Genomic DNA, 139,516 nt, shown 5'->3' with positions numbered 1-139,516 from the left:
TTCTATACAGCCATGCCATCTTCCTAATAGAGCGTAACAGCTGTAGAGAATAGCACATCCGTTCAGCAGATGGCTTAACACACGAACGGGATTCGAACCTGCAACCTCTTGATCTGCTATCAAACGTTCTACCACTGAGCCATGACATCACATAGAGATGCTGTCACCACAGCTGACATAAGGCCCGCTGCAGAGACAGATGTCTGGAATGCATGATGCTGATTAGCGTGATCATTTAACTACCGGTTTAGCAGTGTAGGATGGTCTGTATTCTCGTAGGGGATAACTGGGGTCAAGTCTAATGATACGTGGCCTGCGCGAAAGGTTTTGTTGTTGAGGTCTGAGAGGTTGGGGTGGGGAGGCCAGTAATTATGAAGGTATCACGTATGATATGCTCCTACTGGAGGTATTCTATGCTGTATTAAACCATACTATACAGTACTGTGCTATACTGTACTGTACAGTACATGCAGATAGCTGTTAAACTGTTGGTTCAGAGGTCAATCATGTAAAGCCTACAAAAGAAGATAGCTGTGACAAATCCAGGCTGTTGAAAGTTCTGCATTAGCAAGAAGCACCCCTCCCCCCTGCCAAAATCTTCAGATTACTGCTCAGGAGAGAGCAGAAATAGTTAAGCGGAGAAAGTGCTTATGAAAAGATAATAAGGTTTTCTTCTCCTATCTCCCAGAGAACGTGTGGGAGGATTTATGGTCCAGAAATAGAGCTGTGATGTCTCAGTCCTTTTGTGTCGAGTTGTTATCTCAGTCGTCAGGTGGCAGCCCCGTCTCTGTGGTCAGAAACAGGAGTTTTTTCTGCAAAGAGCTTTTTCAGGCTTCGCTGTGGTCACTGTGCCCTTATCTGTGTGGTGTAGGGGCACCAGTGGTCTGATGAACACACACAATAATACTGTACGTGAACACACTGCCTGCCTGCCTGCCTGCCTGCCTGCCTGCCTGTCTGTCTGTCTGTCTGTCTTGCCTGCCTGCCTGCCTGCCTGCCTGCCTGCCTGCCTGTCTGTCTGTTTACCTGTCTGTCTGTTTGCCTGTCTGTCTGTTTGCCTGGCTGTCTGTTTGCCTGTCTGTCTGTTTGCCTGTCTGTCTGTTTGCCTGCCTGTCTGTTTGCCTGTCTGTTTGCCTGTCTGTTTGCCTGCCTGTCTGTTTGCCTGTCTGCCTGCCTGCCTGTCTGTCTGTCTGCCTGTCTGTCTGTTTTCCTGCCTGCCTGTCTGTCTGCCTACCTGTCTGTCTGCCTGTCTGTTTGCCTGCCTGCCTGTCTGTCTGTCTGTTTGCCTGCCTGTCTGCCTGTGCGGTGGCGTGCTCTCGTACCGTCACATCTGCCAGAGTGCATGAGAACATGTTGAAGACACGCTGCTATATTTGTCTCCAGTGAGGCTGGCCTAGTTAGTGACCGTGAGGCAGAGACAGGTGACACCAGGCTCGACTGGAGATGCTGGCGACCAGAGACAGACCAGGGAGACTGAACCTCTTACTGACGAGAGCACATACCTCAGAGACAGTGTGTGTGTGTGTGTGTGTGTGTCGATGACAGCCCAAGCTTCTATAAGGCCACACGTGTTAAGACAAAAGCCTTCAAGGACAGACCCCCAGGGTATAGCGGACTGGGAAATGTACCAGGGACAGTGCTTCTTCCCCGAATGTTTACACAGCTGAGGTGGTGCCCAGTCACAGTTTATTCAATGACTTGAGCACTGGCCTCAGAATGCATGTCGGACACTGCTTACTGTTAGCTTGAATGGTTGTTGTCCTTCAATCAACCAGCCAGAATCCCTGCAGGGGAAATGCTCTCTGAAGTCTGCTTGGTACTGACTCACTATCTTCTCATGACTCACCATGGAGTAAAATCACGTTCCATTCTCTCGTCTCACCATCCCTGTTTGTAAAAGGCCTTAAGCTTGAACGCTAAATTATGTAGCGTGTGGTTAACTCTTCATGGGAAGTGTTGCAGAACTGGGAAAGAGAGGTCTGGTAATGATTGAAATGTAACACGAGGAGATGTTGTCTTGCGCGAACCAACCAAACGATATGATAAGCATGTAATACTAAATATCATTGTAATGGGAGCCGTTTTGGGGTAAATGTTCATGTCTTGGGGAGTTTTGAGTTGCTGGAATGAATGTGTGTTCATGGGTCCAAAATAGTGTTTGTTTCAAAAGCAGTACTGTGTGAACCTGTTTGAAGGCCCCACTGACCAAATAGTATAGCATTGCATTTACATTTAGCAGACACTCTTATCCAGAGCGACTTACAGGGACATTCCCCCCGATGCAAGTAGGGTGAAATGGTGCCAGGAATCAAACCGGCAACCTTCTGATTAATAGTCCGATTCCCTGAGCGCTCAGCCATCTGACCCCAGTATAGCATGATTCAAGTTGCCACTGAACATATTTTGAGTGTTGACCTTTAGACTAAATGCCGTTCCACTGAACTTGTGTTTTCATTTCCTGTTGTCAAAGCTTAAGGCGTTTGCTTGTCTATCTTAAAAAGCAATCCATCCGATTCAAGCTGACTTTTACGCGCATTGTTCTATATGAACAATTGAGGTCTTAAAAAGTTATTATTATTACCTTTTATCCACGAGTCATCTAAAGGAAACACCTGACACTTCCTGTTTAGCAGCGGAGCTCGAGGAGAGAAAATCGGCCTGGCTTCAGCCATAGGCCGGGAGGGGTGCGGGCTTGCTGTCCTGTCCTCAACACAATACCGCTGAATGCTGCCCATTGTTCGTTAGAGAAAAGCCACGGAGTTACCAGACCGTGCAGTGGTACGTTCCACACACAGCGATGCCCTATATTCCAGGCTAAAATTCTGCACAAGTTTACTCCTCTTTTAAAGTTATTTCCAACGGTCATGGCGGAAATTGTGTTGTTGTTGCTGATACTCTGTTTGACTTTTTAGCGCTTTGTGGTTGAGATTCTGTTGCTAACCGGCTAACTGGCAAGAATAAATAGTCGTCTTAGAGATTGAAACTAAACATTTCAGTTCGGGGGTCTGTTTTGTTCAGGATCCTCGCTGTTCCGTTTCTTGAGCTGCTGCGTCGCTGAGAGCTGTTTCCTGTGTGGTAGAGAGGCCATTTGCTTTCATGGCCAGTCTAGTTGGAATGCACTCGGTGTTCTCTTCAAAGACCCTTTGTTCATCAATGGAGATTCTGCTGACCTTGCTGGACCATAAGAGAGGGGGAGAGAGAGATGGAGAAAATGAGTGAGAGAGAGATGGAGGGAGATAGATGGACGGCAGAGAGGAAAAAATATATAGAGAAAGAGAGAGGTGGAGAGAGAGACTGGGTGAATTGGAGTTTGAAAATAAAGGGATGGAGAGAGACAAGTTGCACAATAGTTCTTTGTCATTTCGCAGCCATTTTGATTTAACCCTGATCCACATGCCTCGGTCTTATCAGTGCCCAGTACTCCGTTCAAGATAGCTTCAGCATTGACCATGATAATAATAGTCTTGAGTATCGAATTACCTCTCTATCTGTCGCACACATCGCCACAACACCCAGGGTAGATATCCCACACAGTCCCTTCTTTCAGGCTTCTGTGTCATACAGCTGCCAATACAATACAATCATGATCCATTATCTAGACATAAACACCCCCACACACACTCACAGACTGACCAGGCAACCACACACTGGGGAAGTGAGATGACCCCTTCTAGTGTGGAATGAATACCCACAGCCTGTGACAAACTCCAGCTGTGTCTCTCCTGTAAACAGAAAATCATCGGCTTTGATCCATTAGCCTAACACCATGCAGGAGTGTTGTCATGACGCCCTGGCAAGACTAACATACACAGGGACAGGCGTAGTACACACACACACACGTACAGACAGGAAAACACACACACCCACACATTAAAACACACACACATTAAAACACACAGACACATACAAACCACACACATACACACAAACAAATGAAAACACACACACATGTTTGCAAAGCTTGTTAGATGAATGCCCCAAAAGAGAAAGTGAAATTGTTTTTAATGCTAATTTGAACACTGTTTCTAAAGGGGATTTGAGGCAACCCTCGAATGGGTTGAAACGCTGCTCTTTTTCTTCTGGATTCATTCCAACATCCACTGTGTTCTCTCACAGAAAGTATATTGAAATAATAGAGTGACTAATTCATATTGTTTTTTCTGTGAATGAGTCATTCTGTTTCCTTAGTTACCCATTCGTTATTCATATTTTGCATAATAATTGTTTTTGCTTCTTGTCGGGCACTTCTCACAGGTTATGCTTTAACCCAAAACATGGTAGTTGGACCTCAACCTACTTTGAGCATCCAGTCATAATTCTGGGAGTTGGAAGATCCTTCTCTCTTGCACACACACACTTCAGCCTTGACTTAGTAGAGGAGGAAGTAGTATTCACCTGGGACAGGATGAGTCATCGAAAAAAGCCTAATACACAAGCCGGGTTTTACCTTGATGTTGCGTACCTCTAATCAGGCTCTCAACATGCCACCTTCAACTGTTTGAAGTGGAAGTTCATTTTGTCTAGTAAGTTATTCAGGGACGTGTTTTGCTTGTATTTCTCACATATTTTTCGCTCCTCCAGAGTCAAAATTCATCACCAAATTCAACCCTAGTAACGTTCCTCATGCTGTGTCTATTGAGTGAAATCACTGTCAGAAAGACATCTGATTCAGACTGGCCGCCACACCAATGAAAATATGAAAAATTAATAAATTTGAAAAATATTGATGTATACTGTTGAATTACTTTTAAAAGTCTTACTAATTTTATTTTGCCTTTTATTCATCATGACCGAAACGGTCACGGTAGCCCAACTGACATTTCCGCGGGAACCATACGCCCACTGCAATCCACTATGCACGCATCACTTCCGCATATTGCACAAGCCAAGTCAACAACTTCTGGCAGTGGTAGCTAGCAGTCACGTTAGTCCTTGCACACAAATGCGTTTTTTAGGAGTTCGGGTTATTTTCCCAAAAGGACAATTAACGATGTACACTGGGTTCTATGTTGCTGCCCTTCAAGCATAAGGGAAAAATAGTTCAAATTGTACTTTTCGATAATTACAAATGTAAGGTTTTCTAACTCACACAGTAAAAGTAGCTAGCTCTCTCTAGCTAGCTATCTAGTTAGCTAACGAATTTGAGCAGTAACGTTAGCTAGGCTAGCTAGCTAACAATTTTTAGCTACATTATAATGTACTCATTTATATGATTGTCAGCTTGCTTGCTAGTCGTTCATTTTAACATATGGATAGACTAATTGGTCTGTCATATTTGTTCCCTATGGATAATGTAATGTAACATGTCTTTCTCAGTTTCTAACAAAAATCTGGAAACGGGAGACATAGGGTTAATAAGGGAGCAATAACGTTAACATAACATTTAGTCATTTAGCAGACGCTCTTATCCAGAGCGACTTACAGTAAGTACAGGGACATTCTCCCGAGGCAAGTAGGGTGAAGTGCCTTGCCCAAGGACACAACGTCATTGGCAGAGCCGGGGATCGAACCAGCAACCTTCTGATTACTAGCCTGATTCTTTAACCGCTCAGCCACCTGACTCCCCAGAACAGGGGAGTCAGGTGGCTGAGCGGTTAAAGAACTATCGACTTTTAATAACCTGTTCTGGTTATTAAAAGTCACGTTTCTAATTTAATGGAAAGTTCTACACCTTGCCTATTTTTCCCACGGACATACGTGTAACTGTGCGCGCATATAGCCAATAGGGGCCTACAGCAGTTTTCTATTTAACGTTAGGTTATATGGAACTATAGGAATGGTTGTAGTTAGGCAGGTTACCTCTCGCTTACTGTGGGGCTGATAGACAATTTGTCTTTGTTGATCGCTCAAATACATTTAGCCATGAAAGCAAACTGTACGGCTCTTGTGGTGTTATAAAACGTGTGATATAGGGAGGGGGCAAAAACATTTGAGCTTTGGAAGTGGGCCGCAAAGTGGAAAAGGTTAGGAATGGCTGCGTAAATTATTCCTCAGTGAGATGCCAGAGTGGATTCTGCTGTGAGATGCTGTGGGTTCCTGCTCTCTACAGTTTAACAGGTGTCTGTTGCAGCATCAGGGTAGAGACTGTCATCTGCTGGTTGGGATTAGCAATTACAGGACTCGATTATAAATAAATATACCTCAGAGTATTAATGAGATGTGGATGGCTTTTCTTCCCTGAGTATTCAAGCTGGGGCCTGTTCCTTAAAGAGAGTTTAACAAATGACCCAGGCTTATTTTCCCTGACAGAAGGCTGTCTTATTCGGCACAATGGCTTTCTGGACCAGGCCCCTGATGTGTCTGGCTGCTGTCTGTCCGCAGGGCCGGGGTGCTGTGTGCGTACGCAGCCAATCAGAACCTGAGCTCCCAGCTGAAACACATGAGGAAGCTGGTCAACAGCAACCTGAGAGACCTGCAGACGTTTGCTAACGACACACCAACGGTAGTTGCATTCTCCTTGGGTGTGTGTGTGTTTGTGTGTGACTAGATACAGGTGTGTGTGTTTGTGTGTGACTGGATACAGGTGTGTGTTTGTGTGTGACTGGATACAGGTGTAGCTCATGTTATTTCCCTATTTCCCACGAACATACACCCTGGATCATTATCTGTAACACTGTTTCCTGTTGTTTTGCAGCAAGTTGACTACCTAATATCACAATACACCACCGCCAAGAACAAAGTAATCTACGACCTAGACAGTAAGTCAATCCTCTGTGACCTAAATGTCATACAGTATCTCAACACTGTAACTCAGTACCTGTGTTGTCTGTGTGTGAACTACACCGTAATACGTTACCACTTTCGCAATGGTCACGATACACTGACTTATTAAAAAATGGATTGAAATGTTTTTGTTTACCCCAGACCATCTCTAAACCTGCTTGTCTTTCTCAGATGTAGGCCCGCTCCTGGGCGGAAGGATACATGACCAGTTGGGGAAGGAGGTCCGCCCTGCTTTGGACAGAGCGCTCCACATGGCTGGAGGTAGGACTAAATGAGGTCACTTCCTGAATTGGGCTCTCCAGCTGTGTTTTTAATATGTGGCTTTAACTGACTAACAATGAACTGGGTGATGTGACTGTATCATTTATAGGGCTTCCATATTTACGACTTAGTATTTATTGACCTTTTCATTTATGTAACTACAATATTTAACTACATGTATTAGGAAAAAACACTGAAACCTTCTCTTCCTCATTCTTTTTCACTATACTTTTTGCCACAAAGTTAAAATCGAGAGGGCAATTAAAGGTAACAGCTGAAGGGTAGTGATTGGTGACCCGTAAACCCCTGACCTCTTGACCCCGGTTGTCACTCTTGTGATTGGTCGTGTGTGCTTTCCCTCTCCCGTTGAGCCAATGGCTAGCAATCCTTGTTTCTCCATGGACCAATCAAAGCCCTGAATGCCACCTTCATTAATCCTCCTGATCCAGAGAGAGTGTGACCTCACCAAATCCTACCTCTCCTTCGTGTTGATTAACCTGCAACTTCCTCTTCCTGTGCACTTCCAGGTGTCCCATGTGTGTAACTGTAGCCGTGGTTGTGTTGTACCGTATCCCAATGTGTGTAACTGTAGGTGTGTGTGCGTGTTGTACCGTATGTGCACAGTGAACATATGTGTGTTTCTGTGTGGTGTGTGTGTGCTCACACACTCAGCTTGCCCATGTGCCCTTCCCTCTCCCCCTCCCTCTCCCCCTCCCTCCCCCCTCAGCCATGCGGGACACTAAGGAGGCTCTGGAGAGTGCGAGCGTGTCTCTGGAGGTGCTCCAGGAGGGGGGCGCGAGGCTGCAGGCCAACCTCAGCCAGGTGCGCTCTGCCCTGGCCCGCACCCTGGCCGACCCGGGCTGCCAGGACGAGGCCGGAGACGCCACCAGCGCCATGCTCTGCCGCAGCATCAACGCCTCGCTGGCACAGCTCCACCTCAGCGCCAACTTCACACGGGTACAGCTGCCACCAGCCCAGTTCTCTCTCTATCTCGTTCTACCTCTCTCTTTTTCTCATTCTCTCTAACTCTTGTTCTACCTCCTTTTTCTTTCTCTCTTTCGGTTTCTCTATCTTTCTCTAACTCTGTTATTCTACCTCTCTTTCTTGACTTCTTTCATACTCTTTCAACAGTACCTCAGCCTAGTGAACACTGTGCTGCTTCCCACAGGTGTGTGAGCTTGTGATGTGTGTTTCAGTTATCGGACGTGAACCTGGAACTTGCTGGCATAAATGACCTGTTGAAAACGGACCTCGGCAACATAGTGCAGAAGGTAAGGCTCTACCTGACTCTCTCTCTCTCTTTTTCTCTCTCTGACACTGTGTCTCTCTCTCTTTCTCTCTCTCTCTCTGACACTGTGTCTCTCTCTCTCTCTCTCTCTCTCTGACACTGTGTCTCTCTTTCTTTCTCTCTCTCTGACACTGTCTCTCTCTCTCTGACACTGTCTCTCTCTCTCTCTCTCTCTGACTCTCTCTCTCTCTCTCTCTCTCTCTCTCTCTCTCTGATACTCTCTCTGATACTCTCTCTCTCTGACACTGTCTCACTCTGTCTCTCTCACGCTGCTGTCTGTCTGTGTGCAGGGCTACTCCTCCTTCAACGACACCCCGGGCCTGGTGACCGAGCAGACCAGGAACATTATAGACGGTGAGTGAGTCGCAATTAGCCAATCAATGAATCAACCAATCAATGAATCAACCAATCAATGAATCAACCAATCAGTCAACCAGTCAATGATTCATTCTCTGGAATTATATTTGATTTATCTCTTCTTTTTTTCTCTCCCCCTTTTTTTATTTCTCTCCCTTTCTATTCCTCCCTCCTCTTCCCTCCCTCTCTCAGGAGTGCGGGGCATGCTGGATGGGATAGGCAGTAACATCACCAGCTTCTCCAAGCTGTTCCCAGTGCAGAGTTCCCTGGCCAACTTCACCATGTTCATCAGCCACACACACTCCAGGATAGAGGACTACTTCCCTGAGGTCGACCAGATGGACTTCTACAGGTGACCCACTCCTTTTATATTGTTTTACGCAAGTGTGTTTTATACCAGATAAATACTGTTTGCATCCTATAGGTTAGGCTATTGTTTTATTTCAACCCTTATATATGCTCCCCTACCTCACTCACCCCTCCCACCTCCACCTCACCTCTCAGGGGTCTGTTAAAGGTGGGTGTTGAGTTATCTGACCACAGGGCTCCCCCTGCAGGTGGATCTGCTGTATTGCGCTGTGCTGCATGGTGGTCCTCATCCTGACCTTCAACTACCTGGGGCTGCTGTGCGGCACCCTGGGATACGACAAGCACGCCTCGCCCACCACGCGAGGCTGCATCTCCAACACAGGAGGAACGCTGCTCATGGCGTGAGGAGGCTGTGTGTGTGTCTGTGTGTGTGTGTCTTTCTGTCTGTGTGTGTGTGTGTGTCAGTCTGTCAGCCTGTCTGTATGTGAGTCCTTTCTGTCTGTCTTTGTGTACGTGTATAGCAGACATGTTGACTGAGGTGTGTGTGTGTGTGTGTGTGTGTGTGTGTCCAGGGGTGTTGGCTTCAGTTTCCTGTTCTCCTGGGTGCTCATGGGAGTGGTGACGGCCTCCTTCCTGGTGGGGGGGAACTCAGAGAAGCTTCTGTGTGAGCCCTTCCACACCAAGCAGCTGTTCAAGGTCAGCCCCGCTCCTCTAACCACCTCTGCTGCCAGCTGAGGCCAGCTGGGCTAAACCACATGTATACATTCAGCAGCAGCAGATGGAATAATCAGCATGTTGTTGCGCTAACGGCCCATGTGGGTATGAGGGCATCAGATGGAGTGAGTGTGTTGTGGTGCAGGTGCTGGACACCCCGTACCTGGTGAACCAGGACTGGAGGAACTTCATCCCAGGGTACATGTACAACGACTCGGATCTGGACCTGACGGTGGAGAGTCTCTACAGGTACACCCACCCCGCCCCAGGAGAGAAACCACTTAATACTGTTGGGACAGAGATTGGGGAAGAGAGATAAGACACGTATGGGTGAAAGAGAGAGGGGGAATATGTGGGAAATCGCCTGGGATGGATTTGAACCCAGGATCTAGTTTTGAAGTTTTAGTGCCGTTATAGTCCCAACATGTCTACTTCATTATCCAACAGGATGATTGGCGTGCAGCATTAACTGAATATTACAGTTTTGTCTCCTGCCTCGCCACCCTATTTAAGTTGATAAGGACTGATGGAACATCAGCAGGACTGGGGAGGGATGCTAGCCGACCTGTAATGTGACTCATGTCTGCTTCTAATGAAGATCCAGTATCTGGGAAGGAGAGAGATTTAGCACATTAGTAGCTATCCCTTCCTTTCCGCTCACCCCTCTCTCTCTCGCTCGCTCGCTCTGTTTCTCTCTGATTTCAGAAGCTTTCATCATCCACAGAGTTAAACAGCCATATCTGCTTTCAGAGCAATGTGAGGTTATCCTCTTATTTCCTAATAGAGTCAAATTGCCAAAGCAATCCTCAGTTCATCTATCAGCAAGCACTGAGATATTACAGAGGAAACACTCTGGAACAATTCCGTCAGCCTTACTGCATAGCCACTGGCTGTCTGTGTGCTTGTAATGTCATTACGTCTGGCACACAGAGCTTATAGGCCTGTGTGATTGATAAAGTGTGACTCAAAGGAAAGTTATCAGTGTGAGACTGTTAAGTGGCCGTGAGCAGAGAGAGATGCAGGTTCTGTCTGGACGGTCCTGCTTTGCTCACTATGTGGCAGCAGAGAAAAATGACAAAAATCCACAGAATGAGAGAACAAATCCTTATGTTTGTCCTCCTTGTATTTTTCTGTGTTCTTATGCTTCTTTAAACTCTCTCCCTCTTTTTCTATCATTCTTCCTTTCCCTCCTCCCTCTCTCTGTCTCCCTCAGTAATTGTAAGGAGAGCAAAGGTATTTACTCTGCAATGCGCTTGGATAAAGTCTTCAACATCACCACCTTCCTAAACTCTACTATGGTCAGTATTCACTCAGATTAGCACACCCACACCATTCAACCCTGATGGTCTATAAAGTCACATTCACTCTCTCTCACAAATGTATGTCTTAATTACTAATTAATTATTATCTTGCCGGTAGGAATTAATTAGCATGAAATAGTTCCAGCTGCGATAAAGATAAAGAGGGGGCTAGTTAGCGTTAGCACTAGCTTTCCTTCACTCTTACCTCAGCTTGTGTCACTGGACTTTGTTACTCCATGCCAGCCCTATCCTTAAAGCATGAAGGCTGTGTAGAGCTAACCTGCCAGCTGGCAAGATTAGCTCTCCTATGTTATATATAAGTAAGTAAAGATGGCAGTGTTCGAAGATTGCTTTTTTTCCACAAACCAATTTACTTGATGCGGTTTACTTAATCACTCTACATGGCATCGCAAACGCATGCGGATGAGATGAGTGTTTTAGCATGGAAATGATCATTCATTGGATGTTCACTTGGTTTTCAATGAGGTGTTTTGGTTGTGGTGTGCGCTTTTCAAGTTGGAGAGACACGAGGGCCTGAAACAAGAGGACTAATCTGTACTTTGTGAGTCTGAATAGTGTTGCCTAGACGATCTCGGGGCAAACTAAGAATCCACTGAGGATTGAACATACAGTTTATGCTGCCAGGGTCAGCCCGTCGGTTAGATCTGGTCTGTGGCGTCTTACTAGGGCATCTATAGACAGAATGTTGTGGTTACATAACTTTCTTAGCCAATATGTAAACAAGTTTGTTTTGAGCATTGGTCTGTTTTGTTCCTGCTGTAGTTTTATTGTCTCATAACCGATTCGAAATATCGTTTTCTTCTGGGAAATGCTTTTGGCATATACAAAAAGACCTCAAATCAAGTTAAAAGGGTCTTTCACGTGGTCTTACGAAGAAGGTCTTACATGTTCAACGATCAGCCCTGTTCTGGGTTTCCTTCGGTTGGAAAACTAATCGTGGTCCCTGTCTTGCCCCCAGTACACCAAGGATGTGTCGCGCATGTTTGACAGCGTGAAGGTGGACCTGCGGGACATCATCCTGCTGGAGCCCGAGGGGAGGCAGAACCTGCTGGGGTTCGTTGAGACGGGCGTGGGAGACATCAACTACGCTGCATACCTGGAGGAGGTAGCTGCACACACTCACACAGACAGACAGACACTCACAAACACACACTATATGTTTGCTATAGGCTGATCCTCTCATTTCCTTTCCAGAAGTTACATAAGTGGTCCAGGAACAAGCCTTTCCAGTGACATACCCCAGGCACCATGCTAACACCTTATCTCCCTACAGAGCACCACAGTGCTGCACCACAGTGCTGCACCACAGTGCTGCACATACGTATTCCACTAGAACACGATAGCAAACGCTTCCTCTGCCAAAGCAAAGAAGCAGGACTGACACAGACTGCGTGTTCCTTATATATTATTAGCTTTGCTTGCTTACGCTGTACATGTCTCGTCCTGCGGTTTAAGTACAATCTAAAGTAGCTTGAGTCAGTCTGAACATTGAGTCTCCCAAAGAAAATATCATGGCTGCATAGCAGCTTACTGAGCAGTCGATGACAGAGGTTGTTTCTGTTTGGGATGTGTGTCTTGATGGTTTGCGATGATGTATGGTTGGTGTGTGTGTGTATTTTGGTGGTGTGTGTGTGTATCTTGGTGGTTTGTGCTGTGATATGTCTGTGTGTGTATCTTGGTGGTGTGTGTGTGGTGATATGTCTGTGTGTGTCTTCTCATCTCCAGGTGAATAAGGGTGTGACCCTGGTGGATCTACTTTCCTACGCCAATGAGCTGGAGGCCCAGACAGACCTGATGGTAAGAAGAGCCTCATCACCAGCTCGTATCAACGCTTCTACCCAAACATAAACCCCCTGCTCCTGCCTCACACAACGCCTCCTCAGTGCCCCAGCCCCGCTTGCTTGATTTGATTTAGCGTTTACTCACCGCTTAATCCAGGACTGAGCAGGTACAGCACTCAGGCTCAAACTGTGGAGACCACTCCGCGTGTCCCGTGTCTAACGGCCTGGCCTGAACACTGGGCCAGTCTCTGGGAGCAGTCTGAACACTCTCGCCCCCCGGCCCTTAGGGGGCTGGGAGCTGATACAAGCCCCCTATTCATGCCCCAGATCGGGGCTGGGTCCGGTGCGGGGGTCCTCGGGCCCAGGCTCCAGGCTGCTCAGAGTGGGGCTCTGTTGTGCAGTTTGTCCATCACTCCTTAGGCACCCCTGCTCCCCTCCACCCCTCACCCCTCTCTCCCCTGGTGTCCCCCCTCACCCCTCTCTCCCCTGGTGTCCCCCCTCAACCCCCCTCTCCCCTGGTGTCCCCCCTCACCCCTCTCTCCCCTGGTGTCCCCCCTCAACCCCCCTCTCCCCTGGTGTCCCCCCTCAACCCCCCTCTCTCCCCTGGTGTCCCCCCTCAACCCCCCTCTCTCCCCTGGTGTCCCCCCTCAACCCCCCTCTCTCCCCTGGTGTCCCCCCTCAACCCCCCTCTCTCCCCTGGTGTCCCCCCTCAACCCCCCTCTCCCCTGGTGTCCCCCCTCAACCCCCCCCTCTCCCCTGGTGTCCCCCCTCAACCCCCCCCTCTTCCCTGGTGTCCCCCCTCAACCCCCCCCTCTCCCCTGGTGTCCCCCCTCAACCCCCCTCTCCCCTGGTGTCCCCGCTCAACCCCCCTCTCTCCCCTGGTGTCCCCCCTCAACCCCCCTCTCTCCCCTGGTGTCCCCCCTCAACCCCCCTCTCTCCCCTGGTGTCCCCCCTCAACCCCCCTCTCTCCCCTGGTGTCCCCCCTCAACCCCCCTCTCTTCCCTGGTGTCCCCCCTCAACCCCCCTCTCCCCTGGTGTCCCCCCTCAACCCCCCCTCTCCCCTGGTGTCCCCCCTCAACCCCCCTCTCTCCCCTGGTGTCCCCCCTCAACCCCCCTCTCCCCTGGTGTCCCCCCTCAACCCCCCTCTCCCCTGGTGTCCCCCCTCAACCCCCCTCTCTCCCCTGGTGTCCCCCCTCAACCCCCCTCTCTCCCCTGGTGTCCCCCCTCAACCCCCCTCTCTCCCCTGGTGTCCCCCCTCAACCCCCCTCTCTTCCCTGGTGTCCCCCCTCAACCCCCCTCTCTTCCCTGGTGTCCCCCCTCAACCCCCCTCTCTTCCCTGTTCCTCCCCCTCCCAGTCTTCCCCCACCTGATGAATGAGGTGGCATGTTAATCAACTATATGCTGTGATATGTTCATTTACAGCCAGTTTTTCCAAGACATATAGAGTAAGCCTAGTCCTAAATTAAAAGAGAATTTCTTTGAAAATCTAAATTGTAAAAAAAAAAAAAAAAAGATTTTTGTCTAGGATTAATCCATGTCTGTGAAACTGAGCCTCAGTGCGTTGAAACATATTCTGTTCTCAAATGTGTGTGTATGTGTGTGTCTCCAGCCCAGGGGTCTTCTGCAGACTTCTATAAAGCGCCACGCCAACACTCTCCGCCAGCTTCACAGTCAGCACGTGCTTCCTATGGAGCAGGCCATGGTAAACAATGCCCTATTCTCTTCATTTCAAAGCATGTTTTCAATACAGCAAATTCATCAGTGGACCCATCTGTTCTCGACTAGTCAGTACTGATGTTATGACTGTAGCCTACTGGTTAAGTGGTGAGGGAAGCTGGGAAATGGTATATCGGTGACATGCTAGACTAGGATCAGAGGATGTAAAAAATCTAATCAAACTTTATTTTCACAGCCCTTTTTACAAACAACAGTACAGCAGATCTTTCAGTCAGCTGACGTCTCAGTGCCTTTACCATAGTGTAGGATGATGATGAGTGAGACGAGATGTAAGACAACACTACTGGAAGATATCCAGGACCTGTTCAGTTGCACACACATTAACAGTTTGTCATCCCAGAGTCCCGAATTTTCCTGTCAATTCCACTATCGCGGCGCTGCTCTGTCCTGAAACAGCGCCCCCGTTTAGCACTGTGGCTTCTTCGTGTACTGCAGTCAAGCTCTGTCATCTCTCTCGCCACAATTTCTCACCTGTTTTTCTCTATTTCTCTTTACGCTTTCTACCTCAATTAACGGCTGTCCAGAAATATGTTAGGGCGAGGGTAAGCAAGTGTGTCTGGAGTGACTGTGTCCAGGAAACACCTTTCCTCTGCCCTTTAATCCGTGCTTGTTTACTTATCACGTTGAATGACAGAGATGATAGATCTGGATCGTTACACGCGTGTTGCTTGTGATTGCAGTTCCTGCACGACTATCCTAACCTTTTATAGCCACTGATGGAAGCCTGACTAAGGAGATGTGCTGATTTGGTCCTAAAGAGGAGGTTTACATGTGCTGTGAGGTGTCTGTATTGTGTTGATGGGGTGTATTTCGGGCCATGTATAATCACTCTTTGGGACCTGTGGGTTATTGGGATAACTGGCTAATCAGGATGTAATACCACAGATGTCTGGGAGATGCATTTGCATGTTCAACTGCATGTGATGAAATTAACCTACACCACTAATAAATATATATCGAGTAATGTTAAAATTATGTAATATTGGGTCTCTAATTGTATTTTAATGTTCGGAATATATTTGGTATTCTTCTATATTATGGATTTATTAAGGATATTACAAAAACACTTTTCCAAAATTCCAAGCGCAAAATATTTTTAGAGCTGATCAGCTGTGTTTGTTTAGTTAAGTTAAATGTTTTGCCACTGTGTTTCAGTCAGTTGTAATCCACAACTTCAGTTTAGACACAAACATTCTTTTTCCACCCCCATACTAGCAGAACATGTTCTGTCAACCCTCCGTGGCCCCTGGTTCCCCCTGGTGTTTCACAGAAGTGTGTTTTGAGTGTCAGCATGACCCTGTGTCTGACCCTTCACCTTTCTGTTGTTAATGTATGCTGTTCATGTCCCTTAAAGAGTTCGTTGAACCAGAGTATCCGACTGCTAGAGAGGACTGCCTCTGACCTGCCGGTAAGCTCTCCACAGCTCCACATGCTCACGTAAAGACTATTAGTGGTGGTAGTAGTTAATAGCAGTAGTAGTTAGTATACAGTATATGGCTGCATATCCTTATATTCCAACTAATACTCATGATGCCTGTTCTCTTGTCCAGAACAAAATCAATGTTGTGCTGTCAGCCATTGAAGCAGCCCAGTATCTCATCTCCCAGAATGCAACACATATTGTCAATGAGGTGATTAAACAGTCTTGTCACCGTTGGCTTTGCATTTTTAACTTTTCTTCTTTAAGTTCTCGAATTAACTCAGTTATATGCTTCTTTCTCAGGAAACAGAGAAATACAAGGACATCATTGTTGGCTACTTTAGTCAGTACATAGAGTGGGTCAAGGCTTCGGTAAGTAGTAATGTTTCAATTCCTCTAATTGCTAAAGGCTTTTGTTGTGGACTTATGATGCTTTAGAGGCTAAATGTTATGTTGTGACATACCTGGCCTGGGTTAGCTGGAGCTTTCAGTGTTGTGAAATTGTGTTTTTTTTTATCTGAAAATAGTACAACAGAAGGGGAAAAAAACAAGAAATCTTAGAAATTCTCTCTGTGGATTCTCTGCCTCCAGCAACACAACATATAAACAGAACCTCTTCCAGAGCTCTGAAAGTTAAAAGGAGAGGGATGAAAGCATTCTTGGCTTGTGCCAAGGTTGACAGGTGCAATATAAACAGCTATAAAACAAATAGCGAAATATGAATAATGAAATAGCTGAGGAAACAATGAAAGAGACTCAAGTATCATACACCACACGTCTTTCTGAGAGCTAAGACTTCTACAACATAGCTAGTCTTGCTGTAATGTCCTTTGACATTTTAAATTGAAGGATTTACTATTGGTGTGTGTTCATTGTACTTTGTAGATCAAGTCTGTATAATATGCCATATATAGTACCGACAGCTTTCATCCTGGTCTAAGCACAAGAGACATTCCTACAATATAATAATAGAAATCAATACAGTCATATGAAGACACAATGGGTGTTATTCTGTAGGAGATGTAATGAAGGTACTGCATAAGGGCTGATCTGGTGGATTAACACACAGGACTAGTAAACTGTTCTCCTCTGTCCCCTCCTCTGTCCCCTCCACTGTCCCATCCTCTGTCCCCTCCACTGTCCCCTCCACTGTCCCCTACACTGTCCCCTCCTCTGTCCCCTCCTCTGCCCCCCCCTCCACTGTGCCCTCCTCTGCCCCCCCCTCCACTGTGCCCTCCTCTGCCCCCCCCTACACTGTCCCCTCTTCTGTCCCCTCCACTGTCCCCTCCTCTGTCCCTTCCACTGTCCCCTCCTCTGCCCCCCCCTCCACTGTCCCCTCCTCTGCCCCCCCCCTCCACTGTCCCCTCCTCTGCCTCCCCTCCTCTGCCTCCCCTCCTCTGTCCCCTCCACTGTCCCCTCCTATGTCCCCTCCTCTGTCCCTTCCACTGTCCCCTCCTCTGCCCCCCCCCCTCCACTGTCCCCTCCTCTGCCCCCCCCTCCACTGTCCCCTCCTCTGTCCCCTCCACTGTCCCCTCCTATGTCCCCTCCACTGTCCCCTCCTCTGTCCCTTCCACTGTCCCCTCCTCTGCCCCCCCCTCCACTGTCCCCTCCTCTGTCCCCCCCCTCCACTCTCCCCTCCTCTGTCCCCTCCTCTGTCCCTTCCACTGTCCCCTCCTCTGCCCCCCCCTCCACTGTCCCCTCCTCTGCCCCCCCCTCCACTGTCCCCTCCTCTGCCCCCCCCTCCACTGTCCCCTCCTCTGCCCCCCCCTTCCACTGTCCCCTCCTCTGCCCCCCCTCCCCTGTCCCCTCCACTGCCCCCCCCTCCACTGTCCCCTCCTCTGCCCCCCCCCTCCACTGTCCCCCTGTCTGTCCCCTCCAGCTGGCCATGGAGGTGGCGGGCTGCAAGCCCTTCAGCAACGTTGTGGACACAGTGGAGATCATCGCCTGCGGCGTCCTGCTGGACTCCATGGTAACAACACACAGGGCTGTCGCTGGCTCTCACCACCCAGACCCTGGGACCCACGCTGGCCAGGGGGAGAGGGGGTGATGTGGGGGGAGAGGGGGTGATGTGGGGGGAGAGGAGGTGATGTGGAGTGTTGGGGGGAGAGGGGGTGATGTGGAGTGTTGGGGGAGAGGGGGTGATGTGGAGTGTTGGGGGAGAGGGGGTGATGTGGAGTGTTGGGGGAGAGGGGGTGATGTGGAGTGTTGGGGGAGAGGAGGTGATGTGGAGTGTTGGGGGGAGAGGAGGTGATGTGGAGTGTTGGGGGGAGAGGAGGTGATGTGGAGTGTTGGGGGGAGAGGAGGTGATGTGGAGTGTTGGGGGAGAGGAGGTGATGTGGAGTGTTGGGGGAGAGGAGGTGATGTGGAGTGTTGGGGGAGAGGAGGTGATGTGGAGTGTTGGGGGAGAGGGGGTGATGTGGAGTGTTGGGGGGAGAGGGGGTGATGTGGAGTGTTGGGGGGAGAGGAGGTGATGTGGAGTGTTGGGGGAGAGGAGGTGATGTGGAGTGTTGGGGGAGAGGAGGTGATGTGGAGGGTTGGGGGAGAAGAGGTGATGTGGAGTGTTGGGGGGAGAGGGGGTGATGTGGAGTGTTGGTGGGGAGTTGGGCTGGGAATTGGGGAATTCAGGAGGTGGGTGGAGGTTTTCAAATCAAATCCAACTTTATTTGTATAGCCCTTTTTATAAGCAATGTCATTGGGTGGTTGTGTGTGTGTGGGGGGGTCTGTCTCCAGGGGAGGTTCACATGTACTGTATGTACCGTACAGGACTGGTACAGGACATTCACAGTCATGTGCTCTGCTGTGCAAGAACCTGAACTGGATCACACACACACACACAGTACATTCTCCTGACATGGACCCACACAGCTCCCAGTGTTTCCTCCAAACCCACCACACACATCTGCATAAAGAGCTGCCTGTGGACCTGCTGCCACTGATGGCTTGATATGTTCAACCTGAAGAGCCTAGCTCTGGTGTGTGTGTGCGATTGTGTGTGTGTGTGTGTGTTTACATGCGCTTGTGCGTCTGTGCATGCACTTGTGTAGTGTATGTGTGCACTTGTGTGTGTGTCGTCACTATGTGGTTCAGTTGATGGGGGGGAGAGGGGGGGGGAAATGACCCTCCACGTTGCCCCACGGACAAATGGGGCCCTGTCTACCCCTCATGCCCCCGCACACACACACTTCACCCCCAACCGAGTGAGTCGGGCTCAGGAATCCAGCACATGATTAGAGCTCACAGGGCCCCAGCTACGAATCGCCGGGAGCCCAGAAACAGCCGAGGAACAGGTAGGAAACAGGAAATCAAAACCAGGCTTACATAATCCACCATCTGCCCGTCTGTCCTGCCGGCATGAGGCCTGTTACCAGCCCTCGGCTGCCACAGGAAGCCTCCAAACCTGCTAATGATACGGAGAAAACGACCCAGGGCACCCTGGAGCCCCGATAGCTTACCCCAGAGGCTAATGGACTTAGACAGAGAACAGGAAGTTTCTGGGTGGATGGGTAGTTTTACTGCTGTTCCTGGGCTAAAGGTGCTACCTCCCCACCCCACCGTTAAGCCCTCTACTCCTTTATTTTGTGTTTTTTGTTACGGGAACCATCAGCAGGGGAGAGTCCTGTGTGGGGAAGGTGAGGAGGCCGACAAGTGAGGCGTAATGAAGACAACAACGTTCCACAAACTGATAGAAGTGAAGGGGAATGAGACACTTAGCCATGTTGAACCAACAGAACTTGTGTGTGTGTGTGTGTGTGTGTGTGTGCGTGTGTGCGTGTGTGTGTGTGTGTGTGTGTGTGCGTGCGTGTGTGTGTACACATGCATGTATGTATTACTGGGATTACTGTGACCTTTAAGACTCAGCAACTCTGGAGTATTCTGTCCTTAACAAACAAACTGACAATTCAAATAGAGTATATAGTTTAGATCCATAGTATCCATAGAGTTGACATGCTTGTAAAAATGGCCATATTATACAGAGAACCTAAAGACTTGCCGTTTGTACCAGTGCCAATATGTTGGGTTGGAACACCTTTTCCATAAAAATAGTAATGACGTGTTTATTTAGCAGACGGTTTTCTGCAAAGCAAAATACAGGGGAGGGCTTGAACCTTCAACCTCCTGATCTTCAGTTCAACACACTAACCACTAAGCTACGCCAACACCTGTGCAAATGCGTTAACAACCCCTCAATAGGTCGTCACGACAGAACCGACACAAGTATCCTGAGATGTTGATCAACATGTTGTGTGTTTGTGTCGTAGAACGCGTTCTGGTTTGGCCTGGGCTGTAGCTGCCTGTTCTTGCTGCCCAGCATGATCCTCTCAGTCAAGCTGTCCAAGTTCTACCGCAGGATGGATACCGAGGACGTTTACGACGAGTGAGTATCTCTCTTCCAGTGGCGACAGCGGCCGTTTATGTGGCGATGCCCCGGTGTTTACCACATCCTACTTTTGTACTTTCGTGGCTCCACCGCGACATACAGGAGTACAAAGTACAAAAATGTGAAGTTTGAAATGCCACACCGACCAAATAATGTTCTGGAGTATGGTTATTCTAGTACTGGAACATGTAAACATGGATTTGTCTGTTTAGTTTCAGTTGATTTCCTTGGTTATTTGTATGTGTAGTACTTTTCTGGTTAACCATTTGCCTCCCAAAAATGATATCTTACTATAGTAGTAACTACTAGGGCTATAGTAATTATTAGGAAAAGTAACTTCTGCCTTTTCTCTCTTCCTCTCTCTCTCTTCATCTCTCTTTCTCTCTTCCTCTCTCTCTCTTCCTCTCTCTTTCTCTCTTCCTTTCTTGCAGTTCCTCTGTTTCTGGGACTTGGCATTTTACTTTGTGATAACCATTCCCCTATTTCCATCTTTTCATCCTTCCTTTTTTTTTTTTTTTCATGGATCTGTCAAGCACTTTGCACTTTATTAAAAAAGAAAGATTTCTGAATATTAGGATAATATTCACATTCATATGTTTTAATGCATCTTGCCATCACCCTCGCCTTGCCTGAGCACTTACAGATGTAGACAAATGCGATACACAAGTCACCAAGTGTCTTGGTCGTTGACGCCAGTTGTCATGTGACCAGAACTGTTTTACATGTATCTTCTGGTGCGTCACCATTAACGTCTGTACGTTTTGCTTTTTTGGTATCTTTGTAGCATTGAGACAATTCCTATGAAAACGTAAGATTAATTTTACCGGTTTTACCTTTCCTATCCTCTTTCTGTGTACCAGTGCTCACACATTCACCTTTTCTGTGGGTCTTTGTACGTAGATTTTATTGACAAATTCTTGGTGCTGGTCTTTAGCTTTTTTTTTTGCTTGACGTGCTCCGGTATTGGGCGTATGGGCTTCCCTGTGCGTGTGATTTCTTTAAGTGCCCCTCATTGCTAATTAAGGGCTCTTTCAATCGTTACCTTACAAAAGCTGAAGTCCACCTCTGTTTTTGTAAGTTACGGTGTAAAAACGTAAAACGCTACGGTTCCTTCTTCTACATTATATACACTTTTTGTCCGTATAAGGCTTAGCTATGATGTTTGTATGTATAACGATTTTCCGTAAAAAAATCACCCCCTCTAAAAGTTTTTTTTAATTACAGGGGGTTGATAACATGATAGCCATGTCTTACATACCATTATACTTTTCATATTTTTTTTTTATTGTGTATGCAATGTTTTGTTTCAGTATGGAAATAGGTAATAATGGTTATCATAATGACCGTTTGCAAGGTGTCCATAACCCAGTAATGACAAGGTAAAAATAAATAAAAAGAAGATAAAAAGAAAAAAACCTTTGCATGCATGGTTGGATGAGGGGGTTGGCTAAGCGTCTGGGGGGGTGATAGTCAGGAGGGGGGTGAAGGTGTCTGAGACACAGTGCATGCCCTGGAGCTCCACTGGAGTCCTTCCTGTTCCCACTCTTCCAAGTGTTGGATTGTCACATGCTAGCTTCCAGGCCTTTCCACTGTCGTGCTGGTGTTTGTGGGTGGAGGAGGGTCGTGCTGGTGTTTGTGGATGGAGGAGGAGGTGGTGTTTGTGGATGGAGGAGGAGGTGGTGTTTGTGGATGGAGGAGGAGGTGGTGTTTGTGGATGGAGGAGGAGGTGGTGTTTGTGGATGGAGGAGGAGGTGGTGTTTGTGGGTGGAGGAGGGTTGTGTGAAATGCATGATGTCTGAGAGGATTCTACTAACCCACCGGCATGCTCTGAATGACGTGTTCTCTGCATGTTTCCTCTGCTGTAGAGTACCTCAAACCCCGGTGAATATACACCTGATCATTTTGTTCAAAGACAGGCAAGCATGGCTGCTTTTGGTGTGTCACTAAAAAGGTCGCCCCCGAGGGTGGTGCCTAACACTCCTAACTGCATGGGTTTCAGATACCGTTTATTTATTTTTAAACAGGCATGTCTTTGGACAGCTGAAGATGCTTACTGCAACAGTGCCCAAAACACAGAGAGCATCACCAAAGGATGGAAAACTCAGACTAAACTGGGACTTCTAATCTCGTCCGTATCATAGCAGACTCAAATTCCCCATGACTTCGCTTCATCAATGACAAAACAAATTCTGGATCTGAAGGTAGTCAGTCGTAGCGTACAGACCCCTGCTTGTCTGTGGGCCAGGTTCAGGCTGACACCCTTCACCATGTAATCGTGCCATCTCCATATGGCCCAAGACACACCAAGTGTGTAAGACACTCTTTAAGTGTCAAAGAAGTGATTTGCTCTCTGTGGTTTGGGAAAGACACGGCCTGCCAAACTCTCTTCAAGAGACACACTTGAGGTAGAGGGAAGGCAAGGCCCTTACAACAAAAACCTGCATCCTGTCAGTCTCGTTTTGCCTGGCGTTGATGTTTCCCCCTCTGTGTCCTGTGCCACTAGCCTCCCTGCCTATGACACTATGACTAGGTTTCCACGGGCATCCGCCCCCCCCCGGCACATCGACTGGTGAAAGTGACGGATTTTCCCGCCCGGAAAGGTACTGAGAACAGACCGACCGCCGGGCTCGATCCCAAACCCCCACAGCACTTATCCTTCCTTCTCTCCTCACACAGCTCTCAACTTCCTGTTTGTCTGCCCTGCTCGGCGTAAAAACATCAACTTCCTGTATTGTCTGTCCGTCGAGCCTGTCCTAAAACGTCAGCTTCCTGTTTGTCTGCCGTCAGCGCGTCCTAAACCATCACAGCTTTCGCACTGCCTCGCCTCTCGGTGTCTGCTGTCTGACTCCGTTTCTCTTTCTCTTCCTCCTTTTCTTCCTCTTCTTTTCACAGCTTGTTTTAGCGCTTGTCTGCTTGCAGTGACTTTGCAGAAAAACCCTCATGGTGAGGATTGCTGTTTTTGGAATCAGTAATAAGCTTTAAATGGTTTGATGGTATTTGTGTCTAACCACTTATAACTGCTCTGTAAACTTACTGTAGACCAGGTGTCATGTGTGTGTTTGCCACCACTATTGACATACTACACAGCTGACTAAAGTCCTACTTGCTCTTCGTTGACAACTTACACATTTACTCCTTACAAAAGAATCAGAAATAGCCTTTGGATTATCTACAAATGAAATTAAAAAAAAAATTGAAAAAAAGGATTTTACTCATTCAGATGTCTTGTCATTGTCCCTACAGTGCCATCGAAAACTGGAACTGAAACATTGGATTGTAAGTTGAGATGTTATCGACAATTTTCCAATCATAAATTATTATTATTATACCTATTGACCATTGACCTACCGCTACCAAACCGTATCATTGAGAGCAGTGTTGTGTCTTTTCCTTTAGGATATCCAAACCCTGCCCTTGGACAAGACAAAGCTCTCATTAAAAAGAGGTCTTTGCTACTGAAGAAACGCGCACCCTTGGCCATCCTCCACTTTCTCCAACTCCCCGCGTTCTCTGAACATAACCAGCTCGATCTCAGAGAGGCGCCCTGTCGGACACAGTGTCGTTACCAGCCATCGCTCCCTTATTTCCTGAGTACAGAAGGCCTCTCAGAACCACACCAGTCCTCAACACCCGCATCTGTATGCCTCTCACACCAAGCAGGGGCCAAGTTCACATGGAGGACATAGTCATCATTTACACAGCTGTTGTTGCTTAAAACATACATAAAAAGGAAAAAAAAACTTTTGTACTTCTTAGTGTTTTGTAAATTATAGCTGAAACATCTTTGTAATGTTGTGTGGAGCTGCTAAAAGTGTATTGCTATTTTTTGCTCTTCGCAAAGATTCGTTATGACTTTGAGGAAATAGCTGTTTGGTTCGTACCATGGGAAACGGACAGTTTTTTTTTTTAAATGGGTGGCGTGAGAACATTATTGCTCGACGTTTTTATGTTTGCAACAGACAGTCAGAGGTTATGATCAACGATGCTGTAGGTTGAAGCACGCTGGAAGAACATCAGGCAGCCTTTAAGGCCGACTGTCTTTCGCTACAGCATGTTGTCTGGCATCCATCTTGGGAGGTGTGTAACTAGTTTAACCTTTATACACCTTGGCACAAATATCAGGAGTATATAACACTGCTTAGTTGATTTTGTTGATTAACAGTCATGCAAGCTACCATGTTGACTACTAACACGGCATGTTAATCGATATCTTTTGGGCTATTGTAGAGTTCAGACGCAAGTGGAGAACTGCTATTTGAAGCCAAATTCCATTTTTACTGTAGTTCTCAGGTTATAGTTGGGTCATAAGCATAACATATTGCTTCAAAGTTGTTTTTAATTAGTTTTTATTATCCCAAAATAGCTACAACATTGATGCATCTGAATCTGTGAAGTATGGAATGGATGAATGTATTGTGGGGGGTATTTGTATATAAGAGGTGTATTGTTAATTGTGTGAGGCGGAAAGGCTGGTCTAGGCCGTGCTGAACTCAAACATTGTAAAATCCATTCAAATACTATCACCATCTGTTACTTGTTTACAGACATGATGTTTTTTCCCTGCTGTTTGCATAGAAAATAATAAATGAAATAGACGACTTAACCAGAGAACCGCATGTGCTGTCAATCAAAAGAAAGTAGCCCAAATCCTAATTGGGGCTTTATAGAGTAAAGCAAGAGGATTTTGGTTTGTATAAGCCGGTCCACTCCTCTGACTTTCAGTGTCAATGTGCTTCACGACGGCTCTCACAGAGGTACACGTCTGCAAACTGCTCACCTTGAACCATGTACCACCTCACTTGGCAACTGGAACACACCTGGAAAGATGAACTGTTTAACATCAGGTGGTGTGGAGGTTCCCCAGGGCACTGTTCTATCTGCTGTGTCGTAGGAGAGCATCCTTGGATGGTGACTAACTACAAGTGTACAAAATTGTGAATAAACTCTTACCAGTTTCGATTTAACTCCTGGGATTCTTCATGTTTTTGGTTTCTTTTGCAACTCTTTCACAGGCAGTGGTGCTCAATGTTTATCAACTCTTCCACAGGCAGTGGTGCTCAATGTTTATCAACTCTTTCACAGGCAGTGGTGCTCAATGTTTATCAACTCTTTCACAGGCAGTGGTGCTACATTTTTATCAAAAGTGGTACATTTCAGAGAAGCAGCTCCTTTTTTAGGATTGCATGGTTTTGTTCTCACGTAATAACTGGCATCCACACATGTTCACGAACATTTGTTATGATATAGTCACCTTCCATATTTTACATAAGACCTCAGTCTTATGTAATGTTGTCATTGTTGGGTAGAACATACTGTACTGTATTTTAGCTTTTTCTGCTGGCTGGGACACCGGTTTTCCCCAGTCGTTCAGCAGGCATGTTTAACTCAAACATCCATCCTCGAAACCACAAGGCCTCCGAAACCACGTTTCCTCGCCCCTAACGTGCAAATAGATACGTGTGTCTTGGGAAGAGGAGAAATGGAACACATCTATCATCACATGACAATAATGTGTTTGTTCAGCACAGGACGCTTTCATCCAACGTTACGTACAGGGGGGATTCAAACCTGCGACCCCCTTTCTAGGAGGTCGCATCCTCTACCAGATGAGACGATTACGAGGTTCTACGCTCACAGCCTCATCGTTCCTCTGGCCGTCTGTGGCGATCGATTCAGGGCGTCAACGTTGCAGCCTCGCGTATTCAGCCGACATGCAGACCTTCATTCGGCTTGTGGTCACGGAGTACGAATCCTTTGATTCCAACCAGCAGAGCTAACCTGCTCCGGGGTGTTTACATAGCGGGTCCCGCATCACTCACAAGGACCTCTTTATCCCTCGGCAGGATTGATTGCTATGAAAATAAAGCACGTGTGAACCCCCTCCTTCCTCCTCCTCCCAGTCCTGCAGCACACCCATGCTCCACACAGGCTGTTGTCCTGACCCGGCCAGCAATGTTACCAGCTATTCTGGTTCACGCTAAATTGGCACGATAATTACTTCCTGTGTTACATTCTAAATGAGCCTTTCCCCACCCCCACCAGCATCTGTGTTTGTGAGTTGGAAGAGTCCATTTCCCACCAAGTTTGCCCACATTCACAGTTTGAGAATGCGATTGTGTTTATGTTTGGATGGAAATTATAGGCTGTGATGCAGGGTTGCAAACCTCAACTAACGTTTAAACGGCAGTGAACCTTGAATGTTCTTGAACGATGGCATGTTAAGGCATCGACTTGACATGTTCACTACACTTAACCCAAAAACCCTGTTGCATAAACTCTTCGTTGGTATAAATCCAAAGGTCTTTCAATGAATGCCAGTCTGGGGAATTATCCGGTTGTCTCAGCATAATCATCAATGAAACATTTCATGGCCTACAGTATAGACAACGATTATACAGCACCTGGGTAAACGTGAGGCCATCAATGTTCTCTAACCCCTTTGCCCTGTACCTTCATGTCAGCCTCCCAATTGGTTTCACATGTGCCCTTGGCTTTCATTGACAGTCCCCAGACAAGCATAAATTATGGTCTCACAGCGAAGCAGGCACAGCCCCCCCCCTCCTTCGCCCCCCCTCCCTCTTTCAGGAGACCTCTTTTAGACAACCTCCCCCCCGCCCCCCCACCTGAATGCCCCCTTTGTGCACAGAGCCCTTATAAAGCAGGAGGCGTCCTCAGCTTGTGCAGTCCTACTCTCACCCTCTGTCACATTCACGCATCAGGCTCGACCATGTGGACTCTGACCAAAACCCTGCTGCTCCTCGCCTGCTGCCTCTGGGCGGCCGAGGGGCAGGGCGAGAACGGCAACGCGAGGGCCCCCGGGAACGGGGCACCGGAGACCAGGAAAAACGTGTGGGAGGACCCCATCCAGTTCACCAACAAGGGGAACGATGCCTGCACCATGATCGTCACCGGCCAGGGCGAATTTACCAGGCTGCGGATATCGTGCCGGGGGGAGAACAGCTCCTACTGGTGCGAGTACATGGGGAAACCTCAGACCTGTCGCTCATACAACAACAACCCCAGGCACTACTTCACCCAGATCATGTGGGACCTGAGGAAACTGCCAAACGCTTGCCAGGCACCCAAGTCTATCAAGCCCCAGATGTGCAAGAGGGCGCCTGAAGAGTCTGGGATGGTCTTCTCCTCTGCCTCCACATCTGAAGCAGCCGCCCCACAGAAGCCGGAGAGGACCCAGGAGAGGCAGCCCACTCAGGGCAGACCAGAGCCTAAGGCACCCACGACCAAGCAGATGGGAGCTAAGCCAGCCGCAGCCAAACCTGAGCAAGCCAAACCAGCCAGACCAGAGCAAGCAAAGCCAGAGCAAGCCAAACCTGAGCAGGCAAAACCAGCCAGACCAGAGCAAACAAAGCCAGAGCAAGCCAAACCTGAGCAAGCCAAACCAGCCAGACCAGAGCCAGCGAAGCCAGAGCAAGCCAAACCTGAGCAGGCGAAACCAGTCAGACCAGAGCAAGCCAAGCCAGAGCAAGCCAAACCTGAGCAGGCGAAAGCAGCCCCTACGAAGCCAGTGCAAGCTAAACCAGAACAGGCAAGACCAGAGCAAACAAGACCGGCACCTGCAAGACCTGCAGCAGCCAAGCCGGACCAATCCAAGACAGATCAGGAACAAGGCAAAGCTGCTCCGGCCAAGCCAGGCAAGCCAGTAGGGAAAATACCCACACTAAAGAAGATGTTGACTCCTAAGCCTGCCCCTCCAAAGCCTACCAAGGCGGCTGTGAAAAGCAATGCCAAGAAGATGGCCCAAGAATATTGCTGGAGATCACTCCAGGGGGTCTGTACCTACGTGATTGGTTGGTTTCAGAATTAATACAGAGGGTGAGTAAAAGTCATCGTTCAAATAGTTGACACTGTACTGTGACGTTATGAAGATTTTTTTGTGTGTGAAAACAACCTCATACTTGTGTCTTGAATGTATACGTAAATCTTTCTAAATGTCAATTGTTTTTGTTGTTTTTACAGTTTTTCATTCCTTGAGAAGATGACTTCGAAGGTCCTTAGTGGTGCTCAACGCGGCTTCCCAGAAGAGGGGTTTAATAAACGCTGAAGAGCTATGACGCCCTCTTCAGGAGAACGACAGTTATGACATTTCTGTCAAACTATACGCTGCCACTATTTCACCATGAGTTATGTATGAATGTTACATCAAGGCTGATACTGTTCCGATTTGCTTGGGAGAACGTCATTACAAGTTTCACAACGATGACTGAAAACATAATGCAACCTGACAGTAGCATTGGGTTTGGACAGATTATGTGTATCCATCATCTTTCAAATTTACATAATGATAGCCTACTCAAAGTGACATGGTTTTTAACCTTAACTTTTTTACGGTTTCGTGTCAAATCAGACAGTTAAACGTTTTCCGACTCTATAATGGACTCTCCTAAGGCAGATAAGCCATTGGTTTCACCTTTTTTATTTTTAAGTTTGTATCACTCTATACTATGTATCGAATATACTTTGCGGGATAACAACAAGGTTTTGAGTTAACGTAGAGTGTCTGAAAATGACAACTTCACTATAGTTCATTGGACTGAAATGTTACAAAAAATGTCTGAATGGATGTCTACATTTGTATGTAGATGAATGTGCTTATGAATAAAAGTTGGTTCCTACTTCTTATAAGTCTTAGTTACTTGGTTCCCGTCTCCTTGCTGCGTGTATGGTTTCAAGGGTTTGTTTTCAGCTTTGGTAGCAAAGGTAACATCGACATTAGTTAGCTAGTCCTAATGCGAGCACACGGTGAATCGTTTAGCATTAATTAGAGCAGATGTACAGTTTTTTTTTTTTTTTGCTTTATGTAATATAAACATTCTTTGGAACTCAAATTGTTATTATGGGACATTAATTTGTAAATGTACATGTCTGGTTTGTTTTCTAGGGCTACCCTATGCATGTGAGCCTCGTGTGAGTGTGAGTCTCAATTAATTAGTCATTTTAGGAAGTCAACATTTGTCATTTGAATACAAATTCAGTACATCAATACAAGTGCACTGATTTTCTGTTGTCTTTGGTGAGACAAGTTTAGTCAAAAGATAAATAAGAAAATAAGTCAGTACCATTCCCCAAACTATTTCAATTGTAATATAAATTAAAATATATACTAGGCCTATATATATACAGCTCAGCAGCGGTTGTTTTATCATCCGCTGTTGTGTTGGGAGCAAAAAATGATGTTAATTAAGGAAGAGTGCCCGGCAGAACTAGCATTGTCCTTGTGCCGTGGCGTAACGCAGGCATGCCGCTCTAAAGCCCCTTTCCCCCTACTAATCAAGTCTACATCAATGCGACAGAGCTTACAGAAGGCATGATATTGGTCTTTGCTGCTCTTAGTGGCAAAATTGAATTCTGAACTCCACGTAAATTTGAAGGATTTTTTGACTTTTTGCCATTTGAAAGCCTACGCGAGTGGTAAATTGCGACGGTGGGCAGGAAGGGTAAAAAAGGAGGACAAACGGGCGAAAAGGAGGACACGCAACAGCGGTCCGGATAAAGGTCTGGAAAACCGAAATGTCCGGACGAAATCCGGACGTGTGGTCACCCTAACTACTGTAGGTACATGCCCCTATAGCGTCTTTACTAAAGTGTAGGCCTACGTCCTTGTAAGGCTCGTATTAACGTTTGTCCTGCCTCTTCATGCAATGTGAATATTTCAACATTATTTAATTAGGCAAATTGTAGCCTATGGTTCATCTCCAGGCACACGTCTTTTCGTAGTGCAGTAGGCCGATTATTCCAAAGAGTGGCGCACTTGGCCTATTTAGTGTTTGTCAGGTATTACAAATGTCCCATTTATATCTGCCAAAGTAGCCTAAAACATGCCTTTTAGCAATGATTTTTTTTATTATTTTTTTTATTGTTGTGTTTCGATACAGCATGTTGTCTGACATTCTCCATCTTGGGAGGTGGTGCATGGGAATTACTGTCCAGAGATTAACCAAACATTAACTCTCCCCTTCTGCTTATTTTGGCAAAACAAAGTGTCAGGTTAGGGATTGGTTCCAGATGTGTGTCCTGTGTGTAAGAAAGTAAATTCCTAAAATCAGATTTCTGGGAACAATTTTTTTCTTTTCTGAACTGTCAACAGTTTCCAACTACTATGACTCAGGCTACTGTAACTCACATGTGTGGTGGGCTTGAGGATGTTTGTCTTAAAGTCAAGGTGTGCAACAATATACTGTATATTGTATATGTATGTTTGAAACGTCATTTTGTAGGGTCTTGCAATTCACTCATAAGTTGTACAATAAACCTTTTCACTGAAGATATTTCAAGCCTTCATAAAAAGGGTTTAAAAAAAAGTGATTGCTTTAAACTTACTTCCACACCTAATCAGTATATTTTGGACTATTGTACCTTCACCCTCCCAGTTGGTTTCTCATGGGCCCCTGGATTTCAATGACAGTCCCACAGAGCCCTTATAAAGCAGGAGGTGTCCTCAGCTTGTGCAGTCCTACTCTCACCCTCCGTCACATTCAAGCATCAGGCTCGACCATGTGGACTCTGACCAACACCCTTTTTAATTCCTTGAGAAGATGACTTAGAAGGTCTGACCTTAGTGGTGCTCAACCTGGTTTCCCAGAAGAGGGGTTTGATAAATGAACTCTCCCAAGGCAGATAAGCCGCTGAATGTCACAAAAATTTAATCATGGATGTATACATTTGTATGTAGATTAATGTGATTATCAATAAAAGTTGGTTTCTACTTCTTGTAAGTCTTACTTGGGTCCTGTCTCCCAAATACGTGTATTATGGTTTAACGTTTGTCCTCTTCATATGCAGTTAGCCCTAATATTTCCACATTATTTAATTATGCTAATTAAATGGTTCAGCTTCAGACACACGTCATTTCGTAGTGCAGTATCTCTTTTATTCCAGCAAATGGCGCACTTGTGTCACTAGTTTTTGTGTGGTCAAAAAATCTAGACTGTTGCCCATGTGCTGTAGATCCTGATAAAGCGGATTTTAGCAAATAGCTGGTATTTTGCTCACGTTATCCTGGGCAAATCCAGCATCATGTAATATGGAACCCCAGCCTTCTCTCTCTCTCTCTCTCTCTCTCTCTCTCTCTCTCTCTCTCTCTCTCTCTCTCTCTCTCTCTCTCTCTCTCTCTCTCTCTCTCTCTCTCTCTCTCTCTCTCTCTCTCTCTCTCTCTCTCTCTCTCTGTCACCCCACATGGAAGAGGAAATTTAGTTTAGAAATTTAGTATTCTAGGTGGGTGTGTCGGCGTGCTATAAATCCCACGTGCCGTTTCTCCAGGTGTCACAACGGGAATTATTTTCACTGGATTTACAGGTGAGCTTCTTGAATGATAACCCCAAAACTATATTAGGCTATATTAAAACTTTCGACCAATCTGCATAATCACATTTACTAGACCGTCAGTCAGAATGAATTATTGTGATGTGTAAATTGTAATATGATATTAATTCTACAGGTTGTCCCGCTGCTTTTTCGTGTGCTACTATGACAATGACGTTCCTCACAAACCTAGCACTCCTGTTATTTTTGGCGTGCATGTCACAACAGTTTATAGCGGCAAACTGTCAGAAAGGCCAAGCCAGAAAAGGAAAAACTGATGGAAAAGATAAAGAAAGGATACAAAAGGAAGGTGAACTAAAGACCCCTGTCCTCTCTCCAGTCAAGGACAGCAGTCACAAATCTCCGAACAGAAGTGTTTTGAAGGGGAAATTCTCCACAAAAAATCACACGCACTGCACCTGGGTAGCTACAGGCGACGATGCTTTCACGCTTGGAATCAGCTGCAAAAAAGACGAAAAGAGTTTTGATTGTGAATATTCCGCCAAACCGTCCTTGTGCCCGCAGTACGAGTCAAATTCGAAAATGTACTGGAAGCAGATTGCTAGAGCGTTAAGAAAACAAAGGAAATTGTGCGTTCACACCACTTCATTGATTCGAGCAGGTATGTGTAGAAAAGCTCCTAGCGATGCACATTTCAAACTCAACAGCATAGGTATGCCTACCCCGCCTTCATCTCTGCCGCAGCCGTCAGGTTTAAGAGCTTGTCCTGATCGGGTTGATAAGCGAAAACTGGCGGAGGACTATTGCAACCAATCCTGGTCCAGTTTTTGTACTTTCTTTTTCTCCATGGTCCAGAGTGATGATTGCTGAGGTTAAATTACAAAGACTGTGAACGTAATTCTTACTCTTTATTGTTCATTGAAAGTTCAATGACAAGAGTGGTTGCTGAATGGCTTCAGTGTTTTTTCTCCACGCCGCTTTCTGACATTTGTCTACTGAATTGTTGTTTTCTTTAAAGATACTTATATAATAAATAAAATTTTACAAGAATCTTGTAATTTTACACTTACTAGTGATTCATATAGCTATTTACAGCGTTTATAGTTTTTGTTCAAGCTGAAACTTAAAAAATAATGCACTAAGAATGTACCCTCCCCCCCCCCCACACACACACACACACACACACACAGCAGGAGATACTTCCTATGCACAGTATGGTGGACAAAAGCTTAGTAGTTTGAGCAGGTTGGATAAAGACACTGTAATTAAACTCACAAGGAGATTTGACTCACATTCCATGGCAGGGGCAGTTGGCTATGGAAACAGTAAGCCTTGGAAGCGAAATCTCATTACATCTGATTTGACATTGTAATGTAGCCATAACCTCCAGGTCATGCACTAACTCCGGTTCATTTTGCAGAGTAGGCCTGTTGCAAAATATTAGATACAGTATGATATAGTTTGATATAAATTATAGGGGTGGGAATCTTACTTTACAATTCGATTTCTCTCTATTTCGCTCATTAAATATTTAAGGAACGGTGTGCTGCAGAGCGGACAATGTGTCTCCCTTGGTGGGGGACTCCACAAGGACACACATCAACAAATAAAACAATATTAATAATCTTAAAACGAGAATTACTGTCATATCATGCATATAAACATGATTGGGCCTTGTTTAGAACAAAATAGGCCTACATGTTAAATTATGTACTAGTCTATCTCAATGTTGAGATAGGCTAGTGCAGCCCCACATACCTTTATGGTTAATGCCTATATAATAGGCATGAACTGAAATTAGTTCACACAATCTTTCTGTGGAACATTTCTGACATGTAGACATCAACAGCTTTTTCAATCACTCGCTGTTCTTGTAGGAAACTTTCACATCTCAACGATGTCTGTTGAAACTTGTTCAACTTAGGCTACACTATATGAATCTTCCCAGGAGCCACTTCATATTCATTGATGAATGGCCTTCTGAAATTAAATAATTTGAAAATGACAACACAAAAGCTGTCCTGTAGTAGTTTAAACGGTAGGCTAATACCTGTTTGTTTACAGTTGCTGTTTAACTTTTGGATCTGTACATAAACACCTGCATAACTGTAAAACAGTATGTTCCTAACGTAACCCCAACTCTGACTATTATAGGATGCACCAAAAGATGAACGGCATTTAACTTGTTACTAATGTGAACTGTGAGTGTGGATAGAATGTGTTTGTAAACATGTTACCACAGGTGTTAACAGTTAAAAAAACTACACAGTACAGGATAATTTTGGGGGTTTTAACCAGTGGACCAAAAAAAACATTCCCACTCATCAACCCTATCGTACATAGCTGGATAATGCGTGGCAGGCCCGCACACTCCCCAAAAATGTTTGAGGCACACATGGAGGACAAAAAGAGTATAGCCTATACTTCTTGAACCTGCAGCGATGGTTTACACATCGCTCCAGGCACCGTTACAGCTAGGCTCCATCTGAAGGAGCAACAATCACAACTCAATCACAAACGGCTTCAGAACATCAATCATCACGCCGCCAACGGAAAGAGTTCCTCGGGGCACTTCAGTTCTAGGACTTTCTAGCATCATTACCCGACGTGCAGACGGAGGAATGAGAACTCTGTGTCTCTTTCGTCTGGTAAAACTGAGTGACCCAATAGTTCGTTTACTTTAATTGGGCTAATACATTTAATCGCTGTAGCAGCTATTCCTTGGCTATTCTCACTACCCGTCTGAGGATGCATGAGTTCGACAGTAGGCCTACAATATCCCAAACTATACAAATAATTAGTAGAGCTAAGTATAGTCATAGCATCTAGTTCACATCCTCTGAGACGATATTGAACTCCTGGACAGACCCGGGGAGCTGTTCAGTTTTCAGGTTACACAAATCATTTTCTCACTTTGCCCGTACTACAGTAATACACACACTCACACACATTAAAAACACTACACAGGTCTACTAAGTCACACTGGGCGCTCAACCTCATGACACCTTTCCACTTCCTGCAAGTAGGTGGAGCCAACGCCATTGTTTGAGAGCCAACCAGGGTGGCCTGATTCTCTATGTACCCTGATTGGTTTAAAACACGGGCCATGGTCAAAGCCACGGTCAAAGGAAAACACACCCTGCCACCACTCTGATCGACAGATTTGGAGGCGTGTGTGTGTCAGTTAGGAGATTGGTTTTTAAAGAGCCTTAGGGTTGGGGTTGGTGTACACATGACGATTAAGGGAATTATTGGAGCCCTTACAAAAATGTCATTGTTCGTGTAAAATAAAACAGCCCACTTCCCCAATGTTCTTTTAAAGTTCTGATTCCAACTTTATTTGGCTCTGGGGATGGGTTGTAGGAAAACAGAGTGAACCAGAGATGTGGTAGGCCACACACAAAGTTCTCTAAGGTGATGTAATGCAAAACAAACTCTATTAGACTTGTATTTTTTAAATTCACATTCTCTGGGATCAAATATAATTGGGGTCTTAATCCGAATCGTGATTTTTGGGGGGAATATGAGCAGTAAGAGAGGGTCAGAGAGGTCCTTAGGGTCTGACTCCTGTGCTAGACCATGAAATTGGATTTTAATCCTGCATAGTTTATTATGCAGACCAGCGGAGATATTGGAATCTGTCAAACTGGCCCTGGGATCCAAGACCAATGACATTTTATTTTTGAAAGCATAAATATTTATACTGAAAGCAAGCAGAGGATCAAGTGATCTTAAGTGCATCGTTCATCGACTAGTATTTCGACGATCAGAGTCAAGGAACGGTCTATATTTACCAGGTGCAGCGCTAAATAACCACGTCAGCTTCCTGGCAAGCTGCTACAAGTTCAACATACATGACTTTTCTGACCCCATACTGACCCCAAACTGTCCTCTTTCATCACACCAGGGCCTGACAGTGGAGCAATAACCAACCACACCTGACAAGGATGTCAGTATCTATGTCAAAAAACTGCGATGACCCATTCTTATCGGGTAATCTTAGTACCTGAAGGCTGTAATGATCTGTTTTAGCTCGGGACACTAAGACAGTCAGGGACATCCAGCATCACTATTTTGTATTTTCCTCTTGACCTCGTAATATCTGTTTGGTTATTCTTTGTCACCGAGTGCTTAGTGACAGCCTCATTTTTGCTTTGACTTGACGCAATTATGAATTTGTTATGTTCCACGACTGAATAATACAACCCTGAATGTAACAGAATATACAATAGTCAATCCAGGAATGAAAGATGCTGCTTTTTCAACGAGTCAAAAGTTACAGACGCTCACAGCAGGAGCCTGCTAAAACATGAAACGATTTTCTCGAGGTGGAACCTGAAGCGAATTGCTGAATGATTTAGTATGCTGGTGTCAGACTGTGCAAGTGTCTGGCAAACCCGTGTTATGTAAAAAGTTATCATAGGTTGTTTCTGAGGGCTAAACCTCTAGCTATTAGTGGAACGTAATCTATCATTATATCAAGGGGTCAATAACTCACCTGCTCTTCATATTTCTACATTTCAAACTGCACTCTGACTTCATTAGAGCAAAGGGTTCAATTTGCCCAATTGGTTCCCTTCTCAATCTGGACTGTGGTGCTACCTAGTGGCGAATGACTGTCATTGCACAAGGCTAAACCATATTACATGCACTTGGGCAATTAGATATGACATGGGTACGCTTACCTTGTTACAGGATAGAGACATTGTAAAGAAACTAATATATCTTATGTCTTTAAAAGTGTCAATGAATAGCTAATAGAATCTCATTAATATTAAAGACGAGTGCATCACGTCTCCGGATTACCGATTCATTGGTTATTAACGAGGGGAAGACCAGAGTCAACATGAAGGGTTTAATAATTCAACAGAAACTTTGTATCTGGAACCCGCGTAGAAACATCAACACATGACATCACGCACATGAACAAGCAAGGTCAAGGAGACCAAGGAAACAGTATGATTGTAGCTGATACTTATTATTTTTAGGAACAAAAAAAATAACCGTCTTGTGAGAATCTCCTTTTCTCCTCTCCTGTTTTCTTCCCTAGCTTGTGTTGCTCTGTCGCTAGTCCTTTCCTCCACAGAGGTAGAGCAGGGCCTTCCCATAGTCCCCATCTGTGTCCTCCTGTAAACACACACACAGATGGTGTCCAACTGTAAATACACACACAGATACTGTCCAACTGCAAACACACACACAGAAGGTGTCCAACTGTCACCCTGCCGGGTCAGGAGACACTACAGACGACTCCTCTTCATGAACCTGAACGACTCCTCTTCATGAACCTGAACCTGAACGACTTCTCTTCATGAACCACAGACCGGGTCTGACTGACCCACTGGGTGGCGTTAGGATAGACTGCATAGTCTATGCTACTTCTACTGTATACTACAGTACAGTCTATACTTCCATAGTAGTATTGTCTATACTACTAAACTCCTCTAGACAACAGTATATACTTCCGTACAGTCTATGATACTTTTCTCCTCTATACTACAGTCTATACTTCAATACTACTCCTCTACAGTTCCATACCTGAATGGTGGAGTAGAGAGAGTCTCCATACTTCTTCTTATAGCAGGCTCTGATATCCAACATGTCGATCTCACTCCGGGAGACCATTACTCTTGTCAGGATCTCATCATCCGTGCCAGCGCGCTGAGGACGACAACTCAAACCTTCACACTAGCTCTGGTGGGATTCAAAAGCTTTGTGGGACGACTACTCAAACCTTCACACTAGCTCTGGTTGAAATTTACAAGTGCTTGGTGTTTTGTGTAAAGCGATTATATATTTTATATATATCTTCTTTTTTCCATGTCATCATGACCCATATACATACATACCCTCATTGACCCACGAAGACATTCTGCAAAGTAGGCTGGAACACTTTTAACACATTTTACTGGGGACAAAAGAGAAAGATCAAATTAATTATCAAATGCCTCTTTTAAGGTCAGCCGGTAAAAACCTTTTTGATTCAACAAGCATCCTTTAAAAAGTGAATGTACCGGACATTATATGTACAATATGGATAGATTTCCAAGGCTACAAAGCGTGATATCTGTGAATTCAGTTACACACCCTGCTTAAGTGAAACAGCTGTTTGTACATTTAAAAATTAGCATTGTCGCTGTTTCAAATCCTCATGAGTCTCACCAACAGCCAGAAGTAGATTCTCCAGGTTTCCAATTGTCTCCCCCTCAATGCTGTCCTCAATATCAGAGCCCGACAGCTTCTTATAGGCATCAAAAACTTTAACAAAAAACACCATCATATAATGTGATGATCTCAAGGCAAACACTGGCTAGACAGTAAAAAGCCAATAAGGTTTACGACTGAATGAAATTAATGCTTTGTTTTTTTTTCATTTTTCAGAACAGCTAAATGGGCACACACACAGACACACAGAAGCACACACCTTTCTGAAGGTGTTCTATGCTCCTGTTGCCAAGGATATTGACAAACTTTTCCTCGTCTGTGCCTAACTTCCCTTCCCCTGCAGCATAAAGGTCCTGCAAGAGAAATACTTCACTGGGAGAAAAAAAACAACACACACACAGTATATTCCCTGGTAAAATAACCAAAGCATCAATCAGAATGATTGTGTTCTCCTATTCTCAGTAAGTTTAAAGACTGTTCATCAAGCAACTGCGGCATGGAGAAAAGGTCTGTTTCAAAACGCTGATGTATTTCTTATTAAATACGGTCATCTGCTGTTTGCCTGTTGGCTATTCATGTGTTGCCCATAGAAAATTCTATATCTCTGTGTTTATCTATAGATCCCATTGAAGTAATGACATCCATTTCTTATCCCTGAATAGTTAGTGGTTATGGGAGAATGGATTCTGCTCGGCCTCTTAGAGACCACACGAATGTATTTGTAATCATTAAAAAAGACAACCTAGCTATTACAAAAAGTCAATATCCATAAATGACTCATTCTTCTGGAGATAGAGATTTCTCTTCCTGGAGATGAAGGTTATCTATAATTAATTTATTTGAATGATCATTTATCATAGACATTTGTGGTGCACTTATTTAATTTCCCCTAAGAGTATGACTACAACTTGAGCATGTTAACATTTTAAAAGCGGATACGTAATTGAATTATCTCCAACTGATCGCACAACATTTATGGTTCCGTTATCTGGTTTCACATTGTTTAGGTTATACTACATTTGAGGAAAAAAACTTTACATAACCTACAAATAGGTTTGATTTTCCATCTGGTATGAATTTAATAGATTAAGAATAGGATTAGTGTTGGAGGACAGCAATCGATACATGCTTTGTACGAATCAAATCTCTCTATGTCTTAACTATTGCTTCCTCCTACCTTGGCGTCCTTCTCTATCTTGCCCTCGTCCACCCCCTCCTCTCGGCTGCCCTGAGAGACGTAACGAAGAACAGAGGCAGAAGGTCAGCGTGTCACAGGTGAAGAGTGATACCAACCTATCTCATCCCAGCTGAGCATCTTCCTAATTGGAAACCCGTGAAGATTTCTGTTACAAAATCACACGTCGAGGCAGGCACATGACACCCTCTTCTCATCCTCCTTCTTCGCCCCGGTCTCCACCTTTAACGTACCTCTCATTACTTTATAATGACATTGCCGGGAAAGAGGGATCTCTCTTTCTCTTTCTTTCATCTCTAAATGCTCCTCTCGTTTACCTTGAGGAGGATCAGTAGCAGCTTCTGGTAGTGACCTGAGGTGTCTCCCATGATATCTTTCTCCAGCTTGTTACTGAACTCTGGGAAAGAGGAGACGAGGAGGCTGAGGATTGCTTACAATTATCTCTGACAATAGTCGCTAATGCCAGCAATCCACCCTGATGGATGCAGAGTGTTCTGTGGTAGGGCTGTAACGTGGCGGAACTGATTATCAAGGAGGTTAGGGCTCCTTATAGGTCTAGTTTATGTGTTATGTGGCCAGGACACCTTGTCCAGGTAGTCTTGTCAGTCTTGTCTATGGTGTTAACCAACCTTGCAACTTGACAAACTTCTGGGGATGCGGAGTCATTGGGGTGCTACATTGTTTATTAAACCAAATGGGGTCTTTCATTTAAGAATTTTGGATTATTTGCAGGTTCTTGACCTTGCAGCGATTCTTCCAAATAGTTGGATGTGGATGTGTGAGACTATAATTTGGGACAGATGTCTTCATAAAACCAGTTAAATATTGACATCCTGGATAACTTTTCGTAACTGCAGTATTATTAAAAACTTAAATCACAAGTTTAGTCTGTCAATTTTAGACATTCCGTTGCCAGTTCCTCTCCATCACATTCCAGACCCTTAAGCCTTCAATATGAATGAATCTGCTTTACATTTAGTCATTTAGCAGACACTTTTATCCAGAGCGACTTACAGTAAGTACACGGACATTCCCCCGAGGCAAGTAGGGTGAAGTGCCTTGCCCAAGGACACAACATAATTTGGCACGGCCGGGAATCGAACTGGCAACCTTCAGATTAATAGCCCGATTCCCTAACCACTCAGCCACCTGACTCCCAGAGTGCTTTAGTGAAACTCACCTTTCTTGTAGACTTTGGCAATGTCTTTCATCTGCTGCCCAGTTCGGGAGGCCATGATCTCTATCAACACCTCATCGTCAGTCCCAGCGCCCTGCAATGTCACACGGTTCCCTGTGAATGACCTTCTCTCTCTCACAGCCCTGCTCAGCACTCGGTCACCTGGCAACAAGCTAGCTTGCTAGCCGCTGGTGCTAGGTTTGAGGAAACAGGCTAAGCTGACATATAGATCTCAAGGGGAATTTAATATCAAAGACTACATAAATCAATACTGATTTCACAATAGCAGAAATGTCAAACTGCCTCTCAGAGAACATTAAAGCTCTACATTATGTATGTATACGTAATATAATAATATAATGGTTTTTGTTTTTTTACAGGCCAAGGAGCTTTGTTTTCCTTTTTCTAATCAATTTTATTGCTTTGCTGGAAATATCTGGGGACCTATATGGAGAAGAATACAAATCTTGAGACTGGAGCTGAATATAAATGCATCTCAGTAGCTAGGTAGGCCTCAGTAGGCCTTATGATGTCAGTTAAGATATTTCTTACTTCATAGCTGAACCCCTATTCATAGCTGACTTTGATTCAGTCTGCAGAAGATCTAAAACCTATAGATATGACATCTTCTGATATGCTGCATATAATTATAATCTAATGTGACCTCCGACCTGACCTCAGCACCACAAAATGATCAATTTTGTCAACAATGTCAAAGCTGGGATCTATGTCTAGTGTACCTTGATGGCTTTGTGTATTTTTGTTGCATCGTAGAGAATGGGTGGAGTCATCAGGGCAACAATGAGGCTCTCAAACAGGCCTCCCAGCTCAGACTTCAGAGCGCTCACTAAATCCTGCAGAGAAATGGTTAGCATTCAGGCAAAACACTGGAGAATTGTATTCTTTTTATTTGTGGATTGTTTTTGGGGTTGTTATATGAAATGTGGCATGTTTGTTCAACCCATTTTAATCAACAGGTGTTTGGACCTAAATCTTTGCGCACAGCTCCCACAAAACGGTGTTTGATGAGAAAGAACGGGAATGATTGTCGTCAGTTGTGTAATGCATCACAAGTCACTGCAATAAATGTACAATTTGACTTCCCTTTTCAGAACTTAGCCAACCATGGCATATTTCTCAAAGAAGAACTTAAGGCCTACTCAAAAAAAGTTATTGAGTGAACTTCAATTTGCCATTAATTGTAAACTTTGAAAATCATTGCAGAGTTGATAAGGACAAGTGAGAGTGAGATTAAATAGGGTGGAACATTGATACAGTACAGCTGTACAGCGTGATTTCCTGGAAATGATTTAGAATGGGATCAACTGCCACAACTGTGAAATCTAGACATGTTATTGTCAACCACCAGTAGTAATATCATTATCATGCATTTATAGGCTGTCACATTTATAGGTTGTCACAGGGGCCAGTGACAACAAGCTTAGACCCTCTTGTGGCCCCCCTACATGTCGAGTCTGACTAATTATAAACATGGCATTTTGTCTGTCAGTGTGTGAAAAAGTGAAGAAAACTATTTGACAACACTAAAGTTTAATGTAACTGGCCCCTCTAACAGTACAACTGGCCCCAGCTTGCCCCCCCCCAGTTTAAATGGTTTACAATCTCCCCTGTTGTCAGGCACTCAAATGTAGCCTACCTTTCCGAAGGCCTTCTTGTACGCCGCTTTAATATCCTGTCTCTGATTGTTGCTACGAGCCGTAATGAGCATCAAGACGGCATCCTCGTCAGTGCCTGTGAAAACAGCGCTGTTAACAGAGACGCTCCTCTCTAACGCGAGGAAGTTTTTGAACACTTCTAGAAGCCTTGACCTTCTAACAAAAGGTCAGAAATTAAATTATTTCACACAGTGACTTGAAATCCCAAACAACAAGCTCGCTTAGATTGGCATGTGGACAAGTTTAACTTTTAATAGGCTAAATAAACATATAGCCTAGGCCTAGTCTAGAGGCGATGATGACATCATTGGATACGAGCACAATCGATCTAGTCATCAGGTGGGAGTCAGGTGGCTGAGCAGTTAGGGAATCGGGCTAGTAATCCAAAGGTTGCCAGTTCGATTCCCGGAAGTGCAAAATTAAGTTTTGTCCTTGGGCAAGGCACTTCACCCTACTTGCCTCGGGGGGAATGTCCCTGTACTTACTGTAGCAGAGCGTCTGCTAAATGACTAAATGTAAAATGTAAATGTAGTCATCAACATCTCTGGGTAGAGAAACAGTTCATAGGCCTGTCTAGACATGAGACAAAACATTTACAGCAGTGTTGGAAATTGAGTTGGCATTCAAAGCCAGTCTGCAGGCCAGAGGTTCAAATCCCTCCGTAGTTTATGTCACTCTGGGTAAACGCGTCTGCTAAATGAATGTTAATTAAAAGGATTTGGACTCACCAATCCCTTTCATTGCCTTGTGCAGGAATTCAGCATCTTTCTTGGCGTTGAAGTTGACAAAGGGTATCACACTGCCTCTGGTAGCCTGTAGTGAGAAGCCATATATGTGTGGGGTTATTATTTTCATTTCGTTTTCATGGTTTTTCAGATGTTGAAGAATTTAATGTTTGTAGGCTAATCTCATTTTGCTGCATGGGTGCGACCATGCATCAAACAGGGCTATGGGGGCTTGCTGAGTTTCCCCGAGAGATCTTTCTGTGAAACCAAAACTTTTTTTCCAGTTTTGATCTGAAGATGTGAGGAATCTTCATAGAAAATTTTAAAATATTAACTACGGATGCTAACTCAGAAAATAGTTAGTGAATGTTAAAAAGCTATCTTTCGTAGCCCTGTAGAACTGGTACACGTAAACAAATCAGTTTCCTCTCACATCCACTTGGCTTAATCTATTATAGGAAAATGTCATTTGAGGAGAAAAGCAATACAACAACTTCGGCCTCTGCCATATTACAATCGTAACGCAGGTGTGAGATTTGAAAGTAGATGAGCTTCTGCTTCTAACTGAGGAAAGCCAAACTGGTCCAAATTGATTTTAGTATTAGAGAATGCTGTATCACCCGAAAACATTCAGCAAAGTCTGTTTCGGCTTATCTTGTTGTAGTGTCATAGTAGGCCTAACTGTGCAAAGGTCTTAGGCACCCACGTTTTTTTCACTCGTCACAGGTAGCCTAGCCTAACAACTGGTCGTCTACCAATTTCTAGAGTCATCTGTAGCATGACATCCGATTGTGTTGTGAATGATTCGGCAGAAGACCTGTTATGCCGAATTCACACCCCCTGCCTAAATCCAATCCCCCCCTGCTCGTTTTTCTAGAATTAGATGATAAACTTAACCCACTTTCAAATATAAGACGTGGGGTGATAAGAGCGTATACTTTGTATTAACGAATATATAGACAAATAGTCTACACGAGAAAACTGCACATGTCGCCCACGCGAACAAACCAATAACAAAACAACAACTAAATGTTGTCTTAAACGACTCCAATAAAAATGTATTCATTCAGTAAGAACAGCGAAACGTAGGCTAAATTTATTACGAAGTGAATAGCAAAGTCTACAAGTAGGCTAAGAGAGTCGCAACAATGCAGAAGCAACGCGTTCAATGGGTTAGATTTCTGCAGGGGGTGAGAACTCGGCACAACACGTGTTACAACATTTGCTTGATTAATCCAATTTTCAAGTTAACTCTTGGATCACAGTGGATGTGTTTCTTAGTTCCGAGTCCTCCAAGACGCATATTAAATTGATTTTGATGGAAAGAAGTTGGATGATAATAGTATCTATAATGGACCCAATGGGTCCATTCACATTTCCAGGTATCTGGTCCATAAATGTCCTGAAAAGCCTTACAGTGTTATCCTTTAAGATTCAGTAAATGTGGTGGTAACAGTAAGTGTGGATATGTATAGTTTGGACCTATCTACTTCACTGTGACCAAAGACAGCTGAATGTGAAATACTACACCACATTACAATTAACCAATTACAAAGATTTGGATTTGTAACAATCATAATGATACAAAGTCAATGATATGAACTAACAAAACAGAAACTTACCATGATGTATTGCTCTGCAATAGGGCAAGATGCAATAGGTGCCAAACCAACAGAAAATATGATGGTAGAAACATTAGAATCAGCAAATCTTTTCAATAAACATTCCTGAAATATGTATTTCATAAAGTAACATGCATGACAAGTCTTGGTTTCCTGCCTTTGAGGTATAGTTATACATGTATCATTCATTATAATGAATAATAAAGATGTAAATACATTTTCATCATTGCTATGGCTGCTATAGCAATAATGAAATGGTATCCATCTATTTTTAGAGAGAAACTATGTCTCAGGTCTAGTTAACTGTGCCTTGTATTGTCATCAGTGTCATCAGATATGAAAAGCATTCTTACCTACAGGTGTTTTCTCTCCTCTGAGAAGTACAGCGAAGAGACAACAGACTGTGTTGGGATGTTATTGATTTTAATACTTTACTCCGAGGCTTGGTACGCCCACAGGGTGCTGGACAGAGACAGCAGGACTGTGTGGAAGAGATAATTGGAGCACTGTCCAAACACAAGCTCCTGTTTCACCTGGTGTCAATCAAATCAAGGATCGTGACCTTGTTTTTTGTGGTGTTTTGACAATAACATGCCTTACCAGTAGAGACTTATAGGGACATCCAGAAGAAAAATATGGGAGATGAGTATTATGTCATCTGTTTCAGCATGCTGGTGTTTAGACCTGTTTTTATTTGGTTTATTTGACTTCAGGACGTTAGATAAGTGTTTGGATCCATCAGTATTACAGTTTGTTTTATTATTATGCACTGTTTCTTCAGCTGGAAAATCATATGAGATGAAGTGAGACAGTTATCACAAATCAACTTATTTTCAGTTTTGAGATCAGGATTGTTCACTGTGGATGAAGGAGAGGAATCACAGGCAAATAAAGACACACCATTTTGGTCTGGCTCTCAAAGCAAGGAACAATATCAACAATTGAGCTATTCTGTCTCTTCCTGTCTAACTTTCACCAGTAAATATTTGATGCCGTTGATGATGGTGGTGAAAGACTGGCCAGTTCATTTATACCTTTTACCCGGATCCCTTATCTGAACTCTGAGTGGCTCATGTGAAGCCGTGGCGCGGAGTGGGATCTCTGATAGAGGAGAGATCTGCGATAGGGATGAAATTTAGCAGAGTACATCAGCGAAGTGTATCTCTCCCCGGTCGCCCTGCCTGTTCTGCTCTCAGGAACCTTAATTAAAGGCTGCTGCCCGAGGAGAGAGGATGTGTCCATCCGCTCGTATCGACTTACGGGAAGGTTTGGTTTCTTCTCAAACTTCAGAGCCTCGGAGATGCCATCAAATACCGACAGCAATACATGACGCATCACTCAAATCTCTTTATTCTAAGATAACATACTGTTATGTAAAGAAATGTGAGAAATATCTCAGCTATGGCACTGATCAAATTTAAATGCAAACTTAATACCTGCACATTGACATCTTATAAGTTATCAGTGCACCTTAATTTGTTTTGTACTTAAGGTAACTGCATGTAGTTGCTTATTCGAGATGACACATATTAAAAATTGCTTTCTTATATTCAGCAATGTTACAAAGGTTACATAAAAAATTATCTATGAAGGGACAAAGTTATCTTTTTGGGATGAGGGCGCAGAAACACGGACTCCACATACCTTTATGACTCGCTAGGCAGCTCCACGTGACTGCAGCACCATGTTGATGAACCACAAGCACACAGATGTATAGTGTGCTGCCACCTGTTGATGAATTGTAAAGCTCGCTCAAAGTTCGGACCAAGTTTACCAACCTACATCCGCGCTTTCCTCTCACAGCAAATCGATAAAGGGGGTTTTATTTACCATGGGCAATCATAGGGGACACCATAACAAACTGCAGAGTTGACAGTTCGCTTTCCCAGTTATGATTGATCGACAATAATTTAAATTGACAAATGGGTGTGTCCCACCACTGAAGGGCCCTTCCTCTCCATGGCGATGGCCCGTGGAATGAAAATGAATCAATTTCCATGGATATTGACTGTGAGAGCTTCTGAAATCAGATGATGAGATTTGGATGAGTCAAAGGCACTTTTCATTATTGGTTTTTCAGTACTTCAGCATACCTAGTAGGATTCGTTTTGGTGGTCGCCTGCGGAAGTATACGTTTGGGGCCATTGTCTTTCCACACAATGGAGTGCTGCCGTCCAATTAGTTTGGAGGCATGTGGTTGTATCCGGGTAGATAAAATATGTCTGTTCGCTTAATATCTTTTGGCTCACAAATTGCAAGTCTGGAATTAAGATTAGCCACAACAAACAAAATGAATACTTTTCGAAGAGTAGAAAACTATGAAAGAGGGAGAAAGACTAGAGAAAGAGAAAGAGAGAGAAGGCTACTAAATGTCTGACTTTCATTAAGACCTGCAGAGGAAGTTGTGACGGAGAACATTAGTCAGTCTGAACGATGTCTCCAGGGCTACGGATAGGCCCTACCTAACTGTCGCTCACGAACGCAGCAGCTGCCACAGGCACTGTCATAGACGCTCTTTTCCCCTATATCGATAGGATTTATTCATGTGGTTTGTTTCTGTTGATAACTGACTCATGATTATTTTTAGGAAGTTTAGGAATTTAATTTTAAATGAATGAATGAATGATTTGAACAGAATGTAACGAGGAAATAACTAAGATGAAAAATCTGAAAGGAGCTGCGTCATTTAGGCTACACAGTAGGCTATTTACCTAGCACTACTTCCTATGACACATATAACAAAATTAATTAATTTAGGACATATATTTTGGAAATGATTAACAAACTCAGTGAAAAAGCATGCATCTGCTAACTCTTAAGCAACGCTGGTGTGAAAAAAAGCTTTTTGACTTGGATAAAATACGGCAGCAGTGTTCTATGCAGCATTAATAGAGCCTAATGATATCGATTGATTAGAATAAACGAGGAGTTTCTCACAGTATCCGGATGTACTGGGACCAGGATCTTTTACAATGTTATCTGCAATAAAGCCACATTATTAACATCTGTCCTTCAGGGTAGGAAGCTTTTTAGATTATTTTTCACATTAACTAGTCAGGTGGCTGAGCGGTTAGGGAATTGGGCTAGTAATCAGAAGGTTGCCGGTTCGATTCCCCACCATGCAAAATGACGTTGTGTCCTTGGGCAAGGCACTTCACCCTACTTGCCTCGGGGGAATGTCCCTGTACTTACTGTAAGTCGCTCTGGATAAGAACGTCTACTAAATGTAAACTACGTTATCAGCCCATGTAGTGGCTGAACTGTACCTCATAGCTTAATTTAGTATTGGTTTTTAGTGAGGAGACGTGGTGAGTGGGTGAGGTTGTGAGGGGGTGAGGTGTTTGGCAGGGAGGTTGTGAGGGGGTGAGTGGGTGTGGATGTGAGGGGTTGAGGAGTACGTGGGTGAGGTTGTGAGAGTTAGATTACTCGCTTTTCAGTCATACTCCTCTTCCTGAGTCATATTTCCTGTTTTATGCGTCATAGGAAGTGAGTGTTAGGTAAATAAGTAACACAGCTCCGTTCAGATATGTCATCTGCTTTATTTACTCGTTTGGTTCAATCCAAATGACCATGGAGATGAGAGAAGTGCAAATTAGCTTCCGGAATGTGTTGCTTTTTTTAATCAGCATGAATCAATATGTATATGTTGCAAGGGCTGGTGCCTTTTACTTGGTGATTTGGTTAACTGTTGTGATGCTGATGCAGTGAAGACATGAAGAGGGTACCTGTGGGCAGCATGAGCGGTTGCACGGAGACGCAATTATCAGAAAGTCCACAATCTAATATTGATGCTAGAAATATATATGCTTCCGTTTAGCGATTCTCTTGCCTCATATCCTCACCTCATTTTGTCTCACACAAAAATACATAACTCAGTGTTTAATTCACAACCCTTTATGAGGTTTAGATTTCGAAAGGTACATTATAGCCAGTGTCATATCACCATATCAAACAGAAAAATAGAAACATCAGAACACATAGAAGTCCAAATACGTTACATACACAGGATTAAATGATCGTTTCGTTCCTCTGTTGGCATTGCCAGGCTTTTCTGTCCTTGACTCCTCTCTGTAACAGATGCATAGCAACCAATGTTCCCTCCATACTCCAGTCAAACACTTTCCATTAGACACAGTCTCTGTCTCATCCTTCCCAACAAGCTATAGCTCAGGCTGCGGTCACAGGCTTGTTCTTCCCAACAAGGCACATGTTAAACACTGCTACCAATTGCTCTCGCTAGCTCCTGATTCTGGATTCCCAAACTGGCTTGTTACTGGTATCTTGAGCCTGATCATGCTAGTTCCTGGTATCTGGAGCCTGATCTTGGCAGCTCCTGGTACTAGGAGCCTGAATCCCACTCGCTAGCTCCAGCTCCTGGAGGCTGAACCTCCATCGCGTCAGGAGAACCACCCAGCCACCTGTCACAGTCCGCGGGGGCCCCTCACACCGCGCTGGGGCTCCCTGAAGGAGCGCCCGGGCTGCAGGGTGGAGTTTCCCACAGAGTTCCTCAGCTGTTTGAGGAGAATCCAGAGCAGGAGGCACATGAGGAGCAGCAGAACGAGTAGTAGCCCCAGGTAGAGGCTGAGGTTCCAGCCCCAGCCCAGAGCCAGGGGCAGCGAGGTGGACTCCACCAGGTACCTCCTGGGGGAGGGCATGGGGGTTGGGTTCAACGCCCCTCTCTCTGGCTGTGTGTGGGCGTGGGGGGGGGGGGGGTGAGGCAGTACTTACAAGGAAGCCTGAAATGCTAGTCCTTCAAGGGCTTCTGCGGTGTCGGTGGGCGATGGCGAAATTGAGGAATTTTTTGAATCCATGTGGGGGAGGTTGTAGCAGTTTCTGTCTGCTCTGTCCATGTTTCAGGTGTTCCGGAGGATTTGGAGGCGTCTTCCTTCTAGGAGGACCTGAGGAGAGTGAGCGTGGAGGAGCTTCTGTCGGGAGACCTGTGGAAGGGTCCGGCGGCAGTCCGCTCTGACGTGAAACAGACTTCGTACTCCCTGATCCTGACAGGATCCTCACACACAACCTGCCTCCACATTTATCACTGCTTTGCTTGCACACAGAGAAAAAGAGAGAAAAGAGAGAGAGCGAGAGAGAAGAGAGCGAGAGAAAAGAGAGAGAGCGAGAGAAAAGAGAGAGAGCGAGAGGCAGAGATTGAGAGTGCTCTAAGTCCCCTTAATGCCATTGGCTACCTGACTTCACTAGTTATTCATCACATAATCTAATTATAAGGGAACGAGGAACAAACATCAATGTTACTTAATCATCCTTATGGTTTTGTTTGATTGACATATTAAAGTAAACATACATGCAAGAGACTATTGTTTGTGTGTAAACCCTCAAATATGCAAATACCACACTGGCCTGGTAATTCTGAATAATGTAAACAAAAAGAAAATGTCAAGCGTTCACTGTTTGGTTATTAAAATAAGCACCAAGCAGAGCACACAGAAAGTAATATATGCTGTTTCATATATTATCAAAGTGGCAGCAAAAGCCAATTGTAGCTTCTGTAATTAACAGTCTGCTTCTCAGAGGATAATGGAGGAGAAACAACCCTTACTCGAGACCGATGATTAGAAAGAAATGTTTTGGTATTTCTATCTCTATTCTCGAGGAAGTATTGTCTGCTTACAGCTCTCATTCAAAAGAAGCAGTTTGCTATTTTGACTGGGAATAGTTTAAGGATATAAAACTGTCTTCAATTACTCAGCATCATCATGGTATAGGATTCAAGACTAAGGGGTGTCAGATATAATAGAAATACATTTAGGACACCCTGATTCCATCACAAGTCAACTTGTTGCACCACAGAATTGGTTGAATGGAGGATAAAGCTAAGATATTTAAAATGTCTGAATCTTCAAAGCACATATTTCATTAATAATCATTTGGGCTGTGTGCTTTCATCTTTTTCCTGAAATTGAGGCACTGATTCTTCATTGATATGGAATATAATATGGTTTGACAACCTGACATTGCAAATTCTCCAAACACAGACTGGTGTTATACTGCCACCCTGAGATCAGACCACTACACAACATCAAGAAATTTCCATCAATAAAATCCTAAAATATTTCTAGTTCATAAGAAATATTAGGTTTATGGTGTACATAAAAAATGCCATGAGACAACACTGTCTGTTGGACCACGGAATTTATTTACAAGAGCCATATTTCACAGAGCAGAAGGTGCCTTGATTGATAAACTAGTGAACTCCAAGACAGACCTTCAATCACAAATGTAAATAGAAAAATAAAAGGTTCTGCTTTGTTTGGGATAACAATTTAGACATGCACCTTTCAACTTGGGTGAGGGTGTAACTAGTATAAAAGTGTCATTAAAATGCTAACTCGGCAACCACTCCAATAGAGCTCTTACAAACAGTCACAAAAATCCCCAAAATGGTTGGTGTGGGAGAAATTTGACAGTAAATATTCACAGGTGTCAATATTAAAAGGGGGAAGTACTTAAGACAGACAAGAGAGAGAGAGGGGGGGCAAGTAAGGGAAGCATGTCCACAGCTCAGCGGTTAAGGACCACTGGAAAAGCAGCCGTCTTGTTTTTAAACTACTAGACGAGCATGACATTTCAACCAATGCTTGATTAACTAGGTTACAAAGCTCATGGGCTGCATCAAGCGTATAAAAAGGGGACAATCCTTAAGGATTTCACGTATAAAATTTACATAACCACTAATTTGTCCGCACGTTCCAAAATGGAATTTGTGGGTTCAGTTATTGATATTACGGCAGTATGAGTAGATTTTTATAAAAAAAATAAGTGTAGGGTTAAAACAATTACATCAGTTCTGTCAGATAACTCAATTCAGCAGCAATTTCTCTGGAGGTTCGATGAGAGACACTTCATGATACCTGCAGAAAACAAGAGAAGTGTCAAACAAAAAGTCCAATACCGATTAAAAACTCAATTGCAAATCAGCCTTTTTATCCTAAGCAAGATGGAAATAAACTAGGAAGACATTGAATAAGAGTTTCTAAAAGAACTCATCATCATCCACTCACTTGGAGCCCTTGTATTTCTCCCTGACAGACTGCTGGGCATGTTGAGCTGCAGCGAGGTAGGTCTGGTGTAGCTCCTGCAGGCAGGGCATCAGGTCCTCCAGGGAATATCCCGTTATCTCCACCAAGCACTGTTCCTGGAGGGAGGGAGGACAACAGAGTTAGGAAACTGCAAACTGATGTGAAAAAGATTTACATTTTATTTTTTAATTTTATAAGGGATCAAGGCAAAATCAACTAAGAGAATTCATTGTTTTTTTTAGGCCCATACAGGGGTGGAGTGGGGGGGAAACAGTAGATTTCAAACACAACAACAATCTCACCAAACACAATTGAGAACCTGCCATCAGAAGAATCCCACCGAGGCACAAACAAGTTTGCGTTTATTTTAAGGGAGTGTGGGAACGATGTGTGAGAACTGGTAATCAGACTCAGATTCATTAACATGAAAGCCCCTCCTGGGAACCCTCTCCCACCAGCAGCACAGGAGACGTGTCGAGGGCAGCGCTGCATACTTACCCATGAGCCTCCAGTGACCGTGTGGTTGGCCAGAGTGAGGGCAGCAGCCGCTGTCTGAGATGGAAGGTACTTCAAGAAGGACTCAGAGTCCACCAGACTGAGCTCTCCAAGAAACTGGAGGGGGGGGGGAGAAACAAATTATTTTAAGAGACAACTCTAGAGGAGGTAGGGGGCCCTGGGAGAGATACAAAACAACTCAAACAAATTTCAAGTCTGCATCTAAAATTGATATGCAATGTTGAATGTAACAACAAAAACCCCACTCTGGACTTACCATGGCCAGACTCTCTACCGTGAGGCTCACAGGCTGGTGCAGGATGTACTGGGTGAGAAACTGGTTGATGGTGGGAGCGGCCAGATCAAAAGAGAGCACTTTAAGCACCAGATGCTCCATTCTCAACACTTGCTTCTTGGTGTAGGTGTCGTCGGTGATGTAAACAAACTCAGAAACCTCTGGGGGGTAGATCTCCTCAAACTTCCTGCATGGGAAGGGTACTAGTGAGGGATCAAATCACTGAACGGTCTAAAAATATATTTTTTAAATGCACGAGACATTTCTCACATGGTAACCAATTAGTCACACAATAGACAGCTTTAGGACCAGGGAAGCATCCTTGTGCCTTTGTGGTTCGGTACTTACGACGCCAACAACATGGCGGCGGTGCCAACCAACTGCAGCTTCCCTCTCAGGACGGACATGGAGGAGAGGAAGCGGTCGATGTAGTTCACGGCCAGGTAGAGAGTCTCGTTCTGCAGCTTGTACTCCTCCCCGACCTCCACCAGCCAGTCCACCAGGATGGCCCTCATGCTGTTGGTGATGTCTGGCTGTTTCCTCATGTAGCCTGCTTTGGGTCTGGACTTTAACTGGCCGGACAGGAATAGCAAAGGTTGATTAGGCCTCAGCTTTACCGTGTTGCGCTGACAGGGAATGTTAGAAAGCGGATTCCTACAATCGTAGTGTGTAGCTGGTCATGTCTGAGCGCTGTAATTACTTGCCTCCATTTCCCTAAGGTAAGTGTGAATTTCGTCAATGTAGTCTGTGACATTATTCACATTTATTTGCTTCTCTTCACCTTCAATCACAGACATATCCATTGGAGAATCTGCAATTGGATGTTTATTGCAAAATAATTGGTTTAGAGACAATCTTTATGTTTCTACCATGGTGGATGTAATCGCATGGGGGCAGAGCCTGAGCGCATGTTCAATCAACATTTAGATTAAATGGTCTTATGCTGGACTGATAGGATTCTTACCAAAACTGTCATCCAAAGGAAGGGGCACAGAAATGGTGGCAAGAGGCTGTCTAAGACCAGTTACAGCTTGGTTGAGCTTCAGGGAGGCTTCTGCAGTGGGCTTTGCTTTGACACACAACTGCTTTTTGGAGCAGGCACCATCAGGCTCATCCAGGTGAATCTGGAACGGCGGCTGCTTGCTCCCGCACAATTTCTCAGCATAGCTTTTTGATTCTTCATTTTTGCAGGATGGACCCTGTGATGAAAACAAGAGACATGGGCAAGTGATCAGATCATGTTTGTCCGCATATATACACACATGCTAGCTTGCCCTCCCCTCTTAAAAAAAAAAAGCAGCATTGTATTTAACATATACTAGATCTGCTTTTAATTTAATTACATGGAGTAAACTCATAACCTGTTAGCCACATTTAGCATGTTCAGGAGTAGGGATGATGGCTATCTTAAAATGGCGGTCTAACTTACTTGGGAGGGAACATGCAAGACATTTAAAATTGGCTCCTTATGGTGAACCAATATTGACATTTGAACAAATACTAAATTATAGTCACATGGTATTATACCATTGCTACAAAAGGGCATTTGCAATGATGAAGTTACAGTACACTTTGTGCACGATGCAACACTTCATTATCAACCTGCCTGTGAGCTAGCTAGGCAAGTTTAGCTGCTAGTTAACCTAGCCATTTATATACCAACCTGTTTGGTGCCGCGCTGATTTTGAGGTTTGCTGCGTTGGTTGATTTGCAAACCTCCCAGGACGGTCCTGTTAGCCGCTTTCGGGACAATGTTCTCCTGGTTGTCCAGTCGGTTTTTTAAGGAACCTCTTAATCTAGTTAACATGTTTTCTTGATTGTGGTTTTCGGGCTGTGAGGCATCAGCCGCGCTCCCGTGTCCATCGTGAGATCCCGACATGCTATCCTGACACAGTTAAACTTCTCCACACACTCAAAGCAGCAAAGTGCACTTCGTAATTCAAAATGAAACAAACTAGATAGTAGCTAAAGCAAATGCAGTGCTTCAATTGTGACGTGAATTAAACACAAAGGATCTTAGGAAGCTACCGGATGCTAGCTGGGTTAACGTAGCTTCGCTTGCTAGCTAGTCAACACAAATAAAGTCTTGTCCCAGCTATATTGTCAGTGCGCAATTGACCAGGGATAGATTGTAGGTGCAGCCACCTGCAACTTTTGCTTAAAACTCCAAAATAATTTAGCTTGCCATGCTGATTTTCTAAGCTAGTTATTGCACGACCTACAGCCCCGCTTCAGACTTGTCTCTGATCACCATAAGAAGGCTTGTCTTTCACTGTTCAAGTAGCCCGCGACTATTGAAACTAGCCAATAGGAGACGAGCCGATCAGATCTACGGATACCGACGTGAGTCAAACGACCTGCTAGCGGTTCACAGACAGTTAAGTTTACGGAGTGCATATTTGTGTTCATCTCAATAAACAGACGAAGAATGTAAATATTGTTAATAGTCTTGATTTCAATTATATGCATTACGCTATGCTTCTTAGAAGTACATTACAATTTCATTCATTATTACGCGCACATGTGAGCAACTACCACAAATATCTTGTTTATTTAAATGTTTTACACTTGAATACAAATAGAAACGTCACGTCTAAATAAATTAGAGAACAATTATCAAAACATAATGCCATAAGACTACACAATTCGTAATACATATCTGGAAAAAACGTATCTTTGTAACATTATCATTCTATACATCAAGTCAGATACAAACTGACAAAAGCTGCTAAGTTCTATTTACAAAACACACAAATGGAAAAAGCTATTACAAAACGGTGCAAACATGCTAGCTCAATTACACTATACCTCATTGAAGAAATCCATCAATGAATTGAGATCATAGTTATCTAAAATCTCAAGCAACAATGAAACTTTGGTCTTCACATTCTGTCCCTTGAATTTGAATTTGTCAATGAAGAGATCAGTGATCATACCTAGGAAAAAGCACCAAAAAACATTAATTTAACTATGATCCACCATTAGACACAAGCAAGTATACATAAACAAGGACAATCTCTGGTAGAATAGCCAAATAGGTAATTTCATTAGTTTGTGGGGTACCATAGAGTCTTTCCAGATGAGCTGGTTGCTTCTTGTACTCCTCCAACAAGTGGGCTGACTCATCAAGAATATTGCGATACTCAGGGATGAGAAAGTCAGCATTTCCCTCGTGCACCTGCAGCTCCTTAACAGGAAACAAAAACAGAGAGAGAGAGAGAGAGAGAGAGAGAGAGAAAGTGCAAGAGAGAGAGAGACATAAAGAGATAGGGGGGATAGAGAGAAAGAGGGAAACGGAAAGAGAGGGAGACAGACAGATTGAGAGAGGGAGACAGAAAGAGATATAATCACAAGTCATATAATAATAAACAAACCAATAAGCAAAGAAACTGTAAACCAGACACTTACTTTTAATGCATCAATAAGCTGGACCTTTTTAGCTAGCAGGAGCTGATACTCAAGTTTAGGATGAATCATCCTGAGTGTATGGCTCACAGACTCTTCATTTACATCTGAAAAGGATGGTTGTACATGAGCAAATAGATGCTAGTCAGATCCCAAAGTATGTTTGTGCTATGAATGAGATGAATCAAAAGTGATCCGATCAGAGTGGATTCACCGTAGGAAATGTTCAGGTTGATTTTTCTTTTTGTGGCTTCCTTGGATAGGACATCCTTCATTATAGAGATGGTGGAAATGTTATCGGACTTGAAATGACCTTCTCCTTTACTGAAATCACCACAGAGGAAAGGGAGTTAAACCACACAGAATCAATCATCTTTATGTGGATACGTATGCAGTGAAATAACGAACCCGTAAGGGTCCACCCACCAAATTTGTTGGTGATTCTTGCAAAAGACGTTGTTTTTGTCACACCGAACAGACGTAATCAACTTAAAATTGTAGTTGAGATGTTTATGTTGCGTTTCGTTCACCTGTACGTGGCTTCCAGTTGCGTACCGAGGAAAGTGTTCTGAAAGAAGAAGGTTATGTTCTCTCCTGCTGGAGTTTTCTCCGGGACCTCAGGCAAACAGAACACCACCCAGGAGTGGATCTCTGCAAAGCTGAACTGGCCTGCCAGCGTGAGGGTGTTCATAGGTCTGGATGGGAACAGGAAGATACCAGACGGAGGGAGAAAATGTTGAGAAACAAACTTCGGTTGTGTGTTTTTCATTACCAGTTTTTGCAAACAGCTAAGTCAGTCTATAAGAAAATTATACTAAACACCCACATCCTCAGTTACCCCCAAAAAAGCTATACCACCCACATTTGAAAACAAACCGACATCTCCGGTTATTCTCCATGCTTGTTGTCCTTAATGCTCCCAGATAATACAGTGAAAATGGTTCCACATCACTGTACAACCAAACCAAAACTATTTCCTGCCGAGGGTTCCATTATGAGCGTATGTGTGAGTGTTCCTCCTCACCTGTCCTGGTCCATGGAGTGGGTCCTCTGGTGCAGAGACAGAGGTTTGATCTGATACTGGCGGACTTGGCAGGTCTTGGGCTGTAACCTGGGAGTGATGTAGGTTTGGAGAGTCCCATACTGGCCTTCAATGGACCTCACCTGGTAACATGAGGACAGGTGAGGTACATAACTCCAAACAGACAGTACCGCAAGGTCTTAACGGGCCTGGAGCCAAGGTACGAATGCGTGATGTTGATGCTATTTTTGGAGGGGGGGGGGGGGGGGTATTACATGGCTTACCTTCAGTTCCAGCCTGGTAGTATTAGCTTGACATCTGTAAGTAGCCAGGAGGAAATTACCATTTGGTTGCTGGAAAAAAATAATAAGTCACAATGGGTCATTTTTGGGGGAGAGTTAACAAGTACGCAGTTGAGGTCATCATTTTATTTTCTCTTTCATATCGTTGTAAAGCTTTTACCTCTGAGTCACATTCACTAAAACTCACAACTGCTGAGTTTTTGTCCACATCCAACAGGTCAATGGGAACGTCACTCTGTTTAAAAAGAGAATCCGGTTTGACTATCATCTTCCAAACACGCCATCTTTACATGTTACATTTTGACCACAATACCAGTTTGTCATGTGGTCTGTGAAAGTGTAATAACTCAGAACCTGGCCAGGACACTCTTGCAAAGGAAATGTTGAATCTCAATGACTTCTTCCTGGTTAAATAAAGATCCCCACCACCACCAAAGCAAGTGTGTTCACCTGCAGCAGCAGGTTGTCGATGGCAGTCTGCACCTCCAGGGTCAGGGTGTAGCTGGCATCGTCCTGGCAGAGCGTGAACTTGTCGTTGACGCTGAAGACCGGCACAGCGGAGACGGCTGTGCTGGACTGGGAGGTCTGCTGGTACTGCTCTCTGCCCTGGAGGACCTGCACCTGCAGCTGCTCCAGCTCCGCCCTGAGGGGGGGGGGGGGGGTCGGAGGGGAGGGGGTGGGAAGGGGTGGGAGGGAGGGGGTGGGAGGGGAGGGGGGGGGTGGAGGTGAGGGGGTGGGAGGGAGGGGAGGGGTGGGAGGGGAGGGGGTGGGAGGGAGGGGGTGGGAAGTGAGGGGGGGGGTGGAGGTGAGGGGGGGGGGGGTGGAGGTGAGGGGGGGGGTGGAGGTGAGGGGGTGGGGTGGGAAGTGAGGGGGGTACACCAGCAGTATGGCACAGCTTTATACTCACACATAGATAACCATGTTATATAGAACCTTCTCCTTCTAAGCTCATTTATATCCGTTAGTTTAGAATTAGAAGGGTATATCTGACACAATACTGTGTTGATGTTGGATTGGTGGATGTTGCTGAGCCGTCAGCTGGTACCTGAGAGCAGCCACTTTAGATTGGGTTTCTTTGCTCATCTTCACCTCCTCTCCAGGTCCTGCTCCAGTTTGCTGGGGCTCTGTAGTCAGCCCTGTCACCCAGCCTGGAAACACACGTGCACACACACGCACACACACACACACGCACACACAGGCAGACACACACACATGCACACACATGCACACCAATGAGAATGTATATACAGATGGAAATATATATCTCCCCATCGGTACTGCTTTACCTAACGTAGAAGATGTGTCTCACCTGTGTATGTGGCTGTCAGGACCTCGTCGTACGACTCCTTTCCTACACAGCCTCCCTGGACAGACGTCACACTCTCTGACAGTACCTGGAGCACGACAGAGTCAGAACCTCACACTCTCTGACAGTACCTGGAGCACGACAGAGTCAGAACCTCACACTCTCTGACAGTACCTGGAGCACGACAGAGTCAGAACCTCACACTCTCTGACAGTACCTGGAGCACGACAGAGTCAGAACCTCACACGTTAACTACTGGTTAATGTGCATGGTCTCAACACTGACACAGGGTTAGCGTTGTGGCTAGTAAATCAGGGAGTCAGGTGGCTGAGCGGTTAGGGAATCGGGCTAGTAATCTGAAGGTTGCCAGTTCAATTCCCGGCTGTGCAAAATGACGTTGTGTCCTTGGGCAAGGCATTTCACCCTACTTGCCTCGGGGGAATGTCCCTGTACTTACTGTAAATCGCTCTGGATTAGAGCGTCTGCTAAATGACAACATTTAATGTACATATAAATACAGACAGTTCCTTGACTCGTGTTCACCGAAAAACTGTCAGAACTACGCACTTGGGATTCTCGATCTTATGCTTGTACTTTCTACATACGCTGTTTGTACGTTGCTGCTTAGTGGGTCTGCCGAGTGAAATGTTAAGTTACAGCAGGAACTCACGTGCTCGAAGCGCAGAGAGGGCTCGTTGGAGGAGTCGAAGCCGTAGACCTCCACAGTCCCATCATCCCTCCCCACCAAGACGTCTCTCAAGCCGTCTCCCAGGATGTCGAACGAGTCCAGGCACAGCACGCCTAGCAGAGACAAGCACGCAGGCCAACCATGAGCAGACTCGCTGAGAAAAACACAAGCTACGTTTGTGATGTCAACTGTGTGACAATTAACATAAGCAAGCAAGCGACTAGCACGACTGAAAACGTAATATCATGAAAATGACTAAATTGCTAAATGTAAATAAGCATGCTGTGTCCATTCCTACATGACACTACACATCAATGGCACACGTTTACTGTACAAGCAATAAAATACCTCCTTTCTTTTTGTCATTGTCAATCTCCCATTTGGAAATAGCGCAGGAATCAGTCATCTTCACCAGTCCTAGTTTGCCGTCCACAGTTCCATAAAGAATGTCCTCCATATTACCTGCAGTGGGGAAAGTAGCAATGCCGTAACAATGAGCGTATGTCATAATGGGACTTCAGTACGTTTGGAGTTTTCATGTCGACCGTCACATGCGCACCTTCTTCTTTGCTGAACAACTCCAAGACAGACGGAGGCCCAGGGACTTCAACGTCGTACAAAAGCTCAGATCCCTACAGAGAACAGCACATGCATGAAGGAAGGCCCCTAGTTATCAATACGGATCACCCAACTTGGAATTATATACAATATATAGTCAGGTGAATATAGGATTGGATCACCTGTAAGACTCTGAGGACTCTGTCTTGACAGGCCAACACAGGTACGATACGACCCAGCGTCTCGGCAGGTAGACAGATGATGTCGTTGATTTTGTCCCCAGACAGGTAGTAGTCTTGGTCCTTGCAGTCGCAGTAGTGATTGTAGATGTAACTGGCACACACAAAGAGGTCCGCTCCTGCCACGTGCCTGAAAAACAAGATGTAAACATCATTAACTGGCTTTTTCACTGAGGCATTGCATGATTCCTAGATAACACAAGGAACAAATTGCAATCGTTGGTGATATCATGTTTTAATAACCAGGTGGACAACGATCTGAATTTCTCACAGACCATGGACACATTCCACTTACATGGCGTTGATGCTTTCGGTCAAATTAGCCTCAAAAGTCAGGAACTGTTTGCCTTTCTTTGTAAATCCTCTGACTTCAGAGCCAGCAGACACAAAAATCTTCTCTTGGGGGGTCCCCAGAGCCCCTCCCAGGTCCAATCTGGATATCTTCTGCCCAGGCAGAGTTTTGAAAACAGGCTGGAATGGACAACAAACGATGCATTTACATAGAATAAACTCCATAAAAAATGGCAGCATTATTCATTCTTGAATAATGCTCGGTTTATTCATTGTTGACAAAAGTCTGAATACCAACCACAGCTTCACCTTTCTTCATCCCAAAACAACTGATTACACCATCATGATCTGCTATCGCGACCTGGAACGCACAACATTTTACGGTGACAAGAATGAAGTGTGGCATAATATGATATAGGATAGTACAGATAGGACAAGTTGATATCGCATTTGCCACATCCTACCTTTTGTGTGGCCTTGCGTCCCATAGCCGGAAGAAGTCTCATCGTTTTCTGAGATGTCACTCCGACCTGGAATTATGAACGATACGGTGATCATGAGAGCTTGTCAGATATCACCGTTGTCACTTGACGCTTGGTTGCAAATTGTTGCTAGCAGGATCAAAAATACTAAATTTAACGTGTGCTAACGTTATCTAACCTTATACTTCAAGGGTTAGGTTAATCGGTATCTGACAATGATTACACTGAATACACACACGGTATGTAACAATCGTTTTTCTAAATGTTATACCTGCAAATAGTCCACACGATTTAGGTTAATCTCCATCTTTTTTTACTTTAATGAGTTTCGGTCTCTGCAGTTGATGTGAATATTTTTGTATTTGTATCAAGCTTTGTATATCGATGGCTCCTCTTTACTTGACGTGCAGAACTGTAATGAAAAGCCTTCTTGCGAGGTTGGAGAAACGCATCTTGACAGGTCAGGATTATCCAGGGGCTGGGAGGATTAACTACTGTACCAGTACTGTAGCAAAGTGTCTGGTGAAGTGGTGTGCAGTACTGTTTATAGTAATCAAGGCTAGCTAGCTAAATTGTTTTATCTGGCTAGCTAGAGCTGTCTTACCGGGATACGCCAGTTACTAAGATCTCCCACGGTAATGCTGCCAGCACAGCAAAAACAAGTTTTATTTTGCTTATATGTTTTTCGCTAGCTAACAAGCACAAGCATCACGACTCTCATGACTTGTAACAAATAGACGTTGCTATGTTACTAAAGGCTTGAATATTATTGGATACAATTGTCACGTTTACACGTTCAATCTAAATTGTTATTGGTTGGTTTGTCAAAGGAAGTTGGCGTCATCTGTCAACGCTGCACCGGATGTGATTCGCTTGGGTCAATCCGCTATTATTTGTTACCGCGACCATTGATTTTCTAAAGGTTTGATAACCTTACTTCGGATTCTGGTATATATTTGCACCGTAGTTGACAGGAGCTTGCATACATTTGTCGAACCGGTGGTATCAGCAACATGTCAAGAAGACGACACAGCGACGAGAATGATGGTAAATTGTTGCTGTACTAGTTGCTCTGTTAGCTCGTCTCGCTAGCTAGCTCTACCAGTAGCTTGCTAACAAGCGGGAATAATGATCGGTCCATGCTGATTGTGGTTTACAGAATAGACACATTTTGTACTTAGTTGGCGTACACAGCCATATTTGTACAGGATTTTCTGTCTCCGATGTCACAACCCTTCACAATGCATTGCTGATTGGCTTGCTAGCGACCTACAACGAGTCGATATGTTGCTAGTTAGCTTGCTAGCCTACTATGTATGTGAATCTAACGCTTGCTAAATCATCTCATCATTTGTGGTCAACTGGCAACGGATGTTTTATAATACACACATATTCAACCTGTATTTGATATACTGAAACAATATGTGAAGTCTAGTTCTTTCCACGTAATAGATGTGTTAACCACTAGTACTTAGCAAGCTAGCCCATGAGGCATTTATGTGTAGGTTAAACACAGTTAATGCGCAGCTTTCACCCATGTGTTAACATTGTGGGGGCGGTACCCAGGGCAAGTTGTTTTGAAGTGTCTTTAGCTTTCTGTGGGAATGGAAATGAAAATGATTTATGAATTTGCAGTGAAAATATCTCTGCAATAACTTCATTTCTCAATAATGTATTACTCTAGTCGACGTTGTAAGATTATGTTGCGTATTCCGTGTCATCACAGTTGTTTGAAATATATTTGGTTTCAGGCGGCCAGGCTCATAAGAGGAGGAGAACGTCGGAGCCTATTGAAATAGAGGATCGCCTGGAATCACTGATATGTCGAGTAGGAGAAAAGGTAATGAAACATAGCAGTAAGTCTTGGCAGGTTTTTATGCATGTCCTTTGTCTGTACAATTTGTCTAGACAAAATTTGTACAAAAGTGTCTCAAAAAACGTCGTTTTAAGTTAACATATTTTTTACAGAGTACCTCGTCCCTGGAGAGCAACTTGGAGGGTTTGGCTGGAGTCTTGGAAGCAGATCTCCCAAATTACAAAAACAAAATCCTGCGCATTTTATGTGCAGTGTAAGTTCCTTCACTGAAGTCAACAACCAAGTTTACTACAATCCCGGTTTTCCATTTGAGACACCTGACCGTGTGTCCTGTTTTGACAGTGCCCGACTCCTGCCGGAAAAGCTGACGGTTTATACAACTCTGGTGGGCCTCCTCAACGCCAGGAACTACAACTTTGGTGGAGAGTTTGTGGAGGCCATGATCAGGCAACTCAAGGAAACGCTAAAGGCCAACCTGTACAATGAAGCTGTTTACCTGGTAGGAAAATTCTTGTTCTTTAACATGTTACCTAGGGGTCTGTCTGTGACCTTGAAACCTGTTTCCTCGTTCAGCTTCAGCTCAGTTTTCCCTGCCTCTCCTCCTAGGGTAAATAGCTTAGTACCACATGTTTGTGTTTCAGGTGCGCTTCCTGTGTGACCTGGTGAACTGTCATGTGATCGCCGCCCCTTCCATGGTGGCCATGTTTGAGAACTTTGTCAGTGTCACGCAAGAGGAGGATGTTCCACAGGTATAACACATCTCAGTTACGAGTGGGAAGAACTTCCACTGTGCTCTTTTCATTCACGAAGCAACGTGGATTTCATAATCCCGTCAAATTTATAATTTATTCAATTTCCAGTCAAAAATATCACCCTCATCCAAGTGTGTCACAGAGTGGTTGATGTGTGTGTCTCCAGGTGCGTTCGGACTGGTTCGTGTACGTGGTGCTCTCCTGTCTGCCCTGGGTGGGGAAGGAGCTTTACGAGAAGAAGGATGTTGAGATGGACAGGCTCCTCAACCAGATCGACGGCTACCTGAAGTAAGCTCTCCCTCCTCCGGTTTAGTTTCACGCCGCTACGAACCGGCTCAATCCCCCGTCTGCGGTCTGAATGTTTTCAGAGAGATCTTGCCCTCGAGACTTTATCGTCTTGTGTTCTCAGGAGCCGACTCAAAACACACGTTCCGATGCTGCAGGTGTGGACTGCAGAGAAGCCCCACCCACAGGAAGAGGTGGGTGTGTCGGCGCTCTCGGTCGTGGATGGTTTGCTCGTGTGGTGTAGTAACACACTTTGATAACTTATTCCTGTTTCTCACAATGTCATTAAAAGTTTGTCCCCCCCACCTCTTTCCTCCCTCTGTCTCTCCTTCCTCCCTCTCTGTCTCTCCTTCCTCCCTCTCTGTCTCTCCTTCCTCCCTCTCTGTCTCTCCTTCCCTCTCTCCTCCCCCTTGTCTATCTCCCTACCTCTCCCCCCCTCCCTGTGCTTCGCTCCCTCCCTCAGTATCTAGACTGCTTGTGGGCCCAGATCCAAAAGATGAAGAAGGATCGCTGGCAGGAGCGTCACATCCTGCGTCCGTACATCGCCTTTGACAGCGTGCTGTGTGAGGCTCTGCAGCACAACCTGCCTCCCTTCACCCCGCCGGGCCACATGCCCGACGCCCTCTACCCCATGCCCCGCGTCGTCTTCCGCATGTTCGACTACACTGACGCCCCCGAGGTGCGTACACACTCACCACCATGTACAGTACTGGGCAAAAGTCTTAACCACCCAACGTTTTTGACGTGAATATTGTCTTAAAAATACTAATAATCTTCTGTATTTGTACGCCAGTTTTGAAAATTTTAGGTTTTCAGTTCGTTTCTTATAATGAAGCATTTTTCCTTTACAAAAAATCTCTCGCTCTCAGGGGCCTGTGATGCCGGGCAGCCATTCTGTGGAGAGGTTTGTTATTGAGGAAAACCTGCATTGCATCATCAAGTCTCACTGGAAAGAGAGGAAGACCTGGTGAGATGCCTGGCCGGCTCTGTTAACCAGATAAGAGTCCTTACTGGTTACTCTTATGAATCATCGTCATCATCATCATAGATATATATAAAGACTAGATGTCTTACGGCGGAGTCTAGAACGTCCGCACGTGGCGGCCATCTCTGACGTTGATAACAAACCAATCCGTTTAAAAATCGTTTGAAAATTGAGCAAGCTATGGTCATTTAAAAAGTACATGTAGCAACATAATGTTATGGGTGAGCGAGTTGACTGTAGCAAGATGGCCGCCACGTGTGGACGTTCGACTCCGTTGTCCGGCAACGCGGACGAGACATCTAGTGTTTATATATATATATAAATCTATGATTATCATCATCAGGCTTCTAATGTCTCTTCACTCTCTTCTTCCTGAATCTCAGTGCTGCCCAGTTACTAAGCTACCCTGGGAAGAACAAGATCCCACTCAACTATCACATCGTAGAGGTACGTCTGTCACTGTGCTTTGAAACAACAGAAAAAGTTATCAATGTCCCTCTTAGCAGGAAAAATTATAAAACTTTCAATAATAATAAATCAATAAAATCTTATTGTGGCCAGTAAAGCTGTGGTAATGTGAACCTGGGACTGTGATATTCAGGTGATCTTCGGAGAGCTGTTCCAGCTGCCGAACCCGCCCCACATGGACGTGATGTTCACCACCCTGCTCATAGAGCTGTGCAAGCTGCAGCCTGGCTCCCTGCCCCAGGTGGTATCCTTTACCCTCCAGAACCACCATCCTCCACCCGTCTCTGAGGGGTTAGTTTGGTTATAGGGGCTGAGCTGTGGGTGTCTGTGAAGCCCTCTGTGACATTGCTTGTAAAATTGTTGATTTTGTAGATGGGGAAGTGTCGGCCAGTCACTGTATTTCAGGGGACTAATAGGTTTGTACTTTTTTGTTTTTGTACAATATTGTTTGTGCCATCCTTGAGATAATGTGACTGTGTAGTTGTGGCTGCATGCTGGCAGTCAGTTGACCTGGGGTAACCTTAATGGGAATGGGTATAGCTCAGTGGTTTGAGCATTTGACTGTAGATCAAGAGGTTGCAGGTTCAAATTTCCCCCTCCTGTAACGGTGTCACTGGATGAAGGCTAAACGTGCACATGACATACCAGTTATGACCATAACAGCAGTTTACCAGCTCGCCCAAGCTACAGAGATGATGTACATGCGACTGGACACCATGAACACCACCTGCATAGACAGGTACGCCCCCCCCCCCTCCACACACACACACACACACACACACACACACACCCAGCAGCAGGCACACCCCTGTACACATCTGAATCTCACCGCTCATGATGTTTACATTTACATTTAGTCATTTAGCAGATGCTCTTATCCAGAGCGACTTACAGTAAGTACAGGGACATTCCCCCTGAGGCAAGTAGGGTGAAGTGCCTTGCCCAAGGACACAACGTCATTTGACACAGCCGGGGAATCGAACCAACGACCTTCTGATTACTAGCCCGATTCTCTAACCGCTCAGCCACCTGACTACTTGTTTCTCCCTACAGACTCCTCAACTGGTTCTCTCACCATCTGAGCAACTTCCAGTTCCGCTGGAGCTGGGATGACTGGTAGGGAACACTGGTCCACGTCAACATATATGTTGCACTATACATCATACATGTAACACAGACATGTTCTGTGTACCAAGCTGGTGCTGTGGCCTGATCCTGTGTGTTCTCCTCCCCAGGGCTGATTGCTTGCCCCTGGAAGCAGAGAAACCCAAGCCCAAGTTTGTCAGAGAGGTGCTGGAGAAATGTATGAGGTATTGACCCAGTCTCCTTACCTACGCTTACCTAAGTTAACTAGGTTGTTACGGAGCCCTGGTAGCTCACTGGACAAGTGTGCGTACCACACGTCTCTTAAAAGCCCCCCCCGAAAAAGATGTATTTATATAAAAAATTAAGGAAGAGAACCATTTCTTTGTATCTCTTGTACGGTGCTGAGGTTAGTGTCTGTGTTGTCCTCCCTGCAGACTCTCTTACCACCAGAGGATCGTCGACCTCGTTCCTGCCAATTTCTCAGCCCTCATCCCGGCTGAACCCGTCTTCTTTTACAAATACGGAGACGAAGCCAACAGTGAGTTTGTTTTCTTCCACGGTGCATCCCAGAGGGATACCTTGTAACTGTTAACTACCAACCTCACCGAAGCCTGACTGGATGACAGTTGAACGAGGTACGATGGTTCTGATGCCGTTGTCTAGGTGCGTTGCCGGGATACCCCATGGCCATAACGGTGAGCAACTGCATCAAGAACAGAGCGTCCAACGAGGAGATTCTGACCGCCCTGAAAGATGTTCCCAACCCCAACCAGGAGGATGACGATGGTCAGTACTTTCAGGGGTCACTTTCAGGGGTCACCTTCAGGGGTCACCCTCAAGGGTCACCTTCAGGGGGTCAAACATGTTTTACGTACAGAACATGTACTTTGTCCAATTTTTACTTAGAAATTATGGTTTACAGGTTTTTGTTATGTTTACCTTTCCTTTCCTTAAGTCTATCTGTTCTCTGTAATACCATTCTCTAATAAAACAACCATGTTCCTTTCTCCACATCCATCTCCAGACGAAGGAGAGAGCTTCAACCCCCTGAAGATCGAGGTGTTTCTCCAAACCCTGCTTCACCTGGCTGCCAAGTCTTTCAGCCACTCCTTCAGTGCCCTGGCTAAGTGAGTGGGACTGTGCCAGCCCCCTGCCTGCCAGTGGGCTCCTGGCTGGGCCTGGGTGCACCAAGCTCTGGGACTAGCCCGGTCCAGACCTCATGTAGACGGATGAAGGATGGCGTTCTCTAGACAACTCCTCATGTCCCAGTTTAATTTCACCGTACCTCATAGACCTGATATACCGTCGTCCCAGTTTAACGTTGGGTTCCTCTCCAGGTTCCACGAGATTCTGAAGGCCCTGACGGATTGTGACGAGGGAAAGCTCCACATTCTCCGGGTGGTGTATGAAGTCTGGAGGAACCATCCACAGGTCACACACAACTTATAGTCTTGTGTAGTAAATAATATCGCTTATGGGCTGCTCGTTTAAATACAACTTAAACTGAGCGAAGGAGTGCATTTTGTAGCTTAGTCCTTAATGATGAATCGATTATTGATTTGTTAACGTGTTCAACTATCGGTTACGGAAAATGCACGAAATTTGAAACCCAATTCTAGATATTTTGGTAACGTGTGTTGAGTAACGTGTGTGTGTGTGTTCCTGGGCTGTGTGTAGATGATCTCTGTGCTGGTGGATAAGCTGATCAGGACCCAGATAGTGGACTGTGCTGCTGTGGCCAACTGGCTGTTCTCTCAGGACATGGCTCACGAGTTCACCAGGTGGGTCTCCTTCACTCAGTATGAGGGGCCGTTTAGGAGATCATTCAGACTTTCCTTACACAAACATGTATGAAACACATTCACATATGAAGCAGTCACACACATTCATACTACTATAAACTCACATCCAAATGCTCACAAAGACACATTAAACGGGAAAATTAAAAGGGAGTCAGATGGCTGAGTGGTTAGGGAACCGGGCTATTAATCAGAAGGTTTCTGGTTCGATTCCTGGCCGTGCGAAAATGACGGCACTTCAAGGCACTTGAAGTGCCTCAGGGAATTGTCCCTGTACTTACTGTAAGTCGCTCTGGATAAGAGTGTCTGCTAAATGTAAATGTAAACGCAATTTTTTCTCAAATATAGTTTCAACCCTGCAAAACAATTTTATCAAAACCTTTTTTCGAAATTATTTTCACAACCTTTATTAGAAAGGATTTCTTCAACCTTTCAAAAGATTTTTTTCAACCTTTCAAAACGTTTTCCCCCACACGAAGTGAAAGGAGAGAACATAGAAGCAGAGTACAGTAGAGTCCTCATTAAGTACTCATCATTGATGCAAACCTTTTTTCAATGTTTTTTTGTCGATCTTTCAAAACGTTTTCTTCAAAAACGTTTTCCGAAAATATTGTTTCAACCTTTCAAAATGTTTTTTTCACATACGCTATGAGAGGAGGAGTGTGGAGATGCAAAGTACAGTAGAATATAGTTGAGCCCTGGTCAAGTTTAAAATATGCCTATTAAAATTCAAAACATTGTCACTGATTTGCTTCCATAAAATTGGATGAGGTGTGCTAATATGCCTGTGTGCTGTACTGATGTTATCTGGACATGTTCGTCCGTTCGCTGGTTTGTGACCTGTGGTCTCCACCAGGTTCTACGTGTGGGAGATTCTGCACTCCACCATCCGTAAGATGAACAAGCACGTCCAGAAGATCCAGAAGGAGCTGGAGGAGGCAAAGGACAAGCTGGAGAAACAGCAACACAAGAAGGTGAGAGGGAGGGAGGTTGGGAAGCAGTGAGGGAGGCCTGGTATCCTAGCAACTGCTTAGATCCAGGCGGGTGAGTGGAGACTGGAACCAGGAGAAAGAAACAGTTTGGACACTTTATTCATTTAGCAGACGTGTTTATTCATGTGTAAATAGAAGGTAGATCTGAAGATCAGGCTGTCGGGGGTCATTCTGCTGGGAACATGCTGCTGGCTGGGTGGAAATATCACTGTGGAAAAGTTCTGTCTGCTTAACTGTGTGTCCATGTCTCTCTCTGTGTGCATGTGCAGAAGGACAGCGGGGACGAGGAGGACATGGAGAAGAACAGCGAGGAGGAGGACGGGCAGCTGGAGGAACAGATCGAGCGTCTGCAGGAGAAGGTGGAGTCGGCCCAGAGCGAGCAGAAGAACCTCTTCCTGGTCATCTTCCAGGTACCGCCTCCTCAGGCCTCCTCAGGCTTCCTCGGGCCTCCTCGGGCCTCCTCGGGCCTCCTCGGGCCTCCTCGGGCCTCCTCGGGCTTCCTCGGGCTTCCTCAGGCCTCCTCAGGCCTCCTCAGGCTTCCTCTCTCCCTCTGCTGCAGGGAACATGTCGTGGTTGTAGCTTAATGTCTTCTGTGGTGGCGCAAGATCCATTCTAAAATACTTTGCTTGTCTGGTCCTCTGCTCTCTTCTCCCGGGACCCTCTCTACCTCCCCCTTTCTATTCCTCCTTCCCTTTCTCCTCTACTCCCCCCCCCAGCGCTTCATCATGATGCTGACGGAGCACCTGGTTCGCTGTGAGACGGGCAGCGTGGACATCAGCTCTCCCTGGTACAAGAACTGCATCGAGCGGCTGCAGCAGATCTTCCTCATGGTAACTTCTTCTTCTTGTTCCTCAGCCAGTACGGGCGCAACAGTAGCTCACTGAGGCTTTTTAAGAAGACTAGTTTAATATATGTAACACAACTGTCCAGATAGATATGATGCTTAATGCCTTCCTCTTGTGACTGTAGTGCCAGCTGTATAAAATCTCTATTTACATCCCTGGGGTTAAACATCCCAGAGGTTAAACATGATTAATCCATCCTGAGTCCTGGTTCTAGCCAGTCCTGGGTGTGGCTGTCTAGGTGTTGACCTGCATTCCTGTGTGTTCTCTCTCTCTCTCAGCATCACGGGACGATCCAGCAGTACATGGGAACCCTGGAGAACCTGCTGTTCACGGCTGAGCTGGACCCTCACATCCTGGCTGTCTACCAGCAGTTCTGCACCCTGCAGCTCTGAGAACACACACGCATGCAAACACACACCAGGACACGCATGTATTCAACCTCACAACATGCTGTGTGCAGCGAACATGGAGCACACACCTACATGGATACACACCATAACAACCAGCTCTTGCATCAAGATTTTCCCATTAGACTTTTATTTTTATTTTTTACTTTTAATGAGTGTCTGTGTGTTTATGGGGGGGAGGGGGGGGGGCTGAACATTCAAAGTATTATCTGTGTAAGACTATTTGAGTGATCTTTGTTCAGTTTTTTTTATGTTCAGTTATAGTATCATTGGAATCTGCCTTGTGGGTCCTCTGCCAGTTCTGTTTGGTCGATGTTGACCACAGGTTGCTTGTAGTCCGATGAAAGTGGATCTTTTAAAACACGACTGAAGTTGAAAACAGAGAAATGCGGGAGATAAAGCATATTATTTTGCTCCAACTGATTCTGAATGCAGAGCCCTCTACTTTTTTACATGTATTTTATGTCTAATTGAATTTGGAAAACGATTAAACTCAGTTGAGTCTTATCTGTCTGTATGGGTCCTCTATGGAGGGATATAGTTCCTGGAAGATGACTGTGTTACACTTTTGAAATGATGAAATACACTGAAGTGTATACACTTTCTTTTTTTAACTCCAAAAATTTCTTTATAGATGTGTCAGGCTGTTAAGTTACGAATGTTTTGTTAAATGAAGAAGAGAAGGCTTTTTAAAGAGAAAGTATAATTTCACTGAGCATGTTAATAGCTCTTAGTAGTACAAAATATACAAAAGGTTAAATCGGATCAGTATAAAACATACAGTTCTCAGTTTATAGAAATATAATGGTACTTAAACATGTACACATTTCTTTGGTCTAGGAATGTACCAGCACAACAAAATCTGGGTGTTGACATGAGTTAGTATAGTGTTTCAGACGAGGTCATTAGACGAGGTAATCATGTTTCAGCTGTGCAAACGCTCCCTCTGCCGACAGCATTCAAGGCCACAGTTTCACTCAGTCATTTTACAACAGAACAATATCATACAACTTAATTTAACCAAAATGAGGATTTCCATGGAAGCCGGATGACCTACTAGCCTCTCTGCCACTGTCTTCTGGGCTCCATCTGATCTTATTTAGCATCACCTTCATCCATCAGATGTTACTCCAACATCCTGTCAGGGATATTTCAGATCCACATCTGTCTTCCACTTTCCGAATCGACTTCATGCTGAAGGCGATTTAAGTCATTTAAATCTCTTTCATCCTAACAGTCTCCACTTCCTGTTAATTCCACGGTCCAGATTCTACAGGTAGCGTCCTCCTTCAGAGCGTCCTCCTTCAGAGCGTCTTCCTTCAGAGCGTCCTCCTTCAGAGTGTCTTCCTTCAGAGCGTCTCCCTCCAGCCCGGGCGTTTGATCCTTGGCGTCTGCCTGGCTGCCTGGATCAGCCAGCTGGGGGGTTTGTGCCTCGGCCAGGAGTCTGCGGTACTTTGTGTTGAAGAAGATAACGAAACAGCAGGTAAACACACTCCAGATCCCTGCCATGACCAGCATGGAGACTGTGGAGGGAACACACACACACACTATCAACCACTGGTAGTCAGCCAACGACCACGAGGAAGAGACAGGGGACTGGGGAGTCAGTTGGCTGAGCGGTGAGGGAGTCGGGCTAGTAATCCGAAGGTTGCCAGTTCGATTCCCAGGTCATGCCAACTGACGTCGTGTCCTTGGGCAAGGCACTTGGGCACTAACCCCCTTGGGCACTTGCCCAAGGGGGTTAATGTAACCCTTTGAACCACTGATAAAGATATTTGTTCCCAAGGCAATGATACGTCGTGTCACATGAGCAGTGTGTATTTGCAAATAAAGTATGAGGAAATAAGTGTGTGAAGTGAGCTTACCCCTCCAGCTGAGCGCAGCTTCTCCCCCCGCAGAGCAGGTCGACAGGGGGGAGTCGGCCATTCTCTTGGTCAACGACTGAAGCAGCATGATGTAGATAACAGACTGGATCTGTCTGGAGGACGAGAACACACAACCAGAGGATCAGGAACAAACCCAGCAACCCTACGATCATCTTGTCAAACATACCGTTAAGACCTGCATAGTGAAATGAGGATGATAATTCACCCATTTACAATTAGTCATTTAGCAGACGCTCTTATCCAGAGCGACTTACAGTAAGTACAGGGACATTCCCCCCCGAGGCAAGTAGGGTGAAGTGCCTTGCCCAAGGACACAACGTCATTTGTCACGGCCAAGAATCGAACCGGCAACCTTCTGATTACTAGCCCGATTCCCTTTTCAGTACACTCTGGGTTCAGCTCTGTTGGACAGGCCTGATGTGAAGACAAGGTACCAGTCACATACCCTGATATAAAGATCAGGCCTGCTGACGTGGCCTCTCCCACGGGATAGGAGCACTCCACCGACAGCTCCATAGCAACCGGGTAGATGGAGAAGCCGAAGAAGCCGAAGGCAGAGGCGCCGGCTGCCACGGCGACCTTCTGGCCCCGCATCTGAGACACCTGGTCAGGGCGACACAACAGCAGCACACATCAAGGGGTGTGGCCACATCAAGGGGCGTGGCCACATCAAGGGGTGTGGCCACATCAAGGGGCGTGGCCACATTAAGGGGCATGGCCACATCAAGGGGCGTGGCCACATCAAGGGGCGTGGCCACATCAAGGGGCGTGGCCACATCAAGGGGCGTGGCCACATCAAGGGGTGTGGCCACATCAAGGGGTGTGGCCAAGAGGCTCTGTCATAGCGACATGTCCCTATAAGAGACACTGACTGTCTCTCCACCTTCAAGAAAAGGCTCAAGACGCACTTGTTCCGGGAGTACAACGGTACTTATGAATGGTTCGCTTGACCCGATGTTAGTTTCCGCAAGGATCACAATGACTCTTGCTTAGAGACTTGTTGCTCTTGTGGTTAGTGGTAACTGACTTACATTTTTGTACTCGCTGTGATATATTGTTTTTATTATTGTTGCTTGCTTTTTTCCACAGGTACACTTGCACTTATAGCAGTTCATGTTGTTTAATTGTAACTTGTTTAACTACATGCTCTTATGGTTCTTCCCTTTGGCACTTATTTTGGTTGTTCACAATGTGTGCTTCATGTTTTGGCTACTCGCAATGTTTTGTGGCTATCTCGTTGTTATGATCAGTGACCTATGCACTTTGTAAAGCTCTCTCTTGGAAGTCGCTTTGGATAAAAGCGTCTGCTAAATGAATAAATGTAAATGTATAACATCAACGCCAACCGTGAAGTATTTCATGGGACTTGGGGATGTCGGATGAGGTTAGGATGTGAGATCCCACCCTCAATTTTGCACTTAATAATTGACGTGGTTTTTGCTTCACTGTGCTATACTTTCTGTATGCACTATTCATATCACTTTGGGGTAAAGGGTCTGCTTATTACATTTTTATTTTTTAGCATTGAAATTCCCCTGTCATATAAACACAAACATCCCCAGTAAAAGAAAAGGTTTGAGGGATTTATTGATGATGCTCACCACCGCGAAGGCTGTTCCAGCAAGCGCTGAGAAGCTCATGTTGACCTTGGTAGCTTCGGTGAACTGTTTGGTCTTGTCCACGTAGACACCCAGCAACGCTGCTCCTACGATCCCAAACACGATGAACAGACCCCCGCAGAGCCCGGAGAAATCCTACAAGGTTAGAGTCGCATGTTGTTGCGGCCACAGTATAATTTTTTGGGTGTTTACCGATCACCGTTAGAACTATGAACTTCTGGGGTGTCCTGGTGGCTCACCAGGTAAAGCACGTACTACATGGGCGGAGTCAGACAAGTGGTGGGCGGGGCTTACGTTGGTGTATCCCCTGATGCAGAGCACCTGCTCCAGCAGGGTGGAGAAGCAGGTGAACACAGCGATGCCTGAGCCGAAGCACAGCAGCAGGATCAGGTAGGCTCTGTTCCTCATCAGCTGCACTCACACGCACACACACACACAGGTTAAGGTGGGAAACAGAATACTCATAGACCCTGGGGGAGGGGAATCCAGTGGGAAACAGCAGTCTGTGTGTGTGTACATGCTAGTCTATCTGCGTGCGTGTGTGTATCTGTTTGTACATACGGGTCTATGTGTGTGTCTGTCCATGCTGGTCTGTGTGTGTGTGTGTCTGTCTGTCTGTCCATGCTGGTCTGTGTGTGTGTGTGTCTGTCTGTCTGTCCATGCTGGTCTGTGTGTGTGTGTGTCTGTCTGTCCATGCTGGTCTGTGTGTGTGTGTGTCTGTCTGTCTGTCCATGCTGGTCTGTGTGTGTGTGTGTGTGTCTGTCTGTCCATGCTGGTCTGTGTGTGTGTGTCTCTAATCACCAGTTTGATCCCCTGAAGGAAGGGCTCAGAGTTGGACATCTCGGCACTGGCAGAGGGGGGAGTGGGGGGGGCTCGGCTTCGTATCCCCACTGTTGCTAGGAGACAAGCCAGGATGGCTGGTATCGCGTACACACACATCTGGGGCGGTAACCATGGAGAGATGTGTGTATTAGCACTTTAAGTCAAGACCAATTATCTTTATCAGCAGTTACACTACCCTCATGGTTTTTAATTTTCTCACCAGAAGAGTTAGATTGTTGGTGGAGGCCACAATCATGGGAGAGAAGATGTTAGCAAACAGAAGACCCAGGGGGTTCGCTGGGAAGGAAAAAGAGGAAACGAGAGAGTTTAAGTCAGTCTGTCTATGATATATAATCTTCCGATGTAAGGAGAACTGACAGATCAGGTTCTCTTCCTGGTTTTGGTTATTTCAAGACCGACTTTGTAACTGCAGTTTGAGGACTGTTTACAGACAAACACTTGTAGCTGTGAGGAATGCAGTGATCAGAACTGTATGTCTGGTGTTGTAGTTAGCTCATGTGGTAGGTTAGGCTCAGTGGTTAGAGCATTTGATTGTAGATCAAGGGCTCACAGGTTCAAATCCACCCCTGTATGTCACTTAGGATAAAAGAGTCTTCTAAATCGATACATGATGTAATGTAAATGGTAAAGTAGTTAACTCGTGTAGTATATGGTAGTTAACTTGTATAGTTTATAGTGTATGGTATCAATGTATCATTGATATACAATTATATAGTGCATGCTAAATCATTTACGTACAGTATTTGGTGTATATTAACCCTTGTGTTATCTTCGGGTCGTTCTGACCCATCAGTCATTGTGACCCACCGTCGTATTGCGACAACTTTACCGCATACAAAAACAAAGTGAAGCATTTTCTTTTAACCGTTGGGCTGTCTCAGACCCCCCACATTGCGAAGGTTAAAAGAAAATTATTTTTATTTGTTTTTGTATTGGGTAAAATTGGGTAAACACAACGATGGTTCGTTATGAACCTTTGGGTCATGTGACCCGAAGGCAGCACGAGGGTTAAATCATGTCGGTCCATGGGTACAGTAACTCACACATAGAGGCGACCATGTTGGCAGTGGCACGCTGGTGATCTGGGAACCAGACCGCAGTCAGCTTGGTGGGGGTGAAGATGACGAGGGGTTGGGCCAAGGAGCACAGGGTCTGGCCCAACATCACCAACGGAAACAGGAACCTTTCATCCGTCCCGAAGAGTTTCAGGACCGCTATGTAGCGCAACACCGCTCCCAGCATGTTCAGCCAGGATCCCAGCACCAGCTGTGGGGGGTACGGGTAGAGGTTAGTGGTTAGAGCGTTTGGCTGCAGATCAAGAGGTCCCAGGTTCATATCCTGCCTCACATCCTCACTCACATCCCTTTATGCCGCTTGGGATAAAAGTTGTTAAATCAAATCAAATTGTATTTGTGTAGCCCTTATTTGTGTAGCAATGTCACATAGGGTTTTACATACACCCATATAACTGCACCTAAACAGTTTGAAGAGTGTGACTTTCTGCTGAGCGAGTATGTTATGATTAAGTCTTTAAACATTGTTATGTTTTTGAAGAGGTGTAAGCACTAGGATAGTAACTGTTTTTAAACATGGTACTTTCACACGATATCAAATTTTCTTTTTGGTTTTATTACTCAAACAAAGGAGCAGGTGTTTCCACTGGAGAATCTGGTAGCTTCCTGTTTCACATCGTACACCTTATCTTTGTAAATAAATCTATGGTGTCCTCCTTTAGAGTTCCACTCCCCTGTGGTTCCTCCTGCTGACCCGTATCTCACGGTTTAGAGATGTGTCATAATGACACACAGCACACAGGACAACAGACATGAGTTAATCACTAAACACGGCGTCAAGCGCATTCCTCGTAAGGCTGTGTGATGCCCCTCGAGTCAGAAGCAGCATGTCTGTGTAGTCTGTGGTTACTTTGCAGCTGTGCTCCGTAAATACACATCCCGTACCTTGACTCTGACCACAAAAACACTGCTAGAACTAGTCACTTACTAATCCTTGATTTCCTGCGCTTTCTATTTGCGCCATTTCTATGTCTCTGCTGCGGTAAAGCCTCGGCCTACACGGTCGCCACGGTAACCCGAAACTAGAAACGTACCGTGGCTCGGAGCCCCAGGGTGTCCAGCATCCACGTGGCCCCGAAGCTTAGAGGGATGGCCACCACCATGTACACCAGCGACAGCCAGTTGATCTGGTCCAGAGACACGTCCATGAACTTGGCCGCCTGGTCTGCCACTGGGGCGAAGGTGAGCCATAGCTGGAGATGTGAAAACAAATAGGCAAGGGTTTAGATATTTATGGTTTGATATTTATGGTTTGATCATCATCAAAGGATATTTATCGTCATTCTTAACATCATGAGGTAACATATCACCATTGCTCGTATCATGCAAGTTAGCTGCAAATTAGCTAGCTATAGCTAACTGTGGTGCAATCATTTTTAATTGTGTGCTGTCCCTGCAAAAATAAACTAAACAAAGAATATAATTCTTCCATAATAGCAATGAAGGGATGGTGATTAAGTTCCGTAATGGACTGACGACCATTCGGAGATTGACTGAAACTGCGGCGTGACCACAGCCAGTGGTGTGTGTCATGTGACACCTGAACAGAAAGGAAACCACAGCTGATCCTTGTGGGACGCCAATGGTGAGAAATTATGATGACTCAGGTTTGTCACCATCAGTCTCATGACCAACGTTTGAGTTGAGCTCATCACTAGTGGATCTTATGGAGTGATTACACTGACACCAACCAATCAAACTGAGTCTGCTAAATGAATGAAATTAAATGGGATGTGATTGTAACTGACACTAAATAGGACACTAAAATAATTCAACTTTTGTCACTCTCGGGTGGTTCAATGTTAAACATGGACAAAACATTTTAATGGCTGGAACTCTGTCACGCTTTGCACAGCAACAGAGAAAGTCACGACGGTTTCACAACATCACTTGACCCCAATAAGTTACCTCCTGTGAAAATTAACTCAACTTAAAATAGGACCAAAGCTTTCCTGTTAGAACTTGAACACCTGAGTTTGTCAGGGAATGCAGGAGAGTGCCACAACAACAATATTGTCCTGAAAAAGATGCATAACCAGTCAGATGGAAGTGAATTATTCACCAGGACTACAACAACCATTATGTGGTTACTTTGCATTGAGAAACACAGACCGTTTCTTGACTCGGACCACTGAAAAACTGATACAACTACGCACTTCTGATCCTTTATCTTCTGCTGTACATGCATGTCTGTATTTCGCTTTTCATTAAAAGTGTCTGCTGAATGAATTAAATATAACTGTCATAGGACAAGCACAACTCTCTCTTTTCTAAAAGTTGGGGGAAATCTCGTGTGAGCAGCTGGAGGAGGAGAGGTCAGCTGATGAGGTGACACAATGACAGCTCTGTCTCCAGAATTAGACCCTAGACCACTCTGACTGGATTTATTCCTTCATTTAAGATAATAATAATCTAATTTTCCTCAGAAGCAGATGTCAAAACTTTCCATTGGAGAGGATTCTGTGAAATGATTGTTGTTTGTTGCGGTGTCCTAATGGCCATACTGTGAAAAACACAACACAGGGTTAACGCATCATCACTACGAGAGACATGGCTATTGATCTACTATGTATAGGGACTACAGTATATAGCCCACGTATATATACACTATGTTTGCATGTACGTATAAATATTTAATTATTTTTAAGGTTATATTCCTTCTCAGCGGCACGTTATTCTCCAAAAATCCCAATAAGAAAAAAAAATGTCTTTCTGAATGGGACGTGACGTGACCTTCAATTAAACGTTTTCTAGACAGCTGAGCCTCGGGTTAACAGCCTGCGGTCACCAGTCCCCTGTCAACAATAGCTGCCTGGGAGATATGTGTCAGTTGGGGATTGGGGATAGTGAGGAAGGTGTTTATGGTTCGACCTTCAATGTTTAAGTGGGACCCTCAGGCAAAACACCCTTGTTGAGACACGGAGCCTGGGGGGTCGTTTCCCACAGCCCCCAAAACAGTAAGGCACCATATGGCTTCTACTTGCGCAATCACTTCTGCTAAACTGAAGCAGTAGCATATATGGAGCGAATTGCTGATTTCTATGGATAGAGTGTATGACCCTGTTGTGAAACGACAAACGTGAATATCTAAAGTTAGCCTTATTGAAATCATCTGCGAGTCCGACGTTACTTGATCTTAGCATACTCTTGCAGGGATGCTTAGAATCGGTAGAAAATTTGTGGTCAATTATAATGGACCTGCTATTCAACTATACCTGTCCAAATGAATAGCCTATTCTTCGCTTGAGAGATAACAAACCCCAAACCAAACTTTCATTCTAGCAGGTATACAGAAATAATAAAGAAAGACTTCTTCTTACCATTGAGTTGGAGCAATTTAGCAAGCAAAGTACGAGTAGAATGAACCATCTTCTCTTATACACTTTGAAAATAATTAGTTTTTCCAGTTCACGATTAGGTTTGATGACAGGATAAACATCGGACTGGAAAATGTCTCCCTCTTCCATGAGTATTTGGGTAAAGCAGCCTCCTTTGGAACGTCCCGTTTACTACCCCGAAACTGTACATTAAGTTTTCTTAAAATATGAAACTTGTTGCAAGCTACCGCATTGTTTAGCCAACTGTACTAAGGCAACGAGTCCGACCGGTTTCAGTCAAAACTCGATCAACATCGCCGCATGATTTAGAGTGGGGCGTCATTGCTCAGACAACCCCCCCTAGCCTCTAGCTTTTTGAGTCCTAGTGCCTGTCGAGTTTGGCTTCGGTGGAGATGGAAATCGTTACTTTTAATTTTGATAAAATAATTGTTACACCGGTCTCATGCATAACTCATTCCCACAATACTAAGCAAGTCTAATATAGCTATACCTATATTAACTTATTTGTTAAATGACGATTGGGTGCATTTGTTTGAGCACTGTTATCTGCAATTCCTTCAGAAGTGCAGGCGTATAATTGAAGAGGGTAGACCAGAGAATGTAAAAAATGTACTACATCCCCTTGTTACAAAAGTATAACAGGATAACATTGAACTAAATCATCTGAAAATGTTATTGGAAATGACCTGAGCCGTAATCCGTTTCTCATTAACAACTCAATGATGTTGTGAGTGAATAAAATATATTGTCGTAATAAACTAAATAAGATCAATCTAATTTAAATCTCCTCCCCTTTATCATTCGGCGCATGCCCAGCACAGCTCCAGAGTGCTGTTTCGGCCTGTTTCGGGATTGCCCGGACATTTTCGCCTCTTTGTTTTACTGATAGTGGATTTAACTCGGATTCAACCCAATATCCAGCAGACTGAACTGTTCCGAAACAGGTTAGTTCGTTTAACTTAAAATATGTGGGAAATGCTGCTATAACAGTACGCTTATTGGCGATATATGGCAAGGATTTGTATTGTTCTTATTCATTTTGTGGCTGTGTCTTTTCCGCTTGGTGGTATGGGCATGCTATACGTGTTGTTTTATATGCCTGTGTTGTAGCCTAGTGTATGGCCGCGCCGGGCCTGCAGTTGCACACCGGGATTCTTTTCAAGGAAAAGTGCATTATAAGAGGATCTCGGCTTAGCCGGGAGCACGTTGCACCGTTTGTAGGAGAGGGTGTCTTGTAGACGGTCTCGAGTATGTCATTTTTTTTTCGTTGTTATTGAGCAGCAAACCAGTCAATCCCATTGCTTGGAATGTTCTTGAAAAACCATGGTTCACCATTAAAAACCCTTTCGGGCTCTCAAAGTTCGTGGTGAATCCGCGAGGTAGTTCTCGCCACATGACACAAATCAAGACAAAAGAAAGTTCATGCTTGTAGGGGCTATTTCGCCCCCACCTGACCGCTGTAAACTGTGACATTGTGGGGTTCGGCCAAAGAGTCAGTCCAGCCAACAAGTCTTCTGACCCTATCTACGGTTGCCTGACATCCATCGACTACACTAGACAAGGAACAAGGCACAAAGCATTTACATTTTCAACGAGCTGTATTGACGAGACTTGTTTTGGTAGTTTTTGCTTTGATCAACATTCAAGTCGCCAGTCGCTTTATACTGTAGCTATTCTTCAGTTCTCTTCATTACTGAACTTGTTGATAAACAAATGTAGTAGATATCTTCCGTGCATGCTTGTCAAAGGCCAGAATATAGCACATTCATCAGTTGTCCGGGTGGAATCCCACCCTAGTAAACTGGATGCCCCATATCACTTCTGTATATTTCTGGATTCCACATGACGTGACACCATCACCCAATGTATAGGTTCTTATTTGACCCTGAATTTACCCATGCATTTAGTTCATACTCTGTCGACACACACAGATAGGTCAAATCTTTCTTTTCTTCTCAAAATGATGAATCACACAGTTGATTCACAATCACATCGTTTTGATCATGTAATAGGATTTTGGTTGTGTCTGATATTGGGACGAAAATGTTCCAGTCAAATGCAGAAGTAAACGGATCAATGTGTTCTTCCCAAACTGCTGCAGAAGTCAAAATCTTGAGAAACTGACGCGTAACTGTTAAGTAAATTCAGTTCTTGCACACACACACGCACGCACACACACACACACACACACACACACACCGAATTACTAAGATTGACCACTCTGGAATAGCTAGCTTTCTGAGTTTGACAGCAGAGAAAGAAGTGACGTTTAATTAGGACAGAATCTTCCGTATTTTAGATATCCAATAAACGAAGGGCCTATTTAGCAATATCTCGGAATTCACTCACAGTTCGGCCTAAACGATGAGTTAAAGAAGATCATTTGACAAATGGCACGTTGGCCGACTGGGTAATTGGTGGGCACTGGGAAGGCTCCAGAAGCACTTGTCGGTTCTGCCAGTTAGAGTGGAACTGTGAGGAGACCTGTGAGTCACATCAGGTGAAGTGAGGACATGCAGCTGCCCCCCCCCTACCCTCCCCACCTCCACCCCTCCCCGTACTTAAAGGGTAAATGATCACATCAATCCAGGGAAGTTATCCATGCATGTTAGGACTGGTTAGCACATTTATCTCTACTGAGTCAACATCTTCCCCCTTTTTTTATCTCGCTCCTTAACCCTCGTGCTGCCTTCGGGTCACATGACCCAAAGGTTCATAACGAACCATCGTTGTGTTTACCCAATTTTACCCAATACAAAAACAAATAAAAATAATTTTCTTTTAACCTTCGCAATGTGGGGGGTCTGAGACAGCCCAACGGTTAAAAGAAAATGCTTCACTTTGTTTGTGTATGCGGTAAAGTTGTCGCAATACGACGGTGGGTCACAATGACTGATGGGTCAGAACGACCCGAAGATAACACAAGGGTTAAAGGTTCCAAAAACAAAATAAACCCAGCATCTTGTTGAGGCTTTGCACCTTGTCACAAAGACGGCAGCTTCAAACCGCCTTTAATCACAGGCCCGTGAACTCGAAAGCAGGCGTAATGAAGAGGCATCATGTCTCAAGATCAACGGTGCCCGCGGTATGTGATTTGCAGGTCTGTGGACCACGTCAGGAACAGCCACGGGAAGTTACTCTTCCCTTCCTTGGTTTACACATCATCATCATTTGAATTCCCTATCTGTTACTGTGCAGATGTTGCATCACTGCATAATCGCAGGTGAGATATTCACATAGTTTACATTTTACATTTAGTCATTTAGCTGACGCTCTTACCTAAAGTGACTTACAGTAAGTACAGGGACATTCTCCCCGAGGCAAGTAGGGTGAAGTGCCTTGCCCAAGGACACACGTCATTTTGCATGGCCGGGAATCGAACCAACAACCTTCTGATTAATAGCCCGACTCTCTAACCGCTCAGCCACCTGACTCCCCAGGTGGAGAAGTGGTTACTTTGGTCTTGTATAGAACAGTCCTTGACCCTGACCAGGGAAATACTGTTAGAACTGTGCCTTTCTGATCCGTGAGGTTTCCTCTCTGCTTTCTATGTGCTCCATCTCTATCTGATGTCTCTTTGGGTGGAAGCTCTCAGCTAAATTAATAAAATGTGAAATGTTAATGGAACAAGGACTGCCAGATCAGAAGCCTGTTGAAAGAATAGAACTAGCAGCCATACTTGTGTTGGTGGGTTTCACTATAGAGTATGTTCAGCTACCGCTGTGTCCAGTTGTCTTCCTCAAAGAGGTGAATGTGGAGTGTAATGGAATACTTCCATAAAACCTAGAAATGCCCTGCTCCTCACTGGGCTAGCCTTCAGCCCCTGAGTTAGCTTAACAGTCACACAGTTTGTAAAGCCCCTGTTCACAAGCACACACAGATGCCTTCAGATCAGCACCAGTAACCGACCTACACCCTCAAATAGGACCTCTAACCCTTACCGGGGCACCAGGGTCATGTCTCACATGCCTGTTCAGGGTGATAGTCAGTCTGTGTACAGGGTCGTTAGAGCAGCCTGCCCTTTTGGATTAGAGGGTGTCATAACCCTGGAGGTCAAAGGTGAGAGGTCAAGAGGACCAGGAGTGAGGCCACTTGTTCCCGAGCGGTCACGCTTTCACACGCTGACAGTGAAGTTTTCTATTGAACGTGGTCAGAGTTCAGCAGAGATGAGGGCACTTATGGACAACATGCGTGTTTCCGTTTTTGAGGTAGAAGCAAGCTACCAGGTATCTGTTGTGAAATATCATAGTTAAATGTTCGTACGTTGTGTTTTTCTACCTTGGTATTCCCTGTATCCAGCCTTTACCAGAACACAGCAGGAGGGTTGTAGGTTTCTGTTTAAATGCATAACAGTGATATCTGGCTGTTGCTCAAGTTATTTGGTTCGGCCTGCTGTTTAATTGCACTACACTTCTCATACCAATATCAGTTTTCCCAGCCGAGTGTAGTCCAACATTTAGTTGTATGTTTGACAGTCAGACTCCCCTGTGTTGTGGTTACGGGCGGTGGTGACAGCATGTACAGGGTCCATCCTCCCTCACCCTGTTTGTCTTCAGGTCCTCTGACTCAGGACTGTCCAGCCCACCTTTCATAAACACCACCGTCTCCAGACAGTGAAAAGCACTGTCAATGTCGTGACAGGGTGGGGTGTATCCTGAGGGATGAATTTGAACCAATTGAACTCACGCACAGCCATGAAAAGGTGCCACTTTTAGGCTAATGCCGGTCAACTAGCCAATCAGCTTCCGTCTGTTGGTGCTTGATACCAAACCTGCCAGACCTGAACCACAACAGGAGTCGGTTGGTTGTTGGTTGTTCTTTTTATTTGATGGAATGCAGTTTGACTAAAGACGTTATTACTGAACTTCCTTTTGTTTCTTTCAGTTTAAACTGAAGCGCATGGAATTATGGCTCTTCAGTTCCTGGTGCTTGTAAAAAAATCTTTCCCTGACAGATAATAAGGCCTTTATAAGATGCTAATCAACATTAATGTGATAATAAGTGTACCTAACTTACCCAGGCCTTATTACTTATTAACTAACACATATTACAAGCACTTGGCTCCAAAGTGTTTCCAAATTATGAAATCGCAAATCCATTTATTTTAGCTTTGTTCCACATAAGTTTTTATCATAATCATGCTTTTAAGGAGATTACTGCTGAAAGCACCAGTGCATCGAAAAGCACTTTGGCCTTCTGACAGCAACACAACAGCACCTGTGTGAGTTAGACAGTCAGTTTCGACAGATCCCAGCCCAGATATCGTAGGGCCTTGATCCATGGCCCAGCCTACTCTGTGACTCAAAACCAATCCGCCAGACCAAAGTTCACGGACACAGAGGTCATTTATGTATAAAAATAATCCTTTTCAGTGCAAGCATTTGAAATTGTTCTACCACTGTCTGGCAGTAGACTGCACCTACTAAATTGTTTGATGTTGCACTTATGACATTAATTTTGCCGTGCTGTGTTATGCACTATTGTAGCTGAAATGTTCTTGCACAGTAATTGAGTTGTTATTGTTGTTCTCCATGCTTGGTCCCTGAGATGCACTGGGTCTAGAATACTATTCCTTGACTCACCAAAATACTGTTGCAACTACTCGCATCCAATTCTTGATCCATCTGCTGTGTCTTTATGCCGCTGTGAATAAAAGCGTCTGCTAAATGAGTAGAACGTCAGCATTCATCGGTGTTTACTCTAAACACGACCTCACACAAACCCGACTTCAGGAATCCTTCCTGGTCCTTGTGAGGTTGTTTTATCTCAGTGTGCCAGGCTGCTGTTGGTGCCCAGTCACTTTGATCGTGTTTCTACCTTGTTTACGTCGAGTTATCTCCTCAGAAGGGCCAGTGTCTCTGTCTGCTCTGTGGGCCTTACCACAAATAGTCAAACAGCTTACTGGGCGACACTTTGCATTAAGGTTGCATTAAGTACCATGAAACATAGCAACACCTATACGAACAACACAGTAGTAACACTTTAAGATATACTTGTATTTAGGAACGGCTATGTAGTTACACTTCATTACAATTTAGTGGTTATTACACAAGTGAAACGTGGTGTGGGGGAAGTTGGGCTTTCCTGGGGTAAGTGGATGTTAACATTGATCTCGTTTTGGTGACACAGCCTTTGTCTGCCCCTTTACAACATCCACTTACCCCCAACACCTCTTCCCCAATCTGGGCCTACTTACACTTCTGTATAAACCTACACTGTTAACACTCAATACAATTTAATAACACAGCAGTTCCTATTTAACCACAATGTTAGTTATCGCTATATTGTAGTTCCATGGCAGCGGAAGCAATGTTGATGCGACGTGTTGCCGTTAACTGTTCCACTGTCCTCCAGCAGTCCAGATCCCGTGTTCCCAGCGGGCCTAGTCAGGATCAGATACTGTGTTCCCAGGGTGAGGCTGAGGCCCAGGGTGAGGCTGAGGCCCAGGGTGAGGCTGAGGCCCAGGGTGAGGCTGAGGCCCAGGGTGAGGGTGAGAGGCTGAGGCCCAGGGTGAGGCTGAGGCCCAGGGTGAGGCTGAGGGAGCGCTCCAGTCACTGCGCCCTCTGAATGCTGTCATTGTCTGACAGGAGTCTTGGCTCCAACACCCTCCTTCAGGAGTCCCCGTCCAACAGCATTAAGAGGAGGAACCACTCTGTGTGTGTTTATGGTTTCACTTCTCTGTGTGTGTGTGTGTGTGTGTTTGTCGGTGTATGTCTGTGTGTGGTTCTGCTTGTCTGTGTGTGCTTATTTATGGTTTCACTTGTTGGTGTGTGTGTCTTTAAAGTAAAGAGAGAGGGAGAGCAGAGAGAGAGAGCGAGAGCAGAGCGAGAGCAGAGAGAGAGCAGAGAGAGAGCGGAGAGAGAGAGCAGAGGGAGAGAGAGAGAGCGGGAGAGAGAGCAGAGAGAGTACAGAGAGAGCAGAGAGAGAGAGCGAGAGCAGAGCGAGAGCAGAGCGAGAGCAGAGAGAGAGCGGAGAGAGAGAGCAGAGGGAGAGAGAGAGAGCGGGAGAGAGAGCAGAGAGAGTACAGAGAGAGGGAGAGTACAGAGAGGGAGAGTACAGAGAGAGGGAGAGAGGGAGAGTACGGAGAGGGAGAGGGAGAGAGAGAGTACAGAGAGAGGGAGAGAGAGGGTTTTTGAAGTGATTCCAAGCCAGCCACCAGACGAGGACTCCTCTTCTTGTTCTTGATCCAGGCCTCAGTGGCCCTGTCCCCGGCTGCCGTCCAATCTAGCCTCCATCCAAACACTCCAGCACCCACAGGCAGCCAACAGGGGCTCTTTGTGATGCTAAGTGTGTGTGTGTGTGGTGTTTGTAGTGTGGTGTGTACGTGTAGTGTGATTGTGTGTGTGTCTTCTGCAAGCAGGATTACATCTTCACTACTGCTTATGAATGACTGGAGTTTAGCAACAGTCATCTGTGGCTCATCACTGTGTGTGTGTGTGTGTGCGCGTGTATGTGTGTCACTGCCTCTTTCTCTCTGTGTCAGATGTGTGTGTGTGTGTGTGTGAGTGAGAGAGGGGGGGGGGCTTGTCTCTCACAATCTCCTTTTCACTCTCTGTATATCCATCCTGTGTGTGTGATAATGAAGTGTTTATGAATAGCGGGTGAAGGCTACAGTGTTCTGTAAACGGGTCAGAACTAGGATGTGTCAACAGACATGACAAGGCCAGGCTGATGTTGAGTTAGCTTAGCGTGGGGTGAACCCGGGGTAAACACTGTGACCTCCCCACACCCTCCAGCACTAACCCCCCCGTCGGTCTGTCTGGTCTCTGACTCTTATATAATGTCCTGTCTGACATAACAATTTTTTGGGGCGATTCCTCAACAACATTATTTCACTCCCCAGTCACATGTAGAAGTAGCAGTAACGGGTGCGTAGACGAGGTTTGGGCATAGCTCGGATTATGATCCCCAGGGTTAGGGTTATGATCCCCAGCCCTCATCTCTGTGGAGCAGCTGTCCATGTGTTCAGGGTGAAGGGGGGGGGGGGGCTGAGGGGTCGTACCTGTGTGGAGGTGTGTGAAGGTGTGTGAAGCTGCGGGGCTGGGTGACTAAAGTCCCTCCTTCTCCAGGGTTCTCGTCTGATCCCGCCAGCCAGACTCCGGCTCTGCTGTCTCCTTACATCCTGGACTCCTAAGGCAGATCTGATGCAGAGAACAAACGCGTTTTCTCAGTTTCTTTCAAGTTTTTGGTTTTTCACGAAAAGCCTTCTGGTTTCTGTCTTCCTCCATCAAATCAAGCGGAAGGTGTGAGGAGATGAGCGAGAGCGAAAGCAGAGAGAGGGAGAGAGAGAGAGAGAGTGCAGGAAATGTGATGGGTATCTAATACTGTACCTTCTAGCTCTGTCCAGGGTTATCCAAAGGCCTAGTCTTATGTCACTGACAGCCTCAAGAAAGAAGCTCTTCATTGCTAATCACCCATTTAAGATGCACCTCTGAACTGGCAAATGATGCTTCTGATGACTCTGAAACAGCCCTTGATAAGTTATTTCTTTGTGTAGCGTGTGTGTGTGTGTGTGTGTGTGTGTGTGTGTGTGTATAGCCTGTATGAGCAGTGTGTCTATGAGCACTGTGTAGTGAGTGTGTGTGTGTGTATATATGAGCACTGAGTGTGTGTGTGTGTAGTGAGTGTGTGTGTGTGTGTGTGTATGTGTAGTAGTAGCAGTGTGTGTAGTTTTCAGATGGTCTGTTTGCCAGCATCTCTAGTCTGCTCATTTCACAGTCTGGTGAGCAGACAGCAGGCTGGTGTTGTCAGTGGCCGTGAGGTGCAGCTACATTGTGGATCCAGATACACAACACTGATAAATGAGCTAACTGCTTCCCTGCCAGGCCCTCGCTCACCAGGCCCTCGCTCACCAGGCCCTCGCTCACCAGGCCCTCGCTCACCAGGCCCTCGCTCACCAGGCCCTCACTCACCAGGCCCTCACAAGGAGCCTTCCAGCTCCTCTGACTGCTTTTTGTTGTTGAGTTTTTTCTTGTCTTCTCTTCAGGTTTAGGTAAAGGGTTTAGGTTGGTTATAGGTGCTGATCTGAGGGCATCAGTGAAACCTCTGTGACTTTGCTTGTAAAAATGGCTGTATAAATAAGATTTAGATTTAGTTATCTCACAGCTAATGAGATTCCGGAACAGAAATGAGTCTAATCAGTGCTGATTAAATCCAACTGAACCGTGTCCATTGTGAGGTAATATCCACACTTGTACAACCTGCAGACCTGCAACTGCAGATCAAGAGGTTTCAGGTTCAAATCCCGCTCTCACTTTGAATAAAATAATCTCATAAAAGTGTGTGTGTGTTCCTCCAGGTACACAACAGGGTGTCCAGGATGCTGAGTTAACGCTGCCAGGCCCGAAGGAAGACAGCAGGCCTCCAGACCTCCCACATGGCAGCATTAGGGGTAAGCAGGAGATAAATATCAGTCTCTCTCTCTCACACTCTCTCTCTCTGTATCTCTCTCTGTCATTCTTTTTCTCTCTTTGTCATCTGTCTAGTATGCCTGTCTCTCTCTCTCTCACACTCTCTCTCTCTGTATCTCTCTCTGTCATTCTTTTTCTCTCTTTGTCATCTGTCTAGTATGCCTGTCTCTCTCTCTCTCACACTCTCTCTCTCTGTATCTCTCTCTGTCATTCTTTTTCTCTCTTTGTCATCTGTCTAGTATGCCTGTCTCTCTCTCTCTCACACTCTCTCTCTCTGTATCTCTCTCTGTCATTCTTTTTCTCTCTTTGTCATCTGTCTAGTATGCCTGTCTCTCTCTCTCTCACACTCTCTCTCTCTGTATCTCTCTCTGTCATTCTTTTTCTCTCTTTGTCATCTGTCTAGTATGCCTGTCTCTCTCTCTCTCACACTCTCTCTCTCTGTATCTCTCTCTGTCATTCTTTTTCTCTCTTTGTCATCTGTCTAGTATGCCTGTCTCTCTCTCTCTCACACTCTCTCTCTCTGTATCTCTCTCTGTCATTCTTTTTCTCTCTTTGTCATCTGTCTAGTATGCCTGTCTCTCTCTCTCTCACACTCTCTCTCTCTGTATCTCTCTCTGTCATTCTTTTTCTCTCTTTGTCATCTGTCTAGTATGCCTGTCTCTCTCTCTCTCACACTCTCTCTCTCTGTATCTCTCTCTGTCATTCTGTTTCTCTCTTTGTCATCTGTCTAGTATGCCTGTCTCTCTCTCTCTCACACTCTCTCTCTCTGTATCTCTCTCTGTCATTCTTTTTCTCTCTTTGTCATCTGTCTAGTATGCCTGTCTCTCTCTCTCTCACACTCTCTCTCTCTGTATCTCTCTCTGTCATTCTTTTTCTCTCTTTGTCATCTGTCTAGTATGCCTGTCTCTCTCTCTCTCACACTCTCTCTCTCTGTATCTCTCTCTGTCATTCTGTTTCTCTCTTTGTCATCTGTCTAGTATGCCTGTCTCTCTCTCTCTCACACTCTCTCTCTCTGTATCTCTCTCTGTCATTCTGTTTCTCTCTTTGTCATCTGTCTAGTATGCCTGTCTCTCTCTCTCTCACACTCTCTCTCTCTGTATCTCTCTCTGTCATTCTTTTTCTCTCTTTGTCATCTGTCTAGTATGCCTGTCTCTCTCTCTCTCACACTCTCTCTCTCTGTATCTCTCTCTGTCATTCTGTTTCTCTCTTTGTCATCTGTCTAGTATGCCTGTCTCTCTCTCTCTCACACTCTCTCTCTCTGTATCTCTCTCTGTCATTCTGTTTCTCTCTTTGTCATCTGTCTAGTATGCCTGTCTCTCTCTCTCTCACACTCTCTCTCTCTGTATCTCTCTCTGTCATTCTGTTTCTCTCTTTGTCATCTGTCTAGTATGCCTGTCTCTCTCTCTCTCACACTCTCTCTCTCTGTATCTCTCTCTGTCATTCTGTTTCTCTCTTTGTCATCTGTCTAGTATGCCTGTCTCTCTCTCTCTCACACTCTCTCTCTCTGTATCTCTCTCTGTCATTCTGTTTCTCTCTTTGTCATCTGTCTAGTATGCCTGTCTCTCTCTCTCTCACACTCTCTCTCTCTGTATCTCTCTCTGTCATTCTTTTTCTCTCTTTGTCATCTGTCTAGTATGCCTGTCTCTCTCTCTCTCACACTCTCTCTCTCTGTATCTCTCTCTGTCATTCTGTTTCTCTCTTTGTCATCTGTCTAGTATGCCTGTCTCTCTCTCTCTCACACTCTCTCTCTCTGTATCTCTCTCTGTCATTCTGTTTCTCTCTTTGTCATCTGTCTAGTATGCCTGTCTCTCTCTCTCTCACACTCTCTCTCTCTGTATCTCTCTCTGTCATTCTGTTTCTCTCTTTGTCATCTGTCTAGTATGCCTGTCTCTCTCTCTCTCACACTCTCTCTCTCTGTATCTCTCTCTGTCATTCTTTTTCTCTCTTTGTCATCTGTCTAGTATGCCTGTCTCTCTCTCTCTCACACTCTCTCTCTCTGTATCTCTCTCTGTCATTCTTTTTCTCTCTTTGTCATCTGTCTAGTATGCCTGTCTCTCTCTCTCTCACACTCTCTCTCTCTGTATCTCTCTCTGTCATTCTTTTTCTCTCTTTGTCATCTGTCTAGTATGCCTGTCTCTCTCTCTCTCACACTCTCTCTCTCTGTATCTCTCTCTGTCATTCTTTTTCTCTCTTTGTCATCTGTCTAGTATGCCTGTCTCTCTCTCTCTCACACTCTCTCTCTCTGTATCTCTCTCTGTCATTCTGTTTCTCTCTTTGTCATCTGTCTAGTATGCCTGTCTCTCTCTCTCTCACACTCTCTCTCTCTGTATCTCTCTCTGTCATTCTTTTTCTCTCTTTGTCATCTGTCTAGTATGCCTGTCTCTCTCTCTCTCACACTCTCTCTCTCTGTATCTCTCTCTGTCATTCTTTTTCTCTCTTTGTCATCTGTCTAGTATGCCTGTCTCTCTCTCTCTCACACTCTCTCTCTCTGTATCTCTCTCTGTCATTCTGTTTCTCTCTTTGTCATCTGTCTAGTATGCCTGTCTCTCTCTCTCTCACACTCTCTCTCTCTGTATCTCTCTCTGTCATTCTGTTTCTCTCTTTGTCATCTGTCTAGTATGCCTGTCTCTCTCTCTCTCACACTCTCTCTCTCTGTATCTCTCTCTGTCATTCTGTTTCTCTCTTTGTCATCTGTCTAGTATGCCTGTCTCTCTCTCTCTCACACTCTCTCTCTCTGTATCTCTCTCTGTCATTCTTTTTCTCTCTTTGTCATCTGTCTAGTATGCCTGTCTCTCTCTCTCTCACACTCTCTCTCTCTGTATCTCTCTCTGTCATTCTTTTTCTCTCTTTGTCATCTGTCTAGTATGCCTGTCTCTCTCTCTCACACTCTCTCTCTCTGTATCTCTCTCTGTCATTCTTTTTCTCTCTTTGTCATCTGTCTAGTATGCCTGTCTCTCTCTCTCTCACACTCTCTCTCTCTGTATCTCTCTCTGTCATTCTTTTTCTCTCTTTGTCATCTGTCTAGTATGCCTGTCTCTCTCTCTCTCACACTCTCTCTCTCTGTATCTCTCTCTGTCATTCTGTTTCTCTCTTTGTCATCTGTCTAGTATGCCTGTCTCTCTCTCTCTCACACTCTCTCTCTCTGTATCTCTCTCTGTCATTCTTTTTCTCTCTTTGTCATCTGTCTAGTATGCCTGTCTCTCTCTCTCTCACACTCTCTCTCTCTGTATCTCTCTCTGTCATTCTTTTTCTCTCTTTGTCATCTGTCTAGTATGCCTGTCTCTCTCTCTCTCACACTCTCTCTCTCTGTATCTCTCTCTGTCATTCTTTTTCTCTCTTTGTCCATCTGTCTAGTATGCCTGTCTCTCTCTCTCTCACACTCTCTCTCTCTGTATCTCTCTCTGTCATTCTGTTTCTCTCTTTGTCATCTGTCTAGTATGCCTGTCTCTCTCTCTCTCACACTCTCTCTCTCTGTATCTCTCTCTGTCATTCTGTTTCTCTCTTTGTCATCTGTCTAGTATGCCTGTCTCTCTCTCTCTCACACTCTCTCTCTCTGTATCTCTCTCTGTCATTCTTTTTCTCTCTTTGTCATCTGTCTAGTATGCCTGTCTCTCTCTCTCTCACACTCTCTCTCTCTGTATCTCTCTCTGTCATTCTTTTTCTCTCTTTGTCATCTGTCTAGTATGCCTGTCTCTCTCTCTCTCACACTCTCTCTCTCTGTATCTCTCTCTGTCATTCTTTTTCTCTCTTTGTCATCTGTCTAGTATGCCTGTCTCTCTCTCTCTCACACTCTCTCTCTCTGTATCTCTCTCTGTCATTCTTTTTCTCTCTTTGTCATCTGTCTAGTATGCCTGTCTCTCTCTCTCTCACACTCTCTCTCTCTGTATCTCTCTCTGTCATTCTGTTTCTCTCTTTGTCATCTGTCTAGTATGCCTGTCTCTCTCTCTCTCACACTCTCTCTCTCTGTATCTCTCTCTGTCATTCTTTTTCTCTCTTTGTCATCTGTCTAGTATGCCTGTCTCTCTCTCTCTCACACTCTCTCTCTCTGTATCTCTCTCTGTCATTCTGTTTCTCTCTTTGTCATCTGTCTAGTATGCCTGTCTCTCTCTCTCTCACACTCTCTCTCTCTGTATCTCTCTCTGTCATTCTTTTTCTCTCTTTGTCATCTGTCTAGTATGCCTGTCTCTCTCTCTCTCACACTCTCTCTCTCTGTATCTCTCTCTGTCATTCTGTTTCTCTCTTTGTCATCTGTCTAGTATGCCTCTCTCTCTCTCACACTCTCTCTCTCTGTATCTCTCTCTGTCATTCTGTTTCTCTCTTTGTCATCTGTCTCGTATGCCTCTCTCACTCACACACACTCAGCTCCTTGTTTCGTCCTCTTTTCAGAACCCCGACATGCTGACCCGGAAGATCAGGCTTTGGGACATCAACGCCCACATCACCTGCCGTCTGTGTGAGGGCTACCTGATCGACGCTACCACGGTTACCGAGTGCTTACACACCTGTGAGTTCTGACCACACAGACACACCTGTGATTTGTGACCCCGCACACACACACGTTCACACATGCTTGCACACGCACATCACAGGGCCCAGTCTGGGAGCCCAGTCCAGATCCAGAATACCCCACAGTCCTGTGAGTGTGACATCTACCGGCCCCTGACGAGAGCCATCAGTCTTGTCACTTCAGCCTCTGTGGGACCCCCTCAGCTCCTCCCTGTAATGACACCGTCCTGTGGTCAGAACCGTGTCAGAACCGTTCGCACTCTGGGAGCCCACAGCCATCAAGATCTCCACTCACCACTCCGGCGCCAAGTTATTAACGGTGTCAAGTCTAATTGCCTCAATAATCGCTGTGATATCTTGGTGAGCAGACACACTGGTGTCTCTCCCTAGAGGCCATCCTGGAGAGAGGAGGATTCAGCCAGCCCATGTGATCAGCAGTGGGCAGTGTAGTACTGTGTTCAGTCACCAGGGGGAGACATTGTACTACAGTTGGCTGAGTCAGAACAACAGCACAGACTTTCGCTTACTGAACAAGACATCAACATGAAGCAGAGATTCAGCTCTTACTAGTACATATACACTACTAGTACATAGATGCATACTACTGTTATCTCTCAGGTTTTAGTCTAGAACTAGTCGACTAGAATTGTGTGTGTCCAGTCTGCAGTAGGACTGACGCTGTGTGTGTGTGTGTGTGTCTAGTCTGCAGTAGGACTGACCCTGTGTGTGTGTGTCCAATCTGCAGTAGGACTGACCCTGTGTGTGTGTGTGTGTGTGTGTGTGTGTGTGTGTCCACTCTGCAGAAGTACTGACCCTGTGTGTGTGTGTGTGTGTCCAGTCTGTAGAAGCTGTCTGGTGAAGTACCTGGAAGAGAACAATACTTGCCCCACCTGTAGGATCGTGATTCACCAGAGTCATCCTCTGCAGTACATCGGGTGAGTAGATCAATGCAGTCTGCACGCACACACACTCATTCAAGCACACGCACACATGCACACATTCATACACACGCATACACACACAAACACACGCACACATTCATACACGCCCACACACACGTGCGTACACACACGTTCACAGAAAAAAACACATACAGTTACACACACACACACACACACACTCACTCGCCAGGCCCTGTGTTTCATCAGTGTGTAAGTGCCTGGGGCCTGCAGTGTGGCAGCTGCTCGCAGTAGATGAGCCAGTAGCAGATCTGGACCGGCTCCTCCTGGCTCTCACTTGATTTCTGCTCAGAATCATCCCCAGAGACGCCTCGTAGGGCTCACCAGGGGCATCTCAATACTACACCCCATCCATCATGAACACAGCACACTCACAGAGGATACTGTTCATTGTGGCTGATACACCAGTCGATTTTATTATAGACTCTACGTGTGTGTGTGTGTATATATATCTGTAGCCATTCTGAAATCAACATGACTATATTTACATTTAACATTGATTATATTTATTGTCACTGCGCCCAGTACGTAGTGTTATATCCTACTGTTATATGCCTCATTCTGCGTTCTTCCATGAAAAAGGGGTAAACATGCTGTCTGTAGTTGGAGAGATGGATGTGAAGTGAGACATCTTCATGTCTGGTAGTACCAGAAGGTTGCTCTAACAGAGCGACAGGTGCAGCGAGCACCAGTCAGGTAGGGGGCGCTGTCTGGCTGAGAGAGGCTGCGTTTGGCAGCACAGCAACAACCAGAGGGCTGTCTGATCTGAGGAGGGGAGAGAGGCTGCGTTTGGCAGCACAGCAACAACCAGAGGGCTGTCTGATCTGAGGAGGGGAGAGAGGCTGCGTTTGGCAGCACAGCAACAACCAGAGGGCTGTCTGATCTGAGGAGGGGAGGGAGGCTGGGTGGCTGGGAGGGAGGCTGGGTCGGTGGGTGGCTGGGAGGGAGGCTGCGTTTGGCAGCACAGCAACAACCAGAGGGCTGTCTGATCTGAGGAGGGGAGGGAGGCTGGGTGGCTGGGAGGGAGGCTGGGTCGGTGGGTGGCTGGGAGGGAGGCTGGGTCGGTGGGTGGCTGGGAGGGAGGCTGGGTCGGTGGGTGGCTGGGTCGGTGGGTGGCTGGGAGGGAGGCTGGGTCGGTGGGTGGCTGGGAGGGAGGCTGGGTCGGTGGGTGGCTGGGAGGGAGGGAGGCTGGGCGGAAGGGAGAGAACGAGGGCAGGAAGGTGGCTGACTGTTAGATAATTATGAGAGTTTTTCCAGTGCCCTCTCAGCACAGACTGACCTTCACTCTCCAGCAGGGGAAAACACATCATTTCCAGGTTTTATACGACTCTACAGCAATACACACCAGTCTGTCCCTGCGCAGACTGGGGATTGACATGCATAGTCAGGGCCATCGCTGGGTAGACACCACACACACACACACACACACACACACACACACACACACACACACACACAAAAACCCCTCCGTGCTAACTGACCTGTTTCATGCTGGAGGGGTTCCCAACAAACTGAATGTCATGCGCTGACATTTAGGAAACCGCTGTGATTCACATCTGTCTCTGATTGCCTTTCTGAAACTCAATATTTTATTGAGTTCAAGGCGTTTCCGATAAAACACGTCACCGTAAAATGGATAGGCTGTTTTGTTTTCAAACCATTTTACAAAACAGAACATAAAATACATAAAATAATGAGTAGGATGGATGGATCATATAAATCCATCGTCAAATCAATCTGTAATGAGAATCATTTCCAGAGACTAATCTTGGAGAACATTTGGTATGACGAAAATGTCTCAAATTATAACACGTCTGTTCTTCCTCTAGCCATGACAGAACAATGCAAGATATTGTCTACAAGTTGGTGCCGGAACTTCAAGAAGGTAAGGCTCTCTCCATGAGATCATCTTCCCCTCCCCCCCCCCCCCCCCCCCCCCCTCCTGCCCCCTCCTCCCTCCCTCCCTCCCTCCCGCCCCCTCCCCCCCCCCCCCCCCCTCCTGCCCCTGCCCCCTGTGACTCTGGCATGTTCAGTATTCATCTCATTCACGACTGCAGATCCAGCTTCCTACCCATGCGTTAGACAGTGGGATTGGAGGTTTAACTCTGCATTAACAATGAATGAATGTAATGTGCACCGTCGCTGACGCAAATACTGACCATAGCGGGAAAGAAGAGACTGACCTGTTATGAACCTAGGGGAACCCTGCTGGTGTAGTAGCGTTGACAATGAAGGGAGCACTGTGACAACATTTTTATTATTATTAACTTAACCCTGAGCCTTGATTCCCCCCTGAATGTGTTCTATCCTCTCCCTTCCTGTGTGTGCAGCGGAGATCAAGAAACAGAGAGACTTCTACCAGAAGCTGGGCATGGAGGTGCCAGGAGACATCAAAGGAGAGCTGTGTCACATGAAGCCACACCTAGATCCACAACGCAATGGTACGGTCTGCCAAGCAACCCTGTTACATACCTCCCAGTGGTACGGTCTGACCATGTATCAGACCTTGCACACCTCCTGCTTGTGGAACACTATCGATGTGTCCCAATACCCACAACTAGTATGGTAGATACCGTATACATACATACTAGACCATATAGTATATACTTTATACATACATACTAGACCATATAGTAGATACTGTATACATGCATACTAGACCATATAGTAGATACTATATACATGCATACAAGACAGTAGGTAGTATGGACGCTGTCTCCACCCCTGGCCTTACCTCGTCCGGGTGTGACTGGGGAGCGAGCAGGGAGCGAAAGCGACCAGCTGTTGGGTCCTGCCTCTGGAGGGCTGTTTAAACGGCGCCCCGAGGGTCATTTCAAAGGGTAATTGCTCGCTTAAGTCCCTTTCTGAATTTTGGTAATTAAGACTCAGCTGGAGGACAGATTGGTCTTTTTGCTCCCATGCTGTCTGGGACCGAGAAACACGCTTAAAATGTAATTTAAGTGCGAGTGGTTGAGAATGTGGACAATGAAAGCTTTTGTTCCGGGACTTGAAAAGGGACTTTCTCTCATAATTGTTCCTCTCCTTTTTCTCTCCCTCTCTCTCTCTCCATCTCTCTCTCCCTCCATTTCTCTCTCCCTCCATTTCTCTCTCCCTCCATTTCTCGCTCTCCCTCTCCGTCATTTTTTTACCTACTCCTTAACCTGGTCCTTTGTCCACATTCACAAGTGTATCAGGCGTCATCTTAAAATGAGTTTTTGACACAAAAACATTTATATATTTACAATTGGCATTTTTGTCATCAGAAATGTGTGTGGGGGGGGTGGACATGTAAATGAGGGGGCCTAGGCCCCCCCAGGCCCCCTCGTGGCTATGCCACTGTGGTGAACCAAGAACAAGGTCACCATCAGACAAATGTGTTTTCCCAGCTCCTGCTGCCTGTGAGCTAGCAGCAGCTACAGCAGCCCAGGTCTCTCTGGTCCACCTCTGGCCCTGTCCTCTGGCCGAGGACAGACCCAGAGCCTACTGATGAGAGCAGCTTCTGGGTTGTTAAGGGGCCTGGATGAAGGTTAATCAGAAGCGGTTCTTGCCCACTTGAACCACAATCAAGGCAGTCTGGAGGTGCTGTTGTGGGGGAGAGCCAGAGCTAGCATCTAAGCACAAACTGCGTATCCTTACATTTAGTCATTTTAGCAGACGCTCTTATCCAGAGCGACTTACAGTAAGTACAGGGACATTCTCCCTGAGGCAAGTCGGGTGAAGTGCCTTGCCCAAGGACACAACGTCATTTGGTTGGCATAGCCGGGAATCGAACTAGCCCGATTCCCTCACCGCTCAGCCATCTGAATCCTTCATGTCCAGTTTCATTCACACATACACCTTTTCTCTCAGGTTCATTAAGCTCTCCGTTTAAGGCTAGTGCTTTGTGATCCAAATATAGAGCCAGGCTTAGCTTTTGTACCGTAGATCACACAATGGTCCAATAAATGGGATTGAACACTGCAGCTCTACAGTGAGTGGATTGTTTTGCTTAATTGGCAGGAAGCGAGCCTTTCATTGTGTGCAGAGGGACAGAAGTTGATTATGTCCACTAGATTATACCTCAGGGTTTCCCGCAGAAAATGTGTTAGTTAAGGTGGTAGGGTGGGGTTTGCCGGTTTGGAATGGAAGGGAGAAAACAGGACAACGGCGGATATCGCTATAAATAAAGATATATTTATTTATTTATTTTACGACGACAACGTAGTTAAGGCGGCAGGCGTGTGTTGCTTAGGCGGCCACCTTAACTGAAAAGTGCTGCGGGAAACCCTGCTGTTGGATATGTCCACTATACCTACAGTGACTGTGAGTTAGCGGACACCCTGTTCTCAATCAACAGGAATTGGCCCTTACAGTAGTGCACAAAGACAATAAATATATTTATGAAGTATTATTTATCATTTAGCTGAATCCGGAAAAAAACAGTTTTTGTAAGTTTCAACGGCATGGTTCACATTCGAAGCATTCCGGTCTCCTAATTTTGCCTCTCATTGGTTCTTGCCAGGTGACGTGAAGTCAGAAGACACAGCCAATAAGGAGACGGCAGAGGAGAAGCCCGAGGAGGATAACGACTACCACCGGAGTGACGAACAGGTACGCATCACTTCCTGTCGGGACAGGAAATGCCATTTCCTTCGTCCAGTTTCTATGATATAATTCACATCACCCCCCCTCCACACCAACACTCACACACACATGTTCAAGTCTGATCTAGTTTACTACATCTAGGCTTATCTAGTGTTTTTGGTGTTTGTGTAGCTACAGTGACACCCAGAACGCGATTGACAACCGTCGCATTTCAAATGCAAGCTTCCTTTCAATTTCATCTGTATTCCGTCGCGTTCTCAAGCTCGGTGAATGATATCAATAATGCAGAAGAGGTGACTTGTTGTCGCTGCCGCAGAAGCCGTCAAAACAGCAACGTTGAAAAGAGCTGGGCTGTGGGCTTCTCTGAGAGAGCGTTTCTTGTTTACCTGCTGTCTTTAGAGAAAGCATAAAAGCATGAATACATGAATGCCTGGACGCGGCGGGTTCTCAGACTGGGGCAAGGCGACGCCGGCTCTCTGGAGCCACGCTTAGAGATTGTGGGGAGATTGTGGGGAGATTGTGGGGAGATTGCGGAGAGATTGCACGGTTTGGCAGGGGGTCCTGCTCTTTAGCTGTTCCCCAGAGACGCCGACGTGTGAATGGAATAGCTAATATGGCTTCCCGACTCCAGGATGTATACACAACACTGGGGGGAGGGGATGGGAGAGAGGGAGAGAGGAAGGAAAGTGAAAGGGGGGAGAGAGGAGTGGTGGATGGGATGGAGGGAGGGGGAGAGGCTGTGTAAGGGAGAAGGGGAGAGGGAGACAAGATGGATGCCTGATTGTGAAGGGTAAAAACTGATGGAGGGAGAGAGGACAGGCCACATGACTTAATCTGATTGTGATGAAGGAGAGGAGATATAATGCAATAGACAGAGGATGGTGGGGTGGGGGGGTGGGTGGGGTATAGAGGAGTCACATGGTTTGAAGGATTGGGAGAAGAGGCATACTTGGCCATGCCAGGGCCACTACAGTCAGACAGGGAAATGTAATGGCACACACACACACAGCTACACACACACACACAGCTACACACACACATAGTATGATAAGCAGCAGGAGAGAGGATGCATGACTGGGTTTTGGAAAAGTTTCCTCTGGTGTCTTCTGAATGACCTTCTGAAACATGACCTTGGGGTGCAGAGCAGAGCTGGGAGGGGTGGCGGCGGGGGGGGGGGGGGGGGGTGGTAAGGGGTGACGGCAGGGGGGGTAATGAGGCCTGATCCTCTCAAACACCCAGAGGAGACAAGAGACAGGAAAGCTCTCTGCAAGACCAAAATCCATACTTCCAGTACTCTCAGGGAAAAAAAGGAGAAAATACATTTAGAGTCACTTCATTGAAATTGCTTTGAATGAAAGCTCTCTGCTAAATGAATAAAATGTGAAATGTTAATGGCACAAGGACTGCCAGATCAGAAGCCGGTGAAAGGATAGAACTAGCAGCCATACTTGTGTTGGTGGGTTTCACTATAGAGTATGTTCAGCTACCGCTGTGTCCAGTTGTCTTCCTCACATAGATAAATGTGTAATGTATTGTGATGCCTGGCTCTAAAACCACATGTTTACTGGATACCCATCACTCAGAAATGTCCTTTTCCTCTCAGTAATTGTCTCAAGATTTCCATAATGCTCCCTGTAATGTGACTGCCCTGAAGACTTTTGAAAGACCATTAACTTTAATGCAGCTCACAGCCAAAGTGTTTGATTTTGCGTGGTTTCCCTTGAAGGCGAGCACAACAGAAAAGCAGACAATCAGCTGCAACTTAGGAATTGTTGTTGTCGCAGCAGCGCAGTCAGGCCTTCTCCACGAGTCAACATGTTTGAAGGGGGGGGGGGGGGCGGGGAGGGAGGGAGGGGGTAGAGAGAGAGAGGTAACATGGAGGGAGAAGGAGTCATGTTTATATCGATACTTAGGTTATATGAATATTTAAGATTATCTGACACTTTCGATTTTGTGCATTCAGTATGTGGTGGATGTCTCAAGACATTTTGGGGGAAAATCCTGTTTCTAAAAGGTTTGTGTGTGTGCGTGTGTGTGTGTGTGTGCGCTCGCCCCACAGGTCAGCATCTGTCTAGAGTGTAACAGCAGTAAGCTCCGCGGCCTGAAGCGTAAGTGGATCCGCTGCTCAGCTCAGGCCACCGTCCTTCACCTCAAGAAGTTCATCGCCAAGAAGCTAAACCTCACATCGTTTAACGAGGTAAGGACCACATGCATCCTCACCCTGAGGCAAGGACATCCACAATCTAACATCGTTTCATGAGGTCAAGATAGCTTTAGGGGATGTCCTTGCTATCTGTCCCCTGCCTCCTGCCCCCCTGTTACCTGCCCCCCTGCTACCTGGCCCCCTGCCCCCAGCTACCTCCCCCCTGCCCCAGCTACCTGCCCCAGCTACCTGCCCCAGCTACCTGCCCCCCAGCTACCTGCCCCAGCTACCTCCCCCCTGCCCCAGCTACCTGCCCCAGCTACCTGCCCCCCAGCTACCTGCCCCAGCTACCTGCCCCCCAGCTACCTGCCCCCCAGCTACCTGCCCCAGCTACCTGCCCCAGCTACCTGCCCCAGCTACCTCCCCCCTGCCCCAGCTACCTGCCCCAGCTACCTGCCCCAGCTACCTGCCCCAGCTACCTCCCCCCTGCCCCAGCTACCTGCCCCCCAGCTACCTGCCCCCCAGCTACCTGCCCCAGCTACCTGCCCCAGCTACCTCCCCCCTGCCCCAGCTACCTGCCCCCCAGCTACCTGCCCCCCAGCTACCTGCCCCAGCTACCTGCCCCAGCTACCTGCCCCAGCTACCTGCCCCCCAGCTACCTGCCCCAGCTACCTGCCCCCCAGCTACCTGCCCACTGCCCCAGGGTAGTGTTGTACATGCTGTCAGAGCCCCACAGCTGTCACAGCGTCTCGCAAAGAAGGATTCTGCTATTTTTTTCTGCCATCTTCGAACCAGATGTTCTCAGGGTCTTGTAATATCATTTGCTTTCTGACAGTGCTTGAACAAGCCTGTCAAAACTGCATGGGGGGGGGGGAATTTGACAAGCAACTTCGGGACACAGCTAATCGTGGAGGGGGGGGTTCTGCATTGTGTCATCATGGAGATGTGTGGGTGGTCTTCGTCTCCAGGCCTCCACCCCTCCTCACAGCCGTCAGCCATGCTACCATGTCATTGTCGTTAATCTGTTGTACCGAGAGATGCTGTTGATAGAATGTATATTTCCAACCGCTAACAGACAGTCATAAGCTGGCATCAACACGCCCAGTTTTGTCGGCTGTGCGGCATGTGAGTCGATGGTGATTATATGGTTAGGAAGAACTGGCTTCTTGGTCTAACGCGTTCTCCTCGCTCTACGGTTTTTTACTTCCCCTATCGGGTCTCTTTTTTTTGTTTCACTTGGTGGCACCTGCACAGTTGTGGGTGTCGTCAAAGAAAATTTGTTTTAGTGTCAGTATATCATAGTGGATCGATTCTGTAAATGCTTTTATCCAAAGTGACGTAAAGGAAGGGGGATTTGAACCTGCATTGTCTTGAGCAATTATACACCTTTAGCTGTACTTCCATGAATTATTTGTAGGGCGCTTTGGATGGATAAAAGCGTCTGCTAAATGATCAAAGTAAAATGTACATCTTCAGTGTCCGATCCCTGCCCTTCCACCTGCTATCCCTCTCCCAGCCAGTAGGTGGTGCTGTAGCAGTGCAGCAGCAGCCCTCACCTCCAGCCCTTAGCCCTCGCTCGTTACAGCCAGTATTGATTGGCCGATGTAGTTTCAAACAGCCTCGCTAGAATATCAATGTTTAATTTGCAGGAGAAGTAGGGGTTTCCAGGCGGTTCTTTTGATTAGGACAAATAAGCTTTTGTGCACAGAAAAAATAAACCGCCTGTTCCCCTGGTCTGCTGCAGAGGGGCTGGGGGGGGGGCTTTCAAATGCACGGTGCCATCTTTGTTCCCTCTCCAAGAAAAGGAGGTGTTTGACGCTGAATGAATGTGAGAGAGAGAAGGAGAAGGGTTGGCGCTGACGTTTAGCTTCTTAAATCGCGCTGCGAAAAGAGACCCGACTAAGAGCCAAGACCAGAACCAAATACACACACCGTCATCAAAAGCTGTGTGTGTCTGATGTGTTTGTGTATGGAAGTCCCTCTGTGGTCAGGAGGAATGTTCTGGATCTCTGGGGTTCAGGGTCGAAGGTCAAACGACACCCTGTGACTTACGGTCCTGCCTATCTTCTGTCCTCAGCTGGATATTTTATGCAATGAAGAAATCTTGGGGAAGGATCACACTTTGAAATTCGTCGTAGTGACAAGATGGAGATTTAAGGTAATTGTTGGAACCGCGGGCCTGGTGGAAGAGGGGAACTGTGGTTAGAAATTCAGAGAGAAATATTTACGCATTCGTGGCTGCGTTCTGTAGAATATCTTGACATTCTGTTCTTTGTTTGCATTGCAGAAGTCGCCCCTCTTGCTGCATTACAGACCTAAAATGGATTTACTGTAGTGAGATGGTGTTTGCTCTTGGCCCAGTGGCCCTGGACGGTGCAGAATCGAACCATTTATGCAGAGACGATCAAACATCCAACACCATGCAAACTCTCCCAGAAGAAAACCACAAAAGCCAGCACACAGAAACAACCTCCTACACAGTTACTGCTACACTGGCGCTTTTGGAACAGAACAACCCTTTTTTTTGTCCGCTACGTCCTAGATATGTGAAAAAATTTGAGAGAAAGCATATATTTATACTTTTGTACAGAAGAGAGACAAGGATCCAAGACGCTACTCCAGCTCTGTTTACACGTGAACAAGATGTCGACAAATCGTGCTACCGTCTTTTAAACTTAACACTTACTCCTAACTGAGGAGGGAAAAGGTGAGGGGGAGTTTTTAAACAGTTCCTTTTTCTTTTTCAGGTCACATTCACGTCTTGGGAGCACAGAAAGTATATAAAGTTATATAAAAATGTTATCTTTGAAGCCGTTTATTAACATTGTCTCTGAAATCTTTGCGTTTTTTAAATTTGCTTTTGGTTCTTGACCGTCAATTGTGAATAGGCTAAATTTTGTGTAGTAATTTATGTTCTATATACCAATATTGTACATAAAATGTCATAATGTGAGAGATTGAAAAGACTTAAGAAAGAGACTTTAGACTGTTTGGAGTTGCTCCCTGAAGTGCTATCTATGTGTTGGCCTACTTGTATGTAGCGTGAGGGTGAACTAGAGTTCTTCATGCAAATCAGGCACATTAACAGTATATAAATATATATAATGGCAACTTTGTTGTCTATGAAAGTCATGAAACAAACATGAAATATTCTGTAATGTAAGAAAGGGTTATATGATGTTGCGTTGCTACGAAGGCAACCGATACATCTGAGCATTATTGAAAACAAGTCTGCATCAAAACTTTTCACCCAGTTCTCCCCGTTTTCAGTTATACCATTCACTGTTACTGAATCAACATGGCCGTCAAACACTATAACACAGAGACATCCTTCATGTCTTCTGAGATTTTGCCCAAACCTGCCTGCGGGGCTCGCAATGCAATACATGCACCGTGGAACAGGCAGAGAAACAAGCGGTGCTGTTGATTCAATCTCTTTAGGTATTCATGCCACAGTCCTTATTATCCGTCCTCTTGTCTATACCCTCCCTCCTCCGTAATTCCTAGCTAGCTAGCTAGCAGCCTTGCATTGAGGAAACGAATCCGCACGCACGCGATGCCCCAGTCACCCAGCAACTTACGGGGCTAAAGTCTTACTCCTTAGAATGTATTTCCTCTGGGTCATCCTCTATTACCTGATACAGAGCTTTCTGCTCAAGTCTCCAGTGCTACCTTTAGTGCCAAAGGTATAGATTCCTCTGGATGCTCTCCCGTAATTTGCGTGACGAGATATAAATGAAAGTGATGTTCAGTCCCACAGCGAGGAGTGTGTGTATTTAGCAGTCTAGATTCATGAGCTTTGGAAACATCGACCACATGAATTCAGGTATTGAAAAGTGAATTTTTAACCTCGTTATTGAAATGGACTGCCTTTTGGTAGGCTTTGGTGCTTTTTTGAGTCCATGAACTTTGGAGGAGAATTTGTCTCTATGTATAACGACCAACCTATTAACATTGTTCGTCATAACTGGACCCCTTTATTACGTTTCAGACCTCAGATAGTTACCTCACTAGTGATAAAGACCACTGTTGTTTACCCCATAAATATTCAGAAACGGTTCTATGGCCTGCATATCGAATTAGTTTCATACAGATCTCTACCAAACCAGCTTAACCAAAACTATTTTCATTTGGTTAAAAGTCCCCCCCCCCCCCCCCTCTGAGTGCACAATGATAATTTTTTTTCTTCCTGCATCTTCATTAACCCCCCCCCTACACGGGTCACTTAAATGTCTTACAGCGAGAAACATTTTATATGCATCCAGTCAAACCTTTCCTGTTACCTGCAGATTTCACTAACTAATGCCTGCGAACTCTGCATTCACAACCTCTTATCATCAGATGTTGATCAGATGTTTTCATCGTTTGTCCATTTTTGTATTTCAAGCCCATAAATATACATTAGTCTGGGGGAAAAAAGCATTATGTCGACACAAGGTGCTATTGTATTTACTCGTTGCTCAAGGCAAAGAAAGTTCAGTGCGGACACTTGGTACCATCATCTTGACGTACCAATGGCTTCTGCGTGTGTAATCAGAACAAAACGAATTAGTTACACTGTGTGGGTCTGTATTTTTATTTTTTATTTTTTATTTTCTTGTTTTGTACTGTTCAGGGGCCCTGTGATGTGATCTCTGGGAGAGTGGGTGGTGGTGGTGCAGGGGTGGGGGGTCTTATTTTAGGGGCTTTGCCACAATGAAGACTGGGGTCTCTTTCTCCCTTTGAAGCCAGCTATGGTGCTAACTCGTTAGTGTTTTTGTGACTATCCGGAGCAGCTTTAGGGTTGAACGGTGGCTTGTTCTAAAGTGTTCTAAAGTCTCTACTTTGAGATATTTTCGCCTACGTGCTGAAGTGCTGATGCATCCTCTGTCGGGACATCCTCTCTTGTCAAAGCCGTCTCTCAGCAGTGAAAGAAGGCGCTGCCCTTTTTCTTTTTGATTTGTTTGGCTTGCCCAGCGGTCCTGGCAGTCTCGGGGAACGACACGTGGAGAATAGCAAAGAACATTTGAGACTTTGAAAGGGTTTGTTTTATTGAAAACAAAACAGAACCACAGAAAATGCAGCCGTGACTTCTGCTTCCCACTTTCATGTCGGGTTATTTTTCCTTTGACCCTCTGCTCTGCCTGGAGAAAATGTTGAGGCATCCTGGTAGACTTTGTATCGGAGCTCTCTCCCTCACTCTCTGCAGTGTGTATTTGTCTTAGCCTGCCAGTGGACTCGCTAGATCTCCCTCCTCCCTGACTTCTAGGCGGTAGACAAGGCGAGGGGTGTTTGGAAGTCCACGTGACTGTTGTCGTTTAAATGTTTCCAAAGTTCCCTTCCCAGAGCCTGGCGCGCTCTCTCATGGTGAGGTGTTGGGGGTGATGCAGGCCCGTCCGTTCCACCTCCTGAGCTGTGGACGGATTGATGTTCACGCTTTTATCAGCCCCAACATGGAGACATCAGTGCTGCTACACTTGACAGCCAACCTAAGAGGCTTACAGGATCCCTGACAGACTGGGTTTGGTATCCAGGCTGGAAGGCTGCCAGATGGGATGGAGACACAGGGGTGGGGGCCTGTCCAGGCCTGGACTCAGACCCTTCCTCTCTGTTTCAACCTCGTCTAGCTAGAGAACTTGACCTGGAAACAGTGTCATTGCTGTCACTTGCACCTGCACGGAGTAGCACCAGAATTATGGTCCTACCGTCCCATCCCGAGGGGAAGGACAGTCTATTTGGGGAGCTTTCGCAAGAGTTCCGAAGCCTAATGAAGTCCTAACAGAGTATTTACCTGAAACTCTTATTTTGTACCCAATCAGGACATGTCACCCAGGTGATCCCCAGAATGTCAGCATGTCTCCAGGTTGTTTACCTTCCTTCCTAATAACGCTCTCCACTCCGGGGAGCAAGATTCCAGTTTGTCTGTGTGAGGTTCCAGAGCTTGCTCTAAACCTCGGTAATCACCCCGTTGGCCAGGCAGTGTGAGCGGGGTCATTCACATGGCCAGCCTGGATGAAACACATTCCAGAGACACACTCTGGTTCATCTGGGTGAAACATATACTCCACACACACACACACACACACACATACATTTGTTTCTTCTGGGTGAAACACATTCCAGACACACACTCTGGATCGTCTGGGTGAAACATATACTCCACACACACACACACCCACACATCGGTTCTTCTGGGTGAAACACACTCCAGAAACCCAATTCGTCTGGCCACGGTGGTCATGCCCCACTGCACCCTCTCAGCAGAGCTGGCTGGCAGTAGGCTGAGCCAGGCAGAAAAGCTCTCTGTCACATTCCCATGGGCACCACTGCTCTTACAGAGGCAAGTGCCCGGATAAACTCCGGAACACCTTTTTTTTTTTTTTTTTTTTTACATTTCATCAAGAGATTAGAATTTCAATTGCCTGTTTCGAAGCAGTGAGAGAAAATTGGCTGACTTTGTACAGGAATAGGTAAGTCTCATGAATGGGGAAATCTGCTGGCTCTGGCATATTCTCAAGTTTAGGGAAAGAGATCCTCAGTTACTTAACCTTCACAGTGGCAGGCCCCTCGTGAGCCATACAATACATGCTGACAACGTTGTAACATCTGTCTGAATTTTGTATTATTTGTATTTATTTATACTGTAAAGATGATTCCTGCAGCAGGTTATTTGTTGATTTTTTCTAAGAGATTTGCTGTCCTTCCTTGTGCTCATTAACTTCTAATGAATGCGTGCGAGATTCGATTCATTAGATTTTGTGATTTAAATTATAACTCCACTCCCTTTTTGTATTATTGTGTGAACCTGTCTGCTCAACGCTCTGTAAAAACAAACAAGCAAACTGTGTTCCATTTTGGTCAAGGTTTGGCAAAAAAAATGAAAAAAGAAAAAAAATCTGGCAATGTGGTTACTTGTATTTGCAAGGAAAATGTGCAATATACGGTTCTCTAATGGCTCCAGGTTTCAAACTCAATTTTGCTTCTTTTTGTTTTTGGGGGCTTTTTCTTTCCTGTAAATTCCTCAGGTCACTAACTGCCTTCCTGGCAGGCTCAGATCACACTAATGCACCTGAACTATGAAATTGGTAGATTTAGGTTTGGTCTTGTCTCTCCTCATCATTGTTTATAATTTTGTGTGTTTTTTTGTGTGTTTTTTTTTGTTGACAAATGTTCCTCTGGTTTGTTTTCCGGGTTAAACACAGGCACTTATTCAGGTGTCCTTTTCCTTGCAGCTTTTTGTAATATAAATATTTATTGCACATGTAATAAAATGGGTTTCCATTGCCACATGAAAGGAGTTTTAGGTCAACAACGGGGCTGGAATTTCTTACATACTACAATATTAAAGGGGCTTTTTTTTGTTGAAAGCCTTTAGTGTGTATTTCATCAATAAATGCCTTTTAAAGAGTGTCTAGTGATATGTCTGTACCTCTTATGAGAAACACTTATTCTCTCTCGACTTCGATTGTGAGATGCTTCACTTGGTCACTTCATATCAGACCATTTAATGTAGGGGTGGAGGGCTTAGGCAACCGTATATGAAATAAACGAGACAGCTCACTGCCAATGCGAGAGAACCACAAGTTAGAGAAACTGGTGCGTTCTCCGAACACAGAAATAGGAGACAAGATCGTTGAATAACTGAACCCCGTCTTACAAGTTTCTTCCTGTGAACCTTGAGGTCTCTGAAACGAGAGGCACGCCTTGCTTATTCTACGGTGGAAGGCATGTGGAGGCAAACACAGGAGAACGGAGGGTGTGATTATTTAGAGTTTGAAGGCCCAGTTCTATGTGTGTCAGCCAGCCAGGAACGAGTGACGGCAGTGCAGCCCATTGTCAGAGGACATCCTCATAGAAGGGCTCGCTCCAACATAAGCGGAATCCTGAATCTGATACGAACACAGCTAAACCTTTGCAGGATTTGGCAGGGCTCCTGGCTGGCTCAAGATTCTCTCACACTATAAGCGAGTTCGAATACCGCTCAGCCCAAGGAAATGCTTTTGTATGCCGCTTTTTGATAAAAGCGTCTACTAAATTAATATAATGTTCCATATTATGTTAGGAAGTAAAGTTGCTAAACTGTGGAATATCAAAGCTTCTGGAGCATATTTCTTTCGAGGTATGGGTTAGTCTTTGTCATTGTAGGCATGATAATATAATCCCATTTGCACAACTCGCGTGGCGGGGAAGATACGAATATGGGATGTATCTAAAAAAAACGCAAGTTGAAACCGCAAGTATAAATATTTGTATTGAGGTTCTCTTACCGTTTCTATAATCTATCTATTTCTGTCTGCTGATGCTGTTGGTTCAGGGTGAGACTCGTATGTGGGGCAGAAAGGTCATGTGATGAAGCCAGCTCAATAACTCATCAACCAAAACATGAAACACCAGGGATGTTTTTCTCAGGCTCTCGTATAAAAGGGTTGAAGTGTTTCTTGACGGTTCAAAGAGAGAAGGCTTGAGTGTGTATCCAATATAGGGCTTATTTTTCATTTGTGTTTATAAGATTCAGGTAAGTAGGCTACACCCATCCTGCTGATGTCTGATGAAGCTATATGAGCGACCGAAACAGTTTACATTTACATTACCTTTTATTAATTTAGCAGACGCTTTTATCCAAAATATCAAAGAGTGCATGAAAGCAGACCTACAAAAATCTTGACATATACATATACATATGAAACGCTTGCACAGACGCATGTGAAACGCATTCACATGTGAAATGTTCACACGCGCATTCATGCTACTGAAAACTCACATCCACAACTCAATGGATGAGGACTCTACTCTACTGTACTCTATTGTATTCTTTTTGTAGACTTTTTGTTCTGTGTTAAATGTATACATTTAATATATCCAGCCGAAAACAAATATAGTGTTACAGTTAGTGTCGGTTGAGGAGCTGTCTTGAAAATTGACACGCGCGCACTGGATGTAAATCTTTGGGTAGTGACAGTCCCTGCGCTGAGAAGCAGCAGTTTGCGCGGTAGCCTTATTACCACTGCTCGAGGCGGTGGCTTCCCCGTGGGAACGCTTGTCAACACCCCCTCAGACCTGCAGCAACACTTCACGCGCCCGGCCCGACGCATCCACGCTCGACGCCCCAACAATTATGAACACCACAGCACAGTTTACCGGAGCTCAGTTTTACGCCAGTAAAACGAATCCCCCTTGCCTTTAAATTGCTTTGTATAAAAGTATCTATTATGAATACATTATTATTGTTGGTAATTGCATTGTGTTGGACCTCACTTCAGCCCTAGTTAGCCAAATGTCACGTTGCCCAGATAATGCATACTGCTCTTCAATCATTGCCACTGTACGGTCAATTAGGCCTAGCCATTACAAATATAAATGTTTACCCTCAGAACGTTACATCTACTCCCAGGGCCCACATAAACAAATGTGTTGGAAGATCTGACAGACATAATGATCTTCAATAATCAACAACCTTGATGCTCAGCTGTATTTTCTAACTGCTCTATTTGTGTGTCGCTTTGGATAAAAGCATCTGCTGAAGGAATAAACTTTCTGTTTGAATACAATGTAATCAGTGTTGGACTGAGGCCCTGTAGAAGATGTCAATGTGGGATGAGTTAGCACTTCCTAGAATGAGCAGCTTGCCTTCTGGCTGCTGGGATCCTGGCATCGTCACCCTCATCAAGGATGGATCCCCCGAGAGAACATCGCCCTCATCAACACTGGATCCCCGGAGAGAACATTCATTGCTTTTCACACCAGTGAAGATTTCCATTTCTTTTGAACTCCTTAATCTTCCCAGCGCTCGGGTCTGTTTTAGGTTAGGCTCCATGAAGAAAATACATCGTTGCAACAAATCAGCTTTTCGGTCGCGCCTATTGATTCTGCGATCTTAACAGCTATTTATCGATCCACTTGTTTATGACCCCATCTTCTGACCTGTGCTTCCGTACTTTTGGTTTTAAAGCAATTCAACTCAGTGGCACCTCTCTAAAAGACTTCTACTCAAGCTGTCTGCAACAATAGAGACCAAAACTCAGAGGCAATTTATATGACAGCCGGTTCCGAATTGGATGTGGAGCCCAGAGCTGGCAAGAAAACATTTTTTTCCACTTTAAAGAACTTCACAGTTAAGTCTGAACACATCAACCATGATGGTGCAACGTCTGTGACACAGACAATGTTTACATTCCAGATTTGGACAATGGTTTGGACTGTTTGCAGATGAAAGGCACCTACGTACACAAAAAATAAAACATTCTCGGCTTCATCAAACAACATCTATGAATCTAAGATCAAACGAGTCAAGTTACCAAGCAACCAAATACATGTCACTTTCCCACCAATCTCATGGAGATGGTAAGTGGCCATGCTGTGTTGAGATTAATTCAGTGATGACACATTGATGGAATTCAACCATTATTATCATTTGCATTCATAAATGGATTGAAAGGACATCCACACATACAGTCATCTCTAATAATCCCCATAACTGTACATCCAAGTGGATGTACAGTTGGACTTTAACCAGTTGTCTGGCAGCAGAGCTACAGTTAGGCATACAGTAATTTCCTGGTGTGTAAATGTTTTCCAAGGAGAACAGGAAAATGTTAAAAAGCTTTCAAGAGGTGAATTATCTCAGTTAGTGAAGGATTCTTATTCTATGTGTCTATTCCAATATGTAATGATGGTATTCAATGACACAAATCTGTGTTCTAGAAAGAGTGGTCTGGAGTCGCAGAGGTCCGATAATATCAGCTTTAATGCAGCAGTTGGAAATCAACAAGTACAGAGCTCTGGGGTTGTCTAAGTTTCCCTACCCGCAACAGAGTTTGGGCTGGTTCACGAAGTCCAACTGGCTATCTTTCCCTGCCCCATATTATATACAATGCAATTGAAAACACAAGTATCAAAAAAGGGTTGAGCTTGTTCTCTCGTGCGTCAGGGAGTTGTTCTTGCCTACGCGCGTCCCACCTGCTCGGTTGCCATCTCCACCCAGTTTCAAGGTTGTTTCTGAAAATGAAGAGATAGAGACACAAAGAACAGCCTGCTTCCCACACTCAGTGTGAGACCCAATGTTTAAGCCTGAGCACACTTCTAAGTTCATAACTTTAATAAGCACAATGCATAACTTTAATAAGCACAATATATTCTTTATTAGTTGCTTTTTTTTCTACCCCAGAGCTTTGCGGCTGGTGACATATCGATTCAAGATTTTGATCAAAAGGTTCTCTACAAAAGCAATCGAGGTAAAAACAGACTGTGCCAGAGAAGAGAGAGAAACAAGTCACATTTATTCTGCCTCCATTGCAGTTGCATTAGTCTTGCTGTGATCTTGAGACTGCATCCAGGATGTTAAGAAATGTGCTTTTCTCTTCTGCTGCCGAGATAAACAAACCACTGTAAGTAAGCAATTATTTGCCTTTTTAGATGCCAGATAATCTCCACATGCAGTCGAGCAGAATAGCTCCACCAGCTTGACTAGCCAGGTGTCTCTACAAAACAAGAGAGTCATTCTAAAGGACACAAACCAACTGGATGATATGTGTAATAACCAAGAAAAGGAAAAAGCATTGCAGTTTACTGTAGCGTGTTTTATGTTCATATGTTAGGGGTGTGGTATTGGTGTACATAGAGAACACTATCAATTCTTCTTTAAGCTGCCATTAAGAAATTCATAGACAAGCAAAAAACAACAATTTAAGTCACCATGCCACACAGGGTTTGCAAGTAGGTAGTTGGTGGGCGTGGTGTGTAGTGACCGATTGATCTAGTCTAGTTCAATTTTTGGCTTACATTCTAGAGGTCATCTGTCGCCGGAAGTAGCTAACCGCTAACGCCAACTAGCGGAAGTGTATCTCGTGATAAACCCCAAGGGCCATCCACCAAGAATCTCCATATGGAAGCCAATGTGTAGTCAATCTGCAGTAGCCTACCGTGCAAAAAAACAATATATATGATACGAGTACCTCCCGCCCCCCCCCTCCCCTGACGCCCATCCCCTCCCTCCCCTGACGCCCATCCCCCCCCTCCCCTGACGCCCATCCCCTCCCTCCCCTGACGCCCATCCCCCCCCTCCCCTGACGCCCATCCCCCCCCTCCCCTGACGCCCATCCCCTCCCTCCCCTGACGCCCATCCCCTCCCTCCCCTGACGCCCATCCCCCCCCTCCCCTGACGCCCATCCCCTCCCTCCCCTGACGCCCATCCCCCCCCTCCCCTGACGCCCATCCCCTCCCTCCCCTGACGCCCATCCCCCCCCTCCCCTGCCATCTTTTGCCGCTTCGCCTCCAGAGCTACCTCTCCGGAGGATATTCTTCTGAAGGTGTGCAGCTGCGCTTTTCACAGGCAGGGCTGTAGATAAACGCAGGAAACAGCGCTGAACAGTTGATTCATTCGGCGGATCTGCACAGCAATTAGCAGCATATTCACACAAAGTATCACGATGTAGCTGTATCTTGCCTTGTCAAGGATGTCATTCATCTTTTCTGACTGCGGATCTCTTAAATACACTTCTGGGAAATGTTTTTAAACTCACGGATTGGATGGGTTTGTAGACTTACAGCTTTTAAAGTAACAGAGAAAATAGCTAGATGAAAGTCACAATTAAACTCGCATGTCTTTATTTGATAATTGTGTATATGCAGATTCACTTGGCTCACTTGTTTGAATAAGTGCCATAAATACATTCTGTTTACTTGAATACTTTTTGGTTGCCTGCTCGGTTGCTAAGCAACAGGTTTTGAATGAGAAATGAGCTGACCCATGTACCTTGTTATCACGAGCCCAACGCCAGGCGTGACACCTCCCTCAAATCTGTCTCAAAGATGTGCACGGGCCGCATCCCGATTGAAAATAATTTAATCTGAGAATCCATGACATTTGCAGGTGTGTCGACAGGGTCCTAATTAAATCAATTTCCAATCTGACATTGAACGAAGAGCTATCAAGTTTTCCTTCGTAGAGAACAGTGGAGACAATTCTGACATGCTTTGGACGCAGTGTGATCTTTACACATTTGAAAGTGTCTTCTGCGCGCATGCCTCGTGTGCTAAATCCAGTCACTCATTCATCATCAAAAATTGTGTGGTGTTTACTTTGGCATGCGAGGGGGGGGGGGGGGGGGGGGTCGACAGCGAACTCCACGGGGTTTCAACTGACAGGTGGGCCTGGCGCACAGATATAGGCGCATAGTTCCCCCAAGTTTCATGCTCCACTGGCTAGGTGTAACATACGACTGTAATTACGTTATCATCTTCTCGTCTGGGGATGGATCATAGCAACGTTGCGATTGCAAGGCCTGTATCCAGGGGAGACTTCAGAGATGCGTGCAATATAGGCCTACAAGCATAAAGTAATGTAATTAGCCAACTGTGCCAGCCAGCAGGCTTGTGGTTTCTTCTTTAATAATCGGTGAATAGAGGAGGTCTGGTAAAGGTAGCCTAATTAATAAAAAGGCAAGGTCAGTACGTTTTGAGAACCTAGCAATTTTGTCTTGAGTTCGAAAGGGATGTGTTAAAATGTTCAAAATAGACCTAGTTCTCGATCTTGACGGGTTTTTTTTTTTTTTAACAATGTTAGGCTTCTTTAAAAACAGTCTCGTTTCTTAAGCTGCAATAAAAAAAAGTTCACAAAAAGTTGACGATGATACGACGTAGATCTTTCTTTTTGTGAAAGGGGAGTTTTTACCCAGGAACATTTTAGGTACGAGCTAATCGTGACTTCCCACTTCCTTTAAAGAATCCCGGTATACAGTTCAAAGCAGCATTTTCTAATTGGCAGACATCAGGTGTGGTTCAATTCTAGCAGTGCAGCTTGTTGTGACAATTCGTGCTAATGTCGTCATATGTTTTCATTCAGTCGATTCGGTTTGATCGTAATCTGTATTCTGCAGCTAAGGTCGTCTTGGCCTGATTGATTGTGCGGGTAAACACCAGAAGCCGGGTCACAAACTCAACAGCTTTGCAACGGCATCTTTGGTGAGTGACATTCAATTACAAACGTTGTGTAGGCTAATAGTAATGCTTTGATGCTACTATAGACACGGTTCTCTGATCACGTGGTGTCAGTGGTGTAGTGGTCCCTGGAGAAGTGGGTATACTCTCAGTATTCATTTTTAAGTAGAGGTTAGTTAGGGCTAAGTAACTTGGCTAATGTTATAATTTAGGGCTTAGTAACTTGGCTAACGTTATAATTTAGACCTTTACAATAATAAACAAGCTTCATAAACATTGAGATAATCAGTTTCATCAGTCTGGTATGAAATTCTTATGAACTGGGTTGATTAAACACTTACTGAAAACCAACAATGCCCCGGTTTCCCCACATTATCCCAATCTACGTAGCTAGCTTCATAACGTTAGCCGACTCGCACTAACTATTGGCGGCAACATCTCTTCTCCTCTAAATGTGCAGTCACTGGCAATTTGCCAGTAGTTTAAAATAATGATTCATTTGGAAACCACCTTAAAACTTACCTCAGAATGATGTCTTCCATCAACTGGGGTGGCACACCGCCGCTTGTGTCATTTCTTCATCTGTTGTTTGGTCTGCTGCCGTTATCGTAGTCAAGTGGCACCGGCACCTGAGTTTTTATTTTTATTTTTTTCACTGGCACCTGAGGTATTAGCGATATTTTCCTCGGCATGACCCGCCCTACTCTGCCTCTGATTGGCTCATCAGTCCTCATGCCTAAAGTTAACCAATCTAATCAGTGAAAGCAGCGAGTACCAGCCAATTAGAGGCAGAGGAGGGTGGGTCATGGCTTCACTATCCCCGAGGAAGAAAATAGGCAATCTGACTCACAGATATTACTGAATGATGCGCATCAGGGGGGATTTAGAAGTGGGTATACGCAATGCTGACTGAAAAATAAGTAGGTATACGCCGTATACCAGCGTATACCCTGGACTACACCTCTGCGTGGTGTCCAGCTATTGCCCATATGATAGTTCTCCCCGCCTGCTTGGTGTGTATTGTTTTCGGACTAAACCTCCATGCTAACCAATGTATGTCATACCATCCGTTTGTAGCTGTTTGTCGGTGTCTGGGTTTACAGGTGAACTGTGTGATATACTTCTGTGTGATAGCTATACTTCTGTGTGACTATCTGAAACTAATTTAAGTGTTTATTTAACCCTCGTGCTGCCTTCGGGTCACATGACCCAAAGGTTCACAACGAACCATCGTTGTGTTTACCCAATTTCACCCAATACAAAAACAAATAAAAATAATTTTCTTTTAACCATTGCAATGTGGGGGGTCTGAGACAGCCCGACAGTTAAAAGAAAATGCTTCACTTTGTTTTTGTATGAGGTAAATTTGTCGCAATACGACAGTGGGTCACAATGACTGATGGGTCAGAATGACCCGAAGATAACACAAGGGTTAAGGGAATTCTCATGTGATCTCTATCTACATATCTCTCTCTATATATATCTATCTAAATATCACTATATGTGTGTGGCAAGCTGATGAGCAGAATCACCCTGCCACACTCTCCACCTTACAAGCATCACTGTTGACGTCCATTTGAACTGCTTTCCCCAAGTTCACAAACGGTTTCTGGCAGATTCAAAATGTATAAACATGCCAGATTCCACACTCCAGCATCCAGCCCTGTTTGGCTTGGTGCTGATTCCCAGCCGTGTTATTCTTTATTTTTTGCAAAGACGCATGACAGATGTCCCTCCATTGCTTTAATCTTATGCCTTTTATGACTACATCATCACAGTACAATGGAAACCTTTATATTCTGCAGTGCACTTCCTCAATTTTTCCCCAAGGCTTTAAGTTGTATAAATGGTTACGTTGACTTTGCCTGTGGTGGCGTAAGAGTTGCATCATGCGTGTGTCCTTTTGACGTCCTCTGTGTGTTCTTCATGCAGGCTGTAGTCTGACAGGTCACATAAACTGTGGGAACCGAGCAAGGAGAAGACAGTCACTTTGATCTGAAGTTCCCGTTTTTCTTCCAAAACTATCGGCTGTATGCTGATGGTGTCATGCATGCCTCCCATCGATCTCTCACATCAAGCTTTAATATCGGAGGAAACCAAGCTATTGTCATTTTGTAAATTATACCAATAAATACATTAAGTAGGAGTCACCAACTAAAATAGGATAACTTGTGTATCCGAGACTGTACATATTGGCTACACCCATAATAGTTAAGTAAATTAAGTGTGGCCAGATTAAGCCTTTGGATTTGCTAGTGCCATATCCATGAAATAGTAGGATTTTCTGTTTTAACTTCTGTAGTAAATGTGATCTTTTTTTCTTCTCGCGAGCTGTGCCTTGTGACCCCTTTAACATTGTGTGTTATACTTTCTGTGAATTTTACACAAAATAGGCCTACGTGTTTGGTTATAAGCAAACGAAAAGCATAAAGATACGCAGACCAGTATGATTAAAGTTGAGAGTGAAATCCTTTATAATTTCTTCAGTTTTGAGGCACCAACGTAATAGACTACATAATAGGCCTGCTTGACATTCCCCTGATTCAATAGGTAACATTATTACTCTAATATCTGAAATGTGATGTCTTTGATCTTCTACAAAAGACTTGGGTCCTTCACCTAGTTTACCACATGGGTCCTGACTTGATGAATGCTTTCAGAATCCACAGTTTCCACACACATGTGAGAAGCCTCCGAGACTACATGACACATCTCCCGTTAACGGTAGGAGCCTCCAACGGATCAGGATTACGGTTTGGTAATTGCACTTTCTTTTCATGTGCGCTGTTTAGACTCTGAGGCAGAGGATTACTCCTGCCTCCTGCTGCCTCCCACACAGTGAAGCCCCTCAGTCTGCCTCCCTCACTCAGGCCTGCTGGGAGACAAACACAAGCACTTCAGGGGCAGCTCTTAGTCCACCCAAGAGTACACACTGGGAAGTAGGCTACGGGGAAGTCAGGGTTTTCTAGGCTAATCGTGAATACCGGTGCGAATCACCATAGTGATTTTAACTGCGAATCTTATCAAAATAAACTGTCTTGGAGGTGTGTGTGATTGGACAACAAACAACAATGGATGTATGATTGAAGTAGCCTATTGTTTGATGTAGGGGAATCCTCCTGATTTGTCGTCTGTTGCAACACAGTCTCCAGGGTTCGTTCTGCGGCGTAGTCTTGGTGTTTATAAAATAAGAAAACACCCCAGATATCTGTGGTAACAGACCTTCCTGCCCAACCCTCACCAGCCAGTTACCCGAGCATATGGCCAACAAACGAAACCTGGAAGACCCCGCACTCGCTCACAGGACCAGATGGAGGCATCAGCTGCGGTCTCTGAACTAAATATTAATCGTCCATCCATCCACTGGGTTTCCTTTGTCTCCTAATACCTCCTTGGATTTCCATCAATCTGTGCCAGCTGGATCAAACAGAATATAACTAGCCTACATGACGCGCCACAGTGCTTTGTCCACCAGGCTTCAAACGACCACGGTGTCTTTTCCGCTCCCCTCCGCCTTCAGCGGCACCAGCAGCCGGCCAGGAGGGATGCACAGGCCCGGGGCTCAGGTTCAGCATGGCAGCAGATGAGAAGGGATCGTTTAGGAAGCGCCGGCGCGTCAACCCTTGTCCTCGGACTTGTTCGTTCGTTTAATTCGGGTCATTCTGACCCATCAGTCATTGTGACCCACCGTCGTATTGCGACAAATTTACCGCATACAAAAACAAAGTGAAGCATTTTCTTTTAACTGTTGGGCTGTCTCAGACCCCCCACATTGCAAAGGTTAAAAGATAATTATTTTTATTTGTTTTTGTATTGGGTAAAATTGGATAAACACAACGATGGTTCGTTATGAACCTTTGGGTCATGTGACCCAAAGGCAGCACAAGGGTTAAGCTGTCGCTATCAATTAGCTTCCGCTTGCCATACGTCGAAGGTGGAAGAACGCGCTGTTTATGGTTTCCATTTGACCTATCTGCATTATAAATATCCGACCTTGATTGAAGATCTCTGGACCCAAGTGATTAGAGCAGCTGTAGATGTTAAAATATTCATGCATGTTAATGCGCTTGGTTGATGAGTCACACTCACTCAAATCAAATTTATTTGTATAGCCCTTTTTACACGCAAGCATGTCACAGAGGGCTTCACATATGCCCATAGAACTGCCCCTCAACCAACCTAAACCCTCAAGGAAGACAAGGAAAAACTCCCAAAAAACTCAACAGGAGAAAAAAATGGAAGAAACCTTGGGAGGAGCAATTCAGAGAGGGATCCCCTCCTCCAGAGACGGTTGGTGAGAGAGAGGAGCAGAACACAGGCTAAACATAGTCATACAGTGTCGATGGGTTTTTAAGACACCAAAATCCATTATTCAACTTTATAGATGTAGGACAGGACCGGGAGACTCGCGACCAGGTCCAGCGTTGGCTGACCGACGACCAGGCAGGTGCTGACAACTCAAACCCCCCACACCACAAGGGATGTGTGGGGGGGGGGGACAGAGAGAGGAGAGCAGGGATTAGAGAATGCCAGGAGCAGCTAACAGTTACAGTCATAATAGAATGAGATCCCCACCGGTCAAGTGTGGACTGGTGCAGCAATTTAACAGAGCAAAAAAGGGGAATTTGATGCAACCCCACACATCAAGACAGCGACAGCCCCCCTCATTTGGAACATGAAATCTGTTCCAGGGGAAGAGAACTCTAAAATAGGTTATACTTAAAGAATAAGGATGGAAACAACCCGTCCCCCGTTGCCTCCAACTAGTAACATACTTACCTTTAACAGTCGTAGAATTGACTAAACAATAACATTTTTAGCCTAATTTTAAATGTCGAAACAGTATCAGACTCCTTAATTGAGACGGGTAGTTTATTCCAGAGAAGAGGCGCTCTATATGAGAACGCCCTACCTCCAGCTGTTTTTTTCTTAATTTTGGGAACCACCAGATAGCCGGCATCTTGACATCTAAGTGTCCTTGCGGGGCAATAGGGTGCAAGGAGACCGGAGAGGTACAGTGGTGCCAATCCATGCATAGATTTGTAGGTTAGTAGTAGAACTTTGAAGTCAGCTCTGGCTTGGATAGGGAGCCAGTGTAGAGAGACAAGAGTAGATGTTATGTGATCAAACTTTCTTGTTCTGGTCAATAGTCTAGCAGCAGCATTTTGCACCCGCTGTAAATTTTTTAGGTGGGTAATTGGGAGGCCAGAGAACAACACATTGCAATAGTCCAATCGGGACGTAACAAATGCATGTATTAGTTTTTCGGCATCATCCTTTGTGAGAAATTTTCGTATTTTGGCAATATTACGTAGATGGAAAAATGCAGTTCTAGTAATTTGCTTAATATGGTACTCAAACGAAAGGTCTGGGTCCATTGTGACTCCTAAATTTTTTACTAGCTGGCTTTGAGAGACTTTGACGCCGTCTAGGTCTAAGGTCAGATTGGAAAAATTATTTCTACACTAACTGACATCAGTGTAGCCTTATTTTTCAACGTCACAACTTCGTTCTCCAGAATAGCAGACGTTCATAGATGTTCTTCAAATTTGACCCTCCACTGCTTCCCAAGGCATAGTGAGAAAATAAAATCACTTGTGGTGCAAATTCCTCTCAGTGGTGAAATGACGAGTGGTCTCATCATGTTCTAATGAGCGGAAGTATTTGGGGGAGAGGGGAAGGATAAAGGCTCATTTGAGTCGGAAAGGAAATCTACCCTGATATCTGCTCCGTGTGTGGTCGGGCTGAATGGCATCCCTAATGACTGGCACTATTCCGTCAATGCTCATCACTCTTCCACACTGACGTTATCCTGTAAGCGTTGTGTGAATCCACATTGTATTTAGTCCCAGGTCCAAAAGTAGTATTTATTCCCAGGTCCAAAATACTCCCCTTGGCAAAAGCACCAGACCCTGGAAATGTATAACGAACAGATTGGGGATTATTGATATATCCATCGTTTCATGAATGATAACATGACGTTAACTGGTCATTAGTAGGGGACAGAGGTTAAAGGTCGTTCTTAGTCATCCAGGCCTTCGGGTTTTTCCTGCGGTGCTCCAGGGATCTGTTTATAAGAGGACCCATGTGTTGGATCTTCCATCAATATCGACGCCAGGAACAGAGATCTCAGGAACACTGCCTCTGAGCAGCACGCAGCTTGCAAGTACATGAGAGGCGGTGTCACGAACATCAAGAGATCAACATCAAGGAGATATAAATATTCAAAGAAATCAAAACGTTCAGTATTTAAATATTCAGGCAGAAATATGCAAAGTTATGCAAGCTATTCGCACCTGCATGGTACAATTCAATGCCCGGAGTCTCGTCAGAATCTTAGAGGCTGGAAAACAGAAGCCGCTTTTGAAAGGCTCCTTTCAAAACCACCATCATTGTAAATGTCAACGCGAAACACATTAGTTATTCTTGATCAGTTTTAGTGCCCTGGTACGGGGGTTCTTTTTAGGAATATGCAGATGAGTTCATTAGCAAGTCTCTTAGAACACTGTTTTATGCTTTGGTATCTATTATTATTTAGATCTAGTAGCCTAAGTTCAAAGACAAAAGAAGAGATTAATGACTACTTTCAGAGAATACAGAATTACAACCACACTCTTCAAAACAGTGACATTCCTCATGAATAAAAGTTCATTTAGGATTTTCTCGTACAAAGACACCCTGTCCTCATACAACCTATACTCTCTCTGCACTCTTCCATCACATATTAATCAGACTAGACGTTCGCTTTTAAATTAGTCATAAAGTGAGAGTTGTAACTTCGACAACCACCTCAAAACGCCTCAAGTAGCTATCAGTGAACCGAAGCAGAGGAGAGCTTGAATCAGCCCTTGTCCCGATCGTGAGCCTGTAGCCTTTCAAAACAGCGCCCAGAACACGCAAGGTTAACAACAACTTAATATAAATAAATAGGAGTGGACTGTGCTTTTCCCACCGGCACAGTTCCTCTCACAGCTCTGGTCCTCTGGAATAAGTGTGTGCTCCGGGTGACGATCCTATCAGTTCGCTCCTGGGAGGTACGGAACAAAGACTCCACAGGCTTCCGGCTCGCCTGCCCCTCTTATCCATGTCGCCGACTAATTAGGCCCCACAGGTAAAGGGGTTATGGGTATTGTAGGGGGCGGCGGTCTTCGAGAACCGAGAATTTTCAATCAAGCTCTCAAATGCTTGACCTTTTAGCAAGATGTTGATGTGAGTTAGGTGGATGCTGGGAAGGTGATTGCTCAGCAGGCTGCAGAGGAGGGTGACCCGAACCGACACACCTTGTCCTATATTCCTTGTCTGCCTCAACCTAATTAGTTTGCAGAAGGTCTCCAGACCTTTGTGGCTAGAACAAATTATGTGAACACTTCACTGGTTTGTTAACACTTCAGTATTGTAGGCTATGAAATGCACGTGCGCACACACAAACAAACTCACAGGCCTACACAATGCACAAAACATACATTTTAATTATGAGATGATAAAAGCGTTGATTATGAACACAATTTATGGTTTTGTGGTTGTAGTGAGTAACAAACTAGTAACGATATACTGTAATTGTTCAACATGATAGCCACAGTTTTTTTTTTTACTCCACCTAAATCGTTATACTGTAAGTAGCCTTATTGTAGTATAAGTAGTTATTTGTGGAAGAAACTTGTATTAGAATGAGGAGAACATGCAAACTTGACACAAGAAAGGCCCAAGAGATGGTATTCCTCAGCGGAAATTGGATTCAGGTCGCAGTGCAAGGCACCGTGCCACACGTAAAGAGTCAGGCGAAGATGGATCACGGGATTTGATTCTCGTCTAATTTCATGTCAGCACAACATCCTTAGTCAAAAAGAACAGTTGGTACTGCAAGTTGGTTTCCACAAGCTGGGATGTAGCATAGGCTATATCCTCCCAACACGCTGTGTCTCAGAATAACATCCAATACTGCGAGTCAAACTGGCCTTCTGAGTCTGGGTTATTTCGGGAAGCCACTTGGATATTAGGGACATGGTGGGTGAAAACCCACCCCTGACGTCATAGCCATTTCTATCACGTCCTCCCACTTCCTGGTTGGTGTGAGAGCACATTTTAATTAAAGTCCTAACTCCATGTTGCCTGTCTGCATAAGAAATACATTGCATCTTATTCGGCTTTGAATAATGATTTTGTTGGAATAGATTACCGGGATGTAGCACGGTTGTAACGGGGGATGTAACGACTGCAGATCAGAATGGAAATGTGTTGGCCAAATGGTTACAATCGACATAGGGGACCATAGTTAGGAATAGCAAAATGATGCATGTTAGCTATCATGTATGCATCTAAATAATGAATCAGTTGAATGATGGATAAAGGATGCTAACTTCTGTTTAGGTGATGACATCCCATTTGTCCCTCCTACCCCCTTCTGTAGAAATGCTCTGGGAGCTAGCATACTGAATTAATGGTGTTTTCCAATAGTAAGTGGTTTGCATATTTTAACCAAACTAATCCATATCAACAATCTTGACACATGGCCTTGATAGCCTAACAAACCAGACCACTCTGTGTTCATTTAGTTTACACATAAAACATGCAGATCCAACCTAACACATTGCTTGAAATTGTTAAAGTTCCTTGGTCGTTCATGAATATTTGTTAGTCGGCTTGTGATAAGTTATCTTCCTGTTCAAAATCACTTTTCAACTTGGCAGATTTTCCCACAGTAAGGTAGTCATATATTGGTCACACACATATTGGTAAAACAACCTGTTATAAATCGTGTTTTTCTATTTGCATGTATTGTGAATATTTTAAAGAGTCTTGTGAGTACTGTAGTATAGTTTGACCATGTGCTTATAGGTTTGGCTATGCAAACTAGATATCTATGATACATGGTCAGACACTGCAGAGAATCTTAAACTATTCTAAAGACTTGGACATAGTACTGTTTTTTATTTTTCATGTATTGTTTTGCATATGAATGCACTGAGTCTTCCGATTGCTACAGAGGTATTTTCTTCCAATGGTCAGCAAAGTTAAGAGATACACATTGCTAGTCTAGTAATTTCTATCTGACAAGGTAATTATCATCCCTTATCACTGAAACCAACCCGGTCTTTTGCCGGGTTGGATAGATGCAGAAGCTGTTGGGTTTGTGTGTGCGTGTGTGTGCGTGTACATGTGGGTGCGTGTGTGTGTGTGTACGTGTGTGTGCGTGTACATGTGGGTGCGTGGGTGTGTTCTTCTATATACCACAGCAACAGGGAGTAGGCAGACTTATTCTGTGCTAACTTCTTTCCAGAAGAAAGAGAGAGAGAATAAAGAAAAGTGTAAAGCTGAGTTGCATCACGCCCCGGGTTTAGGGAATTGTTACAACTATTAAATATAGATGAGATGATTAATGCATATGCTCGTTATTTCCAAACGAGGGCTTCATTAATTAACCCCCCACCCCCGCGAAGGAATGTAATGCAGCTAGTGGGCGTCAGGTTACAGATGGCAAGGGAGCCTCCTCTTTCCAACGCACACTATTTAAAGCGCCTGCGTCGGCGAGGACTAGTTTTGCAAATTTGGGATGAGCTGCGAGTTTTCACCGGAAACCAAACGCGTTCTGGGAAGCGAGGCCAAGTGAGATTCAAAACTTTATGCAATTTCTTTTGGGGGGGGGGGGGGGGTTGTTGTTGTTGGCACGGAGACACAGAGGGGGCCGGCTGTGTGTTGGTCTTGTTTTCTTGAGGTTTTTGTTGTGATGTAATACGTTGAGGGCCAGTTCAGAGTTTCCAATGAGTCACTCTGACACATTTTCTCACAAGCTTTTTACATCTGACATCCTTGGTTGTTTTTGCAACCCTGCGTTTGCCAACTCTTTCATGAGTGACACAAGGCTGCCCCATGAGGTGACAGTTAGCAGAGGCTAAGCTGACAGAGACTGCATGTCTTTGAATCGCTTACGTAACGCGATTAATTACTGCATCCCAGTCACCCCGTTCACCTGGATGCCATTTTGTCTTGGGAACAGTTGGGTCCGTAAATACCGAATCGTTGGACAGCAGCTCTTCAGGGGAGTTCATCCTACAATGATTTGCAGAATGTGTTGATTCCTCTTCTTGATTCTCAGATCATAACTTTTTGGCACACTTCACTTAGTTATATTGATGTAGTTGTAAATAAATACAAAAGTCAGACATACTGTAGTGTCAAAATGTTTCCTGTGTTCATCTAAGTCTGTTCAAAATAATTCGGCATTATGTCCACAGGTACCAGAGAGCTCTGATACTTGTCAGACTGCTGTAATTATAAGTCATCTTCGGTTCTAGATACTCCACCTCATCCATCTAGTTCCAGCTTCACAATGTAGACAAAGAGTCCATTGTTAAGGGCACAGTGTCTCGGGCCCAAAGTCTTGAGGGTAATTGTAAAGCAGTGGATCCTTTTTCAGGGGAGAGTGGGTTGAGAAATGAGAGGAAGCGTGTCTGTGGCTGGGCAGAGCGTAATTAGAGACAGGACGGCTAATGATAATAGGTTGTGACACATGTTAATAGTCTCTCATTAAGACAAATTTGGTTCCACAGTTTGAATCGCGTGGAAAACAATGTGGCCTCCGAGTGGATGCTCGGGGCCGGTGGGGAATCATTATGCTGCCATTGTAAGTGATCTGTCAGGCCTGGTGTGTGTTATGTAACTGCCAGAACTGCAAATGATACGACTGCCCCCCCAACCCCCCCCCCCAACCTCCCCTCCCCAACCACCCAAAAAACTCCTAACAACTTCCCTCTCATTTCGATGCACCTGCATCCTATTCAGGACTATAAATGTAATTTCAGAATGCCCATTACTGGGTTGCCAAATTGGACCTGAACGCCTGCTCTAAATTGCTCAGCACTTCATCATGATCAGATCCAAACTTCCCTGCCCCATGTGTGATAAATGAGGCCTGGGTTTCTTTGCTAATCATCTGACACCTTTAGTGACTCACAGCCGTGAGGGGACAATGTTTCACTGAAGCCTGATTGGTCTTCTCTGCGGACGCAAGAACAGCGTCCGGAAGAGCATCAAAACACATAGCGGACTATTAATGCCAAGTATTAAGCTGTATAAACGACGAAGAATGTTCAAGGTGAATGCTACTTTTTGTCCTTTGCGACATCATTTACGTCAGAGGAATACCTTACCCTGCTGGTCGGAACAGAACTACAGCATGGTCTTCAAGATGTTCCGTAAAAAAACCCAAACAGAACCTGCTTAATCATTAATGGCAGTGATTCACCCGTCCTCTCATGCCGGACTACAAAATGATGTGTCTGGGTTGCTGCTGTTCCCCACACAGGCTGTTGCTATGATGTCGGTTAGTCCTTCCCATTGACTTTGCTGATACAGGGAGCATCGATCTTATCTCCAGCAAAGCCTGGGTTATGTTGTTACGGAAGGCAGAAGGTTTGGGGGATTATCTACCTAGTCAGCAAGTGCCTAATTTGGCTGTGGTGGGAGTGCGAGCTCTTGGTGGGCCAAAGGTACACTAACACTTGTAGAATGGTTCACAGCCATGTGCGAAATGGTCTCGGAATAGCATTTAATGAGACTGAATCCGGAAGTGTGATTGTCTCCGAAATTACAAATGGGGGGATGGGTATCGCTCAGTGCTAGAGAATTTGACTGCAGATTAAGAGGTGTTGGGTTCGAATCCACCCCCTGCACATTGCTGTCGATAAAAGCATCTGCTAAATGAAAACATGACCAAAATGGAAGCAACAACAATGGTGTTCAGCTTGCCCAATGTTGCACCTGTAGAGAGAACCAACGTCATTATTTTCCACAAGCAGGTCTGTTCCTGACTAAGTTTTATTCAAAACCCTGGACAGTTGTGCTTCGTTTTCCTCTGTAGGTACACAGACGGGGGGAAGAGATTCCCCCTAATTAACGTTTAACACAGCAGGGACGTTGTCTCCTCGCTGGGTGACATTTTGATTTGAGGGTGAAAAATGAAAGCAATCAGCGGCCAACCCCGAGCTTCACACTGAGCGCACCACGCCTTTCTGACATGTTTACCCTCCGCCTGGAAGACCACATCTTCGTTTGGTTGATTTGTTCAGCCACAGGCTGACTCAAGATCATTAAGTTACCCTAACCTCCAACCCTGGTGTGAAAGGTCACTACCCATAATTCATGTGGTCCTGTCACAGTTGTTCAGCGACGATGGGGGGCTAATGGGAAACCACGTTTGTAAACAGCGTTGCCTCCTCGCGACAGTCGAAAAATGTTAGGGTGGTGTAACTCATGTTTCTTTTGATTAAAGACGAGTTAGACATTTGGTGGCGTACACTACACACACAGTTATGAAGTCCTTTTAAGGTACTGTATTAATTAAGTAGTTGAAAAATTCAGTGTTTTCCTTCACAGCACCTGGTAGTTGATGTGGTTTACTATGATAGTCGGCAACAGACAGTTCCATAATATGCTGTAAAACAATGCACTTCTGATCCTTGATGATCTGCTGTACTTTCCATATGCACTAGCTGTACGCCACTTTGGATTAAAAGCATCTCCTCAATGAATAAAATGTCTCGTTAAGTATTCGGCTAAACGATAGCCTAGTAGTGTTCCCAACACTTGTTTACCTGTAAACGCCTCTGTAATAAATGACAATCTAACCATTGTGTTTCTGCGAGGTGTAACGGAAGACCTGGTGAATGTTAAGACCGCCTCGGACCGGCCAGTGAACCGTGGTCGACAGAGAACTGCCCCCCCCCCTCAGCAGCGAGCTCTCTTGGCGGTGACACGCATACAAATCAGCTGCCGACTGTGACCTACAAAGAGCGGGAAGTGAAGGGGTTCGAACGCGCTCGGTGTGAGTCTGCCGCCTCACAACAGCAGTTCCTACAGGCGAACGTGCGGCTGACTAGCAACCGGTCGCTAGCTGCAAGCGATTTGTCTTCTCCCGTCGATGGCAACACGTCTGTTGATCCATCACACGAGTCACAGCTGAGAGGCACTTACGGCTGTAGCACACATCTGTAAAGAAACATGGTGGCTGTTTCCGCATACGTCTAGAGGAACATATAGATGCCCTCGGGGGGAGGCTGAGGAAAGAAAAACGAATCACTCCAGCCCTTCAGATGAGATGCCATCTTGTTTAAGTCAAAGGAAACTCGGCAATACCTATATTAACAATGTTGATCATGTTTTGGTAATACAATTTGGCTGCCATTTTGTGGAACACACTTACACCCAGATTAGCCCTTCCCCACACTTAATTCTTGTGTATCAAAACTGTAGATCCTTTATAATTACATGTAGAGTTGTAGTAATGACATGATAATGTCATTACATGCTTGTTACCGATGGCAGTAGTACACAGTACTAAATAATGAGTGTATATTTAAGGTAAATTGCTAACAAATGGACCAGTGAGTTTACTGTGGGTCCATTTTCACAAATTACACGGATATATTAAGGATACAAAAGCAATTTCACATCCTCTCGAAGCTAACATTTCCTAGTGGATTAAATCCCGAAATAATATAATTCCGAAAACCGTTCACTGTTACTACACGGTTGTGGCCAAAGCCACTGGAATGTTTGGAATGTGGCCCAAACACTAACAATGGGGTTCTTTTCTCATCCCTTGCTGTCAAGGCGACCAGCTGACAGAAGCCTTTGAAGCGGAGTCAAGGAGACGAGGGTAAACGTGAGCTCATCTAAAGAAACTAAGACAGCGGATAATGATTAATTGGCATATCATGGATCTCATTGCAGAAGTTCATTTCAATTACTGTGATGAAAACGAGGCATTGGTTTTTGATTCTGCGTGTAGGAAGATGGATAGAACATACAAGATATTTTTTATTTATTTTTTGAGAATCGCATTGAATCAAATGAGCCCTGGCCTCTGCCTGTACAGTACTGAGTCATCTATTGTTATCTAGGGTGTAAATATCTGAGCTGTTTCAAATGTTTTGTTTGCTGAATACTGACAGCAAATGTATCAAAGATCCATCAATCCTGAAGCAGAGCAGAACGATTCCTCATGTTATTATCCAGCGGTTTATCAAGCTAGTACGATGCGACAAAGCCTGGGGAAATATTCTTCCAGTTATAAATAGTGCAGTCGACTAGTATAATAGTCACAACAAACATATTACTCATAATTACAGCCTACATCCGGCAGCACGATTCATAATCACCCATCATTTGTTCCCATAGAAGAGACACGTGTAGGAGTGGAGGGCGGTAGTCATTAGAAGCTGTGAAAAAGAAACAGCACTGGCAGGCTCCGGTTCTTTGGGTTCCCGGGCCTTAACTTCTACGGGATTCACCCAAGCCCTAACTCTAACCCTCAGCCCATAAAGCAAATTCAACAGCTATATCAATTGTTGTTTTGTCAAGTGTTTGCTATTTTAACGACTCTGTGAAGTGCAGTTCTGTAAACAGAATGGTGCTCAGTCGGGACCCACGTTACGACTACTCACTCACTTCCTGGATATCATCTCTCGTCAAGCAACTGTCACAGCCACCCAATCATTCCCCAACTCCGATTGGTTCATTCCAGCCCTATCATCTATTCTGTACATCTCCGAGCAGCACGTTTCAAAGGAACCCAAAATGGCTGTGGAGTCGGTGAGGAAAAAGGTCTTATCTTACCAAAACCATACACAGTAAACCACAGTGATATCTGGAACTCCTACTGATCGATATAAATATATACACCCTCACTGATCTCTAACTCTAACTGAAGCACTACTTTATGTACGTATATAAACTTATTTCTTTAAATAAATGTGTGTTTCAAAACTTTTAGCAGTATTTTTTATCCTATAAAACATCGCCTTAGGTGACAAATGGCATTAAACAATATCAAGATAATACCATTTTATAGTTGAGGAGCAGAATCCAGGTGGTTTTCATCTTATTGTTTCTGGAGATTTACTATAAACCCTTCGAGCCCTCTTGACATATTACCACTGACGGGCTATCCACAGGAAAACAGTTCAGTCTGGATGTTGTTTGCGTATACAGGAGAGGCAGTATTAGCCGGGGTTGCCATAATGACTGCTCTGCCTCTGACATCCTAACCCTCCATGGAAAATCATTTCTGGGCGCGAGGATTTGCGGCGAGTCCTGGAGCGATCACCAGCTTTGTGGAACATTCTGAGGCTGAGTGACGAGTCCGGCTCCGAGACGCCAGACTTGTTCCTTTGTGTGTTAATTGGACATCCAGGTTGATGTCACACATCAGCCCCTGTCACACCTGATCCAGAATAACGACAGTGCATCCCCTGAAACCGCAGGTAGGACTGACCGTAGGCAGCACAGAGCTAGCTGTGAGCCGACTGGCTGCAATCTCCCTTCACGCTCACTCACAACGAATTCTCCCTTTCAGAGTATAATTTCTGTCCTGGTTAGAGAAGGACAGACAGACACCTAACCTGTTTTGTCCTCCTCTGGTTGTCTTTCTAAGCACCTGGCTGCATCTCTCTGATCACCAGTCTCCGTGGCTGGTGCTACGGCCATCCTGGAGATGAAGGGTCAAAGTGGAAGACAAACCTAGACTTGCAGAAACATCCTTTATGCTTGTTGTGACAGTACCTCGCCTACTGAACAAAATCCCAATTTCTATTCTGATCCACTGGGTTGTCAAAAGGCTAATTGACTGTTTTGAAGGGAAGGTTAGCCACTCGCGCGGATTATGGGTAAGACTACTGTCTACAGTGAATCCCTATATGGTGGATATCTCAACACTGTACAGAGAAAAATTAGAATATATATATTCTCTTTGTAATGCGGGATGAATATGCTGTATGATTTTGATAATACTGGATCCTCCACACAACCTCAGCTTTCCTCCATTTAAAATGAAGCGCAAAAATGTACACACCCAAATTTGTTACCGATATAAACGTATTTCATTAAACAAACGTTTTTTTTTTAAAACTTTTACCAGTGTTGTTGATAGGAAAACGAATCCCTGGCTGCATTTAAAAAATTTACTTGTGGCTGACATTGAATCCCTGTATTAAATATTGAGAAATAGATTATTTTCAGGGCACCTCAACTGGCAAGTGTTCAAAAACACAAGCAGAAACAAAGTCCCAGAGAGAACAAAAGAGGTGTATTCAGATTGAAGTCTGGGGCTCCGAAGTTGAGGAGAGGAAAGTGAAGGGGTTTAAAATGTCTGACTAAAATAGAAGCCAGTCTGCTGAAATGATGTGCCGGAGGTCTGGAGAAAAAACAAACACACACACACATTTATACCCTTGCAAACACACATACAAACAAACAAACACCGACATCTAGACACCCACACAAACACACACACACACACACACACTTATACCCTTGCAAACACACATACAAACAAACAAACACCGACATCTAGACACCCACACAAACACACACACACACCCACACAAACACACACACACACACACACACACACAGGCTTCCCTCCACCTCTGGCTGCATGGTTTCTGTCGCAGCTCCTTCACTGGCAGCTTCATACAGAAACACAGCCAGCCATGGCTTCCCTGTAGGCTTTACATGCTGACACAAACTTGAAATGAGTTTGAGGGAATGTATGCTAATTGATCCCTCATTCCAGTGAGATCCTGGTGCGTCTGATGATGGAAGTTGTGTGATAACTGAAGTAGTCACTGAACTGTTGCCTGTATTCATTATAGCCTTTCTAAGGTTGGGATTTACAGTAAGTCGTGTTTGTTTGTCCTACTTTTATTGACAGGTAGTATTCCCTTCAGTTTCTGGGACAAAGACACTGGTGGCTGCCGTTGCCAGATTGAAATCTCTATCTGTCTGCAATACCGCTCTCAGCCTCTACCCAACTTCGGCGCTCTCACACTTGCCAGGCATAGACAGTAGAAGAAAGCACACGCAGCGATTGACTGGTTGGGCAACCCTGGATACAGTACTGTCAACGCTGTGTTTTTCGCTTGGAAGTCTCTAGAAATTTGGCACCTTATTGAACAAAATTAAAAAGAGTGAACGTGCCGTTCACAGACACCAGAATGAACGCGTTCACAGTATCGTTCATCAGGCAGTAATACAGTACGTTCAGTTCACGTTCACCAAAATAATGAACGAGTTGATGGACTTTCGTTCAATGAACGCGTTCAGGCACAACACTGCTTGTAACGATTTGCAGCACCCATAACATGAATTATTGAGGAGAAATGTGGCTTTGATGTTTCTCAGCACCTTCTTTTTCTCACCACAGAGGAAGTTTCTACTTCAGTTTGGCTGCAGCTGAAAATTCACTATCTTCCTTTCATCTCTGGTTCCTACCAGGCCAGAGAGAGCCGTTGTTAGAGACGGGTTTGGTTGGGCTGTGAGCAGAATCCTCCGTTTAGCCACCTGGCAAAGACCCTCGTTTTTAAAACTAAGTTTGTGTGTTTTTGCACGTGTGTGATTGTACTTCAGGGTGGAGCATCTCTACCTGTGTGAGGTTTAATTCACAACCCCTACATGAGCAGGTTTGAGTCTGCAAGCACTTGTGTGGTTATGTTTTGGCTGCGGTTTCTAGCCTTCATCTTTGCCCCCTCGTTGTAGTTTGGGTCTGGTAAAGGATCTTAACTGCTCAATGCCGATGAACTCTTATAATACTGCAGAGTTTTATCCTTGTGATTCAATTCAATGACCCTGAGGAACAAGTCTGCAATCTCCAACAAAGTAATCTCAAATGACGATATTGGCAAGAAGAAATAACACAGTTGCTAATGATTTAACCCTTAAAACATCAAGCTTCTTTTGGAAAACACTGTTGGTTGAGAGCGTGACCTCAAATGCTTCATAGCTCGCTTTTATGTGTTCAAAGTTCTGTTATTTCAGCCAACAATCCCCCTCTGCACATACAGGTAACACATAAAAAGGAAATCTGGATTTTTGTTACAATGGTACACCTGAAAAATATTGGCTGTTTATGTATGTGAAGGCAACAAAGGGAGGCAGTGAAGCAGCAGGCCTTGGCTCAGCTCACTTCAATGGTTAGCCCTGAGCTTTATTCCACATCAGGATATTTCATACATATTCCCCTCCACAGGGGTTGTTACCTCAGATAAGTACGGTCAGTGATTGACACCTGGTGCTCTACTGCAGCTGGACGAGGGAACTGCAGTCTCTTTTTCCCCGTCGAATTCATTCACACCTGCGCGGCTTTCTGGATGCTGCAGCCGAAAGCCGTTCTAGCCCGAGCTAGAAGCTAGAGCTAGAAGCTAGCTAGAATTAAATTAGCTAGAGCTAGAATTAAATTAGCTTTAGCATGCCACTTTTCCTGCTGTGATAATTCAATTGGAGGATGTTTTTTTTTTTTCTTCTTCTATTTGATGTGTTCTGATTGGTTACACAACACTGTTTATCTGGCGCTTTGTAAATGTCATGAACAATGCAGAAATGCCAGTCATTGTGTCCTGCGCTGGGCTTGTTTCCTGATGGCGAACAAAGGGAATATTTCCATGACATTGTGCAGATGTTGCTCACACGTGACTCCATATCAGCAGTTCAATGAAAAAATGATGAAAAAAGATGGGGGGGGGAAACAAAAGCTGTTTTTATTTATTGTTGATGTTTTTGGGAGAGAAACAAAAGGTTCGTAGTTACTGGCACGTGTACCTTGGTACCTAGGCAACGGCTCCCTCATAGAATAGGGTGGTTGTTCTCTTTTTTACTCTCAGTCTGTAATGAGAGTTAAAGACGAACGACAAAGACTAACGACAACATCTTTCCGAGACAGTATTCATTCGATCATGTCTACCACATTTCCTTTGTCGCTTTGTTCATAAAAGTGCAGGCTAAATGAATGAAAATGTACCACAAAAAGACTAAATGTATTGACTTTCTTGTGTCTTTTTTTAAGGAGGCATGTTGAATACTGTAACAACTACTGTCGGGTAAAGCATCCCAGCAATGCTTCCAGGGAACACAATGGACCAAAAAGACCTCAATCTGGTTAAGTGCTCATCACTGTTCTCTCCAGGGACGTCTGAGCATCTTACATGAACAGGTCACAGGATTTGGAGTTCTCACTCCAATGTCATCTTTCAGATGGGGATCAGATGGCTCAGATGGCTGAGCGGTTAAGGAGTCGGGCTAGTAATCAGAAGGTCGCTGGTTCGATTCCCGGCCGTGTCAAATGACGTTGTGTCCTTGGGCAAGGCACTTCACCCTACTTTCCTCGGGGGAATGTCCCTGTACTTACTGTAAGTCGCTCTGGATAAGAGCGTCTGCTAAAAATGACTAAAAAATCTTTGCTAATGGGTTTGAGTGCCCTTACGAAACTCACTGAACTACAAAGTGTATGTAAGCCATTCAAACTGGGTCTACTTCCAAGGTAAAATATGAATAATTGGTTCCTTGACTCCCCCGCTAAGCCCTTTTAGTCGTGCTTGCCATGCTTTGAAGAACAGAACGGTGGATTCTGAAGAAAATCGATTGTCCACAGCGATCTTGTCAAAGGCCACCTTGGAGAGAAACACCCAAAGGATTTTAATTACGATTCAAAGCCGTGTGGCGTAAATCATCCCTTCAATGCTATTTGTTGCATGTTTATTGTTGGCGAAGCTCCCTTCTCAAAACAAGCCCTGTTATTTTCTCTCCAATATCACCTTGCCATAAGGCTTATTAATCCAATTAGATCTTTGGTTGAATCTCTTTTGTAGTCTCCTCTGTGGGTTCGATAAGGGAAGAGGAGAGCTTGTTCGCTCAGCAGCAGGAGGGTACACGTGTCGGGTCGGTGCGTCACGTTGCGATACGGTCCAGTAGGGTACATTACGTCGCGGTAAATCGACGGTAGATTTAACGTGAAACATCTGTGCTGCGGAATCTCGTGTCACCGAACATGTGCAACTGCTCGCCAAGAAAGGAAAGGTACCTGTCTTGCATGCGGCCGGTATCAACAGGCTGCCGAAACGAGGAAGGTGGCTGGCCGGAAGGCCCCATCTGGCCACTCGCCGGTTATTAGGAGGATTAGCCTTCGCTAACGCTCTGAAGCGCTGTGTCTGGCTCAGAGCCCTCACATCAACGCTCTCGTCGGGGCGCCGCGGATGAGATATGAACTCAACTATGGGAAATGACAACGGGGACGTAGATCAAGCCGTTCGTGGCGGGGGGAACCAGGCCTGATCCACACAGCTGGATGGTTTTTCCCATAATGGGGTCACCTCCCTCCCTCCCTCCCTCCCTCCCTCCCTCCCTCCCTGGTTGTTAGGTGTGTGACTAGGGTGTTTGGCCTGTACGTAGCGGGAATAGAACATATGGTATGTGCGAATGTTTGTTGTACACTCAATGCCCGGTGCATAAACACGCAATGAGAAATCGAAAGCTGTCAGTTACCATGCATGCTGACAAGGAGTTGATGTGTTATGGGGTATGTACTCCTCGTGCCTTGCAGCCACAGTTCGTGTTTGCTCAGTGTGGACAGGACTGTAATGACGGTGGTTCCTAAACTGTGAGGGGTGTGGAATGGTCACAGGAGGGTGATGGGAGGTCAGCAGGACCGAAGGATGTTGCTTTAGAAAGAGGATGTTTTGTAATTATAAGGAGAGAGAGAGAGGGAGGGAGAAAAGGGGGGGGGTCAGAAATGTTCTCAGGAGGTCTGAATCAGTTTGACACTGCTGTAATGGCAACAACGGCAGTTTAGCATTCCAAATGTTTACTGTGTTCCAATCGCTGTCTGCATTCCAAAACTCAGCTGTATGGTAGCATACACTCTCTATCACTGAAATTGGTTAAGAGCAGACACGATAAAACCACCCAGATTTCTTAGATTCTCCTCTCAAATGACCTTGAAGTAGTGCAGAATGTATTTATTCATAATTTTGGGGGAGGGGGTAGACGGAAGCTTTGATCAGATCTGTCCAGCGTCTTTGGGACTGAGAGCTAGAAGATGTCAGTGTGAGCTGACAGCTGCAGCTCATGAAAGGTCTTTCCTCCAGAGGAAGCTCTGTTCCAATCTGACTCGAGCGCCCCCAAGTTCACCGGCCCCACCGCACCCTACCTATCTGGTCTAAGACGGAACGATAAATAGTTTCCTCCAACGCCAACATCATCCGTGTGAAAACAAACTCTCATCATCGTCATCAAACCCACTGATGGTTCAATCTAGTTTGCCTTCTGGTTCTTCCTGGAATGTCTTCTACCTGGCATTAAGACATTGCAGATAGAAGCTTCATATTGTCATGGAAACAGACTTGTTTTTTTTTTTACCCATGTGCAGTTTAATGTGTGCAGTTTTAAGCCAACACCATTGAGAAGCTGTTGACTCGTAGAAAAGAGTGGTTTCGTTATCAGCAGACATCTTAATGGTAATTAATGTAGCTTATTCCATTCCATTAAACACAACGCTTTGCCTCTCAGTTCCTTCTTGTCTTTGGATTCCAACTGCTAACAGCTCCAGGGGAAATACTGAAATAACCCAAGAACAACCATAATCATGGACACATACACACACTATATATAGTACATACATATATTTATATATAAATAAATATAACTGAAAATAATGCTGTCACACACAGTAATTCCTCCAGCTCCCAGGTGAACAGTGGAGACATTATTCTTGTTGGCACTGCTGAGAGAGAGAGAGAGAGAGATCCACTTCTCATCTATCATCATTCTCAGACCCCCCATTTTGTCTCACCTCCCATTTGCCTCTCAGCTTTACCTCTCTCCCCCCCTCCCCTCCCCCCCCTCACCCCTTTGCTTCACTACTGTCTCCCCCTCTAGCATCCCCTCCCCTCTCTCTGTGGTGGCTGGTGACTGCTCCATGGACCATCCATCACCCTGCCTCCTCTCCTGCACACCACAGTCACCTCTGCTTCTTACCTTCTGACGCAGGACTCAGTGGCGCTGTGTGTGTGTGTGTGTGTGTGTGTGTGTGTGTGTGTGTGAGAGAGAGACAGAGTTAGAAAGAGAAAGAAAGACAGACAGAGATTGATGGAGGTTTCAGCATGCCAATGACGGTTGTGTATCTATGCGTGTGTGCAAGTTTATGAATATCGTTGATTGCCTTTGTCAACTACAATGTGGGAAGATTATTCGCCGGTGTGCAACGTGATTGATGGGCACAGTAACTGACGAGGGATACACATCGTATCACATCTCTGTTCCAACTTCCAGACACCTTTCACCAGATCTGTCTTGGGATCAACTCACTGTTACACAATACAGACTAAAGTAGATTTGCTTTTCATTCGGGCTTTTTGCCATGCATAATATTTCATCCACCTACATCAGTTTTTTGAATCTGTGAACACCTTGACGATGGTGTTCCTCTGGGTAGAACACCTTGACGATGGTGTTCCTCTGGGTAGAACACCTTGACGATGGTGTTCCTCTGGGTAGAACACCTTGACGATGGTGTTCCTCTGGGTAGAACACCTTGACGATGGTGTTCCTCTGGGTAGAACACCTTGACGATGGTGTTCCTCTGGGTAGAACACCTTGACGATGGTGTTCCTCTGGGTAGAACACTTTGACGATGGTGTTCCTCTGGGTAGAACACCTTGACGATGGTGTTCCTCTGGGTAGAACACCTTGACAATGGTGTTCCTCTGGGTAGAACACCTTGACGATGGTGTTCCTCTGGGTAGAACACTTTGACGATGGTGTTCCTCTGGGTAGAACACCTTGACGATGGTGTTCCTCTGGGTAAAACACCTTGATGATGGTGTTCCTCTGGGTAGACTGGGACAGAAGGCTATACTCTGCTCATTCAGGGATTAATGGTTGTCGGGGGAAATGCAACACACATGAGCTCTCAGAGGAATAACCATTTGTGAATGAAATTTCGCCCGGTGAGAAACGAAGCTTGTTGCGTTAACCGTGAGCTGTACATTTACTCCACACTGAGTGTTTTAGTTCCTTCGACACTGGAACAACTTCAATCACGACGCCCACTAAGAAGCTCCAATACAAACTAAAGGGAATTTCTAACTGGATGCCTTCGAGAGGCCTCTGGTTCAAACTCTTCTGGTTATTCACACACAGGATCATCACGTGTGTGTGTGTGTGCGTGCGTGTGTGTGTGTGTGGGGGGGGGACAACGACGACGACAAACTATATTTAGCTCGTCTTTGGGGAGAATGAGACACAAGCTAAATATAAAGACACATTACACGTTGGGTAGAGCACAGCAGGAGGCAAGTCGTTTGTGTCTAAACACTTAATGGCAGATGACGTGTCGTGATAAACACACAGTGTGTTGGGAGACAGCTGTCTGTGGCACGCCGTGGTCCTGCGTTCAGCCACCTGATTGGCTACTAAACGCCCCAAGATGAGGATGTTACCCAGAAACCCCTTGGGGAATCCAGCCGTCGAGAAGTCGTCAGCTGTGCCCTTGACAGACTAGGCAATGTGGAGAACGACCTCTGTGATAGGAGAGACGATTAACTCCAAATGAAATCCAAGGGACTCGAGCTGATTGGATTGCTGTTGTTGTGTCCTTCCGATGACTGACGCAGCCTTCGCCACATCTCAGGTCTGTCTGTTCCCGATCACATGATTTGCCCCTCTGACAGGAGGGGTGGAAGGAGCGCTGTGATTAGCATTAGCTTTCTGGGGAAAAGCCCAGGCTTGTCTCATCTCACTGAGCCTGCGGATCCCAGTGCTGTCAAAACCATCCCCAGGCTTCAACCATCCCCAGGCTTTAAAGACTCAATGTCATCATCAGATTCCCCAACAGCGTGTACCTGCACCCAGGCTACACAGGGAAGACTCCCCTCTCTCCAGCCCTCTCTCTAGCCTCCTCATTATCCCTCTCTATGCTTCTCTCTCTCTCTCTCTCTCTCTCTCTCTCTCTCTCTCTCTCTCTCTCTCTCTCTCTCTCTCTCTCTCTCTCTCTCTCTCCTCCCTTTCTTCATCTCTTGCCATCCCTCAATAATTTCAAAGCAACTACACAGTTATACCTAAAGTAACAACATTGTAATTATATTGGTGTGAGGGGTAGGAAGATGTTGTAATGAGGCAGTTTACAGGACTGATTGAACCAGAACAGAACCGCATCATCCCCTACTGGCAGGCGTGAGACCGCAGATTTCACAACCACACATCCTCTAGGATGGAGTCAGGATGGAATTATGATGACATTGGCCAATGAATAAAGATGATTATTACAGCGAGTTGAAATATCTTATATAACCCCAGGATGAATATGAATTTTATATTACCATATTATTCTGAAATGTAATATAAACAAAGCAATATTGAGGGTAATGTTTGGTTGGGGTGTGAGTGAGTGCATGCTTGTGAAGAGAGAGGAAGAGCTAAAATCAGTTTCCATTTTAATAAGAGTTTGCTGTATTTGGAAATATTGCTTAAGAAAACCAAAACTTAATTTTCAAACTTTGTTTAAAAGAATTACTACATCTCAGTATAATTAGACACATTTAATTTAGCGGGGACGGTTTTTGCAGTTAATTAAAAAAATAAAAAAGTAGTTGAACTACATCAAACTAATTACTGAGCTTATTTTTGTATCCTGGATGTCAGATATAAGTAAAGCAGTTTCAAAGTGGTTATTGATTGACAGTGGATGCACACATTAGTCTAAATTATAACATTAACAGTAATCTTTTACAATGCTCTCCGTTCCCTAATTCCCCCTTTCCTTCCCTCATCCCCGAGCCTGGCTGCCAGCCCAACTTAGCCCCGCCCACAAAAAAATTTGGTCGGGAAGTTGGGTCTGGGATCGCTCGGTTGGGGAAAAAGTATGTCCGAACAGGAGCTGTTCGGACCAATCAAATTGTCAGGGCGGGCTTTATACGGTGATGGACAGATGATCAACAGTAACGTAATCAACCACGTCACCAAAGAGCGCTTGGGTTGAATTCGTTTTGAACAAACATGTCTGCCGCTGGAGAGCTGAGATGTGTACATTCTGCCATCGAGTCTGTTTTAGAAGACATCGACAGCGGATTAATTTTGAAAGAGGAACAGAGAAACGTGATCAAGGCATTTGTCGATCGAAAATATGTTTTTGCCGTCCTTCCTACGGGATTAGGTAAAAGTTAACATACTACGTTGCTCTGATTGGTTGTAGGTCTATCCAATTGAGCTAAGAGGCATTTTTTTTCAGGGTTCGGTTGAAACACGCCCCATACTCACAGCCCAACGGAGCGGTATCAGACTCATATTCTGACTAGAATTATGAGTATGACAACGTCAGGCTACTCATCCCCATCTCCTTCTCTTTGTATCCCTACCTCGCCCCTCTCTCCTCCCTTCCTCTCCCCCCTAAACCCTTCTCCCTTCCCTCTCCCACTTCCTCCCTCCATTCTCCTCTGTCCTTTCCCCCTTTCATCGAATCCAGCCTCCTCTCCTGTCCCCACTTCCTCTCCTGTAATCTCCCATACCCTCTCCTCTTCTTCTGTTAATATCTCCTCTCCTCCATCACCTCTCTACCTGTCCCTACCTACTGTCCTCCTCTCATCCCCCCCTCGTCTCTCAGAGCCATCTGTAGTCATCCACCTCAGCAGGCTCTGGTTCTGGCCTGAGGATGACGGAGGTGAATTTCTCCAGCCTGTGTGTCTCCTCTCTCCTCCTTCACTGTCAGGAGCTGTCTCTACGTTCAGGCTTCAAACA

At 45.2% G+C, this 139,516-nt stretch overlaps 9 protein-coding genes across 28 annotated transcripts in view; 5 read left to right on the top strand and 4 right to left on the bottom strand.

Annotated features, from left to right (window-relative positions):
- The window catches only part of prom1a (prominin 1a), a 44,254-nt gene extending 20,174 nt beyond the window's left edge, over positions 1-24,080 (top strand). For 2 of the 14 annotated variants that reach the window (XM_062475813.1, XM_062475809.1), the window contains 25 exons: positions 6,322-6,442; positions 6,635-6,698; positions 6,895-6,984; positions 7,712-7,941; positions 8,181-8,255; positions 8,563-8,626; positions 8,822-8,981; positions 9,187-9,339; positions 9,511-9,634; positions 9,798-9,901; positions 10,866-10,950; positions 11,933-12,079; positions 12,700-12,771; positions 14,365-14,457; positions 15,017-15,034; positions 15,847-15,900; positions 16,043-16,123; positions 16,216-16,284; positions 17,792-17,881; positions 20,172-20,287; positions 21,075-21,098; positions 21,601-21,669; positions 22,794-22,890; positions 23,534-23,566; positions 23,687-24,080. In XM_062475813.1, the coding sequence (XP_062331797.1) occupies positions 6,322-6,442; positions 6,635-6,698; positions 6,895-6,984; positions 7,712-7,941; positions 8,181-8,255; positions 8,563-8,626; positions 8,822-8,981; positions 9,187-9,339; positions 9,511-9,634; positions 9,798-9,901; positions 10,866-10,950; positions 11,933-12,079; positions 12,700-12,771; positions 14,365-14,457; positions 15,017-15,034; positions 15,847-15,900; positions 16,043-16,123; positions 16,216-16,284; positions 17,792-17,881; positions 20,172-20,287; positions 21,075-21,098; positions 21,601-21,669; positions 22,794-22,863 (2,173 nt within the window). In that variant the 3' untranslated portion in view covers positions 22,864-22,890; positions 23,534-23,566; positions 23,687-24,080. Of the gene's footprint in view, positions 1-6,321; positions 6,443-6,634; positions 6,699-6,894; positions 6,985-7,711; positions 7,942-8,180; positions 8,256-8,562; positions 8,627-8,821; positions 8,982-9,186; positions 9,340-9,510; positions 9,635-9,797; positions 9,902-10,865; positions 10,951-11,932; positions 12,080-12,699; positions 12,772-14,364; positions 14,458-15,016; positions 15,035-15,846; positions 15,901-16,042; positions 16,124-16,215; positions 16,285-17,791; positions 17,882-20,171; positions 20,288-20,721; positions 21,477-21,600; positions 21,670-22,793; positions 22,891-23,182; positions 23,234-23,533; positions 23,567-23,686 lie in introns of those variants that run through there. The other 12 variants (XM_062475819.1, XM_062475815.1, XM_062475814.1 and 9 more) reach the window with 10 other exon arrangements.
- A 2,892-nt stretch (positions 24,081-26,972) lies between these two features.
- On the top strand, positions 26,973-28,923 carry fgfbp2a (fibroblast growth factor binding protein 2a). Of its 3 annotated transcripts, none has more exons than XM_062476721.1 (3): positions 26,973-27,567; positions 27,646-28,123; positions 28,268-28,923. In XM_062476721.1, the coding sequence occupies exons 1-2, from the start codon at positions 27,018-27,020 to the stop codon at positions 28,113-28,115; spliced, it is 1,020 nt and encodes a 339-aa protein (XP_062332705.1). In that variant the 5' UTR covers positions 26,973-27,017; the 3' UTR covers positions 28,116-28,123; positions 28,268-28,923. The 3 variants fall into 3 exon arrangements, with proteins under 3 accessions (XP_062332705.1, XP_062332704.1, XP_062332703.1); XM_062476720.1 differs by having other exon boundaries at positions 26,973-27,729; positions 27,784-28,123; XM_062476719.1 differs by having other exon boundaries at positions 26,973-28,123.
- A 2,540-nt stretch (positions 28,924-31,463) lies between these two features.
- On the top strand, positions 31,464-32,612 carry fgfbp1a (fibroblast growth factor binding protein 1a). The gene is made up of 2 exons (XM_062476515.1): positions 31,464-31,603; positions 31,746-32,612. Exon 2 carries the CDS (start codon positions 31,775-31,777, stop codon positions 32,438-32,440), a length of 666 nt encoding a protein of 221 aa, XP_062332499.1. The 5' UTR covers positions 31,464-31,603; positions 31,746-31,774; the 3' UTR covers positions 32,441-32,612.
- Positions 32,613-36,524: 3,912 nt separating this feature from the next.
- anxa5a (annexin A5a) lies at positions 36,525-45,465 on the bottom strand. Its single transcript, XM_062476951.1, has 12 exons — positions 45,391-45,465; positions 42,512-42,596; positions 41,765-41,859; positions 40,848-40,961; positions 40,111-40,201; positions 39,248-39,327; positions 38,913-38,963; positions 37,995-38,088; positions 37,733-37,828; positions 37,420-37,478; positions 37,109-37,231; positions 36,525-36,697 (listed from the first exon to the last, which is right to left on the bottom strand). The coding sequence occupies exons 1-12, from the start codon at positions 45,463-45,465 to the stop codon at positions 36,638-36,640; spliced, it is 1,023 nt and encodes a 340-aa protein (XP_062332935.1). The 3' UTR covers positions 36,525-36,637.
- Positions 45,466-50,265: 4,800 nt separating this feature from the next.
- Positions 50,266-54,218, bottom strand: ccna2 (cyclin A2). Its single transcript, XM_062475831.1, has 8 exons — positions 53,621-54,218; positions 52,922-53,156; positions 52,662-52,768; positions 52,306-52,529; positions 51,940-52,144; positions 51,666-51,779; positions 51,150-51,283; positions 50,266-50,999 (listed from the first exon to the last, which is right to left on the bottom strand). Exons 1-8 carry the CDS (start codon positions 53,834-53,836, stop codon positions 50,948-50,950), a joined length of 1,287 nt encoding a protein of 428 aa, XP_062331815.1. The 5' UTR covers positions 53,837-54,218; the 3' UTR covers positions 50,266-50,947.
- A 271-nt stretch (positions 54,219-54,489) lies between these two features.
- On the bottom strand, positions 54,490-61,008 carry bbs7 (Bardet-Biedl syndrome 7). The gene is made up of 19 exons (XM_062475827.1): positions 60,521-61,008; positions 60,232-60,297; positions 60,066-60,128; positions 59,772-59,947; positions 59,420-59,606; positions 59,239-59,311; positions 59,028-59,141; positions 58,662-58,792; positions 57,995-58,079; positions 57,731-57,833; positions 57,136-57,328; positions 56,846-56,920; positions 56,668-56,736; positions 56,387-56,526; positions 55,893-56,057; positions 55,577-55,686; positions 55,366-55,469; positions 55,021-55,144; positions 54,490-54,893 (listed from the first exon to the last, which is right to left on the bottom strand). The coding sequence occupies exons 1-19, from the start codon at positions 60,554-60,556 to the stop codon at positions 54,760-54,762; spliced, it is 2,148 nt and encodes a 715-aa protein (XP_062331811.1). The 5' UTR covers positions 60,557-61,008; the 3' UTR covers positions 54,490-54,759.
- Positions 61,009-61,093: 85 nt separating this feature from the next.
- On the top strand, positions 61,094-70,191 carry LOC134032034 (nuclear cap-binding protein subunit 1). Of its 2 annotated transcripts, XM_062475823.1 has the most exons (23): positions 61,094-61,296; positions 62,001-62,089; positions 62,218-62,318; positions 62,408-62,564; positions 62,707-62,814; positions 62,984-63,105; positions 63,227-63,296; positions 63,566-63,781; positions 63,972-64,069; positions 64,471-64,534; positions 64,689-64,799; positions 65,230-65,294; positions 65,609-65,671; positions 65,791-65,865; positions 66,076-66,179; positions 66,305-66,427; positions 66,666-66,768; positions 66,979-67,072; positions 67,319-67,422; positions 68,297-68,414; positions 68,702-68,842; positions 69,149-69,262; positions 69,556-70,191. In XM_062475823.1, the coding sequence occupies exons 1-23, from the start codon at positions 61,263-61,265 to the stop codon at positions 69,667-69,669; spliced, it is 2,388 nt and encodes a 795-aa protein (XP_062331807.1). In that variant the 5' UTR covers positions 61,094-61,262; the 3' UTR covers positions 69,670-70,191. The 2 variants fall into 2 exon arrangements, with proteins under 2 accessions (XP_062331807.1, XP_062331808.1); XM_062475824.1 differs by lacking the exon at positions 61,094-61,296 and having other exon boundaries at positions 62,037-62,105.
- Positions 70,192-70,219: 28 nt separating this feature from the next.
- slc49a3 (solute carrier family 49 member 3) lies at positions 70,220-78,730 on the bottom strand. 2 transcript variants are annotated; one of them, XM_062475828.1, is made up of 10 exons: positions 78,426-78,730; positions 76,140-76,298; positions 75,076-75,298; positions 74,232-74,308; positions 73,991-74,128; positions 73,484-73,600; positions 73,172-73,324; positions 72,016-72,173; positions 71,550-71,662; positions 70,220-71,207 (listed from the first exon to the last, which is right to left on the bottom strand). In XM_062475828.1, the coding sequence occupies exons 1-10, from the start codon at positions 78,570-78,572 to the stop codon at positions 70,915-70,917; spliced, it is 1,578 nt and encodes a 525-aa protein (XP_062331812.1). In that variant the 5' UTR covers positions 78,573-78,730; the 3' UTR covers positions 70,220-70,914. The 2 variants fall into 2 exon arrangements, with proteins under 2 accessions (XP_062331812.1, XP_062331813.1); XM_062475829.1 differs by having other exon boundaries at positions 70,954-71,207; positions 73,429-73,600.
- A 553-nt stretch (positions 78,731-79,283) lies between these two features.
- Positions 79,284-107,442, top strand: LOC134032043 (polycomb group RING finger protein 3). 3 transcript variants are annotated; one of them, XM_062475834.1, is made up of 10 exons: positions 79,284-79,387; positions 87,742-87,834; positions 92,240-92,357; positions 93,198-93,294; positions 95,148-95,203; positions 95,649-95,759; positions 97,820-97,908; positions 99,962-100,099; positions 102,123-102,203; positions 102,333-107,442. In XM_062475834.1, the coding sequence occupies exons 2-10, from the start codon at positions 87,820-87,822 to the stop codon at positions 102,378-102,380; spliced, it is 753 nt and encodes a 250-aa protein (XP_062331818.1). In that variant the 5' UTR covers positions 79,284-79,387; positions 87,742-87,819; the 3' UTR covers positions 102,381-107,442. The 3 variants fall into 3 exon arrangements, with proteins under 3 accessions (XP_062331818.1, XP_062331819.1, XP_062331817.1); XM_062475835.1 differs by lacking the exon at positions 79,284-79,387 and adding an exon at positions 87,098-87,616; XM_062475833.1 differs by lacking the exon at positions 79,284-79,387 and having other exon boundaries at positions 87,098-87,834.
- The last annotated feature ends 32,074 nt before the right edge of the window (positions 107,443-139,516 follow it).

The sequence above is a fragment of the Osmerus eperlanus genome, chromosome 13 (assembly GCF_963692335.1).
Source record: "Osmerus eperlanus chromosome 13, fOsmEpe2.1, whole genome shotgun sequence".
Lineage (NCBI taxonomy): Eukaryota > Metazoa > Chordata > Actinopteri > Osmeriformes > Osmeridae > Osmerus > Osmerus eperlanus.
Note: the sequence above shows the minus strand (reverse complement) of the source record. Positions and strands in the feature narration are given on the sequence as shown.

Excerpts from the sequence above, each read along its gene's own strand:
- LOC134032043 (XM_062475834.1), top strand. Across the intron at positions 97,909-99,961 it reads ACCACCGGAGTGACGAACAG|GTCAGCATCTGTCTAGAGTG; the intron begins GTACGCATCACT and ends CTCGCCCCACAG. Across the intron at positions 100,100-102,122 it reads ACCTCACATCGTTTAACGAG|CTGGATATTTTATGCAATGA; the intron begins GTAAGGACCACA and ends TTCTGTCCTCAG.
- fgfbp1a (XM_062476515.1), top strand. The coding sequence starts at position 31,775 with ATGACAATGACGTTCCTCACAAACCTAGCACTCCTGTTATTTTTGGCG.
- fgfbp2a (XM_062476719.1), top strand. The coding sequence starts at position 27,018 with ATGTGGACTCTGACCAAAACCCTGCTGCTCCTCGCCTGCTGCCTCTGG.
- LOC134032034 (XM_062475823.1), top strand. The coding sequence starts at position 61,263 with ATGTCAAGAAGACGACACAGCGACGAGAATGATG. Across the intron at positions 62,815-62,983 it reads AAGAGGAGGATGTTCCACAG|GTGCGTTCGGACTGGTTCGT; the intron begins GTATAACACATC and ends GTGTGTCTCCAG. Across the intron at positions 66,769-66,978 it reads TCCTTCAGTGCCCTGGCTAA|GTTCCACGAGATTCTGAAGG; the intron begins GTGAGTGGGACT and ends GTTCCTCTCCAG.
- ccna2 (XM_062475831.1), bottom strand. The coding sequence starts at position 53,836 with ATGTCGGGATCTCACGATGGACACGGGAGCGCGGCTGATGCCTCACAG. Across the intron at positions 53,157-53,620 it reads ATCAGCGCGGCACCAAACAG|GGTCCATCCTGCAAAAATGA; the intron begins GTTGGTATATAA and ends TTTTCATCACAG. Across the intron at positions 51,000-51,149 it reads GAGAAATACAAGGGCTCCAA|GTATCATGAAGTGTCTCTCA; the intron begins GTGAGTGGATGA and ends TGTTTTCTGCAG.
- slc49a3 (XM_062475828.1), bottom strand. The coding sequence starts at position 78,572 with ATGGAAGAGGGAGACATTTTCCAGTCCGATGTTTATCCTGTCATCAAA. Across the intron at positions 74,129-74,231 it reads CCAACAATCTAACTCTTCTG|ATGTGTGTGTACGCGATACC; the intron begins GTGAGAAAATTA and ends TTACCGCCCCAG. Across the intron at positions 73,601-73,990 it reads TCCTTCAGGGGATCAAACTG|CTGATGAGGAACAGAGCCTA; the intron begins GTGATTAGAGAC and ends GTGTGAGTGCAG.
- anxa5a (XM_062476951.1), bottom strand. The coding sequence starts at position 45,465 with ATGCGTCATGTATTGCTGTCGGTATTTGATGGCATCTCCGAGGCTCTG. Across the intron at positions 40,202-40,847 it reads AAATACACAAAGCCATCAAG|GGCGCTGGGACTGACGATGA; the intron begins GTACACTAGACA and ends GTGACATTGCAG. Across the intron at positions 36,698-37,108 it reads CTCTCTACTCCACCATTCAG|GAGGACACAGATGGGGACTA; the intron begins GTATGGAACTGT and ends GTGTGTTTACAG.
- bbs7 (XM_062475827.1), bottom strand. The coding sequence starts at position 60,556 with ATGGAGATTAACCTAAATCGTGTGGACTATTTGCAG. Across the intron at positions 59,948-60,065 it reads TGAAGAAAGGTGAAGCTGTG|CCTGTTTTCAAAACTCTGCC; the intron begins GTTGGTATTCAG and ends TGTCCATTCCAG. Across the intron at positions 56,527-56,667 it reads CTACCAGGCTGGAACTGAAG|GTGAGGTCCATTGAAGGCCA; the intron begins GTAAGCCATGTA and ends TCATGTTACCAG.